Source organism: Asterias rubens, chromosome 5, assembly GCF_902459465.1.
Source record: "Asterias rubens chromosome 5, eAstRub1.3, whole genome shotgun sequence".
Taxonomy (NCBI): domain Eukaryota; kingdom Metazoa; phylum Echinodermata; class Asteroidea; order Forcipulatida; family Asteriidae; genus Asterias; species Asterias rubens.
In genome coordinates, this window is record NC_047066.1 from 17,959,616 (window position 1) to 18,088,705 (window position 129,090).

General features: G+C 39.7%; 8 protein-coding genes across 14 annotated transcripts; 4 read left to right on the forward strand and 4 right to left on the reverse strand.

Moving 5' to 3' along the window:
• Positions 1-817: 817 nt before the first annotated feature.
• On the reverse strand, positions 818-15,174 carry LOC117290897 (serine/threonine-protein phosphatase 4 catalytic subunit). The gene is made up of 10 exons (XM_033772467.1): positions 14,864-15,174; positions 11,084-11,120; positions 10,013-10,084; positions 8,319-8,421; positions 8,012-8,113; positions 7,315-7,488; positions 5,352-5,478; positions 3,889-4,078; positions 2,705-2,783; positions 818-1,486 (listed from the first exon to the last, which is right to left on the reverse strand). The coding sequence occupies exons 1-10, from the start codon at positions 14,973-14,975 to the stop codon at positions 1,436-1,438; spliced, it is 1,047 nt and encodes a 348-aa protein (XP_033628358.1). The 5' UTR covers positions 14,976-15,174; the 3' UTR covers positions 818-1,435.
• A 4,431-nt stretch (positions 15,175-19,605) lies between these two features.
• On the reverse strand, positions 19,606-53,809 carry LOC117290433 (carboxypeptidase D-like). Its single transcript, XM_033771845.1, has 24 exons — positions 52,925-53,809; positions 49,667-49,809; positions 45,329-45,498; positions 42,470-42,597; positions 40,770-40,943; positions 38,650-38,841; positions 37,666-37,943; positions 36,285-36,387; positions 35,365-35,507; positions 34,295-34,461; positions 33,189-33,634; positions 32,266-32,420; positions 31,915-32,006; positions 30,376-30,610; positions 29,438-29,546; positions 28,611-28,813; positions 27,624-27,745; positions 25,846-26,041; positions 25,114-25,255; positions 23,773-23,922; positions 23,115-23,240; positions 22,372-22,436; positions 21,074-21,503; positions 19,606-20,188 (listed from the first exon to the last, which is right to left on the reverse strand). Exons 1-24 carry the CDS (start codon positions 53,775-53,777, stop codon positions 19,929-19,931), a joined length of 5,082 nt encoding a protein of 1,693 aa, XP_033627736.1. The 5' UTR covers positions 53,778-53,809; the 3' UTR covers positions 19,606-19,928.
• A 1,750-nt stretch (positions 53,810-55,559) lies between these two features.
• Positions 55,560-60,842, forward strand: LOC117290956 (CDP-diacylglycerol--inositol 3-phosphatidyltransferase 1-like). Its single transcript, XM_033772538.1, has 7 exons — positions 55,560-55,642; positions 56,671-56,766; positions 57,299-57,354; positions 57,441-57,497; positions 57,635-57,755; positions 58,391-58,557; positions 60,652-60,842. Exons 1-7 carry the CDS (start codon positions 55,603-55,605, stop codon positions 60,751-60,753), a joined length of 639 nt encoding a protein of 212 aa, XP_033628429.1. The 5' UTR covers positions 55,560-55,602; the 3' UTR covers positions 60,754-60,842.
• A 5,729-nt stretch (positions 60,843-66,571) lies between these two features.
• LOC117290510 (elongation factor Tu, mitochondrial-like) lies at positions 66,572-82,763 on the reverse strand. The gene is made up of 11 exons (XM_033771931.1): positions 82,700-82,763; positions 81,650-81,696; positions 79,381-79,549; positions 76,691-76,857; positions 75,991-76,095; positions 75,095-75,256; positions 73,996-74,128; positions 73,291-73,395; positions 72,183-72,334; positions 69,293-69,428; positions 66,572-67,597 (listed from the first exon to the last, which is right to left on the reverse strand). Exons 1-11 carry the CDS (start codon positions 82,740-82,742, stop codon positions 67,458-67,460), a joined length of 1,359 nt encoding a protein of 452 aa, XP_033627822.1. The 5' UTR covers positions 82,743-82,763; the 3' UTR covers positions 66,572-67,457.
• A 277-nt stretch (positions 82,764-83,040) lies between these two features.
• On the forward strand, positions 83,041-87,933 carry LOC117290513 (AH receptor-interacting protein-like). Its single transcript, XM_033771932.1, has 4 exons — positions 83,041-83,146; positions 84,844-85,023; positions 85,624-86,128; positions 87,115-87,933. The coding sequence occupies exons 1-4, from the start codon at positions 83,048-83,050 to the stop codon at positions 87,327-87,329; spliced, it is 999 nt and encodes a 332-aa protein (XP_033627823.1). The 5' UTR covers positions 83,041-83,047; the 3' UTR covers positions 87,330-87,933.
• A 3,538-nt stretch (positions 87,934-91,471) lies between these two features.
• On the forward strand, positions 91,472-100,374 carry LOC117290514. Of its 3 annotated transcripts, none has more exons than XM_033771933.1 (8): positions 91,472-91,559; positions 91,991-92,323; positions 92,830-92,918; positions 93,892-93,975; positions 94,293-94,650; positions 96,342-96,494; positions 98,077-98,211; positions 99,313-100,374. In XM_033771933.1, exons 2-8 carry the CDS (start codon positions 92,071-92,073, stop codon positions 99,378-99,380), a joined length of 1,140 nt encoding a protein of 379 aa, XP_033627824.1. In that variant the 5' UTR covers positions 91,472-91,559; positions 91,991-92,070; the 3' UTR covers positions 99,381-100,374. The 3 variants fall into 3 exon arrangements, with proteins under 3 accessions (XP_033627824.1, XP_033627826.1, XP_033627825.1); XM_033771935.1 differs by having other exon boundaries at positions 96,342-96,485; XM_033771934.1 differs by having other exon boundaries at positions 91,991-92,317.
• A 21-nt stretch (positions 100,375-100,395) lies between these two features.
• LOC117290515 (probable peptide chain release factor C12orf65, mitochondrial) lies at positions 100,396-104,507 on the reverse strand. 3 transcript variants are annotated; one of them, XM_033771937.1, is made up of 3 exons: positions 104,398-104,507; positions 102,625-103,292; positions 100,396-101,594 (listed from the first exon to the last, which is right to left on the reverse strand). In XM_033771937.1, the coding sequence occupies exons 2-3, from the start codon at positions 103,174-103,176 to the stop codon at positions 101,370-101,372; spliced, it is 777 nt and encodes a 258-aa protein (XP_033627828.1). In that variant the 5' UTR covers positions 103,177-103,292; positions 104,398-104,507; the 3' UTR covers positions 100,396-101,369. The 3 variants fall into 3 exon arrangements, with proteins under 3 accessions (XP_033627828.1, XP_033627829.1, XP_033627830.1); XM_033771938.1 differs by having other exon boundaries at positions 104,365-104,507; XM_033771939.1 differs by having other exon boundaries at positions 104,405-104,504.
• Positions 104,508-104,579: 72 nt separating this feature from the next.
• On the forward strand, positions 104,580-128,890 carry LOC117290516. 3 transcript variants are annotated; one of them, XM_033771941.1, is made up of 17 exons: positions 104,580-104,792; positions 106,530-107,886; positions 108,683-108,851; positions 109,363-109,499; positions 110,373-110,584; positions 111,535-111,735; positions 112,844-112,892; positions 113,788-113,940; positions 114,985-115,038; positions 117,096-117,208; positions 118,640-118,726; positions 119,373-119,645; positions 120,589-121,289; positions 124,320-124,441; positions 125,404-125,490; positions 127,143-127,208; positions 128,617-128,890. In XM_033771941.1, the coding sequence occupies exons 2-17, from the start codon at positions 106,564-106,566 to the stop codon at positions 128,710-128,712; spliced, it is 3,843 nt and encodes a 1,280-aa protein (XP_033627832.1). In that variant the 5' UTR covers positions 104,580-104,792; positions 106,530-106,563; the 3' UTR covers positions 128,713-128,890. The 3 variants fall into 3 exon arrangements, with proteins under 3 accessions (XP_033627832.1, XP_033627831.1, XP_033627833.1); XM_033771940.1 differs by having other exon boundaries at positions 104,580-104,726; XM_033771942.1 differs by having other exon boundaries at positions 104,580-104,726; positions 106,558-107,886.
• Positions 128,891-129,090: the final 200 nt, after the last annotated feature.

Consider the following 129,090-nt stretch of genomic DNA (forward strand, 5'->3'; position numbering starts at 1 on the left):
GGTGGCCTTACTTAAATGTTTTTGTTTTAATGATCAGAAATGCAACAACAAGCTATTGGGAGAGAGAGAAAAAAAGAAAAAAACGTGTCCGGATTTTGGGCAAAAAATACGTGTCCGTATTTTTGGCATTGTCTGGACATCGGTGCTACAATTACTGGTAGGAAAACATGGAAACTGTCTAGCTTAGACCTCACAGGCCACTCAGTTAAAGGCATTTTCGTTCAGAAGGTCTCCTTTTTTTGTCGCCATTATTTCGTACTTTTTTTGCCAAGCTTCGATGAAGTACATGTACAGACAGCGTGGGCACAATAATGCCGTGTCCGAAACAACGACTTCGGCTACAGCTACGTCTAGATCAGTGCGTCTACATGTTGAAGAATAGCAGACGCGCCCGATCTAGCCGTAGCTGTAGCCGAAGTCGCCGTTTCGGACACAGCCTAATAGTGGATACATGAGGAATGAGGTTACTGTGACACGTTAGCTCACACACAACCTCATTCCCCACGCACGTGTGCACTATTCCCCATCGTGTAATAGAGATCAATGGGCACGATCTTGCAGCAATGCACTAGCGTAAAAAATGCACACTCAGCCGGCCAGCCAGCGGGGGAGGGCACGCAACAATCATTACGTCGAGACACGTACATTGTTCAAGTGAATTATTCAACACTGCGTTCTAAAATTAAAAGTGTTTTTTCTTTTCTGTTACAATTATTTTGATATTTTTCTAAATTTTTGTTTCAACTTAATAGTTCATTCGTTGTTTGCATGTATTGTACGATTTAATAAAATTATATTGGGCGGCTTGTTTAGCGTGTTTTATTGAGTATTATCGTAGCGTCATAGTCACGGCTCGAAATCGTATTTGCTACGCCCAAATCGTGTGTGTTGGTATCTCTGACATGTACAAGCTATTCTTGAACTTAAGGTTTACAAACTATTTTAGTGGTAAAATTGTACAAATTTTTTAAACATGTCACGTTTCGTCTTGTACGAAAAATGTTTGTACAATTTTGTTTTTGCCTCGTCTTATGCCTTAAATCCTGCATTTACTGGCTTGTTCCATAAAGTTTGTTTTTATAAACATGGAGTTCACTCAACTGTCGCTGGTCCTTGGGGTGTCGATTGTACAGAGTCTCTCATTGGTCAGTTATGCATTGATGTTATTGTACAATGTCTCTAATTGGTTGGGTGGCCATGTACCTTGTCTCTCATTGGTTGGTTGAATATACCGGCGTCACTGTACAGCGTCTCACATTGGTCAATTCTATGGACTTCTTTGTCTGTTGATTGTCCACTGCCGTCATTGTCTGGAGTCTCTCATTGGTTGGTTGATCAATGATATCATAATACGGACTCACTCATTGGCTGTTTATCCTGTTGTCATACCTACGATTGGCAATGGTCTTGTTTGATTGGTCGGTGCTCGTGGCTCTTATAAAAAGTAGTCTGGTACTGGTTTCTTGGCTGGCATTCCTCGAACCTCCTGTAAATGTACACATAGAAGCCAGTTTGTCACTGTCACTGTCTTAAAAGCAGTGGGATGAACGCTATTAGTAATTACTCAAAATAATTCTTAGCATAAAACCTTACTTGGTAACGAGTAATGGAGAGTTGTTGACAGTATAAAACATTGCGAGAAATGGCTCCCTCTGAAGTAATGTAGTTTGCGAGAAAGAAGTAATTTTCCATGAATTTGATTTTGAGACCTCAGATTAGATTTTGAGGTTCCGAAATCAAGCATCTGAAAGCACGAAACTTCGTGTGACAAGGGTGTTTTTATTATCTAGCAACCTCGACAACCAATTGAGTTAAATTTCCACAGGTTTGTTATTTTGTGCATATGTCCAATGCCTTTAAAGGCAAAGCATACCTTTGGGGACATCGCTTGGTAAGGGAAGTTATTTAAGTATTTAAGTATTAGGTATATAAGTACATCAGCTTTTGGTAGCATGAAGCATTTTGAGAAACATTTCTCTTCAAAGTAATGTGGTTATGGAAAATTATATCAGTTTTTAATTTGAATCTGAGAAGTGTTACTGCACTAACGTTTCTCAGATTGTGTACTCCTATTGGGATTACACATGTAACATGTATTCTTCCTGCATGGACATAACCGCCCCGGATTTTTGGCTATATCTAAAAAAAAAATGGGCACCTTTCGAAATGAAATTTTTACATGTTAGTTTTTTTGTATATCTACATAAGGTTTCATAGATAAGTAAATACTCCAAAATTAGATGACGACAGAAACTTATTTGGTAGGAAGCACTGCGGCTTTTGATAGTATAATTTTTTTTTTCAGAAAGTATTCCCTTTGAAGTAATACGGTTTGGATCATTTTATTTTGATTAGCATCTGAGAAACATTTACTGTATGAATCAATTTCTGAGGGTCAGGGTTTGGTCGTATAGGCTTTGGCCAGAGATGTGTTTCACACTGTCACCTCATTAAACCTGGGTGGATTAAACACTGTAATCAGTCGCAAGTTTAAAAGTGAATTTTATTGTATCTTTCTTGATAATTCTGCCTATACATCAGACCCTCCATTGAAGTAAAAGTAGTTACACTAATGTACTTTTCCCCAACAGTTTACACATTGATAAGATTGGCATGTACACTATATGCATAGTTGGTTTAGCTTTACGGTAACAAGTCCATAAAAACCAGGCAAATATTCCGGAGGATATTGAGTCAACCTCACCTGTGGTGCTGCCTCAAATATTGTAAAATCTCTTTGTAAATGTTCATCTAATTCCAGTATTGCTGCCACATTACCACATCTGGGAGGAAAAACACAAAGTTAAGTATTTGCACATTATGAATAATTAACAAAAATCACTGGGTATCATTGGACCCCTTAAGGCAGTGGACACTATTGGTAATTACTCAAAATAATTATTAGCATAAAACCTTACTTGTAAACGAGTAACGGGGAGCTGTTGATAGTATAAAACATTGTGACTAATGGCTCCCCCTAAAGGTCTCAAAATCAAGCATCTGAAAGCACACAACTTCGTGTGACAAGGGTGTTTTTTCTTTCATAGTTATCTCGCAACTTCGACGACCAATTGAGCTCAGGTTTGTTATTTTATGCATATGTTGAGTTACACCAAGTGAGAAGACTGGTTTTTGACAATTACCAATAGTGTCCAGTGTCTTTTTAAAAATGTGTCAAATTTGATAGTATCCTGTGTCCTAATGAACCAGGACCAAGATTAGACAGATGTGAAAATTCCTGATAAATTACTGCGCTGCAGCATCGTCTAAACTTTTAAAAGGTGCTACATAAAAAGGTCTCATAAAATTGAAAGAAACTTGTCTTATAAACTCTTCAGTTTGTTCAAGCGCCTTAAGTAACCTTATTGGTAGATATGTGTGCTATAAAAGCATTATATCAAAGCGTTACAGGACAGCGTTATATCATTGGGAATCAAGGATTAGGAATGACTGGAATGGTGAAAGGTTTAGAACCCTACAAATTTCCCGCTTTCAAAATTTCCCATAAAGTCTGCGTCTGAAATAGCCTCTCCTAGTCAAACTCCTACAGCCTGGCTTCAACACATGGGCGGGATTCTGACGCCTAGAAACCAGAGCTGAGGGCAAGTGGGGTTTGTCCGCCATGAGAGACAATCCACCAAACCCGGGCAGGAGGGGCTCAAAACCTGGGAAGACAGTAGTAGATGAAAACTCTGATCTCAACCACCCATATCGGGAGACGATTTGCGGCCACCTGACCCAAGTACTACTATTGCAATTTAAAAGAGTCGGGCTCGAGATGCTGCATGGCCTTGACTTGATTGATTGATAAGCATTATTATTTAAGACTATAAACAAGTAAATTGAAACAGCTATTGATCAAAGCCTAAAAACAACCTAATCACCTACCTATAGCAGTAATTTGGCGCTGACCAAACGGTTAGTACAGTTTCATTAAAATGCCACTTGTATCCTTCAATGACTAGTTGATGGGCTCTGCAGATCATGTCAATGTTATTGACTGTGTTAAACTGCTGCACAACGTCGCTTCCAAACAGGTAGCCTGCACCTCGAGGGCTCACTCCCCATCCTTGGGTATCTAAGGACAAACAATGGCAAGAACAGAAACTTTTTAGGTTCAAGGAATACTCTTGACTGTGGTAAGGCCAAACAAAATAATATGTGTGTTTCCTATTACATTGGCCAAAAAATTAGGAAAACACATTTTATGTTGTTGAATTATTTTATTGCTTCAAAACTTAGGGTAGGAACGAATGTTAAAAATATTTTTGCCCTTGCATGTAAATTTCCAGTAAATACCACGATGTCCAAGTTCGACTCGAAAATCTCTTAAAATGACACAGAAAATAAGCCCCAAAAAGCAATCGTTCCGACGAAAGCAGATTTCACACCTGTATTTGTTACTTTGCGTGCGAGAATAAAATACAAGAAACATTGAACACTAGAGGTCGTTTTGGAACAATGCAATAGACCTTATCGCAAATACCGGGGCGCGCGCGTAAAGCTTGGAATTAGGTGCATTGTGGTCTTGCTGGTATCAAAATTTGATCCATATCTATCCCACAATGCACCTCATTCAGAGTCTGCGCTTGCGCATTGGTATTTGCGAAAAGGTCTATAGAGTGAGATAAAACGCCCTCTATTGGTAAAATCTACGCGAACCGGCAATAAACGCATTGAGACAAGACTCGACGTGTCAGGCGGCGCAAAAGCGAGGGCGTAGCATAGCCCGTCGGCGTACATCGCTCAATCAACATCTGTTGTGCAATCTCAAGATTGAGCAGCGCAATTAACAGATTGCTAGCATTACGAACTCGCTCGTGTAAATGCATGCAGCGACCTCCCAACACACGCTACATGTCTTCCGTCCGTCGTTGCAATACTAGTACTTGATCATTCAACCACGGATCAACGTCTTTTCTCGTAAGAAAATGTGTATTTTCTAATGCTTTATTTTAAATGTGAAAACATTTTAGAAAAAAGGAAAAATTAAATGTAAAAACGTTAAAATCGTGCGGTATTTTGTCATATGGGGAGTGGGATCGGGGTTGTTTCATTTTATTTTGTCTGTAAATGCATAAAATTCCATAGGGTCGGCGTGTTTTTCTAGGGTCGGTCCGGTAACCGGAAACACACTTATTATTTTGTTTGGCCTAAGTTGTATGGGACTGCAAAGCACCTATTTTATTTTCTTGGTAAAGGAAGATATGGCTTAACTTCTATTTTAAGGATTTACACACAGAAAATTGTCCAGGACACAGGTACAAAGGCCAGGGGTGAACAGAAAAGCACAATGATCTAGCTGGCTAGTGGTAACCAAAGGAAGACAAATATACTGCACTCATTTTTACCTTCAGGGTCGGACCATAGCAGATCGCACATTGGCCCGTCATGTGGAACTTCCTGCTTCCTGTCGATCACGCGGATCTGATCTAATGTGTTGATAGAGGGCGACAAACCACCATGTACGCAGAAAATCTAGGGATATGGAACAAGTTATAATAATCATCTTTTAAATACATGATACAATTATGCTCAAACATGTAATCACTGGTGTTTATCAATGTAGAAAATAGTTTAAAACAAAATATTTACACACAAGTGTCTGGGAAATTTAATCAAACACAACATCAAATTTCAGTATAAATATGACCTTACAGTAAATAAATTATTGAACAGATTAAAGGATTAAAAATAGTAACTATTCAACTAGCAACAAAAATAAAATTTGAAGTGGAGAACAAAATAAATTTGCAAAGAGAGAATAAATAACACATGACAAATAATATGACATCAACCAAGTATGCCCAAAACACTTTTAGCATACTTTGTCTAGTAGTCTATAAAGCTCAGGCACCTCTGATACATCACAGGCCTGGGCAATGAAGGCAATTGCCTCCATGCCCCGGCCGTTGCCTCCATGCCCTTGAAATGTTCCAGTACAAATTGACATAAAGGTGCCCTTTACAAAGGAGAAAATGTCATGGTGCCCTGGCCTTTCAAGAACAAAGCATCAGCCCTGGGGTCGATTTCACAAAGAGTGCTAACTTAGGACTAGTCCTAGGAGATATACAAATTGCATGGATAGTCCTAAGTTAGGACGAGTAACTGGTCCTAACTCCAGATAAGACTTGTCCTAACTCTTTGTGAAATCCACCCCAGATACTTCTTATAGTTAGGAACAGGGCTTGGAATAGACCTCATGCACATGACGTCATTTCAGTAGGGCGCCATCACCTAGAGGTCAAAAGGAGGTTGTTCATTGGCCAATCATGTGTGCCGCGCGCACAAATCCGATTGTTTCGTCACCGTTTTTCCACTAAGATGGCCGCTGGATGACGTCAATGCATAAGGTCTATTGAAACTGGAACGCAGGCCCTAGGCCAGTGATTGTAGCATAATGCAAGTAAACTCATGACTGGGCAAATCAAACAAAAACTAGACATTAGGTGTTTGTGAACAAACACAAAGCTGTGCCGTGTTCTTTGGCTTGGATTATGTGTTAAAATGACCAAGGAGTCCATAATTGAAAAAAGTTTGGAAAATGTTGTACAGTGTCTTGAGTTATTAAGTAGAGGTCAACATGGGGTCACAGTAACCTAAGGCTAATCTCCAACGCCCAAGGAGTCTCTAACTGAAAAAAGTTTGAAAATCTGTTGCATAGTTTTTGAGATATGTTCCCACTTCCCAGGGGCCCCGCGACTTTTTTACCCCATGGTTAGCCCAGCGCACTTTCGACTTTGTCCCCTTTTACAGGGTTCCGGGTGCACAATTCAAGAATACCTCTGGGTTTTACCACTTACCCTTACTCTAGAGCAAGGGAGGCTATTCCCAGGGGTATGATATTTGTTGGGGCAGACCAAGGGTGAAGTGATCACAGTGTTAAAGGGCTGGCCATTATTCAACCCCAGGCAGTGGACACTATTGGTAAACACTCAAAATATTTACTAGCATAAAACCTTTCTTGTGGACGAGTAATGGGGTGAGGTTGATGGTATAAAACATTGTGAGAAACGGCTTCCTCTGAAGCAATGTAGTTTTCGAGAAAGAAGTAATTTTCCATGAATTTGATTTCGAGACCTCAGATTTAGAACTTGAGGTCTCAAAATCAACCATCTAAACGCACACAACTTCGTGTGACAAGGGCGTTTTCTTCTTTCATTATTATCTCGCAACTTTGATGACCGATTGAGCTCAAATTTTCACAGGTTTGTTATTTTATGCATATTGTTGAGATACACCAACTGTGAAGGCTAGTCTTTGACAATTACCAATAGTGTCCATTGCCTTTAACTGTGAGTAGAGTTGACTTACTTTTCCGTCTATGATGGCAGATAAACTGAGATAGTCAAAGATTTCTGTACAGTATCTCCAGACAGTGATGGAGCCATATTTCCTTAAACACTCATCGTAAAAACCATAGACTTGCGTGATCTGCCGGCTCTCATGATTCCCTCGGATCAGTGTGATTCGATCTGGGTACCGTACCTGTTAGTTACCAGATAAGACAAAGGATTTGATTAAGTCTACTCTGGCCATGTTGATAATAATAAAGAGTTGAAGCAAATGTAGCTAATGATCTGGTTTTACTGGGGGAAAGAACTTGACTACACTGTTAGTTTTAATTCAAATTTTTACTTCTGAATATCTTTCAACTAAATCATTAATGCCAAGATACATTAGTTAAAACTAACGTGCCTCCGAGGCTTGATTGCAAGGGCCAAGTTCGCGCAAGGACTATTGTTGACCATAGTTCAATTGCGTTAGCCCAAACTCTTTATAGTTAACGGTATTCGGACCACGTTAGTCATGGCAGCGTGTGGGGCACTTTTAATTGTGTGTGTGACCACCCTATCATGCGATCTTTATGTGCTGGTGGATGCCTAAAAATTACACAAATCGCCGGACCTCTGCTTTAATTATGACCTACGTATTAGGAAAAAGTATATTTTCTCAACTAAAAATGGTGATAACCTAAACACAGTTTCAGCATTGAACCAAATAATCTCACCTTTAACGCTAATAGAAGAAGAAACGTTTCAACACTGTAAAAACCTCTATCCACAAAGTCACCCATGAACAAGTAGTTGGTGTCAGGAACATCACCCCCAACCTTAACAAGGGAAAGAAAAGCACACCTTCGCTTAGCATAGGAAAATAGCACTAAGCAGAAACACATGTCGATGTGACGGTAAAAACAAATTAAATGACTCATACCCTTAATTATTTCGCTAACCCAAAGTTTTTTTATAGCAAAATTTGTACACTTCAAGGTATTGTATACTACAAAATCGGATAGCAGTTTTTTCAATCATTACCTTAAATAATTCTTTTAAGTCGTAGAATTGGCCATGGATGTCTCCACATACTGTTACTGGTGAGTCCACCCTCTGGACATTGCTCTCTTCAATTAAAATCTCCCTGTGGTAAAAGAACAGCAAATATCACATCAAGTTGTATCAAAGATTATGGTTTGAGCACTTCCTATCAAATATGCTATAATTTAGGCATGTGGGCAATTCCATGGTCAGTCACATTTCTTGATCTCGGTGCTAGTAGTTCTATGTGAGATATTCTTTCCACTAAGTTTATAGACTGATTTGTTCTTGAGACCCAAGGCTTTGAATTGATAATATTATAAATATTGTGGGCTTTGTGCTCTGGATGTTATAATGTTGTAAAAAGCGGTCAGTTGCATTACACAAAAAGGACATGGTAGAAAATACACTAGTCACAATTCATTAGTTTCTTTTAAGTAAAAAAATTGCGAAAGTTTTGCTACATGTCGTCAGCGTTTTCACGACGTAGCACGCGCTGCTCTACAGCAAAAATTAACAATCAGAGAAAACGGCCTCTGAAATTGAACACTTTTTAGAAAGCCGCTTTCCTTCAAAACTTTGAAATATTTCCATTTAAATTTATCAATGTAAATATTTGATGACTTGAACTTAAAAATAAGTCTTATTTTGACTCATTTGCAAAATTGATTATGAAACTAGACACAAGAAAAGTTCTGTGCTAGAAAAAAAAAAAGTGTGAAATATGTCTTTTTGCGTTTTCACAAAGTAACACTCACCTATACTTCAACATAGCATTTTGTGTTACTTTATGAAATTAGGTCAGCCCGCGCGTTCACACAAGTTGCGTGCTACTTCATGAAAGCGTTTTACCTCACTCTGACTTGAGTGCGTGCCGTGCATTACAATGGTAAAACAGAGAGGTCGGGTGCAACTTCGTGAAAACAAAAAATGCCACGAGGCAAAAGTTTAAAACACTCATTAGCTCAATAAAAAAAAAATCCTTAAGCACGTAGCATGCTACTTCATGAAAACGCTGACGATGTAACACACAACCATAATACATGAGTATCAACGGTCAGCAACTTAAACTTTTAGGTATACATGGCAAAACCATGGTCAGTCGCATTGCGGTCAGTCACATTACAGTTTGTCCAGTCAATTTAGCTCAGCTTACATGGAACCTATAATATTAACAACCAAAAATAAATTTATTTCATAATGTTAGCTATAACTTCAAGGTGGAAAGAAGGTTGTGACAAAAATTTGACTTTGTTTGTGTCATGTCCGCAATTATAGATAAGTGCTTGCTCAGGGACACAAGTGTCACGACCGGGACTCGAACCCACACTCTGCTGAACAGAAGCAACAGAGCTTGTGTTCTGTGCTCTTATCCACTCAGCCATGACACCCTACCTGGGCCCAATTTCATAGCGCTGCTTAGCGGCCGATTTTGTGCTTACTTTGCAATTTCTATTTCATAGCGCTGCTAACTGTAAGCACACGAAAAGGCATGCTAACCTTCTGGTGCTTACTGCACGAAAATAAATGACGTCACAATGCAAATCCACGGTAAACACGCAATATGGCTGCCCAATTTTTCTGCTAACCAGTAAAAACGCTAAGGCTTAGCAGTTTTTTCGGCAACAGTAAGCACGCAAACTTGCTTACTGTTAAGCAGCGCTATAAAATTGGGTCCTGGACTTTAAACTCACCTTGCTTTTGCACACAGTGCTTTGACTTCACTTTCTTTGATTATTTCACATTTTCTGAGCTGTTCTATTTGCCTGAAAAGAAAAAGAGTGGAACTGTTTAATCATTGAACTGTAATAATAAAAACTAATAATAATTTGGGAGGCTAATCATCCTTAGCTGTAGCTGAGAAGCTTAATTGAGAAGGACGCGGCTACAACATGTTCGAGCTGCAGGCATTTGGCAGCCTACCGCATCAACCCACGACCACAAAAACATTCAGAGATTGTAAGTTCTTGATTGTTCTGGGGAGAGGAAAACCAAAGGGCCCAGAGAAAAAACGGCTAGCGAGCCGTGCAAGCCGTGTTAGCACAGCCAGTTGGGCTGAAATCACGGGCGAAATTTTGATGCACGGCTTGGGTGAAGCCGTGTTGTCTAAGAATTTCAGTGAATAATTAGGCCTACTGTACTCTATTCTTTTGTTTGGTTTATGGAAAAGTTTGGCAGAGTATCCACACGGTCGACCAAAAAAAGCTTTTACTAAAGCTATTAAAATAGTAAATTTGACAAGACAAGATATTTGCTAGTTTTAATTTGGCCACGATCCGAATCGGTGCATTGGATAGAACGATTGTTACTCTCACAATGGCCTTAGCCGGGTATCAAACCAGGGCTGCATTGGGGACAGGCAAGCACTTTACACACAAGCCACGCATAGTTTGAGCCATATACAAAATTGGTGGCTGTGCTTCGGTACCTTAGTAAAGTATCAGGACAGATTTAATGAAAATAGGAACTTAGCTTCGACATGCTAAACAATACGGGATACAAAACTAAGACGAAAAATAACACTGCCAAAATTAGTTCAGGCCTGGCATTTCATCTCTGAGAGGACATGGCCATTTTCATTTTGCAATAAGGCACTTCCATTGGAAAATTTGAAAGTCAATGGGAAACTTTTGAAAGGGCACCAATGCCAAGACCAGGGCAACGAAGGCCATGTGCCCCGTGACCTTTGTGAATGTCTAGGCCTCTAAGTTACAGGAATATAATCAAATAAGCAAATAAAAATCTTTTGGCTTCTTAGTACTTACCTATCTAGATCACTACAGTCCCCCATATTTACAGCAGCTTTAAAGACACAGAGAAAGAAATTGGTATTAAGATATTATGAAAATAATTAGACATTAGTTTTATATTAAGTAGGATTTGAAACTTTGCATGGTGGAAATACGATATGGAAAGGTTTGCGGCAACACCATGTAATGACTATCTTTAAATGAGTTGGGGTGGTTCTGAAAAGAACCGTTGGTAACAACTCGACCGTTCGATCAGTATGCGTTGATTGCTTCTGGAGACAGCTGAAGACGATCAGCTTTCAGCTTTTTCCAGAAGACGATCAAAGCATACTGATCGAACGGCCGAGTTGAAACCAACAGTTCTTTTCAGAACCACCCCAACTCATTTAAAGATAGTCATTACATGGTGTTGCCGCAAACCTTTCCATATCGTATTTCCATATTGATTGTCAGCTTCCATTTTATTGCAAAGAACACAAATAAACGCCAATCTCAGTTAGGCCAAGTAAAAAAAAAACATGTTTCGCGTCCCCGCCCGCTTCCTTTTTACAGGCCGCCTCCTTTTTTTTTTTTTTTTTTTTTTTTTTTTTTGTATGCACATTTTTTTTATTTAATTTTTTTATATTTTTAAATAGGGTTATTTTAAATGATCTCAGCAAAAACAATCTGAATGTCTTGTCTGAATGCCTCGACTAAATTGTTTCATTTATGTTATGTGTATTTCAGCAGTAGAAAAAACAATGGATATTTGACATTTTAACAAATAATGGCGGCCATCTTGAAATAAAAAATAAAAAATAAGAAGCCCCTCTTCTTCCTTTTTTTGAAAAACCCGGACGTGAAACATGTTTTTTTTTTTACTCGGCCTTATAATACTTGGAAGAAACACCTACATGTAGGCACAGACACTATAAAAGCGGTCACGATGCGCCAGAAAATGAACAGTGACTAGTGAGCAGAAAATTGCCCTTTTAAAAAAATATTTTTTAATTTCACTCAACAAAAAGGCAATACAACTTACAAGCATTATGAATGTATATTGAGTGTGTGGGGAAAAGTTTTGATTGTGTAGTACAAAGGAAACTTCAGTTATTGATGGCTATTAAACAGTCGTGAAACTTCTAACGCAGGGCACCCTAATATATGAGGAAATTGTATATTTGTAAAGTTCCACTTTACAAATCAATGACCATGACTGAGGAAAGACCAGGGGGCATAGATGCAATCATCTTCGTTGCCTCCGTGAGGTACCAGTATTAAGCAGCGCTCATACTTCCTGCGGATGCGATTGAGATACGAATGTTGACGATACATTCGCAACGAATAATCTGCAGCAGTTCAACTCAGCTAATTTCACTTGCGAATATCGCTGCAAAAGGAGGGTTGTGACGTCAAATTCACGTCACATTCGCTTTGTTTTCGCATTTCATCACTTCCAAAATCGACATGGGCAATTCACCATTTCACTGCTTTTTGACATCAAGAGAAACCAACTAAAACGTCTCCAGCGTCTACAAAACATCGCTGACAGACTAGTTTCTCTCACCAGTAAATACTCCCACATCACTCCTGTATTACAGGATCTCCACTGGCTGCCAATATCACACAGGATTCAGTACAAACTTGCTCTATTCATTTTCAAAATTCTTCACAACAATGCCCCAGAATACCTCATCAACCTCATCCACCCATACACCTCAGCACACACCGGACTGCGATCTAATCAGCCCAGAACTTCCACTCTTTGGGGCAATAGGTCATTTTCTGTGGCATCAGCCCGGGTGTGGAATCAACTCCCACTGACTGTCAAATCATCTCCATCCATCACAACATTCAAGACAAACTTAAAATCTCACCTGTTCAAACAAGCATACTCACACAATCCTCAGTCCTAATTTGTCTTTCTCTCCTCAAGCGCCATGAGCGCCTTCCTGAAGCGGATACCGGCGCTCTATTAAGTGTTCTTTATTATTATTATTATTTGCAGGAAGTATGAACCGGGCTTTACGGAAAATGCTGAATCCACTACATCCAACAATGTAATGCAATGTAAGGATAACTTTCCATATGGCGCCACCACTTTTTCACTAATTTTTACAAAAAGGGATATATCAATCAGGTAAATTAGATATTATATCCTCTGCTTACCAGTTTTCACGCTATTATGCCTTTTTTTTTGAATTGGGAAAAAAATAATGATGCCATATATCAACCGAGGCCCTAATTATCTTCATTTGTTAATATGAAGTATGCAAACATGTATTAAAACTTGATGGACATTGAAATGTTCACACCACACACCGATCTTCAATGACTTCAACTGGCCCCATTTGTTTTGAGTTTTTCCTGTTTTCACGGCAAACGAGAAAGTATGGTTTCCCGGTGAAGCCATACATGGAAGAAACATCTGCAGTGACTACAAGTGTTCTTTGAGACTCTATGTATGACTGTATAGCCAGAAGTTGCCTTCATTTTATTCAAAATATTTTTGTATTAAATTTTTTAAATTACCATGGTAACTTGCAAAAAAATTTAAAAAATAAAAAAATATATAAAAATTGTGAATAATTACTGGCTTCCAAATCTGATTTTTAAAAAAAAATTTTGTATATGTTTTTTTCTTAATATTTATAATAAAGCGTATAAATAAACAGTGATAATTGAATCAACGAGCTGATGTGTAAATTTTAATATTAATAATAGTATTGATACCAGGGTTACAAAATAAAAATCTCCAAAAATATTCGAAAATGATATAAGGCACATGGCTTCTTTAAGCCTCGGTATTTTTATTCAAGAATGCTCAGCAAAACATTCAGTCACATGATTTTGATCATCATGAATTGTGAATTGAAATAGCGTTTGATGAAACTTTTTCGGTGAGCAAATATTTTTATATGGCCTCAACATTATGACATATTTTTGTACCTTGTAGAAATGCCTAAAATACCAAACTTTTTGCATTTACAAGTGCAAATGACTAGTGGAGCCTTCTGTGTTTCTAAAGAGACTCTTTGCTTGGCAAATAAAACCACACAATTTTTATCTAGGGACTATTTACATCGCGCACAGAGAGGTAAAAGATTTGCCACGATTTTAGGGACACCTTGAAAACAGGACCTCCTACGATATTATTTTATTTCGAATGAAAAAGTGGTGGTGCCATACGGAAACTTATCCCAATGTAACTGTAAAGAATGTCAGTCAGCAATGTGACTAGCATACTGTGTACTGTGTAACCCTCTAACCTGAAAAGTAATAACTAAATTAGACATGATGACTTCTGTTGCAGTGCAGTGCTGGTGCAACTTTTCAGTTTTTTTACTCAACATAAAAAACAAACCAACTCCTTCTCAATAAATTAATCAACTGGGTAATTATAAATAAGGAACTATATTTTGGTTGTAATGAATGAATTATTGGTGGTCGGGTCTTCTCTCAACATCTGTTGACATGCACACTGTATTATTTATTGTTATTTAGACTTGGACTTTTTAGAGTGTAGTTTTGTGGTGCACACTAATAAAAGACCGCACTAAATTTGCATAGCATTGTCACTTTATGTGCGATTGGATAACGTGCGTTAACACGCATGAATTGTGTCGGAACGTTTTACGACAGCGTCGTGGCCAAACATTCACGCAAATTATTTCATTTTTCATGATGGTCAACAAAAAGAGGTACACCAGAGAGAATAGAGAGAAGTTCGTTAAACTATTTATAATTCTCAAGTTTGAAATAAACGAGTACATGGGTAGAAACAAATCATTCAAAAATTGTAGAAATTTAACTTACATCTTTTCAGGATGGTCTCGGTGTGTAAAATATAACGTAAAAACAAATGGTGGCGCCCTTTCATTTTATGACGCATTTTTTTCTTTTTTTCGCACATGCAACATGTTTGCATTATTTTTATACCGAGTAGATTGTGATAAGTTAGTTTGAAGAAATGTTTATGAAAAAAAGAAATGAGTTTGTGTCAATAATTATTCAAATTTGAACAAATTACTAATTTGAAGTAACAAAAGCCTACTGACTAAGATGGGTCACAAAAAGTGCCCACCTTCGTGTGAAAACTGAGCACAATCTACACTGGATAAAAACAACAGCAACATAAAATAGCCGTCGTGGCACTATGCGCTGACGACGAGGGGGAGGGGCGGGGTGAAGGTGGAGGGGGGGGGGCAAAATAAAAAGAAAATATTGTTTTATTGTTTTACTTTAAGGGAGAGGGAACAGATATGAGACCAGAAGTAGGGGCAGATGGTTTATTAAAGGTATGTGGGGCAACTAAACCCAACTGACAGCCTAAATAATTATAGATTTGCTAGCCCCCCCTAAAAAAACGTATAATAAATAAATAAAATAATCATGGAGGAAAAATTAGTCCTCCATGAATTAATTAACTAATAAATTACTAAAAACATATTAATAAAAAAAAGAAAACAAAAAATAACAATACAAAAATTAACAAAATAAATGAAAATTAAACAACCAAATCATCTAATTCAATCAACAAAAATAAATAAATGCAACAAAAGTAAATCAAATAATCAACAAACTAAATCACAATAAAAAAAATCAATAACCGGTAATTAACCAGTCAGTTAAACAAAATTGAATCAACAAAAGATTAGAAAAAAGAAAAAGAAAAAAAAGAAGAAAAAAAAAAAGGAAAGTAAATGACAAGAAAATGCTTTGCACCAACTCTTCGCTTTAATCAAAGTACTTGTTGACAACAAAAACAATACGCAACAACAAAATAACAAATGCTTGTATTTTAAGGGCAGGAAATTCATAAATAAAAGTACAATGTTATTAAAACTACTGTGGAACGGATAAAAATGCAATAATTGGAATAAATTTAAATTTTCTGACAGAAATAAAATATTGGTTGTGGAATAGAAAAGGATTTCAAAGTTGCATTATGGAAAAAGACATTGCTGAACTTTCATATTGTTTGAATCTGTTTGCTTTTATCTTAAAGGAACATTACACAATTGTTTTTTGCTAACAATACAGTTGCTGGCAGTGTAAGCACTTTATGTAATCCACCATATACACAAACTGACAAACCTGTAGAAGCTTGAGACCAATTGGCCATCTGTGAAAATAGTGAAAACCCGATTACACTTTTTGCATGACATCGATTCAAAAACAAAATGAAAATAAAATGCTCACTGGGAGCTATAAACTCCAACAAGGAATTAAGTTTAATTTATTTCTCATCAAATATGACATTTCAGACAGAGAATATTTCAAGGGATGTTTTCTACTATCATCATCATTAGACTGTGTAAGTTTTATGTATTATCTGTGATGTTGTACGATTTTGTTTGCTTTCCAATTCTGTTATGTTCCTATAAATAAAAATGCTTAGAAACTGCAGGATTGTGACTTATGGGATGTATTTTTGAGAGGTTTCAAAGGTGCAGGTATGTTTTGCAGGCTTTGGAAGACAAGTAAAACTATAATAGTTTAAAAAATCTACAAAATATTGGAAAATAATCTCATAACAACTTCTTGAAAATGATGATATGCTACTGAAACAGGAATACTTTAAAAGTAGCTAATGCTCCAAGTGGTTGGAATGTCGATGCTGACCATAGTGCGCATTTTCCAACAACACCTTTTCGCAAATACCCATTGCGCAAGCGCTGACTGTTAAATGAGGAGCTTTGTGGTCTAGTTATGGATCTTAATTTGATTCCCAGCTAGACCACAATAGACCTTTTCGCAAATACCATTGCGCAAGCGCAGACTGTTGAATGAGGTGCATTGTGGGATAGATACGGAACAAATATGGACACCAGCTAGACCACAATGCACCTAATTCCATGCTTTACACACGTGCCCGAGTATTTGCAAAAAGGTCTATGGCTTTCAAGACTTGATAAGTCTTCTGCCACCTAGTGTCAGAAAAGTGTCCAATTGGGAAAAAAATTCCCAAACTGAACTAAAACAAAACAATAATCTTCACAAATGAGAACTGCATAAATAGCAAGATTGTAAAATAAAAAATGGAGCGTGTATTGAAGTCAAGTTCTTCACATAAAAAATCTATTCTTTGGTTCATTTTCTCGGCTATCTATACAGGGTCTAGGCGTTAAAGAAAATAGCAAAAGTAAATATTCCTACTTTGCTAAAAAAAAAAAGGGGGGGGGGGGAGGGGAGAGAGTATTTAACCCTTTACTCTGAGCAAGTTCGAGTGTGCACATTTAGTCCACCAGTGGTCGACCACAGACTAGCAATGCACATGCGCAGTGACGTACTCACCCGGACGACTCGTTTGGTAGTCTACTCAACCTTCTACCTTTTCGCTAAAGTTTCAGTGGTTCCCTTCTGCGCTAAACACATGTTAGAATGGAACATGATGTTGGGACCAGTGAAGAAACCATGGGCTCGAGGCTGGTTCCAAATGGTCGACCACAGAGGTCAACCAATTGTCGACCAGCCTGGGTTCGCGTCAAAATGGTCAACCTTTAGTTAACCATTGTGCACACTCGAACTTGCTCTCTGTTAACACCATTAATGAACTCACAAGTTCCTTAAAGAGGCAGTACTTAACTTTGCTGACAATTGTAACTTTCAAATATATTTAAATTATATTAATATATTTACACAATATAAACGGTAAATTGTACTATATTATATATCAAATAATAAGATCGAATATAAACAGTTACAGTTATGGAGCATTGTGTACCAAACACAAAATACTAAATACCCAATACTCTAAATTCTGGACGAAATGAAAATAACTTTAAAATTGTACGAAGACAGTTGTTTTTGGAATGCTTCCATTGATGTCTGACTCCCTGTGCCTTTTTGAAAGAAAGGATATAAAGACATTCCTGGAGCCAGTCTAATTTTCATCACAACCCTGTTTAGCGGTGAGGTATATACCATTTCCAATATGGCCAGCAAGTGATAGGATTGTGTTTTGATGAAACAAGCATGGAATTTGGTAGCAATGGCAGCCATTTTGAAAATCTGCAATGGCCCTATACCATGGTACTTTTTTATAAGGGTAGTTTATTCGCCCCTTGCACGGTCAGCCATTTTGGTGTACAGCCTCAAGTTTTGGACATCAGTGAATAGAAGCATTATATAACTTGATATTGTCATGGCAATGTAATGAGGCTGTCATCTAGATAATACATAAATACAATACAAATGAAGCATGTAGTCGAGGCTCTACGCGCAAAATGCTGAATTCCATGCTTGTATTATCAAAGGCACAATTTCCCCACATACATGACATATTTACCCTTTTTACCCAACTACACAATTTTCAAGAGTTGTTATAACAAAATTTGGTTCGAATCTATGCATACAGTTTGGCAGTTTTAATTTGCACCAAACATTTCAAATGCATTGTTGAAACTCTGACTTGAGCCACTAATCAAATTAATAAATACACACTTGCGCAAGAAAGTATAAAAACTCATCAGAGTTCAAATTAAATCTAAGAACTATAAATAATTCACACAGAAAATGATACTGTAGGTTGAATGGTGAATGTCGTGCAGACATAACCTGACATTACGGTGACTCTAGTGAAGATGTGTGAAAAGTGAGTCTATTGAACCCTTGCACGCACCCAAGCACGTAACACGCGGCGACTGTGCCACGCTCACCATTTTGGTGGTCAATAAGTTTACGTGTAAATACTGCTGCCTAAAATGTGCATTTCACTGAATAACGCACATTGATATTGCCCAACAAAATGGCGCATCCAAGATTTTTCTGATGACGTCAGGTGAATTGGGTCAGCTGCGTAATATTTTTTATATTTTCTATAATGAAATGTAGTTCATTTAGTTAAAGAAAAGCTACCAGCCCCACAGATATGATAAAGTGAACTGTTTTCCACAGTTCTATTTTACATGGCAGCATACTTCATCAACTACAATGAAGGATACGACCGATTTGTGATACGACCAATTGGTGATAAAACCGATTGGTGATACGACCAATTAGTGATACAACCAGTTGGTGATACTACCAGTCGGTGATACGACTAATTGGTGATACGACTGATTAGCGTTTAAATGTGAAACACCATTCGGAGTGTGGTCAAAAGAAGGCAAGACACTTGTGTCCTTGGGCAAGACACGTTAACTATAATTCCTTCTCTGCACCCAGGAGTAAATGTGAGGACAAAGGTGGTTCTTGCGATTGATTTAGCTTTGTGCGCTATGTTCTTGTGTTGTGTAACGCATGTTAAAGAACCCAGTGCACTTATCGAAAAGAGAAGGGGTTCGCCCCGGTGTTCCTGGCTGTGGCTGCCGTATGCACCGTCGCACCTTGTAAACCCTTATAAGGTGCTAAATAATTGGGTCTCAGAGTTTATCACTGCAATAACCTATCTTTCTGAAAGGTTGTATATACTCAGCGCCTTGAGTTCCTTGTTTGGTAGATACGTGCGCTATATAAGACTTTGATATTATTGTACATGGCAGTATAGGCTCCATGGGAGCTGAGATGGTTTAAAGAATGAATTACAATAATGGCCCAATGACCAGGGTTCTATAAGCCTTTTTTTTAAAATGGTGGTCACTACGGGATTGCACTGTTAGGTTTGGGTTGATATGATCAGATTTACCCCAACCTAATAGTGTCATAGTTTGTGTCCGCCATACCTCAAAATGGCGTATAGTGTTTGAGTGCCAGGAGCGTCGCTGCATGGCAGATTTGAGCACTGTACAAGAAGCAAATAATAGTATTATTATACTTGGCTCCATCATAGTTAATCTATAATTAGTGTTCATCCTCACAAAGTGGCTGGTGGCGGCCACGTCTTTGGAGAACCTTTCCGAATGCGAATTGATTTTCCAGTCTCTGAGCAGCCATGGCGTCAGTGTGAACTGTTCCTAGTGAACATAGTTTCATCATCGCTGGCGGAGTCTAAGAAGTCGTGATACTCAACATTATTCAAGAGTGGATGCTTGGAGGAATTGTTGAAGCCTTTCAGAGCGATCCGATCCTCGTATTCTTCCTGGTACATCTTCTCTCCGTCCAGACGATAGAAGCCTTGTTTCCGACGACCCGTTGATGGAGTGTGGCAGATTCGGATGAGACATAACATGGTTAGGATGAGAAGCAACACTCCAACGACTGAATAAAAGAAGAAGAAAATAAATATTATTAATACTGGGTGCGTTCGTTTAGCTTCCCTGGGTCGGCCCCGATCTGCCCCCGGTGCGTTCGAACAGCTCTGACGTCCTTCCAGGGGCTCACCTGGGGCAGCCCCCGGTGCTGTGCTTGTGGAGTGGGTCACTTGGGGGCTGGCCCCAGGTGTAGGACGTCAATACGACAGCGGTGAGTGATCGTTCGTTTAGGGAAGCTAAACGAAAGCACCCTATATCAAGCAGTAGGTGAAAGTCGCCCTCTATTGACGATACTGTGTGGTGAGTTTCACCCTGGGCAGATATTTTCGCACCAGCGATGCGCTGGCCGAATGTCACGGAATATCAGACATGCAACTTTCTAATCCCAGACAGAGGAAATGGCCAATCACACTTAACTTTTGAACAGTGTTTTTCAGTTTTCTATGGCAGTGTTTAGCAGAAAAAGAAGAGGAAATCAGCTGACCAGCTGAAAAGTTGCATGCCTGTAGTATTAACAACAGGCATTTTTTTAAAAGCGTTTACACACTGCATCAAATCCCCTTTCTTTTGATTGGTCTTAAAGGGAAGGTATACATTTGGTAATCACTCTTAAAACTACTGTCAATAAAAACTTTGAGTTAGAAACCTGCGGCAGCTTTTGATAGTAATCAAGCATTTTGAGAAACATTTCACCTCAAAGTTATGTGGTTATATGTAAAAAGATATCAGTTTTTATGCCCCCAAATTTGAATCTGAGAAGTGTTACTGTCAGTGATGTTTCTCAGACTGTGTATTCCAATTATGGATCATTTTCTTTGATGACCTTAATGAGGGAACCGATTTGGGTTCGTGTCATCGTATGCAAGGGTTCTATGAGAAAGTTTGAGTTTACCTGTAACTGTGATAAATATCAATGGCGGCAGACCTAGAATCTCCTTTTTTGCTTCCATCTCAAAATCCACCAGCACCGCTTCATCAGCCATCTCCTTGCTTATAGACAGTTCCCGAGTCTGGGTCCCAGACCCCTCAGCCTCTACAGTCAGTGTATAGGTCCCCGGTAGAAGCAGTAGGTGAAAGTCTCCCTCTATTGACGATACTGTGTGGTGAGTTTTACCCTGGGCGGATATTTTCGCGCCAGCGATCGGTTGGCCGCGGATGTCACGCACGAAGCCTTTGATGCCTCGATGGGCTTCTTTAAGCATCTCTAGGAGAGAACTGCGATGCTCGTTCCACAGTGGCTGCAGCTGCGACTGCTTCGGATACTTGCAGCAACCTACTGCTACAGCAATCTCCAAACAGTTTGCAAAATCATAGTTGTAATCCTACAAGAAAGAAATTATGATAAAGTGCTTAAATAGAACCATTTTATATTTTTGTTTACCCCAGGAACTATACACTCAGTACTTTCCCCAGTTAAGTTAAGACGAGTTAAGACTAGACTAGTCTTAACTCTTTGTGAAATCCTCCCAAGGACCTTAAAAAAGATTTCTCCTTTCTTGTTGTGGCCAGACAAACTCAGTTATACATGTACCCAGCCTGATATATGGCAGACGTTTTCACCATGGGCGCAGTATTATACAAATACAAGGTTTTGAGGTCCACTCAAACAAAATGTAAAGATAAATGTCCTGCGTCTGCATTTCTCGTACTAATTTTTTATTCTCTTTGTGTTATTTTCCCCAGTGACGTTTATACAGATATGAATAGGTGATCACCTGGCTACCGCTTCCCAGGTTATATCGTCAACTTTGGGTGTGATCCCTGGCTACACAGCAGTTAACGGTTGTATGGCTTCTGACTGGCACCCCGAACAAAGATGGTGACTAATCGGCAGACCGCCAACATAGGGCTAGATAGCTCAGTTGGTAGAGCGCCGGCACGTTAATCCGGAAGTCGTTGGTTCGAATCCCACTCTAGTCAATTCTTTGTTCAACCCCAAAAATCACTTCAAAATTTACCCAGTTAACGGTTGTATGGCTTCTGACTGGCACCCCCGAACAAAGATGTTGACTTATCGGGAGACCACCAACATAGGGCTAGATAGCTCAGTTGGTAGAGCACCGGTATGTAATCCGGAAGTCGTTGGTTCAAATCCCGCTCCAGTAAATTTGTTGTTGTTTAAAACCTACCCAGTCAGTTTCCCTTGTGGTTTATTTTACTACTTGATAGAAATGAACGGTCTCTAAATACCTGCATACTACCAGCATAGCTTTCCCAAGCTGCTCCGTTCACTATACCATCCTCAAACTCAGTGGCTGTCAAAAAAATACACAAAAACACAACAAAGATGATGATGATGATTTAGAATGCACAAAATTCGGATAATTGGACTTTCACTCCACTACTACTTGTATGGAAACACTGCAGACCTAAATTATGGGTGCGTTCGTTTAGCTTCCCTGGGTCGACCCCGGTCTGCCCCCGGAGCGTTAAAATAGCTTTGACGTCATTCCAGGGGCTCAAATTAAAAGTTCACAGATTTACAAATAACCTACAGGGTTTACAGAAGGTAATGGTGAAAGACTTCCCTTGAAATATTATTTCTGAAATGTTGTTCCATGAAATGCTTTACTTTCTGAGAAATCATTAAAACAATTATCAATTCTCGATTTCGAGAATAACAGATTTATTTTAAACACATGTCATGACACGGCGAAACGTACGGAAACACGGGTGGGTTTTCCCGTTATTTTCTCCCGACATCGATGACCAATTGAGCCTAAATTTTCATAGGTTTGTTATTTTGTATATAAGTTGTGATACACGAAGTGTGAGCCTTTGGACAATACTATTTACCGATGTTGTGCAATTGCTTTAAACCTTTATAAACTACTACAGTCATGGCATAGAGTCTCACAGTAACCATTAACCTATGGAAAATAAGTTTGCTGACAGATCAGAAAGTAAACTTGAGAATCTCAAAATATTCTTACCAATATCGTTGGGGCACGATGGTTTTCCTAAATGCATTGTTGGGTGTAGTTTTGCATACTTCCTTGCAAGGTGAACAAATATGTCGTCATCTGGAGTTGGGTTGGGTAGATTTCTTCCAGCATAAGCTAAACAACATGGAAGTAAGAGATTATTTATTTTATTCACAGGACTAGGGGAAAGTACTGAGTATACAGTGCTAACACACATAAAAACCAAAATTAATATTGTTTATCCCCGATGCAAATTTAACATCTCTTACAACATTGCAATACCCGCTGCCAAAACATAGGATTCATCTGCCTCTAGCTACCGGGCAACCTCGGTAGTTTAGTTGGTAAGACACTGCTCTAGAATTGCAAGGGTCGTGGGTTCGAATCCCACCCGAGTAACATGCCTGTGATATTTTTTTTTATACAGGACTCGGGAAATTACTGAGTAAACAGTGTTAACACACATCAGTGTATGGGTAAAAACCAAAATGAATAAGAAGTCATTAAATAAATTCATCTTTAAGACACTCCTCGGGCGTGAAAAGCGCTATATAAAAACGGTCTATTCATATTATTTTGCATTGCTAGAGCAGATGTCTTCAGCGAAATCAGCGGTTATCTCGATAGGATTCACACCAAGAACCCATGGATTATTCAACCCACTTACCCCGGTGGGTGCTTCTTGTGTAAGGGTATCTGACCACTAGTGTGCCACCATATAGGGCCACTGACAGAGTGAACGGTCTACTCTGCAACCAGCCAATCACAACCCTCGTTTCTGGCTGGAGGTCGGCGTCGCTCCTGTTTACTGCCACACCTATAGCATAAAATGAAAAATTATTTAGACATGTGCATCAGACCCATCTTCTGATGATAAAGTCTTCTGATGATAAAGTCATCAGAGGGGGGACGGAGGGGGGCGGAGCGCCGCTGGCCCCCACGAGCCACCTCTCCGACGAGTGTAACGCTCGTGGGGGACGAAGCGCCGCTGGCCCCCACGAGCCACCTCTCCGACGAGTGCCTCCGACTGATAAAGTCATCAGAGGGTAGGTTCGAATCCCGGTCATCACACTTGTGTACTTGTGCTTATTTAACTGACCAAATTATCTTGTGAGGCATAACAAATGCAAACTGGGTGCAGTGTATAGAGCAGTGGCATATTATAAGTTATCACACAAGCGCGAGTGGCATACGGCAACAAAAACCAGCGCGTCTGCGTTCCATATCCAACATGGCCGATGGCTGAGTTGGATATGGGACGCACACGCGCTGTATTTGTCCATATTCCACGAGTGTGCTTGCGATAACGAATATCTTCACACCTCATATAAGTCAACCTCATAAATAAACATTTCACGCGCAGAGTTTAGAATGTAATTTTTACACTGACCGTATACGGAGCGTGACGCATTGACACTCACAATACGCAGAGTGCATGTAAAAACATGTAGGTTATCACACTCTTATTATCACACTCTGGTTCGAGCATCTGACTGTAAGGTTTGTGCGTACGTGAAGATAAGTATTAAATAATAATAATAATAATAATAATTTGGGGGGCTAATCGTCCTTACTCGCAGATAAGAGCTGAATTGCGAAGGACGCGGCTACAACGTGTTCGAGAAGCAGGCATGCAAGGGCGCATTCAGCTGCCAGCCACATCAACCCATTATGACCACGGAGCACAGCCAAGATCGAAAGTGTTTGATTTTTTCCCGAGGGAGGAAAACCTGATTGTCTGGAAAACCCTCGTGGCACAGCAGAGAACCAACGCACAACTCAACTCACATATGGCCCCGACCGGGAATCGAACCGGGGTCACCTTGGTGAGAGGCGAGCGCTTTTACACACAAGCCAACCGTGCCACCACTATTTTTTACAGTAGCAAGATTTGATCAATGTGAAAATTCCTTAAAAATTCCAGTTTGCAAAAGCCAATTTTGTGTATTTATTTCAAATTTTTGTTGCTTGGATTTGTTTTAATAGATTGTCTGGCGACTAGACTTACTTGGGAAGTCTTGTTCCAGGTCTACATCTTGCGAGTTCCTTGCCCCTTTGTCACCAGAGCAGGTTCCCTCGGAACCCCACACAGTCTCACTCCCATCTGGGTTCATATTGGCTAGAATGTGGATGTGGGTATTGTCAATCATCTGTGGGGTTGTACACAAAATAAAAAAACGATTTAATGCATTAATAAAAACAACAAGAACAGTCAATATATATTTGGTTTGCGGTAACACCATGTGTGTATCTACTTGCCAGGCAGAGTTTGTTCTTAGGGAACTGTCTTTCTTCTACTAACCGCGGAGTAGATTTATCGGTTGTTCAGGAGACTTCTCAGTTCTGAAAAGAACTGTCCTGCTTCGTTCATAGACGAAAAGGTTTTTCTAGACATTAAAACAGAGTTCTTCTTTGTTTTTAAATATCTAAACGCTTAAATTCTTCAAGATATGGAAATGAAAATATCCTAATGATGTAGACAGTTTTCTTGGTAGAAGGAGATAAGCAGAGATCATGCCAGCCAACTACGCAACTATAGAAATTAGTTTGGGGCAGTTTTCTCGGTAGAGTTTTTGGCAGTGGATCGTTGACAACCCTATATAAACTCCAAAGGAGAAGCAGATGTCATGCACAAAACCAGCTATCCTAAAAAATTGTTTTTTCAGACACCCAAGTTTCTTGCTCAAAGAGCTGGGCAAACTCCTACTGCAAGAAAAAAAAAGCCATAACAAAGCCTTACCTGTGTAATAGCGTCATCGTTTCCATAGCTATGCAACAAATAATGAGCAAATGCCAGTAGTATTTCCCGTCCCACTGGTTCGTTGCCATGGATATTAGCAACTAATTTAACTTCTGGTTTGCCCGGAGTGTGCTGACCAGGATTCTTGCTGATCTCTAGAGCCCAGAGTTGACGAAACTTGGCTGACTGTCCGATGCTGCCAAGAGGAAGAGGAGAAAAAAGGGAAAAAACTAGATTTTACTAACTAATAGGTTATCGGTTAGTACAAAGAGTACGTGTATGTTTTTCCTACAACATCCCTTAACGTAATTTGTTTTTACCATTACACTGATGTTCATTAAAGGCAGTGAACACTATTGGTAATTACTCAAATAGTTATTATCATAAAATCTTACTTGGTAACGATGTAATGGGGAGAGGTTGATAGTACAAAACGGCTCCCTCTTAAGCGCACAATTTTCGAGTAAGAAGTAATTTTCCACGAATTTGATTTCAAGACTTCAGAATTAGAATTCGAGAAACCAAGCATCTGAAAGCACACAATTTCGTGTGTCAAGGGTGTATTTTCTTTCATAGTTATCTCGTAACTTCAACGACCAATTGAGCTCAAGTTTTCGCAGGTTTGTTATTCTATGCATGTTGATATACACCAAGTGAGAAGACTGGTCTTTGCCAATTACCAAAAGTGTCCACTGTCTTTAAGCACTGTATCCTCAGTATTTTCCCAGAGTTCTATGAAAAAATCCATTGGCAAATCATGCAGGTGGGATTAAAACGCATGACCTTTGCATTGCTAGAGCAGTGTCTTACCACCACTGGACTAGCCGCTGGTTATTCTAATCCTACAAGATAGCAGCAGGTTCTGCAGCGATTTAATAGATGTTTGTTTCGCATGGAGGATAAAGAACATGTTTTTATCGCGACAAGAACGTGTATTAAAGCCATTATACACTTTCGGTACAGAAAAAGAAAGAAAAAGTTCCCAGATTTACAAATAATTTACAGGGTTTACAGAAGGTAATAGTGAAAGACTTCTCTTGAAATATTGTTCCATGAAATGCTTTACTTTTTCGAGAAAACATTAAAACAATATCAATTCTCGATAGCGAGAATTACGGATTTATTTTAAACACATGTCATGACACGGCAAAACGTGCGGAAACAAGAGTGGGTTTTCCCGTTATTTTCTCCCGACTCCGATGACCGATTGAGCCTAAATTTTCACAGGTTTGTTATTTTATATATAAGTTGTAATACACAAAGTGTGGGACGTGGACCATACTTTTTACCGAAAGTGTATACTGGCTTTATAGGCAGTGGACACTGTTGGTAATTACTCAAAATAATTATTAGCAGAAAACCTTACTTTGTAACGAGTAATGGGGAGAGGTTGGTGGTACAAAACATTGTGAGAAACAGCTCCCTCTGAAGTGGAGTAGTTTTCGAGAAAGAAGTAATTTTCTACGAATTTGATTTCGAGACCTCAAGTTTAGAATTTGAGGTCTCGAAATCAAGCATCTGAAAGCACACAACTTCGTGACAAGGGTGTTTTTTTCTTTCATTATTATCTCCCAACTTCGACGAGCAATTGAGCTAAAATTTTCACAGGTTTGTTATTTTATGCATATGTTGAGATGCACCAACTGTGAAATCTCTAACTTTGACAATTACCAATAGTGTCCACTGTCTTTAAGCGCTGTATACTCAGTAATTTCCCAAGTTCTGTGAAAGAAAAGGAAAATCAACAGGCAAATCACAAGGATGGCCGAACATGTTACCTCTTCAAGTCAGTAATTTCAGGGAAGCCGTTTGCCAATCGGCGCAGATATTTCTCAGTCTCATCGTAGTTATGGTAGATCAAAGTTACCTCTTTATGAAGTTTGGCCGTAATCTCATGCATCTGAATCAGAAACAAAGAATACATTATTCAAATTAAATTGAAAGGCAGTGGACACTATTGGTAATTACTTAAAATAATTATGAGCATAAAACCTTACTTGGTAACGAGTAATGGGTAGCTGTTGATAGTATAAAACATTGTGAGAAACGGCTCCCTCTAAGGTAACGTATTTTTTGAGAATGAAGTAATTTTTCATGAATTTGATTTTGAGACATCAGAGTTAGATTTTGAGGTCCCAATATCAAGCATCTGAAAGCATTTTGTTAAGCAAGACACTTGACAATTGCTTTGTCCTTCGGATGGAATATGAAGCTGTTGGTCCTGTGAGGGCTGAGTTTGTGTTTGTGATTGACTAGCTTAGTGCGCTACATATTTGGCGGCACAGGCTGTATACTCCCCAGGGAGCTGAGATGGTTTAAGGAATGATTTAAGGCACAGTGATCAGGGGTAATAATGTCGGAAGCAATTTGAGACATGCTGTATAGACGAAGTGACCTCTGACGTCACTCGAAAACCATAACATGATTCGCGCGCATACCGCCAGGCAAAACCTTTGTGTTTTTGGCAGCCAGCTAGAAAGTGTATGCAATCTTACCATGACTACGCGTCTTTTTGCCCTGCGAAACATGGCGTATACAGTGTTTTGTCAACAGAGGGCGGTTTGAATGTAAACATAGGTCACATCGTCTATAAGGCGCTATATAAAAACCGATTATTATTATTATTATTATTATTATTATTATTATTATTATTATTATTATTATTATTATTATTATTTTTATTATTTTTATTATTATTATTATTATTATTATTATTATTATTATTATTATTATTATTATTATTATTATTATTATTGAGGATTTACCTGATCCTTCTCTACAGTGAGATGCTTGATGATGGTAAGATACCCAGGAGCATAGATCCTAAGCTCATGCTCCCCGGGGGTCAGCAGTTGACGGAACGACCCCATTGGTCTAGAGAGGGTGATGTTACGGATATGACCGTCCAATGAGACGATGGCTTCTGGTAGTGGGTGACCCTCGTTATCTTGAACCACACCATGAACACCTAAAACAAGAACATAAATATCAATATTTTATTTTTATGAGATACATATTTGGTTTGCGGTAACACAGTGTGTGTATCTACTTGCAAGGTAGAGTTTGTTCTTAGAGAACTGTCTTGCTTTATTCTACTACCGTGGAGTAGATGTTCAGGGGTTCGGGAGAATTCTCAGTTCTGAAAAGAAATGTCCTGCTTTTCAACTGTATTTATGAGATATCACCATTTTCACAAGGCTGGATGGGCACTTTAAGGTGAGGGCTACCCCAAACTGATTTGGGCTATCGAAACCAAATCAACTGTCACCATGGGCACGTTGCCACCTACTACTAATAATAACAATTACTGTATTTATAAAGCACCAATTGGGGAGGTAGTGCTTTCTGCTCTACCGACCAGGCTTCGAATTGATGATACCCAAGCCTACATTCGTATGGACTGTGAAAGGCGTAACCCTGTTTCAGCCCTAGGAGTAGGTGGCAACGGCCTCTGGAAAAAAAATAATTGTAGCCCACACCTTGAAGTGGCCTTCCGGCCTTGTGTGTCAGGTGACTTGCATAAAAAAAACAATTATTAAAAAAATAAAAAAAACAAAAGAACCATGGATCCGCAGAAGAGTTGAAAGCTTACCTTGTTGAGCTTGTGCAATAAATCCCATGAGAGGTTCCAGGTTGTCCTTCCAGAGTTTCTTCAACTCTGTATGATCAGGATACTTGCAACATGTCACATGACTGCTTATCTACAAGAGAAGTGCAAAATGTTATAGGTTTGGTTTTGTAAATGTTTTATGTTTCACTCTGTAATGCCCTTTAAAGGCAGTGGACACTATTGGTAATTACTCAAAATAATTATTAGCATAAAACCTTCCTTGGTGACAGGTTGGTAGTATAAAACATTGTGAGAAACGGCTCCCTCTGAAGTGCCATAATTTTCGAGAAAGAAGTAATTTTCCACGAATTTGATTTCAAGACCTCAGATTTAGAACTTGAGGTCTCGAATTCAACCATCTAAACGCACACAACTTCGTGTGACAAGGGTGTTTTTTTCTTTCGTTATTATATCGCAAGTTCGATGACCGATTGAGCTCAAATTTTCACAGGTTTGTTATATTAAGCATATGTTGAGATACACCAACTGTGAAGGCTAGTCATTGACAATTACCAATAGTGTCCACTGCCTTTAATATGTGATTGCCCTTTAATTATGTGACATGTAAGTGACCCTTTCAGCTACTGCTGCTGGTCATTTTGTTGTATGATCATTTTGTTGTATCGTAATTTGGGTGTGATCCCTGGCTACACGGCAGTTAACGGTTGTATGGCTTCTGACTGGCACCCCCGAACAAAGATATTGACAAAATAGGGACACCGCCAACATAGGGCTAGATAGCTCAGTTGGTAGAGCGCCGACACGTTAATCCGGAGGTCGTTGGTTCGAATCCCACTCTAGTCAAGTCTTTGTTCAACCCCAAAAATTACCCAGTCAGTTTCCCTAGTGGTTTATATGGATAATAAATAAAACAATTGAATAAACATATACAGGTACTTAAAGGGTTACTGACAACTTACCATGTAAGATCCTTGTTCCAAATACATGAAATCCTGAAGAGTGTCTCGGGTAGGGTTCCATTCAGCCCCTCGGACCACCCCCGAGTGGAACCGGTGCCCATTACAATTCACCTCCGTGTGCATAGTGGGATGGTCCAGGGAATAGGAAGAGGCTAAATATGACAATAGATCTTCATCATCAGTGATTCCGCCTTGGACAAGTCTATTATTCTCAACGGGGTTGTCCAGGGGATATCTAGAAGAAAACACCAATGCAAAAAAAGTTAATAATGACAAAGAATAAAGAATATAAAATTATATTTTGTTCCTATTTAAGCAATCGCACAACATCGGTAAACAGTATTGTCCAAAGGCCCACACTTCGTGTATCACAACTTATATATAAAATAACAAACCTGTGTAAATTTAGGCTCATCGGTCATCGGAGTCGGGAGATAATAACGGGAAAACCCACCCTTGTTTCTGCACGTTTCGCCGTGTCATGACATGTGTTTGAAATAAATCCTTTATTCTCGCTATCGAGAAATTGATATTGTTTTAATGTTTTCTCAAAAAGTAAAGCATTTCATGGAATAATATTTCAAGGAAAGTCTTTCAACATTACCTTCTGTAAACCCTGTAAGTTATGGCTTTAAAAGATCCTTCAGTGGCCCGTGCCACAGGCCACAGTAAACTCACCTGACCCACATGCCGCTGGCTTCAATGCACAGTAAACTCAACTGACCCACATGCCCCTGGCTTCAATGCACAGTAAACTCAACTGACCCACATGCCCCTGGCTTCAATGCACAGTAAACTCACCTGACCCACATGCCCCTGGCTTCAATGCACAGTAAACTCAACTGACCCACATGCCGCTGGCTTCAATGCACAGTAAACTCACCTGACCCACATGCCCCTGGCTTCAATGCACAGTAAACTCACCTGACCCACATGCCCCTGGCTTCAATGCACAGTAAACTCACCTGACCCACATGCCCCTGGCTTCAATGCACAGTAAACTCACCTGACCCACATGCCCCTGGCTTCAATGCACAGTAAACTCACCTGACCCACATGCCCCTGGCTTCAATGCACAGTAAACTCAACTGACCCACATGCCGCTGGCTTCAATGCACAGTAAACTCACCTGACCCACATGCCCCTGGCTTCAATGCACAGTAAACTCACCTGACCCACATGCCCCTGGCTTCAATGCACAGTAAACTCACCTGACCCACATGCCCCTGGCTTCAATGCACAGTAAACTCACCTGACCCACATGCCCCTGGCTTCAATGCACAGTAAACTCACCTGACCCACATGCCCCTGGCTTCAATGCACAGTAAACTCACCTGACCCACATGCCCCTGGCTTCAATGTACAGTAAACTCACCTGACCCACATGCCCCTGACTTCAATGCACAGTAAACTCAACTGACCCACATGCCCCTGGCTTCAATGTACAGTAAACTCAACTGACCCACATGCCCCTGGCTTCAATGTACAGTAAACTCATCTGACCCACATGCCCCTGGCTTCAATGTACAGTAAACTCACCTGACCCACATGCCCCTGGCTTCAATGCTGAGCACCAGAGTGTACTTCGATGCCTCCAAAAAGCTCTTGAGAATTCTCTCCGGTTTTTTAGACTGGCAAAAACAGAAGAAAATATATGGTAGATTATTACAATGCTTGCAACTATTTTGTCACAAACAAACAATGGGAGACTTTCTGGGACGATAGAGGGCAGCAGACTTACCGGGTAAATCCATTGTTCTCAGAATTATGCGCATGTTCAGAACTACGTCAACAATGGAAATTTACCCGGTATGTCTGCTGCCGCCTAGCGTTAGAAAGTCTCCTATTCTGTAATGTTCCTTTAAAATGAAACTCAGTTTCAACGCTTACCGGTTCTGCCTGAGGGATGACCTGATCATCCACTTTCTTCTCCGTGCATTGGCCTTCCACAGCTTTATCAAATCCATCAGGATCCACTGATGGCACGATCACTATTGACGTTTTGTTCAGCAGCTCAGAGACTCTACTGTCACCCTTTGCAAAACCTACAGTGCGGAACAAATTAGAGTAAAAATATTCAACATTTGAGTAAAACAAAGTATTGAAAATACATTTTATATGCTAAAATAATTGTCAAGATTTGTTTTACCAATTTCTCAAAAACTACAGCACCTCAGTAAATAATATTTTAAGGGAAGCTTTCTACCATCATTATCTTCAAACTGTGTAAGTTGAATGAAAGTCTGTGGACATTATGTTTTGTGTCCTACAAAACGTACCCAGACCCTTCAGCTACATTTTTTTCAGAACATAGTGAGAATGAACTTGTGATGGGGCGAGTCAAAAAGTAGTTGACCGAGATTGGTAATGTTTTTCAAAACAAACAAATGACACTCAAAAGTTCAGTAAAGCATATTTAACAAGCACTCTCTCCCGCTTATCTCCTGAAAAAAAAAAGAATGAAAGAAATTGCTAATTCCTTAGAGGAGTTATGTCTAATTTAATAAAGGGACTCATTTTTCAAACTGTCAAAGGAATCACTTTTTTATGTCCTTTGCTACTTACTCAGATGTTTAGAATCGGTCAAGCATTAACATTCCATGGACAGCTACAAACATGAGGGCTTATAGTAATAAGGGCATAACTTCTCTTAGAAATGATCAGTTTGTTTCATTCTTTTTTTTTCAGATAAGCGGGAAAGAATGCTTGTTTTATGTGCTTTACTGGGGTTTTGGGTGTCAATTGTTGTTTTGTTTTTAAATCAAAATCTTGGTCAACTTCATTTTGACTCGCCCTGTAATTCCCAAACTTACCTTCTGCAAGATGCTGAATAAATCTCCATAAAATCTCCCGTCCAGCCGGCTCATCCCCTTTCAATCCACCAATCAGAGCCACCCTCGGCTTGTTAATCCCGTCAGAGCTGATATCCTGATTGGTCACTTCAACTCCATAAATGTCATGCTCAGAAGGGGTTCCTGTAAGATGCGCCAACTTGACAACTTTGTGGTCCTTGTACTTCGTCACCAGATCATCATATATTTTAACGTTTAGCTCACTGTTGGAGAGGTACTTTGTGAAGTCCTGAGGTAGACTAAAGTCGTACATTTCAGCCCATTGGTCGTCAGTCAGGACAGCATCAGTTAAAACAGCGTCATTTGAGATTGACTTTTGTTTGTATCCGCTGACACGTGCGAGGGTGAAATTCAGCTCTGTCGCCAAATCTGCTTCCACTGATACAATCTGGGTTTGCGGGAGAAAGCTTCGAAGAAGAAAAAAAAGAAAGAAAAAAAAGAAATTATATTTTAATAATCACCAATAGTCATCAATAGCCTCATCTCACAAACTACAATGACCTACCCAAATTTTTTTGAAGCAATAATGGTCAAGTGCCTTGGTCAAGGGCACAAGTGTCATAACCGGGGATCAAACCCACACTCTGCTGATGAAAACCCTAGATTTTTGGTCCGGTGAACTTGGCCACGACACACAAAACTGATAGTAAATAATGGATTGAAAAACAATGTTATAATAATATCAGAGTCTTATAAAGCGCCCGTATCTACCAACAAGGTACTCAAGGCGCTTAGTATATATACATTCATACAGAAAGAGAGGTTATTGAAAGTTATGAAGTCTGAGACCCAATTATGTAGCACCGTATAAGGGTTTACATCGTGCCACGGCGCATTTAGCAGCCACAGCCAGGAACACCGGGGCGAGCCCCTTCGGATCATGGGACCAACAGCTTTACGTCCCATCCAAAGGACGAAGCAATGGTTAAGTGTCTTGCTTAAGGACACAAGTGACACGGCTTGGGATTCGAACCTACACTCTGCTGATTAGAAACACCAGAGTTTGAATTTGGTGCTCTTAACCGCTCGGCCATGATACTTCCAAAAGCACTTAGCATTCCACCCACCTGTCGGCAGAAGCAGTAATCTCATATGTGCCGGGTACCAGCATTCTCCAGTAGTCCCCATCAATAGCTGTGATAAGATCATGGTTGATTCCCACTACACTTACTGTTGCATTCTGTATACTTTTACCCTTTGTTGTCAGGACGAAACCCTTCACTCCTTTTTGTACCTAAAACCCCAAAATATGAAAAAAATTATAATAATAACAGATAGATAGATAGATAGATAAATGGTATATTATTTGAAAACACAAAAAAAAAAAAAAATAAAAAAAATTCACAATCAAAAGAATGAATTGTGTAAAAATTTACATTAAAATCAATATGTTTCAGCCTGTTTAACAACCTCTGGAAGGCTGTTTCTTTTATCACGTGCCAGGTGCTATTTTTAATATTTACCAAGCGCACACGAGTAATCACGCACCAGGTAAATGCGCATGACAAGTTGAATAGCTCCCGGGCGCTATTCTACTTTTCATGCGCATTACGATTGTGGTACTGTTTTGTACACACGCACGAACAGCGCTCTCTGTAGCGACAGTCAACACATGAACAAACTTATCATGTGCATTTTATTTCACAGACGTCATTTTCCCTTTCTCCAAACAACTGAATATGTATGAAGTATAATAAAAACAAATATATCATGGTTTATTTCGGGTGACTAGTCGATATGAGCTCCCCTCAGTATTGGAAATAGGCAAACTAGTTCCCTCGGCTTCACCTGGGGGAGCTAATATTGACTAGTCACCCTCAAACCATGTTATATTTGTATTTATAACACACCTCTTGCTTGTTCTGTATTCTGGTTGGCTGAAACACGGTCACGGATGAATTAATATAGTCAAGTGATCGCACGCGCGTTTTTTGCGGCAACTATAGTGCCCGAGCGGGCACTAGTATCCCGAATACAGTGCCCTCTCTCTATACTTGAACCGTGAACAGCAACTACAAAACTTCCTTTCTTTTACAGACTTCTGTTCTTATTTAGATGTACACTAGTTACCTCATTGCCAGTCCATATGTGTATAATAATCTTTTGCAATTTGATAGTGATTAAAGTTGAGACAAACCTGTTGTATAAGAGTAAGCATGGCGGCTTTATTAGCATTCCAGTAGGACTTTAGGTCCTTAGTCCATGGGAACTTGACACATCCTAACTCCAGAGTGATCTCAAAACTGTTACTGTGCAAATAGTTCCAGTCCTGCATTCCACCTAAACATTAAAAACAAATGCAGAATTTGTAAAGATCTGATGAAGACATTGATTGGTTGGTACTGGTATGAACTTGTTAATTAGTTAGGTTCCGTTTGAAACTGATTAGTTGTGTCATAGAAGGCCATTTGTGTGTAAGATTTGAATATTGTCTGGTACAATGACGTGCTTGATCACAAGTTACCATTTAAATTTGAATTCACCAGACTATAGAGACAGTTGCTAAATCACATGATTCGGGGCAAGCTTTTGCGTAACGTAAGAGACGGTGAACACATACAATTTTTTGAATGAAGGTGTATGGCACAATGGTACACGGGTCTGCTCATCTGGAGGTTGCTATACAAAAGCTTGCCACGAATCATGTGACATAGCAACTGTCTCTATAGTCTGGTGAATTCAAATTTAAATGGTGACTTGTGATCAGACACGTCATTGTACCAGACAATAACCAACTCTAACATGCAAATGGCTTATTGCTAATTCAAGAATTCAAGCAAGCTTGATCTGTACAGAGTCTTGACCAATAATAGCCACCTACAGCTTCGAGACATGGACATTGAAGTCAGCAGAGGAATAAATATTATTGGTATTCCAGATGGCCTGCTTGAAAATGATGTTTGGGGTCACCAGAAGGGACAGACTGCGCAACACAACAGTTTGAACTGCTTCACATGGTCAAAAATCTTCAAACTATAATTAGGAAAATAATTTGGTCAAGTTAACAGAATTGCTTAACACCACTGGGAACAAGGTTGGGACAAGGACTGCTCTTACCTGCTACACTATACCAGTCTGCTCCATTGGTAATTCCTTCTTCAAATTCTTCATCAGGATACAGTTTCGGACATGGATGCCCCTTGTGCATTGTGGTGTGTGCCTATAATACAATAAAAACAGTCAGTCAAAAGCGAATGAACTCCAAAGATTTAATGACACTGGACACTATTAGTAATTGTCAAGGACCATTCTTCTCACTTGATGTTTCTCAACATATGCACTGTGAAAATTTGAACTCAATTAGTTGTTGAAGTTGTGAGATAATAATGGAAGAAAAAACACCCATGTCACACGAAGTTGTGTGCTTTCAGATGCTTGATTTCGAGACCTAAAAATCTAATTCTGAAGTCTCGAAATCAAATTCGTGGAAATTTATTTTACTTCTTTACTTTACTTCAGAGGGAGCCGTTTCTCACAATGTTTTATACTATCGAGAGCTCTACATTACTTGTTACCAAGTAAGGTTTTATGCTAATTACCAAAAATGTCCAGTGCCTTTAAAGCAAATCATTTTGTATTCTACATGTACATTTGCATCGAGTAAAAAATATATTATTCATTACATGGAATTACTGTATACTCAGTACTTTCTAAAGTTCTCTGAAAAAATCACATGCATTTTACTCGCATTTTAAACAAAAGACATCTGCTCTAGAAATGCAAAGGTTGTGGATTTGAATCCCACCTGAGTAACATGCCTGTGATATTTTTTTCACAGGACTCTGGAAAGTACTGAGTATACAGTGCTTACACACATCAGTGTATGGCTAAAAACCATATTCTCTATCCCCGATGCAAATTGAACATCTAATATATATCGTTGTGGTACCCGCTGCAAAAAACATAGGAATTGAGGCAATCTCAATAGTCTCGTTGGTAAGACACTGCTCTAGAATTGCAAGGTCCTGGGTTCGAATCCCACCCGAGTACATCTAATATGCAATTGATACTTGTTCACAGGACTCGGGAAAGTACCGAGTATACAGTGCTAACACACATCGTTGTATGGGTAAAAACCAAAATGAATAAACCTCTTTGTTGCTATGAAAGTTGCCACATTGTAGGGTAGACTTTATGCACGTCTAAATGTTTGATTTCTATAGCATATGTACGCACACCACATGCTCACAGACGCTATATTGTAGGACAGGTATTTGAATGGTGACGTCATATTCAATACGATCTTCTTTCTCTAGAAGACGATCAGAGCATACTGATCGAATCATCAAGTTGAAACCAACGGCTCTTTTCGGAACCATCCCAACTCATTGAGAAGTAGTCACTTCATGGTGTTACTTAAAACCTTTCCATATTGTATTTCCACCATGCAAAGTTTCAAATCCTACAATACGATCTATAAAATTGTTGATTCCCTTACCATTGAATATGCTTCCGTTATTTGAATAAACACAGCATCATCGGGACATTTGCTGTACCCATGGGTACCGGGCCTGTTATCATCCCATGGGTAGTTGGCTACCAGGGAACCTCCATGAAGACCAGCGGAGAGAACGAACGGGTACGATCGGATCCATTCCATCATGTGTCTTGTTTCAGGCTGTATGGCGCCCTCAGGGGCACCATACTGGTCAGGGAAGTTACGGTTGAGGTCTACATTGTTTGCGTTGTTGCGTCCAACGACACCGGTTTTATCACCTGGAGGTCAAAAAATTCATCAATTCTATTTTTAGGTCTTTTTATTCTGCTTTACCATTCTATCAACCAGTCTCGCACTAATGTTTCGTAGACTCGAGGGAGTAAATGGAACCCGAGGGCGCCATTTACCCCTCGAGGGTGTACAAAACTCATGGACCCGAATCACAGCGTGCAACAATTGTTTTGTTATACCTTGGTAAAATGATTATTCCTCTTCTCAAAGTTCTATTGTCAACTTCAAACATTATTTACGACGAGTATGCATAGTTTAATAAATAAGCAGACGAACATAAGAAACAAATAAGAATAAGAAACTATTCTTCACTGTCCCCCGAACCCGCGGCTGTTTCGTAATAAGCGCTGGAAATCGACCAACGCAGGGAACGATCAAGGTAATGTACACCGGTTAACAAAACTCATGTTACCAGCCGCGTTGTGCAGCCATAGTAGATGCGTTTTTGTTGCACTTCACATGATTGGTTCTCGACCAATCAAACTTCACAGTTTGTTAACCAGGTATAACAAGCAGTGCTGTTGAATGGTCAGACACTTCAATTCAATGAAACATTTATTTCCTTGTTCATTAGGACAAACTGTAGTAGTACAATACGATAATAGAGTTAACATGATTAATGATAATGAAACTGAAAAAAAAGTTGAGAGGCGCTGGAATAACAGGACCGCCTTGAGAGATGTTCTCACTCACCTTCATGAGCCCTCTCATACCCATCTGGGTTAATGGACGGCATAAGATGAATCCGGGTATTATCCACCAGTGCTTTGATCTCCGATGACCCCCCGTAGTTCTCACATAGGAACTGGATTAGATTCAAGACCAATACTCGACCAACGACCTCGTTGCCGTGGATATTGGCCACGTATTTAAACTCGGGTTCCCCTGTAAAAAGGGGAAGAAAAAAGGCAAGGATAATAACTTTTGGGAGCTATTTATCACAATAATTTTTTAATACCAACAGCTCTCCGTTGCTCATTACCAAGTAAGTTTTTATGCTAACAACTATTTTGAGTAATTACCGATAGTGTCCAGTGTCTTTTATTTATAATTGGGTATGACAAAACATGAAAGCTTCAGTATGTTCATGCTATAAACAAGAGATTTAACTTAACTGTAAATTATGCATTTTCCCATACAAAATTGAATTTTTATTTCCTTTCAAGAGATAAGGGTAGATTGATAGCTTCAAACAAAAAAGATGCTCAGGGAGAAAGCTGCTTGATTATTTTCTGATTAGCAAAAATAAAATATTTGTGAAATGGTATTTCAGCAGGTAACCTTATTCTAGTTTAATAGCATACTTTTATCACCAGGAGACACAGATGATTGATTTTGATGAGTCAATTTACACTTGAACATGTTGAAGCGCAATTTGCTTTCCAAGGTAAATTGGAAATTATAATAATGTGATGGATGGCATTTTTAAAGTACATGTTTGTACAGAAGAAACACTATATTTTACTAGGAGTTGTAATAAATTGCGTCAGGGGAAAAGAGTATTCCTTGTCTATTTTACCCTACAGTCGACAATGTGTGATAGAGCATGGGAGAGCCCCACACGACTGCAGCCAGCAGGGCTGCAATTTTTTTTTCACAAGACTAGAATTTATTTGAGAAATTTGTACCCATAGTTTAAAATCAACTGTTTAATTTGAACAAGCAGAAAGAGAAGTCCATTGGTGCACAGATCAATAACAAAATAAAATAATTCTTTTAAAAATAAATCAAACGTGTCTTTCAAAAACAAAATCAATAGCCCCCCCTATTGAAAATCAGATCAAATGAAAGCTCAAAATAAGGTTGGTTAAATTATGACCGTTTATCAAAGTCCAATTTGACGTGTTTTTGGTGGTCGCTAGCAACCGCCTTTTGCACCAAATAGTTTAGTATACTTTGATACTCAATAGAGTTGAAAGATATACATTTGACTAAAATATATCATTTGAACATAATATTGTACTCATTTAAGATTATACACAGTAAGGTGTTGAAATTAGCCTTGCTCAAGGCAGTCGCATTATTCGCTCCGAAAAGACGCCGCTGTAAACCCACCCGCATACCCTGTGCGTGGTGCGTGTAATCACACCGCATGACCCACCCGTATACACATTGTCACATCGTACGACTACTGTGCACACAAGTCATCCGCACTCGTACCACTAACCGCATGCGGAGGCCGTCAGGCCGACAGCCTTGTCGGGTCTGTAACTTCCGGGTTTAATGTGTTTCATGAAAAAATTTCCACTAGTGAAAAAATGGGGGGGCTCTCAGATCTGCTAGTATGCAGTCCATAAATATGTATATCTTTCGTCAGACCTTTCAGACAACACAGGATGTGAGGCAAATGAATTATTAATTTTGACGTCCAATCACGCACTTCCTTTATCACGACCTTTGGCATGTTTGGACCCTATCATGCTCGCCGAGCGTCCGTGGTGGTGGTGTGTGATGTAAACATGTCTCGTCTTTCGCCAGCATTATGGTAATGAGCTGACTGTGGGAACTCTTCGCTTATTATAGTAATGAGGTCAGTGGCTTCAACACAGACCCTACAAGGCTGTCGGCCTGACAGCTGACGCATGCGGATAGTGTACGGGGGCAACGTGTCGTGCGATGTTATGCACAGTGAATACGGGTGGGTTTTTATACAGTGGCGGTCTTTTTTCGGAGTGAATAATTCGATTGCCTTGAGCAAGGCTATGTTGAAATACAAAAGACTGCTGGACTTGCCTACATTCCTGTGCCTAGAATTAAATAATCTTTGTGAAAGGCAAAGCCATTTTGTTTTGCGAATGGCATGTGTTGTTTACCTGGTTCATGGATGCCTGGGTTATCACTGATCTCCATGACATAGAGGATGCGTCCCTCGACTGAAGTCCCAATAGAGTACAGGCTGGCAATGTGAGGATAACGGTTTGCGTAAGAATGCAGGAAACGAACCATTTCCAGGTAGTTGTAATGCTTGAAAACGGTTGGCTCAGTTACTGGAGAAAAAGAGGGCGAGAAAAAAGAAGAAAAAAATGCATGCTGAATGTAAACAAATCAGAACAACTACTACAATCCAGGCCATATCTCGGTGGGCCCCCCTGCCCCTTTTTCAATGTTGGTTCTCATTGTTGCACGGTCTTTTTCTGCTATCCAGTCAACATTGAGCGGGGGGACGGGGGACAGGGGAGAGAATGTTTATTGCCAGGGGAAGTGGACAGGGGTGGCCCAAGCATTTTGGCGGGGATTGTGGACAAGCTTCACCAGGGCTTGAATTGGGGGGAAAAACATTGACAAGACTGAAGGGCTTGCAGCTCAAAACTTTTGCTGGCCCAGGAAATGTTCTAACAAAACCAGAATCAGAAGAAGTAGGGTTTGCAGTAGCACCATGCAGAAATCTCTTTGGGTAGTCATTGTAGTATTTGTTGGGAGAAGAACTTGTGGATGGCAACTAAGGGAATCAATGTGTGGTGTCGAGGTTTTCAACTAGTGGTTTAATCCCAACGAGGCCTGGTTCTTGATAATTTTACCGAGACGAAGTCGAGGTAAATTATCAAGAACCAGGCCTCGGCGGGTTTAAACCACTAGTTGAAAACCGATTCAACACACTTTGATTCCCATTCATAAATACCTTTTCGGTCAAAAACATCAACACTTTTTGGTCAAAAAGTAAAATAAATGCAAAATTTTTAATTGTTCAATGATTTCTTTCAACACAACACCCCTCCAGCTATGAGATGGTAAAGCCCTCCGACGCCCTCGGGTAAATGTTGTGCGCGTAGCGCGTCTCGGGTGATGTGGCACAACTGTTTCAGCCGTAGCTCTCAGCCAATAGGAATGAAGAAACTGTCTTATAAGAACAGGTGCAAGGTCGCGTGTCACACCCATGTTTCAACACTTTTTACTGGTCATAAACATGTTTATACACACCCTCGCGACGTGCTCCCCACCAATAGGAATAGTGAAACTGTCTGAGGTATTTATGAATCAACATTTCAATTAGTATGCTCCGATTGTCTTTAGGAGGAGGAGATTTACACATGTCGCAAACCACACCATATCTCCATCAAGCAAACTGGTCGAGCTCTAAGATCTTCGGGTTCTTTTCTGTTGGTAGAACCGAGAGCAAGAACTGTTCGCTATGGTCAGCGTGCCTTTGTCAAAGCTGCACCTTCTATCTGGAACAACCTTCCTGCAACACTTTGTCAAACTTCATCACTGGACATACATGTACTCAAGAAGAAACTGAAAACTTACTTGCTTTGCTAGCTTCCACTGTTTTTCTTTTGTGTGTAGGCGCCTTGATCGGGTTTCCCGGATAAGTGCGGCATATAAATCTATATATTATTATTATTATTATACTCCCCCATGCAAAGTTTGACATTTAGATTTGAACTGTTTTTATAAAATTAAAACCAAATGTATAAATTAAATTGTTGTTTGCTGATGCTTGTTTTTACTAATCTGGATGCCAAAATCTTTGTCAATAGTGACAAGTAAAAACACTCCCGACATGTATACTCACTCTCTTCAGGGAGGTTTGTTTGCTTCGCATCTCGATCCGTCTCACTGACTTCTGATACCAGGAGGAATTCCATCTCAATTGGGCCACCTTCAGTTACCTTCACAGTCTTTGGTGTGCTCGTCACGTACCTACAGCACAGGAACAAAAATATCACTTAATTTTGTTTTTTTACCCACACATCGATGTGTGTTAGCACTGTATACTCAGTACTTTCTCGTGTCCTGGAAAAAGAATTCACAGGCATATTACTCGGGTGGGATTCGAACCCACAACCGTTGCAATTCTAGCACAGTGTCTTACCAACTAGACTACCGAGGTTGCCCGGTAGCTAGAGGCAGTTCGAATCCTATGTTTTGGCAGCGGAAAAGTACTGAGTATACAGTGCTAACACACATCGGTGTAAGGGGAAAGTACTGAGTAAACAGTGCTAACACACATCGGTGTAAGGGGAAAGTACTGAGTATACAGTGCTAACACACATCGGTGTAAGGGGAAAGTACTGAGTATACAGTGCTAACACACATCGGTGTAAGGGGAAAGTACTGAGTATACAGTGCTAACACACATCGGTGTAAGGGGAAAGTACTGAGTATACAGTGCTAACACACATTGGTGTAAGGGGAAAGTACTGAGTATACAGTGCTAACACACATCGGTGTAAGGGGAAAGTACTGAGTATACAGTGCTACCACACATCGGTGTAAGGGGAAAGTACTGAGTATACAGTGCTAACACACATCGGTGTAAGGGGAAAGTACTGAGTATACAGTGCTAACACACATCGGTGTAAGGGGAAAGTACTGAGTATACAGTGCTAACACACATCGGTGTAAGGGGAAAGTACTGAGTATACAGTGCTAACACACATCGGTGTATGGGTAAAAAAAACAAAATTAATATTCTTTATCCCCGATGCAAATTTAACATCTAAAAATCTCACTGGTAATCATATGGATGAGCAGTGTAGTGCACCCAACTCAAGTTCTGGTAAGTAGTTGGTACATTGTACGTTCTATTAGCTCCCCTGGGTCAAGCCAGGTCTGCTCCCGGTACGTTTGAATAGCTTTGACGTCATTCCAGGGGCTCACTCGGGTCAGCCCCAAGTGCCCTGCTTGTGGAGTGGGTCAATTGGGGCTGGCCCTGGGTGCATGACTTGTGGGTGAGTGATCGTTCGATTAGCTCTTGTCAGGGGCTCACCCGAGTGAGCACCGCGGGGTTGACTCTAGACTTGATTCAAGTCCAGTTCTCGTGCGAGAGGTCCATATAGCTATTAGTAGTCCCGAGAAAGGGACTTGACGAGGTCGTTTCTTACTCTGCACGTTGTTATGGAAATATCTCCCCGAATAAGAAACCAATGGGAGTGTGGAAGCGCTGCCCCGCCGGTGAAATATTCATTCTACTCTGTGACATCACAGTGCAAGACATTGTAAGTGCACGCGTGTAGATGCGGCACGCACATGTGGCGGGCAAACTCATCAGCAGGCAAGGGGGTGTGGGTATTATAAGTCGTTGGATTGCACTTCCCAATTAATATTTGAGGTTCAAATTTGGCAAACACTACCAACCAAATAAATGTTACAGCATACGCACTACCTTGACTTTAAATGAACGCTCCGTGTTTTTTGTAATTAATTGGTAATTAAAAAATATATTTAATCCTTAACTATAGTACTTAACCCCAACAAATAACAAATGAATGCGTCTTCTTTTTGAAAGCGTTTGATTGGACAATACGTATCACGTAGCAATGTTTACATATTCATAAGTGAATACATATCAGGCGGCTGCGACATCGTCTAGTCACGCGGAACATGTTTGGGGGAATGCAGAGCAGTTTTCTAGCGATTGCACAGGATTAGGACTTGAGTCAATTCTAGGTTGACCCAGGGAATCTAATAGAACGCACCCACTGTGTGAAGCTTTGCATGGTGTGGATAAATAAGAAGCTATAAAAGTAAACTTCAGGGTACAACCATGTGTAAATCTCTTTTGTGTGAGTGTTGGCTCTGAGAAGAGCCGGTGTGGTCTCAACGTTTGAAACAGTTTACTCTGCTCATCTTCACGAGCTCTTGCTCTTTTTGTTGATTCCCTTACATGTACATTCACAAGAAAACCATAATTAGTATAAAAAGTTTGTCCTTTGGATAAGATCCTGCTGGAATAGAGAAAACCCAGCCTGATCCTGTATTTTCACCAGGATCCCGGTTTAGGTCAATCAAGAAAACTGGGATTCCCGGCGGGATAATATTCACAACCGGGATCCCGGCGGGATAATATTCACAACCGGGATCCCGGCGGGATAATTCATAACCGGGATCACGGAGGTTATGTTCCCCAAGATCTTTGTTTATAGGATTTGAGGCATTGAATGGTGAGGTATCAATGTATATTTGGTTTGCGGTAACACCATGTGTGTATCTACTTGCCAGTCTCCTGACGATGACTAGAGCAAGCTAGTCGAAACGTTGAGATCAATTTAAGAACTGACTCCGCGGTAGTACAGTTAAATCACGATCCTATAAGCTAAAGTAGTAGTCCCAGCCTATTTTCTATACCATCCACCCGGGTAACAGTTAAAAAGCAGGACAGTTCTTTTCAGAACTGAGAAGTCTCCCGAACCCTGAACATCTACTCCGAGGTAGTAGAATAAAGAAATACAGTTCTCTAAGCACAAACTCTACCTGGCAAGTAGATACACACAAGGTGTTACCGCAAACCAAATATAGATCTTTGTTAGCAGGAATTTTGGACTTTCTGATATAAATCTGCAACAACTAAGGAAATCCCCACTAGACTGTAGAAGTTGTTCAATTGCCCAGTAGTTAAAACATCGAGCCCCTAATTAAACAATGTCCTCACCCTTTAGCTTGAGCGGATATGCTGTAGGTCCCAGGAGTGAGAATTCGCCAGAAGTCTCCAAACTGTGCCGAGCGTACATTATGAGCAATACCCTGCACTACTATGTCAGCACCCTGGATCCCAGCTCCAGTTAAAGAATCCTTCACGAATCCCTTCACTCCACGATGAACCTAAATCAAAAACATAAAAAATAAGTGTCATAACCCATTTAATCATTCAATTTATGTACACTGTGAGCATGGATATTAGTTTGAGAGAAATGGGAGTGGAGGTGGGAGAGGGGAGCAGTCATGATCAGCCATGCTGAGGTACATGTAGGGGAGGGGTAGCCATAGTCTGGCCTGAACGCCTGACATCATTCTTCGAGGCTCGTGAATAACGCCAGAGACCGGCAACAAAAACCCGCGTGTAGTTTGACCTTTGACCTCCCTCATTACACATAGAGATACGCGACGACAGGCGGCAGTACTGCATGTACTGTTTGGGCATGGAAAGCTCATGTCACTGCACGTATCCAATGATATCATTGTATCCAATGGAATCACTGGATCTAGCGGCGGGGACCTGTCTTTATCCTTGCGGATAAAGACAGGGGCCCAGTCTAGCCATAGTCGTGCCTAGTGAATGAATTTTAAACGAATGAAAAAGGGGAACTAGCTGATTGTAAACTGCTTACAATACAAACCAAACTTTTATATGGTTTTCAAATAGAAAAAAAAAATAGACTCAGATACAATCTGCGTCAATAGCCACCTTGCAAAAGTTAATGTAATTTTTTTATAATAGGCTGCTTGTTATCGTAGGCCTATGGAGTGTTTATTGAAGATGGAATTTACCCCATTCCCCTAAAAACAATGTACACAATTGCAAATGTATGCCAGTAGGCCTACATGTTTTCATTTCCTTCAAAGCACACATGGAACTTTACTATTGCATAAAGAGGAAATGGTCTCGCACATGAAACCAACTACATTGTTTTTTTTCAACAATTAACAGGAAATCATCTGATCAGCTGATGACATAACTTATCAGTTTTTACAAGAATGATGTCACTCTAGGAAATTACAGCCACCCATATCTCAAGCCATGCCCTTAAAACTTGTATCTTCAAGAAAAATCATTATTTTCAGTTAAAAATTAGTAGGCCCCTAGTTCATGGAGATACAACATGTCCAACAGATGCAGTTTGCCCTGTAAAACAGTCATTCATTGCTAAAACTTTTCACTACAATAAAGAACGTTCAAGAACGTGTCCTTATAGTCCTAACCACCCAAGACCCATCAAACTCCAACAAAATAATTTATTAGACTCTGTGGGACCATGGAGGTAGAATCTATTTTGTGTGACCTCCATGGTGGGACTGAGGACTGCACATGTAAGAGTAATTACTAAATGCTTTACAGTGTACATTGTACATGGCAGGGAACAATTTAGTCAACTAATTTTGCATAGCATAATATATTGTTTTGCTCACACTGAATGCTTATATTGAGCATTGAGTAGCAAATGGTGATTTTTTAATACCTAGCCTGATAGATTTTGTGTAGCATTTTGCAAAGTATTGCAGGGAAATCTTGACAGCCTGGGGTCATGAATACGACAGGTTGGGTCCTAGTAGGGTAGGGTACATTTATCAGACAAATTACACACATTTTATCAAATTGTCAACACCAGTTTTACAAGTGAACAAGATAAATTGTGTTATCTGAACTGATATGAGAGCTGTAGTCCCTACATTTGGCTAGTCTAGAGGTCGTTCAGACAGTGCTCAAGTCAGTTTAACTCATGTATGGTTCACCTCTGTGTGTCTGAACGGTACTTAAGTTAGACCGAATCGAGTTCAACCCACAAAAGATAGACCGTCCAGCGAGGGGGTTAATCTTTAGAATGTTATTCCGCTTCGGCTATATCTTTTAACACTGTGAGTGGACAGAATCAAAAAGACCACATCCGGTTTAACTCAGATTAGACGACCCATTGACCTCCGTAATTATTACGTAAACACACGGTGACCAATGAACAGGACAATTAACCGGATGTTAGAGGAATAAGGACGCGACGCTTTGACCTCTTAAAACCAAATGAAAGATAAACCATATCGGGTTTAACTCGGTGTTGGCTTGAACGCGATGGAAACAACTTTTTAAGACCACCTCGAAAGTTTTATTAAAACCAGTTCTGGTCTTAGTCAAGTTAGTACGCTGTCTGACCATACTCTGTGAAATTGGGCCCAGACTTGACAAACTGTACGCAGACAAAAGAGTGACAACAATTAAAAAGGAAATGGGGGAAGGAAGAGGGTGGCAAATAACAAGGAAGTACTGAACACAGAACAGTAGGATTTCAGGGCTATTGTATGCACAAGTTATTAAGTCATCCTGTCAGTGCAAAAGTGTTGTTCTTTCTAAAATAGCACAATACGAACGAGTAGGACAAAAAGAAATTTCATTTGTATCTCTGTATAGCACACCAGGCACAAATCTTGCACTGGGCCACAGGCCCAAGGCCAGTGGTTTTAGCATCAGGCCACAGTAAACTTAGACTGGACAAGTCCCGCGGTCTTGCGTTTCACAATTGAATTTCAAAACATGTACATGTTGCAAAATTGTGATGTTTTTGCACAGATCTTTAAACGACATCATGTAACAAAAGCATACATGTGCAAACCATTGGAAAGATTTAAAAATGAAAAGCAATGTTCACAAAGGTCTTGGTAGAAAACTTCCCTTGAATTTGTTTTGCCCAAAATGCAGTTCTTGAGAAATGAGTTTTAAAAAGCAAATTGTTATGACTTGTACACAGCTCTGAAATCCGAGGTTTGAAAACGGGGGTTTCAACCACTTTTTTTTTTACTATTACATATTTTATGTACAATATGTATGCAACAGTGTTGAGCCACACAAAGTGCAGATACTGGTTTTTGACAATTACATGTACCAACCATAGTATGTTTGTAGTTCACATTATTGAACCCTCTCACTACTGAATTGTTTTGGTACAACCACTGGTGATCGCATTGTTTGATCACTGAAATGTGAATCACTCTTGTACGACGCTTTTGTTTTAAGATCAATACTACATGCCTATAGTACTCAAAAATCCTATCACCTTGAAATATTGTTTTACAGCAACATAATTAACAGGTGTCTTACTTATTGAATTCCCTTTCACCCGTTTGAACACATGATCATTGAGATCAACCAACAAATGGCAAAGTTTGATCTGTAAACTCAAACACTCTTTTGTACACAACCATTACATGTATATGGTGCTGTCTGTATTCTGTAGATGTTTTGCATTTTGGATCTTTCCTTGAAACCAATTATTAAAGGATCTGGGTACTTTTGAGTTTGCTGAACATGGGGAAATTATATTTTGGAAATATTTGCATTCGGATAATTTAGTTTTACCCTCCACCCAAATGAGATGACAGTGTGTTCTAGTTCATTGAACCCAAGCTCTTGTTTTGTTAGCAGTATAATAGAGTCTGTGTTGGATACCCGGTCATGACACTTGTGCCCTTGAGCAAGGCACTTTGCACCATAATTGCTTCATAAAAGATTGGGAAGTTACAACACGTGCATTCTGCTCTACCAGCCAGTGCAGGGGTCTAAATTAAGTGTATTTTCATGGTAGTCAGCAGGGCTAGTAACCAAGAATTTTTAGTAGCCCTGATGAGATTTTGGTAGCCCGAAAGACACATTATGTCTCGCGTCACGGCTCAATTTTTACAATACACCATAGCACAGTTCTTTATTGTTTGTGATGAGATTTTTGCATTGTTTTTCCACTAGCCCGTCGGGCTATCAAACTGGAAAAATCAGCAGCCCGGCTGTGAATCTGGTAGTCCCAGGCTAGCGAACTAGTGGCAATTTCGACCCCTGAGCCAGGCTCCTAGGGGATGATGCCCATGCCTACATCCTTACGGACTGTGAAGGGGGTAACCCTGTTTAGCCCTAGTTGTAGGTGGCAACGTGCCCCCTGGTGGCAGTTGATTTGGGTCGATAGCCCAAATCAGTTAATGTATATAAAAAACTTCATAATCGGTAGGGCCTAAGCTTTCTGACTCAAATAAAACAATAATTGTTGTCCTTACCAATCCTGTGTTTGGCTAATACCTTTTTAAAATTTTTTAAAATAGACCAGCCGTCGATTTCACCAAACTTGTCCAAACTTAGGACTAATCTTAGGACTTAGTTAAGTTCCCTATCCGAAGACGTAGGACGCATTGAACCCATCCTAAGTTAGGACGGGTTACTCGTCCTAACTCGAGATAGGATTAATCCTAGCCTTTTAGGAAATCGGCTGCTGATACTTTTTCTAGTTTAAAATCTCACCATTTCCATGTAGGCAAGTAGTGATTCCTTGTTATTGCTCCATTCTGTAGGGAGATTCCTTGCTGGGGGATACTTGCAACATGACAACTCAATCGTGATCTCAAAGCAGTTACTATGCAGATAGTTGTAGTCTTGCATACCGCCTAAAAAATATGGGGACAAAATTTATCAAGAAGGGGGTGCTTCATAGAGTCTGTAAGCACAAAAATTTGCTTAGCACAGAAAATAAAACTAAGCAAAAACAAGTTACCAGACAACATTCCATTATAAAACATTGTTTTCACTGGTGCCCCCTCGTTTTTGCTTATGATACAAGTATTAACTGCAACAAAAAGTTGTTAAACAATTGTTTCTGCTAAACAGTTTATGAAATGGGGACCTACACGTACTTACTGTCTGCAATCATGAAATACACAAGATAATTATCCAATCAGACGATATTGCAATTATTGGAAATTTTAATCACCGAATCCATAGCTGATGAGAGTCACACATTCAACAAACAATGTCAATGATATTTTCATTTCAGAAGGTTAGTTTATTTGCCTCTGTACAGTTGCATTTATATGTCATTTCTACAGGGTTGTATCACAACAGTTAGTTTGAAACACTAAGAAAACATGTCCTTATTGGTTGACTGGCGGCCAAGATAGCCAATTTATAAGAACATGGAATGCCCAAATTCGTTTCATAAGGCCTATACTTACTATTGGAAAAGTTTCCGTGTGGCGCCACCACTTTTTCATTTGATATGAAATAATATAGTATCCAACTTACCTTATTGAGATTATCCTTTTTTGTAAAAATGACTGAAAAAATGGTGGCGCCTGCCATACGGAAAGTTATCTGGTGGATTTGATTTGTCTTATTTAATATGGGTCGCACTAAATACCGACATCTCACGACCCCTCACGACAACTCACGACAGCAATTTTTAAATGCACTTCAATAAAACATTTGAACATAAGTCAACCAGTAAATATATGCACAAGAGTCATATGCACCCAAATCACCCAAATGTATTTCTCAGTTTACAAAAAGTGTTTTTTACCCCGAATTTAGTAACGAACGGAAATATCCGCCATGTTGTCTTTCGACGTACTTGGACGATTCCATTACCCTGCAGGGGTGATACAATATGAAAGATGATTATTTACCATTTAATGTGCCTCTCATAGTCCCCATAGAGTTTTAAAAAATATTATATTTAAATCTTCCTTTTTATTGAATTCCAGAGTGTCGGCTTAGTTACTAACAAGAAAGAAAAAAAAACAGCAGCTAAAACCAAAAAAAAGAAAAATACAACTCATCCCTCAGAAATTACCCATGCCCCCTGCGGTGTAATAGAATCGTCCAAGTACGTCGAAAGACAACATGGCGAATATTTCCGTTTGCTACTAAATTCGGGGGTAAAAAACACCTTTTTTACAGTTAAAAGAACAAAATTTTCAAAAGTTTAAAAGTGATTTAGATGCATATGACTTAACGTCCGTCGATATATCGAAAATACTCAATAACTCGATATTTTTTTGACATCGAAATCGCCGATGTCACTTTTATAATCATATCGTAATATCGGATTTTCGATATATCGAAAATTTCGATGTTTTGAAAATTTCGATGTTCCTAAATGATATCGAAAATACCAAAAGAGTGTCCGATTATTTAAAAGAAATCTGTGTTTGAGTATTAGAAAAGCCGTCGTCGTTATGTAGTTTCATCATTTTGAGTTGCCCTATTAATTAAAATACATTTTACAACCAAGTATGTCTGCTTGTTCCGTGTGTTTTTGCCATCAGCCGCCGGCCAGCCGCAGAAGTTCACGACCCCGCGACGAGCGCACGGTAAAACCTCAAAAGAAACCACCGCTGCTGCCCCAGCCTATCGGCTATTTAAGATGCAACTTCCCATTGTGCATATGTGATCAAAATCAATGCGTCCTCATCACAGCATTATTGACTTTGCAAAAATACCCCGCAAAAACTTCCCCGAATCAACAAGACAAAACAAAACAAGGAAGAAAACAATCTTAAGTTATACAGTAAAATAATCTTTCTATCAATCCAAGGTATCGTAATGGCGTCATTTTGGTCAAATAAAGCCTACACGTTGTGTTGTTTTCGGTAAACAAGCTAACATTTTCGAGGAAGTATGTGCTTCGCAGACCACGCTGTCGGCGGCTATTGCGTGCGTACCAGCGAAGACTATGCTGTTGTACGGTTTAAGCGTGCACACCAGCGTGTATGGTTATTGCAATTCGGGGGGAAAACCCGTTTGCCCAAGCATGCGCAGACAAATGCAGTCTTTGGTCAAGGCAGTATCGCGTGATGCACTGCATTATTTCGACAATAGAGGGCGTTCTAGCATTCAATGTTTCTTGCCTTTATTATAGAATGCAAAGTAAAAAGACCACGAGCCTTTATTGGAGACTATGTGACTGCATGCTGCGTGTGTTGTATATTGTGATCGCTGAGTGGTAGGTCTGTGTTTTGCGGGACTTTCTAGTGATTTTTTTTCGATGATTATCTCAACCATTTTCAACCGTAAAGGTAGTCCGCGCGCCCGTCGGACAACTTGATTGACACTTCTACGTCAATGCATCGGCAACTGACACCTTAATGTCGGCGAGTCACGCAACTCACAAAGGCTCTGTGTCATTTTGAGACGGCCAATCATGGCCAATCACGAATTGAGAATTGTGGTGAGCGTTCACCAATTGGCCAAGCCAGCGGTAGCGGCGATCATACTTTGTTGTAAAACCAGAAATAATCGGGGCGGGACTACGCAATCTGAAATTGTTTGGACTACAAACAAGTTCGGGGGATCAGACAAAAACAGGTTGAAATGTAACCCTATTAAACTGTCAGTCTACGGTATATATATATTTCTACCTCCATGAGTATACCAAGTGCTGTTTTTAGGCTTCCATCGTGCGAGCGGGAAAAACTCGATATATCGAGTATACTCGATATTAAATTTTCGATATATCGGTTATGGGAAAAAACCGACATCGACGGACGTTAATATGACTCTTGTGCATATATTTAACGGTTGACTTTGTTCAAATGTTTTGTTGAAGTGCATTTAAAAATTGTTGTCGTGAGTTGTCGTGAGGGGTCGTGAGTTGTCGGTATTTAGTGCGACCGTTTAATATTGATATCTGGGGCCCTTGTACGACCGGTAATGGAAAAAAAAAGGAGTACAAAGCCCCCAATAACGGGATCTATGTTTCCTCTCTTCTTACAAGAAGAAACTTACCAGGCACATCGTACCAATGAGCTCCGTTGGTGATCCCACCAGGGAAATGTTCCCCTTGATAACATCCCTCATGACCCACCATTGTCAGATGATTATTGGCATACGTCTTGGCTAACATAACAAAGACACTGTCATCTGGTGTTCCACTGTAGAATCCAATCGCTGCATGTTTTTTTGAATCGTCAAAGGGATAACTCGCAACGACACTTCCCCCGTGTAGGTTTGCGGACAAAACAAATGGATTTTCCTCGATCCATTTAATCAATGCTTGCGTTTCGGGTTGACGTCGGGGGTTCACAGAACGATACTGATCAGGAAAGTTTCTGTTTAAATCCACATTATTTGCATTATTTCGTCCCAACATTGACGATTTGCAATCTCCTTCGTGACCATTTTCAAAACCATCTGGGTTCATGCTCGGCATAATGAAAATATTTGTATTGTTAATAAGATTTGTGATGCGTTCATCTGTTCCATAATTCTCACACAGATATTGAATCAAATAGATGAGAATTTCCCTGCCTACTGCCTCATTTCCATGCATGTTGCCCACATACTTGAACCACGGCTCGCCTTGCTCTGTCTCATGGGGCCGGTCGGTGATTTGCAGGGCCCAGAGCTCTCGTTCATCTACGCTTTTTCCAACGCTGTGGAGTAACGTAATTTCGGGATAGTCTCTGGCATATTGATGCATAAAATTCGTCAATTGACTATAGTCATGATATGCCGGTGTACCTGTTGTGTGGCTTGTTCCTTCAGTAGACAGACTTTGTCCTTCAAGACAGAAAAATGATGATAAAACCACAAAAATTAGGAATAAAACGAGTCGAATGTTATTCTCTTGCAACGCCATTTCTGCTGTTGTTGTTCGCACACAGTGCACGAACTTCCGCGTCAGCAGCAGAACGCCCTCATCGTTTATTGGTGGACAGGTGCCGACCAAAACCGGCCCCCAGCAGCAGACACAATCGACTTTTGTTGCAGCAAAAGAGTTTTTAATTAAATGACATTACTTTTTTTGTCTGAATTTTGCAAACGTACCACCGCAAAATGTCGGCCCATAATTCGGGAATATTCGTCTTGCTAGATAAAAAAAATTAAAAGTTCCAATAACAGGATGGGAGTAGGTGTTACTAGTCACCAGGGAGCTCGGAGACAGCCTATGAACCGGATACATTTTGGACCTGCTACTACTGGCTTTTTCGGGAGCTCGAGGTAGTGTAGGCGCATTACGTAGGCCATGCGCTACCTCCTATTATAATTCTGTTTCTAATTATTATTTCCAATCCAAAATTTGGCATCATCACCATCCCGGTAAACAGGGAGCTTTCAAAGGGACCCAAAACAAGCTATTTCCAGTAAAAGATTTCCCTTAAGACATGTTTTTTTTTTTTTTTTGGGGGGGGGGGGGTGAGAAAAACGGTTGTCGATGGGGGATGGTCTGTGTAATTTTTTTTGGAGAAATTATAAAGCCTTGTGCCTTTTAGATTCCAATACTGTTATTCCAGTAGGGGTTCAAGCTTTTCCCTCCCCAATAGTGCAAGTGTAAACTATCTTTCTCAGTGGTTCTTTGGTCGCGCCGCTCTACACGGTTTGTTTTGAGTTTCCGGCTGCGTGTATATCCCACCCACTAATATTGCAAAAAAAGTAAACTCATATCATAGAGTAAGGACAGCTCTATGCTCATATAATACAAAAAAACATCTTAGAACAAAACAATTGCCCTGACTCAAACACGATTTTGCGACCCACGTATAATCGTTAAAATAAAATGTTCTTTATTATAATGTTTTGATTTTGCTTTATTAGAGCACAAGTCTGTTGTTTCTGAGTAGGCCTAGTGGGTTCCGCGAAGCTTCTACCTCGTGTTGTGATGGATTTTTGAATGACATAATTTGGCGCCTTCTTCACTGGACGCTAAGTACACGTCAAACACATTGTCTAGTCACACGTCCGAGCTCCACCGAGCGTTGCCCGAATACAAAAATTGTTTAAAAAACTTTCTTCGGACACTTGTCTCTGAACTTTGACCATGGACTTATACTCTATGTTGACAGCTGAAGCTTAAAAACAAAACCTACTCAATTCGGAAAATGCACATAAAAAACGCAAACATGTACATTGTTTTGTTTGTTGGTGGACGTGGTAGTAATGGACGTGGTGAATAGCCCAAACAATAACTCATTTTGAATATTTTGTATTATCTTTTTGTATAAGAGCTTATAACTTTCTCGACTCTTCGCCATTTGATAGGCAAATCTAACTGTTCAGGTCATCGGCCAAGCGTCCTGGATGATATTGCAAGGTCGGTGCGCTTTAATATTGTCTTAGGGACCTGAGTGCCACTGCGGGAAATCGTACACAGAGAAAGGGGGGGGGGCGTGGGCACATGATTCCCAAGACGGTTCTGATAATAAGGGGGGGAACCTATGTGCAGAAAGGGCCCTTGCAAAAAACAAACTTTTTCATCAGCCAGGGTTTCAGCAATTGTTGTGTGGCGTCTGCATGCGCACTCGTTCGTTTCCTTTTTAGGAAAAAAAAATGGCATAAAAATTTAGCGCTCTGGTTTTTACAATCACTTGAGGGCGCTATACGGGGTAAACAAACGCAATCATCATCATCAGGTGCAGCAGTGTGCACAGCAGCTGTCGTAAGTTTCTACTCGTCCACTGGCAATCATGGCTGAAAATGTCTATTTTTACGTCCCAAATATTATTGGTGAGTGTGAAACCTTATTCAAAAATATGTCCTTGAACTATGTGTTTATAGCATAAAGTAGTAATTGCCTTCAATCATTCTTAGTTTGACGTATGCTGAGTTGTGAGAGAGATAGTTAGTTTAATTAAGGCTACACACTTGAATTGAACTCAATCGGTATGCATTTCTCGCCAATAATACTTGAGCTGCTACAACTATTCTATTTAGGTAGAGGTAGAGAGCTCTGATGAGAGATATGATGACTTGACTTGAGTTCTGAATGATTCTGTAGACATTTTTAGGGTGTGGTACTCGTGCGAACGAGTACGAGTGCTATTTATAAAGCAAAATTAAGTAAAGTTTTACTTTTAGGTCTAACTCGGAAAAGTTTCCGTATGGCGCCACCACTTTTTCATTCGAAATAAAATAATATAGTATCTAATTTACCTGATTGATATATCCCTTTTTGTAAAAATGAGTGAAAAAGTGGTGGCGCCATACGGAAAATTATCCTCTAACTCATCTAAGCCCCAGACCCGGGGCCTAACTAAGCCCTACTTCTAGAAACTATAAGGCTCCCCGTGAGCCTTAAAATCGGCGTTGATAGTTGAAAGTTTTACGACCGTTAGCCACCAATAACTGTAGACCCAGTAACTGGGGCGACTGTATTCCTTTTTCGAAATTTTGACATTTTCTGTCATACTAGTATACTGGGTCTACAATTACTGAAGCTTTCTTTGTACTACACGACCAAAACTTTCCCCAGACAAACCCCCACAAAAAACACACCAAATAAACAAACAGGAACAATTTTATTGGTCTATTAATGGCATATTGGTTCAGTCTTTCTTTCAGTAATTATATCTTTCCAAATACTGTAAGAGACTGGAATTCACTCCTCTACTTAACAACCAGCATTTCTAGCCCCACTAAGTTTCGGCGTACACTCATAGGTACGCATACAATCGACTAGGAGTTCCTCCCTCCTGACGATAATTATATCAAGATCAAGATTTCTCGTAGCATTTTTTATTTGTTTGTATCCACAGGTTATGGGAGGCTTCTTCTTGTGTTGCTGTCATGGTTCTACTGGAGAAATCCTCCTTGGCTTATTGGTTTCTACATGACTTCACTCTTTCTTGATGGTAAAGAAATTGTAATATTTTGTATCATTGTAAATTGCATTGTTTTGTTTGTAAAACAAGTTTTGTACTCTTTTTGTTTGGTTGCTTTTGTTTTTCTTTAAAAAAGCACTTTGTATCGCTTTTGTAAAAGGCACTATATAAAAAAGGTTATATTCATGTTTTGATCATTTTAGATTTAGGGCAAGTTGAAATCTTCAATCTAAAACAAACACATCGTACCTATGGCGATCGTGCCTTTTCAGTATCCAAAACTCGCAAAATCTGAAACTTTTATTTATAGCTGGCACCGACAATGCAAGAACCCAGACCCTGCACCGTAGTTTCTCAATTTAGCTCGGAGTCGGAAGAAACGGTTAAACCGAAACAGTTAAAAGTCACAAGTTTCGTTTGACCGCTAAGGAATACTAACCTAGATGCATAACCCTATCTTTTGCAAAACTAAAGGAGTACTGAGTAACATCTATCACACATTGTAGTATTAAACAGTATAAAATCCAAAGGAATAACAAATAATTTGTTTATTTTCTTGTAGCTATTAATGGTACAGTGGCAAGGAAACTGCATCAGACATCAGCATTTGGAGTTTGGGTGAGTTAGATAGACAGTGAGTTAGGCAGTGTGGTCCCTCATTCCTTGTGTTGTTGATGAAACATTGTTTATTTTTCTATTTGTAGCTTGATCTGGTAGTTGATAATGTTGGCCGGGGAATGCTTTGGAGCCAAATATACAAGGTAAATATTTTTTCTTCTTAATACAGATAAATAAACCCTGACTTGGTGCACCTTACAAACTATTGATTCAAACCAATTGTCAGTAATAAAAACCAATCTCAAAAGTGTATTGTTATTATTTGTCATTATTTCTGTAGTGGGGTTGTTTTGTTTCTGCGTTGGAATGGTGCGTTCTGGTTTGTACACACACAGCGGGGGCACAATGGAAATCCAACTACGGCCAAGCACCATGGTTGGTCAAAAACGTTATGTCAAATGGTGAGTAACTGAAATCAGAGTAGTGGAGAATCTGACCAAAACTTGAAACTAGTGAGAATATTTTCACGGGTTGAAATATGGAATGTTCCATTCAACGAAACGAAGCAGACTCACAGTTAATGGAACAATCCATCTTTCAAAGAATGATTACTTTTTCTCCATTGCAAGCATCCAAGTCGATCTTTGTCATTTGATTAGTTGATAAAACTGTAAGAATAAACATTACTCGGGTGGGATTCGAACCCACAAACTTTGTAATTCTAGACCAGATGTCTTACCAACTAGACCACAGAGATTGCCCGGTAGCTAGAGGCAGTTTGAATCCTATATTTTAGCTGCGGGTACCGTTTGGTTTATGATGTAGCAAAGAAATGGTTTGACTAAGGAATGCACAATTTCTATACAAAAAATACACAATTTGTTTGTTTTGTTTTCACTTCAACCTGACAACAGGCCGGGCCGGGATCACCTATTATAAACTGGATGGCATTTTCACCAGTTGGACATACTTGCTGTGTTTAATCAAGTACAAGAGGATTGGAATAAAAAGGTTACTCTTCCAAAACCCAGTGTGTAAAAATTAGATTTAAAATTCCTGAACTCTAAAGAGCTGCTTATGTTTTGTTATTTTGTAGATTGTAAAACCCCTGTTGGACTGTACACAGCGTGGAGCCTTCATCTGTTACCATTGTGGTTATATGCATATCGGTCTGGCTTCCTGACTGCACACATTCCTGTAGGTGTGGTGTTCTTTGTAATAAGTGTCCTCAGCGTTGGTAGAGCTATGTGTGCTGCAGTAGAGGTACCGTACTAGACATAATCCCTTTTCGAAATTATTGCTTCGGCTTAAAGGCAGTGGACACTATTGGTAATTACTCAAAATAATTGTTAGCATAAAAACTTACCTGGTAACAAGAACTGGAGAGCTGTTGATAGTATAAAACATTGTGATAAATGGCTCCCTATGAGGTTACATAGTTTTTGAGAAAGAAGTAATTTTCCACGAATTTGATTTTGAGACCTCTGATTTTGAATTTGAGGTCTCAAAATCAAGCATCTGAAAGCACACAACTTTGTGTGACAGGGTTGTTATCATCTCCCAACTTCGATGCCCAATTGAGCTCAAATTTTCACAGGTTTGAGAAGACTGGTCTTTTACAGTTACCAATAGTGTCCAGAGTCTTTAATAGCACTTGACACTATTGGTAATTAGGCTACTCAAAATAACTGTCAGCATACAAAAAATACTTGGTAGCAAGCAATGGGGAGCTGTTGATAGCATAAAACATTGTGAGAAACGGCTCCCTCTGAAGTACTTAGTTTTTTAGAAAGAGGTAATTTCTCACTCAAATTATAAAAGTCTTCATGCCTGAAGATTTTTATTTGTGCAACAATGGTGTTTTATCTTTCAGTATTCTCTTGCAACTTCGATGACCATTTTAGCCCAAATTTCCACACGTTCGTTATTTTGTTGGGATAGACCATTGGAATAGAACCCGGAGAACGCTGAGCTCGGCCACCCTCTGTGCCGTCTGTGGACGCGGATACGCCGCGCGATACGCGCGTATGGCAAAATTATCATTGCATGAGACAGGTGTATGACAAGATGGCAAGATGTCATAGCGCACATAGACCGTTTCTAGTGTTTTCATTGGTCAATGATGATGTCATTGTATGGCAAAATTGTATGGCAAAATATTTTGCCATACACGCGTTACAAAAATAGTATGCGCGACTATAAAAATGGTCTCACAACTAAACCGCACGCACAATGAGACACTCGGCGTTCTCCGGGTTCTATTTCTATGGGATAGACCAAGTGAGAATACTGGTCTTTGTCAATTACAAAAGATGTCCAGTGCCTTTATACAGTTTGGCCATAAGCCTTCTGGATTACACCAGCCTTTCAGTATCTAGATTGGAGTATTTCCTAAGCCACATTATAATGCTCAACTGTCTTGGACTTTCCGCAATATCATAACATTTGTTTACTACAGATACAACTCAAATTTGTGCAACAAATGTGTTTTATCTTTCAGTATTCTCTTGCAACTTCGATGACCATTTTAGCCCAAATTTCCACACGTTTGTTATTTTGTTGGGAAAGACCAAGTGAGAATACTGGTCTTTGTCAATTACAAAAGATGTCCAGTGCCTCATACAGTTGGTGCCATAGGCCTTCTTGATTACACCTGTCGTTTCAGTTTCTAAATTGTAGTATTTCTCAAGCCACATTGCTCAACTGTCTTGGACTTTCCACAATATCATAAAATTTGTTTACCACAGAAACATCTCGCTTAGAACAGATAACCAGCCTAACTATCAAGTGATACATATGGTCGGGTTGGTTTACAACTGGTGTCTTGCCTGGGCCCAATTTCATAGCACTGCTAAGCACAAAAAATTGCTTAGCATGACATTTCTTCCTTGATAAAAACAGGAATGCCAACCAAATTTCCAGTTGTTGCATGTTGCTTCTTACTGGTATACAGCTGTTGGTTTGCTGGTCCTGAAAATCACGTGGAAATTTGGTTGGCTTGCCTGTTTTTATCAAGGGAGAAATTTCATGCTAAGCAAATTTTTGTGCTTAGCAGGCCTCCACCTCTAGGACCCCGATTCGAATCCCACCATGGGCATTCTGTGGATTGGGTTTTCAGTCCCTACCTGACTGCGTGGGTTTTCCCTGGAATCATTCTCTGGGGTTTTCCTCCCACATCTAAAACAGAATTTCTTCATTGTCTTCTTGCTTCTCGTTTGGCTCTAATAAGAGCGCTGAGAATATATATCAAAATCCAAACAAAATATCGTTGTAACTGTTGCACATTAGTTCCAATTTGTGAAAATCTTGTTTTTGTTTTCAGAAATATTAACGGACTATAAATTTTTATTTTTTCAGTTGTATTGTATCTGGGCTCACATCCAGCAGATGATCAGCAGCGACATCAGCCAGAAAAGTCTCTTGAGAGAAGAAAAAGACCAGAAGCCAGATTTGGTTTGATACAACACAATAAACCATGTATGCGGGTTAGATTTGAATACTGTCTGGTACAATGACTTGCTTAGTCACAATGTAGCTCAGTCAAAATTCCTCAGACTATAGAAAGTTGCTATGTCAAATGGTTCAGGGCAAGCCTTTGCATAGCGTGTCATGGCCGAGCGCTTAATGGCCGAGCGGTTAAGAGCACCGGGTTCGCAAGCTCTGGTGTTTGATCAGCAGAGTGTGGGTTCGAATCCCGGTCGTGACACTTGCTACTTAAAATTGGGGAGGTAGTGCTTTCTGCTCTACTGGCCAGGCTTCTGATTGATGATACCCATCCTACATCCGTATGGACTGTGAAGGGGGTAACCCTGTTTCAGCCCTAGCTAGGTGGCAAAGGGCTCTGAAAAAAATAATTGTAGCCCACACCTTGAAGTGGCCTTCATGCCTTGTGTGTCTGGCGACTTGCATAAACAAAATAAATAAAAATAGCAACCTCCAGATGAGCCGACCCTGGTACCATTGTGCGATACACATCCATTCAGAATTGTGAATGGGTGTTCACCGTCTTTTACGTAACTACCCAAAAGCTTGCTCCTAATAATGTGACATAGCTACTGCCTCCATAGTCTGAGGAATTCAAATTTAAGTGGTAACGTATAATCAAGCACGTCGTTATACCAGACAATATTCAAATCTAACACAAATGGCTTATTAATCAAAGCGCTGGAAAATGTTGCTTGGCAGACAAAAATGAAGGTTACTTTCATAAAAACAATTAATTTGACAAGCCTTTGGGTTCTTGTTCATCACTTAGCAGCAATAGTATTTGCTTAACCCTCCTACTCCTGGTTTCATTTTCTAGTGAGTTCACCAACCATTCAAAACCACACGCCTGCAAGGGTTTTGTAGGGTGGCTCAACTGCGCACAGTACCAACTGTGTGCATGTGTTTAGTGTGTTGGTGCATTCAACATATGACACCTCAACGCACTGGGGTCGAACCTGGGTCGACCCCTGGAAGCTACACGGGATCAGACCTGGGTTGATCCAGGGAAGCTAATCAAAAGTCTGACCAGTGGAAATGAGAAACCTTCCAAAAATCAGAGGGATATCGAGGTTTACTCTGGTCCAAAAGTCTGCCAAGCAATTTTTATTTTCTGATCTTAAGGAAGGCAAAGAACTGTACAGCATGCAATACCACAGTAATCATAGACAGGCAAATACTTTATGAGCATTTTTGAACATTTACCTGATTTGGTTATAACTTCGTAATAGATTATTACATATTTTCAACTAAATTTGATTTGTTTATGAGTGATTCACAACAGTGAAACTGTTGCCTTTATTGGTTAGTTATAACCTACATCCACAAAACTGCCATTTTTAAATTCCAAGATTTTTTACAATGATATGGGATGTGAACTTGGAACTCCCATATCTTGTAAAAGCTATTCACATGTAGCTTTATATTCTTCTTAGTTAATTAGACCGAGTCACACAAACAAGACGGTGACAAAACATTTTTTTTCCCCCTGTGCCTCACAGCTTATGGAACACCATAACCATCCCTAATAGAAACACAGGAACAATTTTGTCCTTCAAAAAGGCTCTTTAAGTCCATCACCAGGGCCTAATTTCATAGAGCTGCTTAAGCAGAAAATATTGCTTAAAAAATTTCTGCTAAGCAGAAATGAGCAGGATACCAGTCACAAGTTGTGCATGTGACATGGTAGTTTGGCTGGTAACCTTAGTAACCCCGGTAAGCAACATTTTGTTGCACTTACTTAGCTCCTTGTTCTGCTTAAGCAGCTCTATGAAATTGGGACCCGAGTCCAAATTCATGGCACTGCTTACCAAAGAATCGGTGCAAACATAAGCAGAATATTCTGCACTTACTTAAGCGTACTGCTTACCGTAAGCAAAGAATCGGTGCATACATAAGCAGAAGATTCTGCACTTACTTAAGCGTACTGCTTACTGAAGCAAAGAATCGGTGCATACATGTACATAAGCAGAAGATTCTGCACTTATTTAAGCGTACTGCTTACCGTAAGCAAAGGATCGGTGCATACATAAGCAGAAGATTCTGCACTTATTTAAGCGTACTGCTTACTGAAGCAAAGAATCGGTGCATACATAAGCAGAAGATTCTGCACTTATTTAAGCGTACTGCTTACCGTAAGCAAAGAATCGGTGCATACATAAGCAGAAGATTCTGCACTTACTTAAGCGTACTGCTTACTGAAGCAAAGAATCGGTGCATACATGTACATAAGCAGAAGATTCTGCACTTATTTAAGCGTACTGCTTACCGTAAGCAAAGGATCGGTGCATACATAAGCAGAAGATTCTGCACCTACTTAAGCGTACATGTACTTCACATGTAAAGCAGAGAATTTTTGCCTGTGCGTGTGCGCATTCCATGTCAGGCATTCTTTGCTTACAAGCACACAAATTCATCGTTTGAGCAAAGAATGGTGATTGCAAGCACAGAATTTGGCGGTAAGCATGAAAATGGGCCATGTTTTGAAGCATGTAGCTCTTTTTATTTTTTCTCTATTACAATGTTTCCTTTTACCTCAAAATGCCTTGTATCATTTATTAATTTGGTGCTATATAAACGTGTTTAATATTATTATTAATATATTAAGAATTTTGTCAGGCCAGGGCAAAATATTTTGACAATCTATTGTAATGTATGAAATTATAACTGCAATATATATAGTATTAAGAGGTAGGTTATGTCCAAATTAAAAGTTTTTGGATTGATTGCTATGCAACATGTGGTAGTGTCATGGCCGAGCGGTTAGGAGCACCGGATTCAAGCACTGGTGTTTGATCAGCGGGGTGTGGGTTCGGATCCCGGTCATGACACTTGCTACATAAAATTCGGGAGGTAGTGCTTTCTGCTCTACCGGCTAGGCTTCGAATTGAAGATACCCAAGACTGTGAAAGGGGTAACCCTGTTTCAGCCCTAGGAGTAGGTGGCAATGGCCTCTGGAAACAAATAATTGTAGCCCACACCTTGAAGTGGCCTTCAGGCCTTGTGTGTCAGGCGACTTGCATAAAAACAATTTTTTTTTTTAAATGTGCAATAAGGACCATTTACATGTAGCACTTGGCTTATTTGGACGTGACCATACCTAAAACAAATTTCATTATTGTCTTTGATAGTTAGGTATATATATCATCAACTTATTTCCTGGGGTATATTTTACTTTGCCATAACACAGTCAAAATTAGTCCAGGAAAACCAGGCCAAATTCACCCAAGGACTTTCGCTGACCATAGTTTGACTTATATTGGGAGAACTCTGTGAAGTTCAATCAATCAATCAATCAAACGTAATTTGTATAGCGCCTAAATCAAAAGTTGGACTAACGTCGGTTTTTCAAAACAAACAAATGACACCCAAAAGTTCAGTAAAGCATATATTTAACAAGCACTCTCTCCTGCTTATTAGAAGCTGATATGTTGGTTGTCTGCCAATTTATTTCCATATCTCTATCTAAAAAGTACTCATTTTGCAAGCTGTCCACGAAATTCTTGACCCCAAAAAATGTAAAGTAAGCTACTTATTTCTCAGATGTTTAGATTCAGTCAAGCATTAACATTCCATGGACAAACATGAGTGCTTTCAGTAAAACATGCATAACTTCTCTTAGAAATTATCAATTTGTTTCATTCTTTTTCTTCACATAATCAGGAAAGAATACTTGTTTAATATGTGCTTTACTTGGGTTTTGAGTGTCAGTTGTTTTGTTTTAAAATCATGAATCTCCACCAACTTCATTTCGACTTGCGCTGTACAGCAAGTATTTCTCAATTTAAGACATCACACCACATTGATGACAAGCTGATACTTTGGTTTTCTGCCAGTTTATTTCCATATCACTATTTCTGAGAAGTGCCTGATTATGGCATGGGGGAATCTTATTTGTAAATATTGTGATACACTTGACATATCTACAGCCGGGGCAAGGCAGCTATTAGTTTTAAGTTATGCAAACAGATTTAACATGATGTAAATATAAACTGACATTTTGATAAAGAGAAGACCGCTTATTAAAGGAACACGTTGCTTTGGATCGGTCGAGTTGGTCTTTGAAAAGCGTTTGTAACCGTTTGTTATAAAATGCATATGGTTAGAAAACTGTTTAAAAAGTAGAATGAGCCACACACATTTGCCTCAAAATTGTGTTTTTTTTTTTTAACTTTGCGAACTAACATGGTCGGCCATTTATGCGAGTCAAAAATTTGACTCCCATAAATGGCCGACCGTGTTTGTCGACGAGGTAAAACGAAAACCACGCAATTTCGAGTGATACTTGTATGGATCATATTCTACTTTTAAAATATCTTTCTAATCATATGTATTCTATAACAAACAGTTATATACGCTTTTCAAAGACCAACTCGACCGATCCAAGGCAACGTGTTCCTTTAATTCATTTTTTAATGTTTTAAAAGATGTCCACTTTCGACCCAAGATTTCTTGTTCACACTATCAAGAGTTGTAAAGAATTTTTCAATTAATTCCTATTAAGCTGTGTTTGAATCGAGTGACTATGGCTATTGGCTACGGCTATTGGCTGCAACAAAACTGAAGAATAGTAGTGGTGTGAAAAATAAAAAGTAACTAAAAAACAGTAAACTTGCGGTTAAAACTCTTGGGAGTGTTGGCTCTGTAAAGAGCCAGTGTGGTCTCAACAGTGTGGTCTCAACGTTTTCAAAAAGTATACTCAGCTTGTCTTCAGTTTTTTCCTCCTGGAGACAAAGAATATTAATTTTGGTTTTTACCCATGCACCGATGTGTGTTAGCACTGTATACTCAGTACTTCCCCCGAGTCATGTGAAAAAATATCACAGGCATGTTACTCGGGTGGGATTCGAACCCACGACCCTTGCAATTCTAGAGCAGTGTCTTACCAACTAGACTACTGAGGTTGCCCGGTAGCTAGAGGCAAGTTCATTTCATAGCCAACACTTGCACAAAAGCAATTTAGTACATAGCTGTACACCCGCAAGTTAACTATTTTTAGTTACTTCTTATTGAAGGATAGGATTTTCCTGTGTTACAGCTGCAGCTATTGCCAAAGTCATTCATTCAAACGAGGCCTATTATGTTTTTTTAAAATTTGTTTCATAATTTTCATGAATTTGTGTTTTTTATGAATGAAAACAATATGTACAAGAAAGAAAATGTTCCCAAAGCTTGCTTCATTATTTCTATTATTAGTTTATTAATAACCATCATTATCCAGTGCGCCAATTCTTAGAGCTGCTTACACAGGAAATTGTGCTTAACCTTTTTCTGCTTAGCAGAAGTTAGCAGGAAAAAAATGCCTACTCGTACCTTCTCACACAACACCAAATCCAAGTGCTAGTTACGAGAATATTTATTGTCTTTCCTATGTCGAGTCACGATTGCATTGTGGCAACAGTATTTTCGAAGGAAACTGATTACTCATAAAGCTCTGAGTATTTCTGCTCGATGGGCATGGACAAATTTTCTGAATACCAGTGGTTAATATTAACCATAGCAATCATTCGCCTATTTAACTGACAAACCCCCAGTGATGGCTTATTCCATAGATATAGACCATGTGAACTTTGTTTACAATAACTGTGACCTTGTACATTCTTTGAGTGTTCTGGCAGGCACAACACTGCACAGGTCATATGGGAAAGTTGACATTTTGTGTCATAATTTCCAAGAGTTATGAAAGTAAAAGCTGGACAAGTTTTGAGATGTGCCCCCTTTCATCATATCAAAAGTTGATAAGAATTAGACAGTGCAATCTCCATAAAATACAAGATTTTTATGACTTCTTCCATTAGGCTGTGTACAAATCGTGCCTGCAGGAAGTCCAGGCTCTGTGGCTCTGTTGTAAACATGTGATGTCACAGGTCAACTATGTCTATAGACCTTTTATATTGCAACGACAAAGCCCGAGTATTTGTTCACCGAGGTTGGAAAACTATGGAAAGCCATAAATGCAAAACAAAAACAGATAGCTACTCTTTGTAACAATTTCACACAATTTTCAAACAAAACAACCAATCATGGGAGGTATTTTATTTAATTGAAAGTTTGCAAAAAAAAGTTAAATGTTACCACGATTGAGTGTTTTACTAACATTTAGCCATCCATGCCAGCAAGCTCGGTTTGTTTACTAAGAACAGACAGGTCTGTAATGGTTTGTATTTATCTGTGATGTAAGATTTCTTCAAAACCATTTCTCATTGAGATACATCAACAACACACTGAAAATCTAAGACCGTCTTCAATTAAATCATAATAGTTCACAAAACATACTTTTAAATATTCATATTTTGAAAGAGTGCATGAAAGATGTAGAAAATAACACCATCCACTATGTTTCAAGTAATTTCGTCGCTACTTTCAAATTCAAAACTCAACTGATCAATTTCATAACACTGTTAAGCAGAAAATACTGTTTAGCAAATTTCTTTGCCAAGCAAAAAAAGAACATGGGACCACTTGTTAACTTTATGGATCCTTGGCTGGTAACCAGTTTCTTTTAAGCAATATTTTTCTATGCTTAGCAAGTTTTTATGCTTACAAGCTTTATGAAATTGAGCCCTAGTCTTGTCTTACGACAAAATATCACAATATTCAACCAGTACGAAAAACAAATTCTGTAACCGATCATGGTTGTTAATGTATTACGTGCACTATTATTTCTTTACTGGTGACCACTAAATTTTCTCAATTGGAGGTAAGATCTCTGTGATGATACCGGTACCCAGCGTGATGCGTCCGTCTCGCAGGGTAAATCTCTGCCCAAGTTCAAGGACCATGTTCTTCTGTAGAGCCAGTGATAAACTAACGTCTTCACCTACATGAGAAGATAAAGAGTACAAGAATACAACATCTGTGTCTAGAAAGTTCAACAACTGCATTCTGTAAAAGCAAAAACTCCTAAGATTAATGGACCGATCCGGCATGTCAATCAAACTGTGCGCGTTCACCCATTTGACCAAACACAGCAGTGATTATGGTCGGACAAACTCGGTCATGCGTGCGCATATATTTGGCATGCACGGCAGAATCGTGCAAAATGTCATTGGGAGTGCTTGTACACGTGTCTTGCTCACGTGCGCGGTGGGCGGAGCTTAGTGGAAAGCCGGAACGGTCCATTCTTAAAGGCAGTGGACACTTTTGGTAATTACTCAAAATAATTATTAGCATAAAACCTTACTTGGTAACGAGTGATGGGGAGAGGTTGATAGTATAAAACATTGTGAGAAACGGCTCCCTCTGAAGTATGATGGTTTTCGAGAAAGAAGTTATTTTCCACGAATTTGATTTCGAGACCTCAGATTTAGAATTTGAGGTCTCGAAATCAAGCATCTGAAAAGCTCACAACTTCGTATGACAAGGTTGTTTTTTCTTTCATTATTATCTCGCAACTTCAACAACCAATTGAGCTATAAATGTTCACAGGTTTGTTATTTTATGCATATGTTGAGATCCACCAAGTGAGAAGACTGGTCTTTGATAATTACAATCAGTGTCCAGTGTCTTTAAAGTAAACACCATGTGGACCGAACTCCATGGCTTGCTGCAGAACTCTGTGCTTACCGCCTGGGCCCAATCTCATAGAGCTGCTTAACGGCCGTTTTGGCGCTTACTTTATGATTTCTATTTCAAAGCACTGCTTCACCAGCCTTGACACCTGGCATTTTTATGTTGCAAAATGCAGCAATATATGCATTACTTTTTACAGTTATATAATAGATGTTAAATTTGCATCAGGGGTAAAGAATATTAATTTTGATTTTAACCTTACGCCGATGTGTGTTAGCACTGTATACTCAGTACTTTCCTTGAGTCCTGTGAAAAATATCACAGGCATGTTACTCGGGTGGGATTCGAACCCACGACCCTTGCAATTCTAGAGCAGTGTTTTACCAACTAGACTACAGAGATTGCCCGGCAGCTAGAGGCAGTTTGAATCCTGTGTTTTAGCAGCGGGTACCGCAACGATTAAATAGATGTTAAATTTGCACCAGTGATAAAAAATATTCATTTTGGATTTACCCTTGAAACTTTTAATATGAATTAGTGACTAATGGAACAACTGACTGACTAGTGAAATGCAAAGCTAAACTGGTCCTGCTGGCCAGGCACTGAAAAGGTTAAAGGAACACGTTGCCCTGGATCGGTCGAGTTGGTCCTTGAAAAGCGTATGTAACCGTTTGTTATCAAATGCACACAGTAAGAAAGATGTTTTAAATGTAGAATACAATGATCCACACACATTTGCCTCGACATTGCGTGGTTTTCCTTTTACTTTGCGAACTAACACGGTCGGCCATTTATGGGAGACAAAAATTTGACTCTCATAAATGGCCGACCGTGTTAGTTCGAAGTGAAAGGAAACCATGCAATTTCGAGTGATACGTTGTGGATCATTGTATTCTACTTTTAAAATATCTTTCTATTCATATGCATTTTATAACAAACTGTTACAAGCGCTTTTCAAAGACCAATTCGACCGATCCAAGGCAACGTATCTATCGATGCTTACCTGGCATAACCATTTCTTTATCCTCGGGTAGAGTGATTCTTGCTGAGATGTCCCATGTGTGGGAAAACATCACGGGAGTAAAATTGCTGACAAATGGCTTGTGTCGACCACCTTCCTCCTTTGTGAGGATGTAAACCTGGTTAGAAAACATGAGGCTCATTAGAAAGATGCAAAAGATATACATACATGTAGCTCTTTATGTAAGCTTTATAGTGGTGTATAATGTTAACAATGTTAAAATAAAGAATATTCATTTTAGATTTTACCAAAGATTATAGAGTGCCGAAGGCGCAAGATGCGGAACTCTGGCTGAAATGTGAAATCCCACTGGACACCATTTCGGCAAGTAAGTCTTTTAATACAACAATAGATCAGTGCAGATTAGTACGGACCATGACCATTCCTATCAATGGGAAACAAAACATTCACTTGCTGAAATGGCGCCCATTTGATTTCACGTTAAACAATCGATAAAGCTTCAGTTCCCCATCTTGCGCCTTCGGCGCTCTATAATCTTTGATTTTACCCATATACACCGATGTGTGTCAGCACTGTATACTCAGTACTTACCCGAGTTCTGTGAAAAAAAATCACAGGCATATTACTCGGGTGGGATTCAAACCCACGACCGTTGCAATTCTAGAGCAGTGTCATACCAACTAGACCACCGAGATTGCACGGTTTATGAGAAGTTAACCAGTCATTTTGATCACAAAAACACTTTCAGTCTAAATGAATTTTTTGTTAATAAGTATTCAACATCATATGTCATGCTGTTCTATCAGGGAAATTCAGGGAATATTCTGCAGATTCAGAAAGAGCTGGAAGCTAACAAATATTTTGGAAAGTAGTAGAATTAAGGTTAGTATAGTGCTGGCAAATAGTGAAATGTTGGTATTCGGTTACTGCTGGCCAACTATCCGAAATTAACCGGATATTCGAATAGGTTTTTTTTCGCCACTAGAGGGCGCTTTCTAAAAATAAAATAATAAAAAATCCGCTAGAGGGCGCTGTTCGTTTGTGAATGAGATCTTATGGGCGGATTGATATTAGTTTTAGACAGTGTCACTTGGTTCATTCATAAAAATAACCGGATCTAATTTAAAGATGGCGATTTACTTTTTCTTTTGATCGTGATTGACTCTACGTGAAGGAAAACTTTCGTAATCTTTGAACAAATTACGTCAGAAATGTCATTGTTTAAACTCTTCACGGAGGCGAGCATAGTTAAAACTTAATTTATGCTGTTTTATGCTGTCTTAATAGAAGTTTCATAAGGATTCAAACAAAACATTCCTAATCAGTTGTCACCCGACGTCCGTGGATATTCGTATATTAACGAATATCTGGTTACTTGGTTGTAATTACAGGACTATCCGGTTTATAAATAGGTATTCACGCCAATTGCGGATATCCGGTTAAGAAAAAAAAAGGCATTCGCGGTTACGGATAGGAAAACCTATTCGCCATTAACCGGATATTCGAATTATTCGCCCAGGCCTAATTAAGGCAGACCTGCCAACCTTGTAAATTTGTTTTGAGTACCACATTATTGCAGCGGCATAAACATGATCGCCCACTGCACAACGGCATATGGCACAATGCTTACGGTCAGTCAGCAAAAACCATGGACCACATCATATTAGATGAACCATTCATTTAATGTAATTATATATCATATTCACACAAATGCAGGCTACTTCATAATAAAAAAAAAGTTGACATCAGTGTTTATCTTAGGGGTGGTTGATGTGGCCATTTCTGACTTTTTGTGCTCGTGACCTCAACAGTCTGAAAAAAAAATGAAAAAGAAATAACCAGTTGACTAGATCAAGGATTTGAAACTGAAGGTGCAAAAGTTAATATCACAAAAAAATTGGCCAGGGGTTTCCCAACGGGCGGTGAGCCCATTTTGACACATTTCTGATCCATAACATATATTAATTTCATTTACAAGCTCTGTCGAACAATGTTCCTAAATTATAAGTAACTTTAACTCGGCATGCAAATATTATAACTTGGTATCCATCTTTGGTTGCCCAGTAAACGGACAAACGAAAACCCACCGTAGAGTTTTCCAGTTCCACTTCAATTCAGGCATGCTTCAATTCATCATTTGTTTCCCTTATCATGCTTATACAAAGATTACAGGCCATTAAATTCCCTTTATTCTCCCCAAATTCTAGGGAGTTGGGAAAAATCGTGACGTAAATAATAACATGACTACCTCCTGACCTAAACTGCTGCCGCTCTTTGAGTGAGATGTCTAAATCAAATGAAGTGTGTGCACTGCCGACTGCACACATGCACTGTGTTTTCCACGTTGAGGAAGAAACTTCTTCGGAGCATGCATTCTCTTTTTTCCAGGTGGAGGAGTACTTTTTCCCCCCATCACTGACACTTCGCCTACGATCGGCGTCCATATAAACACACGGCGACGCCGAACGAATTCGAGCCGAACACGTGCATTGTGTGCCATACATGTTCATGTACATGCATGCATAAGGCTGTACATGTACTATACCAGGTTGATCGAACTGGTATGCGCCATTCCCACCCCCTGTTACGCATTGGTTTATTAGTTTTCCAGCGGGAGTAAGAATTTAAAAAATAATTCTAAGCACAACCTCTTTTTTATCGAAGCGCATAATGATCACTCAGATGTGGGGTGTTTTTGATCTGTTGTTTTTGCACTTGGGGTTGAACGAATAACAGTTGATTAAATTGAGAACAAAACTGTCCGTTCGTGCTGCAGTTTTAAAACACTGCGATATAGATTTAGCTTTTTGCGTACGTTCTGCAGAATATCTCGTACCACCGTACTCAGGGGTGAAAATGCGTGCATGGTACGCAAAATGCGTACAGGTTGGCAGGTCTGTTAAGGTCTTACCTGTGCTTTGACGTGGTTATGTGCTTTATAAGTCCCCGGTCTGCAGAGCATCATACCACGTTTGATCTGGTCTCGTTTGACATTCCTCACCAGTGCCCCCATTTGGTCTCCAGCCTCACCCTTATCAAGGATCTTATGAAACATCTCAATACCTTCAAGAAGAAACACAAATTTATATTGTTAGATTTGGCCAAATTAATCTTAAAGTTTAGATTTGAAGTTCAAATAGCTATTTTTGTTACTAATGAAAGTCATAGACAGTGTGACCTATGTTTACATTCAAACCGCCCTCCATTGACAAAACACTGTATGTGTCATGTTACACCGGGCAAAAAGACGCATAGTCATGGTAAGATTGCATACACTTTCGAGCTGGCTGCCAAAACACAAAGGTTTTGTCCGGCGGTATGCGCGCAAACCATGTTATGGTTTTCGAGTGACGTCAGAGGTCACATCCTCATCCTATAAGCATTTACTTAAAAATCTGTCAATGATAAGTGTAATGGTAGTTGATTAAAAAATAAAAATAAATTATCGTTGGGATTCCAACATCAAATCACTTTCATGCATACATGTTCTGACTCTTGGTGTTTAAGTGCGTTGTATCTATTTTTGTATTTGCCTGTTGTTACTTTTTGATAATTTGTGGTGCTTTTTAAAACTTGTGGAAACAATGCAATTTCTTCTTTTTGGAGATCAATACAATTTTCTTATGTCTTATGTAGAAAAAAATATTCTGTGTATTTTGTGCATTGTCCATGGCATTTGCAAAAGTCTTTGTATGCTTTTTGTTTTGCAACAGAATCATATACCAAAATTCTTTCAGAGTTATGAAAACCATTTCTGTATGGTTGCATGGCTTCTGACTGCATCCCCTGAAAAAAAGTATTGACAAAATAGGGAAACCACCAACATAGGGCTAGTAAAAAGGTTATTGGTTCAAATCCTGCTCTAGTCAATTATTCTTCATATACATGTACATGTATAAACAAATTCTTTCATCAAAAAATCAGACAACGCAATTTTAATGGAAAAATGTACATGACTCATGTCTATATATTTGCAATTAATTTTTTAAACGTTTAATAAAACAGAGAAGAGTACAAACCTGTAATAACACTCTTAACCTTAGTATCATGACCAATGAATTCAATCTCGTCATTCTTAGAGATAGAGCCTCTTTCCACTCTACCGGACACCACGGTGCCACGTCCTGAAGAGAGAGAGAGCAAATCAGAGATAACAGAAGAGATTAACAAATGTCATTTACACACTGCCAACAACACAATCAAAGAAGATCAGCTTAAAATATAAGCGGGTATTTTTATTTTTATTTTATTTTTATGCAAGTCGCCAGACACACAAGGCCTGAAGGCGATTCAAGGTGTGGGTTACAATTATTTTTGTCCAGAGGCCCTTGCCACCTACTCCTAGGGCTGAAACAGGGTTACCCCCTTTACAGCCCATGCGAATGTAGGCTTGGGTATCATCAGTCCGAAGCCTGGCTGGTAGAGCAGAAAGCACTACCTCCCCAATTTTATGTAGCAAGTGTCACCAGAATTAGATTTTGAGGTCTCGAAATCAAGCATCTGAAAGCACACAACTTCGTGTGACACGGGTATTTTTCTTCCATCATTATCTCGCAATTTCAACAACCAATTAAGTTCAAATTTTCACAGGTTTATTTTGTGCATATGTTGAGATACACCAAGTGAGAAGATTGGTCTTTGACAGTTACCAAAGGTGTCCAGTGTCTTTAAATATTCTTATAAAGACAATGTAGATGATACAGAGTCCTTCGGATCCAACCCACCTTCTATTGAGTAGACCTGTTCAACAGGCATAAGGAAGTTCTTCTCCATATCTCTAGGAGGGAGGGGTATCCACGTATCTACAGCTTCCAATAGCTTGGTGATGGACTCCACGCCGATTTCTGGTTTCTTCCCCTGTCAAATGGTCATTAATACAATACTTAGAACAACTTCATAACAGCTTATAAGCACAACAATTTGCTAAGCAAAGAAAAGTAGCTAAGCTGAAAGGGTTACCAGATAAGATGCATTTAATTGAGATTGGCTTCATGCTAATATTTGCTTAGCAAACAAAATTGTTACACCAATCTTTTCTGGGCCTGGTTGATGTGTTTGAAGAATTTATATAAATTCAATGGTACATTCATACCTAAATAAGGGAAGTAACAAAACTTGCTGCTACAACCACTGTAGGTGCAAGATGGTAACATACCGGCTGAAATGTGAAGTAATGCATTGCAATGGACGCCATTGCAGTAAGCAACTCTTTCGATGCAATAATATAATATAATAATATATTATAACAGACAATGTCAATTAGGCCTAGGCAACAAGTGATATTCACTACAGAACTGTCACGCTTCATTAAATCGCACTTCTACCCAGGTCACAACTATTTTTTCAGTAGTCCTGGCCATGCGGTTCACCGGGTAGTTGAAAAGTGGATTTGGACTGTAAGTTGCACTTTGACCCAAGTCACAACTATTTTTCAGTAGTCCTGGCGGTGCGGTTAACCGGGCAGTTGAACAGCGGATTTGGACTGGGCATGGCAATCAATAGACGTGACTTCAACACTAGTTGCCCAGGGGTGGATTTCACAAAGGTAGTCCTAACTTAGGACTAGTCCTAAGCAATGCTAAGAGATAGGACTGGTCCTAAGTTAGGACCAGTAACTCATCCTAACTTAGGACTGGTCCTATCTCTTAGCATTGCCTAGGACTAGTCCTAAGTTAGGACTACCTTTGTGAAATACACCCCTGGCCTAGTACCAAGTGGAGCTAGGATCTCACTATCACTAAATGGAATTTCCATCTTGACGGAATAGTTCACATAATCGTTCCTTTGAGACTATAGAATTAAAACAATGAGAAGGAAGCATACCTCGAGTGCACAAAGTGCTGATCCGATGATAATAGGCGTATTCTCACCATCGTATCCATACTCAGCTAAGACATCTCTCATCTCAAGCTCAACCAGCTCCAACATCTCAGAATCAACAGCATCGGCTTTATTGATGAACACCACGATGTTGTCAACACCGATCTACAAAGGGAAGGGTATCAAAGAATTGACTTATCGACTCTATGCCATAGCGCCCTCATTACCTGAGTAATGCAGAAAAAATAAACAATGAGAACCCGCACCCCGATCATCATGTCGCCTGCAGGGGGATCCCCGGTTGCGTCTCCAATCTAACTTGTCCTCTATGCAGGCAGGCAACTCTGTTGTGGTCTCTGCCCCAGCATCTCTCCTCAGGACACCCACATAGCTCAACCTCTGTCTTCCCCTCAGCCTCACCCCATGAGTCGGTTCCCATAGCACCAGGGCCCAATTTCATAGCGCTGCTTAACGATAAGCAAATTTGCGCGCTTACTGTAGCAGAATAATTTGCTTAAGCCTTAGCGTAGTTCAAAGGTTAGCAGAAAAATGGGGCGGCCATATTGCATGTTTACCATGGACTTGCATTGTGACATCATTTATTTTCGTGCGGGAAGCACCGGAGGGTTAGCATGCCTTTTCGTGTGCTTACGGTTAGCAGCGCTATGAAATGGAACTCGCGCAGTAAGCACGAAATCGGCCCCTAAGCAGCGCTATGAAATTGGGCCCAGACGGCTTGCAGGTAGCTCAGGGTGCCTGCAGCAGTGCCCTACCATGCCCATCAGCCTGTATGTGATCTTTTGTGAGATCCGAGGACTTTACCACTAGAACTTGAATTCGATGCTCTAAACAACTCAGGCATAGCACCCTATGTTTGTGATTTGTGGATGAACTGTTACCTGCTTGGCAAGAAGAAGATGTTCTCTGGTCTGGGGCATCTGTCCATCTGTAGCAGCTACAACCAAAATGGCACCTTCCATTTGAGCTGCTCCTGTAATCATGTTCTGCAACCACAATCAAGAGGTGAACATCATTAATAATCAGTTTGACATCGTTGTTAAAGGGTCTATGTACTTTTGTTCTAACGCAAAACACAATGTCCACAGATTTATATTAAACTTACACTGTTTGAAGATAATGATAGTAGAAAGCTTTCCTTAAAATATTACTTACTGAGGTGCTGCAGTTTTTGAGAAATTAGTAAAACAATGTCACAAAAATAATTTTCGAGTTCGGTGCTCTTATCCGCTCGACCACGACACTCCATTGGTGTGGAATCCATAGAGTTATATATAAGAACTAGAGGGCACACGAGTGATACTTTGTGCACAAATGCCACGGGACCGCAAGGATACACGCGCGTGCCATTCTGTACGCGCGTTGAATATGAAACACACATTGGAGTTTGTGTTTAATAAACGCTACGCGATGCTGTTTTATTCAACTTACAAAATGGCCGCACACACACATGCTGTGGGATGCCAGTTTTGTCAACTTAGAAAATGGCCGCCTGCGCGCATGCCGGAGTGCGTATATAGCCCAGTGCGCCCTCTAGTTCTTATATATAACTCTATGGTGTAACCATAGCTTTGGACTGACCTTGATGTAATCAGCATGTCCAGGGCAGTCTGTGTGTGCATAATGTCTATTGACCGTCTCATATTCTACGTGAGCAGCGTTGATAGTGATGCCTCGTTTTCTCTCCTCAGGTGCCTTGTCAATGTCATCGTACTTGTGATATTTGGCATTGCCTGCCTCAGCCAGAACTGTATCATAAAATTAACATTGATTCTTGCATACATAACGATGGAAAAACATTAGAAATTACATGTAGGTTGTGTCCGAATTGGCGCCTACAGCTATGGCTAGGTTTCAGTGTCATCATAACCCCCTCTCGCTCTTCTGCTAAGACCCTTTTAACTATTCCTAGAACTTCTTCATCATACGGCGATCGTGCATTTTCTGCTTGTGCTCCTAATCTTTTGAACGCTTTACCTAATAACATCAGGTGCTGTAGTTCTCTTCCATTGTTTAAAAACTTGCTGAAAACTAATTTATTTAAATCCTCATACACTTAGCTCGTTACATGTCTTGACGTAGATTATTCATTGTATAATTTTCATTGTATTCTATATTTCTCTTTTGTTGTATATATGTTTAGTTTTTTGGTCTGCGCCTCGGAATAGGGTCTTGTACACTAGATGGATGGCGCAGTATAAATGCATTATTTTTATTATCATAGGTTGAGGTATGAGGTATCATAGCTTGAGGTGTATGACGGTCTTAGCAACACCCTTAGCCATAACTGTAGCTGCCAATTCCAAATACAACCATACATTAAACACCCAATCTAAGTAACATTTGCCTGTGAATTTAGAGGGATGCTGCAGTGAATTCAAATAAAACATATAATTTTGCCGTCATTTATTTCTAATATATGTATTGAACATCAATCAAATGTGTTTTGTTTATTCCCGACATATCTGACTTGCGTAATTAGCAAATAAGTCATGCCCACCCCCTTTTGTGGATTGTTACCGCCCCCCCTACCATCGACGTCACGTCGGGAATTCAAACATATCGTTGGCAAAAAGAGTCTGGTCCCTAACTACATGCGCCTAGGTACCAGGCCACACAATGCACACGTCTCTATATGCACACAGCCAGGGGGCTCGACGGCTCGGGTTACCGACATGACGTCACGTTTATGCAAATGAAGGCTCCCTTTTAGGGGCGGGGTGGGTTCCCCTAATATCTTGAAAACCATTGTTAAAATACTTTCCCATTTAATAAAAAATAGAAAAGTTATTTCAGGTTTAAACGGTCATGTTTAATCGTTTAAATGAATAAAAAAAACACTGCAACCACCCTTTAATAACTGACAAAAACCAGTGAGGAGCATTGGTTATGTAGGGTAGACAACTGGGTACAGAATTATCTGTACGCTGTGTAGATACATTCACCACATAATTATATGACATGGATCATATTAAAATGTGGGACAGCAGGAAAGTAAGACAAAGTCGCACAAAAAGCACAAGCAAAAGTTCTTTACTGTGTTTACTAGCCAAAAAAATATAGGACTTGAACTGCCTGTAACTATTGGGCAATCTCGATGGTCTAGTGGCAAGATATCTCCTCTAGAAGGTGCCGGGTTCAAATCCCACCCAAGTAATACCATTGGACTTTTCTCCAGGACTTGGGGTAAGCTTGGGCAATATCACGATATTATCGAATATCGCGATACTAATTTGGAAACGATTTTGATATCGGATCGATTTGGTTTTAATCGAAATATCGATATATCGCGATATATCACAATATATCGCGATATATCGCGATATCGATTAAGTATCGCAATATCGCGATGTATTTCCTGGCTGAGACATCTTGCACCCCATAGGTTTGGAGTAAAACCAGAAGAATAGGTCATTAGAACACCTCTCTTATGCTATGACTGTCTCTTCTACAACTTTCACTGGGAGTTTGAAGACTGATGATGTCAAATTTAATTAAACGCGATTATATCGAATATCGCGATATATTGTAGGCGATATATCGTGAAAAAAATAAATCGATATCGCCCAAGCTTAACTTGGGGTATACAGTGCCTTACAGTGCCTTACACATAATTCAAACACAATTACACATAAAATAAATTTTGAAGTAGGCCTACATCCAATAAAGTTCTAGGTCAAAGGCTTTCAGTGTGGCTGGGCCAATGACTTGGAACAATCTCCCTACTGTAATTAGAGAATCTAATTCTCTATCTGATTTTCGTAAAGTCCTCAAGACTCACCATTTTCCATGTTAATTTCTTTCTATGCGCTATAATCATTGATCGAATAGCGCCTTATAAATTTGAATTTAAGGAACGTTACAGAATTGGTAAGAAACAAAAATCGTGAAGATATAGATTTACATAAAACTTACACGGTCTAATGATGATAATAGTTGAAAACATCCCGTGAAATATTTGTCTGGAATGTCATATTTGATGATAAATAAATAATCTAACTTCGCGTTTGGAGTTTATCGCTCAGTGAGCGTTTTATTCATTTTTATTTTGGCATCGATGCAATGCACAATTTGAAATCGGTTTTCACTATTCTCTCGTGCTTCGTTGCCAGCAACTGTTTTGTTAGCAAAAACCAATTATGTAATGTTCCTTTTAAGTGTAGATTTTTCTGCTTCCATAACTGATTGTTTTTCTTCTGACAGTAATCAGGGACAAGAATTTGGGGGTCCAACTATCGGCCAAATCTGCTCTTGTGATGGTAGCTGTTTACCTTTTGTTATGGCTGCTGTGAGTGATGTTTTTCCGTGGTCAACATGTCCGATGGTACCAATGTTGACATGAGGTTTCCTGCGTTCAAACTTAGCCTTGGCCTCAGCAGCGTACAACGAGGCACCAACTCTGGAGAAATGTCTAGTATGCAGTAGACATGGCTTGGTGTTCTGCAAGTATTAAAGACAGTGGACACTATTGGTAATTGTCAAAGACCAGTCTTCTCACTTGGTGTGTCTCAACATACGCATCAAATAACAAACCTGTGAAAATTTGAGCTCAATTGGTCGTCAAAGTTGCGAGATAATAATGAAAGACAAAACACCCTTGTCACACGAAGTTGTGTGCATTTACATGGTTGATTTCGAGACCTCAAGTTCTAAATCTGAGGTCTCGAAATCAAATTCATGGAAAATTACACTTTCTCGAAAACTACGTCACTTCAGCGGGAGCCGTTTATCACAATGTTCTATACTATCAACCTCTCCCCACTACTCGTTACCAAGTAAGATTTTATGCTAATAATTATTTTGAGTAATTACCAATAGTGTCAACTGCCTTTATAGATCAATGAGAAACAATTCAATTAAAAGGAATGTGGTTTTAAAGGGAGAGGGATTCATTAACATTGCAATCTTAGAATTGTTTCTGCATGAAACATTACTGATGTACTCCAATTATATTGTTCTTCCTTCATGGACGTAACTCCTTGGTCTTGGCCTTGGTGCTTGTATACTTTGAGATTTTCCAATGGAAGTTCCCTTTGCAAAATGAAATTGGCCTTGCCCTTCCAAACATGAAATTCAAGGCCTGGATGGTATTGAATTGCCAGAAAGCTAAGCTTGGGCGATATTGATTTATTTTATTTACGATATATCGCCGACAATATATCGCGATATTCGATATAATCGCGATTAATTAATGAAATTTGACATCATCAGTCTTCAAACTCCCGGTGAAAGTTGTAGAAGAGACAGGTAGCATAAGAGAGGTGTTCTAATGACCTATTCTTCTGGTTTTACTCCAAACCGATGGGGTGCATGATGTCTCAGCTAGCAAATACATCGCGATATTTAATCGATATTGCGATATATCGCGATTATCGCGATTATTGCGATATATCGCGAAATATCGATATTTCGATTAAAACCAAATCCATCCGATATCGAAATCGTTTCCAAATTAATATCGCGATATTCGATAATATCGTGATATCGCCCAAGCTTACAGACAGCGTCTTATTTAAGAATGAAGAACTACATGTATAGCATTCTCCCAACAAAGGTCCGCTGGCCAAATGCCAGTTTAAACATATGATGACCAGTCAAAATACACTCTCAGCTAAATGTAGGTAGCCAAGCTGGCTAGTTCATTCTTGAAAAGCATACATAATATTCAATACAAAGTATGGACAAGTTAAAAAGCTGATGGACTAGTGAAATGAAATCAGACAAGCGAAGTTCATACCCCGTTCATACAGCACAAGTTATAAACGACTGTCACATTCACACATGCATACATACAGGACTAGCGCCCTCTAGAGTCTAACCCCTACTCATGTACCTTTCCATCAAGATGGCAGCCAAGTGTTAAACGTGATTAAAACTACCAAAGTTCATGATACAAGCTGAGTCCCTCTCTCTCTCTAAATGCCAGCAGGAGGCATTACAACGACCTTACGAAGATCATGCCAATCACCCCGATCTCAAAAAATTACCTAGTCGGGGTATGATCGCCGTCAAAATCAAGCGGTTTGGCAGATTGAAGACTCTGCCCAACTTTACTAAAAGTTTTTTAGACTCGCTGCCACTACGATTATTGGCGATAACACCAAGACCAATGTCGACCAAGCGGTTTTCTACTTCGAAATGGTTGCAACTGGTGCTGCGTTTTTATTTTGACCACAGAGCAAGATCTCACCACGATGCTACCACCCTGCTTTTACGATAATGGCGTTCCCACTACGACTTGGCTTGGCCTTGACCCAGCTACGCTTATGTTCAAAATAAGCGTTGGGGGGAGCATGCAGCTTCCCAACTTAGGAGATCCCATCCCGACCAAACCACGGTCATGGAGATCCTCCAACATTTGGCCAACGATTAGCCCGCGACTGGCCACCCTCCCTCTCGGACATTTTTCCATCGCAGTAAGTGGCGTCTGTGTGAACGAACGGGATATAACTGGTCATGTTAGCTAGTCACAATGGGCAAACCTTGGTCACTGGTGAGAAATTTAGGTAATGACAATTAATTTAGATAAGGTTTATTTACCCTCAGGGCATTGTCCAGCAATCCTTGGGTCAAGCTGCTTCGCACTCCTACAGTAAAAAAAAAGTAAAACAAAAATTTAGAATGAAAACTACAAAAGTCAAAACTATTTCTCAGGCAATTTGTGAGAAGAAAATACAAGATTTCAGCAGAAAATATTTCTTAATATTGTTGCTGGTCTGATCGGCAGTAAATTGCGCCACATCACCTTGTGAAACATTACATCATGGTGCTAAAAAAGGATTATGTAGGTCTCATATTATGTAGTTCAAACATATACCCACATCTTGCAGGAAATACTGTATGTTACAGCACCAGGAGCGTCACAGAGTGTCGGATATGCACACTAAACAAGCCACTATTATCATTATTATTATTCATTGCAAAAATTAAACTATCTTCAACAACACTTCCTGAAGAACAGAAGGTCAATTTATTTAAGTTACTACTTACAGATCTTACTCTTCTCTGTAATTAATGTAAATCAGGTTGTTTTTATCACGGGCATTTTTATTTAGTCAAAAGGAGGGCCTTACAGATGATTGACAGGCTGCGCACATTTTACAACCCACTTTATTTTAAGTTGGTATAAAAAAATAATCAGATTCAGATAATAAAGAAGGTTTGAAACTTGTGTGCGATTGTTGTTTAATTAAAAACAAAAGTACAATTTAAAATCTTGAGAAAATTCAATAATTTATTTGTGTTCTCTGCTAATGTTGTTTTTTAGATGTTTTGAACAGAAATAAATAAGTCATCATTTACCTGATATTGTGATAATATTGAATTTTTATTAGCAGGACTAAATTGGAAAAAAACAGCGCCCTCATTTTTTACCACTGGTTATTATAGTACACCCGATTGGTTGCGTCTTAACTTTTTCATTTGGTTTCGACGACGACGTACAAAACATTAGCTCAGTTTAGATTTACGTCTGAACACAGCAACCCAAAACTAGACTTAAACAAATATTCCCCTTAATTACATGATAACTTTTTGTATAAAAATCTTGTCCTAAATTATTTAAATATATATATTTGTCTCGATATTTACCTGCCAAAGCGTTACACAATCGTAAGGTAATCATGCCTGCCATGCTTGAACTACCTCTCACACGCATGCGCAATGCGAAAAAGTGATATAACTAATTAAACAGTCGTCTGCTAACAATACACTCACAAAAAAATACACTTTCTTAGGGAATAAAGACGGGACACTTTGTCACATTCATGTTTCAAAATTAATAAGTATGTTATGTTTAAAGTAACCACAAAGTCATTTATTGGTTTTAAAGGGAAAACAAAGAAAACCAGTAAGAAAACCCAAACTGACTGAACATTTTCTGCTCCAAACTCTTGAGGGCGCTAGACAAAGCTTCTGTAAATTTATTTTTCCAGAAAAATGGAGAGAGCACTTGGTGTAGAACTTGGACCTGATATTCTAAAGAATATCGTTCACCCAGGCAAAGGAAATTTGTCTGATTTTAGAGATGGAACTAAGGTATGGTTAAGTGAAAACTGGTGGATAGAAATGAATGTAAACATTAGGATTAGTAAATTAGAGTTATTCACAAATTGTGTGTCACTGTCAGCTGAAAAAAAACCTTAAAAAGTGCAAGTGTCAACAAAATGTCATTGTTCAGAATCAAATTCATTTATTTTCAAACTGTACAGACGTCAGTAGACCCTGTTTACAGGTAACACTGACTAGATCCAGGGACCAGAAAGGTAGACCAGACCCGGTTCTGACCCAGCAATGTGGATTATAATATTGGCTAGTGTCAGTGTGTAATTGTAGCCCAATCAATAAAATATTATTATTAAATAAGGTTTATCGCGATTCAGAATCGCAATGTGTTATTTATACCAGCAGATACACAAAGTTTCCGTATGGCGCCACCACTTTTTCATTCGATATGAAATAATAAAGGGATAACTTTCCGTATGGCGCCACCACTTTTTCACTCATTTTTACAAAAAGGGATATATCAATCAGGTAAATTAGATTATAAGATACTATATTATTTTATTTCGAATGAAAAAGTGGTGGCGCCATACGGAAACTTTTCCTAATAAAGTATCTAATTTACCTCAATGGACAATGAGATATCCTTTTTTGTAAAAATGAGTGATAAAGTGGTGGCGCCATACGGAAAGTTATCCGCATTTGCTACCGTGTTGTTTGTTAGTTGCGATAACGTAACCCTCCTCCCGACGGGAGGAGGGTTACGTTATCGCAACCTAGTTGTTTGTATGTTGTCACATGCACGATGGCGCACGCAGGGCCTATATCTTTGTGTGAAATCAACAGCGCCCTCTCTTTATATTTTGCTGTTCCTGATAAACCTTATATTTATAAAAGTGCCCTCTTACTGTAATAATAATGTAGCTTCAGGGTGTTAAACAATTTTCTTTTTTAAATAGAAACCAACTCACCTTGCTTTAATAAACCAACTCACCTACCTTTTTAATGGATGTTAAATTTGCATCGGGGATAAAGATAATTAATTTTTGGTTTTTACCCAGATTCACCGATGTATGAAGCACTGTATACTCAGTACTTTCCTGAGTCCTGAGAAAAAAAATACAGGACATCGGTGTATATGGGTAAAAACCAAAAATTAATATTCTTTATCCCCGATGCAAATTTAACATCTATTAAATCGTTTGCAGTAACCGCTGCCAAAACAGAGGATTTGAACTGCCTCTAGCTACCGGGCAATCTCGGTGGTCTAGTTGGTATGACACTGCTCTAGAATTGCAAAGGTCTAGGGTTCGAATCCCACCCGAGTAATATAATAATAATAATAAACAGTTCTTATATAGCGCATAATACAAAATAAAGTCTCTAAGCGCTTCTGTGATTGAAGAGATGGGTTTTAAGTCGTGATTTAAATTGTTCTAGTGTGGCACAGTCTTTGAGATTGTTGGGAAGAGAGTTCCATAGTCTAGGTGAAGCATATTGGAAGGAACGTTGACCGTAGAACTTCGTGTGAACTGGAGCTGCTATGAGAAGACCTTTTGAACTGGAACGAAGTGTTCGCGGAGGGTGGTAGTGTTGAATTAACATGCCTGTGATTTTTTTTCACAGGACTCGGGGAAAGTACTGAGTAGGACTAGGACTATACAGTGCTTCATACATCGGTTTATATGGGTAAAAACCAAAAATTAATATCACCTACCTTTGTGTATTTCCAGATATTTTTCTACTACAAAGTGTCAAAATGCGACGAGGATGGAACAGTTATGGACGACAGTCGAGCCCAGAAGAAACCCATGGAGCTCCTGACTGGGAAGCAATTCAAGCTCGACGTCTGGGAGAAATGTCTGAAGACTATGAGGGAGGGAGAGATTTCCGAGTTCACGGTCGCTCCAACAGTATGTTACCTTCATTTCTTTGTAAAAAAATCGATGAAGCACAACTGTACAAGGATGTGATTTTTCTGTTTTTAACCGGAATCTTTTTTTTTAAAACACAAGTGGGTCGGATTGTGTGTTTATTGAAAACTAGAACAGTAAAGGATTGTTACAGAATTGGTAAGAAATAAAAATTGTAAAGATCACAGATTAACATAAAACTTACACGGTTTAATGATAATGGTAGTAGAAATCATCCCATGAAATCTTATTGTCAGAAATGTCATATTTGTTTGGAGTTAATCGCTCAGTGAGTGCTCTATTCTTTTTTCTTTTGGCATCGATGCCATGCAAAAATGTGTTATCGGTTTTTCACTATTTTCTCGTGACCCAGATAGCCGATCGATCTCAAACTTCTACAGGTTTTTCAGTTTATGTAGATGTTGGATGGATTACATAAAGTACTTACACTACCAGCAACTGTTTGGTTAGCAAAAACCAATTCTTTCCTTTAACAAGATTTTAGGTGTACCTAAACTCTTCTTATAATTATGCTTCTGGGAAGAATCAAAATATGAAATTTTGTAAATTATATATTCACTTTTATTTCTCTCTGCATAGCAACTCAACACATTTGCCCCTGTCATGCAAAAGCTGCGTGACATCGCTAAGGGGAACGTCGGAAACCCAGATGGCGGCCACTGCTGCGGCATGGCACAAATGAACAAGGTCGGCCTTGGCTACCCAGATCTCGACTCCTTCTTAAAGGAGCCTGAGCCGTTGCGATTCACCTTTGAAGTCGTCACAGTTGAGGAGGAGGGAGAGTTTAAGAAAGAAGCGTGGGCGATGAATGACATGGAGAAGAAGGATGCCCTCCCGGTACTCCGTGAAGAGGGGAATCGTTTATACAACAGCAAGGACTACAAGATGGCCGCTGAGAAGTACGCCGAGGCGCTGGGGTGTCTGGAGAATCTGTTGCTTCATGAGCAACCCAACAGCAAAGAGTGGTTAGAAATGGACACCCTGAGGATACCGTTTCTTTTGAACTTTGCACAGTGTAAGCTGATGCTGCAGGAATACTACCAGGTCATTGAGCACACGACAACTGTATTGACTAGAGATGAGAGTGAGTATAAACAGCACTGGTATAAATCTATGTGGAAAACTATGGAGTGGGGATGACTTTATGATCTTTTTATTGGGAGTGCTCATGAGGGCAAGTGTAGCTCCGTCTCCAACGAGCCTGCACAAAAGTCTCTGTCCGTTATTAAAACGGGAACGAGAGGGCAGGGGGTGAGTCCCATACAGTATGCAGAGCAAGCTAACAACATTGATAATCAATGACAGAAGTAAACGCTGTTAATGTTGGCTCAAAAATATTGAATTCTAGGAGATGCACATCTTCACTGCTTTCAAGTGCCTCAAGCAAGATGCTTGATCTGGGTTCAAGCTCTGCTCAAAATGAAGTTGAATATTCGCCAGCAGAGCTAACACTTATACTAATATACCAGTCTGAGCATACAGTGCTTACACACATTGGTGTAAGGGTAAACCAAATTCAACATCTATTAAATCATTGTAGTGTTCTTAGATATAGGATTTGGGCTGCCACTAGCTGCCAGACAATCTCGGCAGTCTAGTTCTTGAGAAGTCTGCTCTAGAGTGGCAAAGGTCGTGGGTTTGAACACCCGAGTAACACCTGGTTCAGACAGGCGCTCCAGAACCAAATAGATAAGGAGCAACTCTGGGTCGACCCAATTCAATTTTGGTTTCAGACAGGCGAACTTGACATAAGATTTACATTAGGTTTGGCTCATGACAAGATCAACGTCTGAAACCAAGGCGCTCCAGAGTTGCTCCAACAGTCAATCTTTCGACTTGTAGCGCGTCCTGTCGCTTCTAACTGTTTCAGACGTCAAACTTTTCATGCGCTTAACTCACTTATTTGGTGCGGCTGAATAATCTGGAACGCCTGTCTGAAACAGGTGTTATACCTGTATGCCCTTAAACTTTGTTTCACAGAACTCGGGACAGTACTGAGTATATGCATCGGTGTTAGGATAAAAGCGAATAATGAACCAGTCATTTTTTTGTTACTCCTTGTTTTCACAGACAGCGTGAAAGCCTTGTACAGACGAGCTAAGGCTTACGCTGCCTGTTGGGATTACAGCAATGCTAGGAAGGACTTCAAACTAGCCCTCGAACACGATGCTTCTCTTGGGGGCGCTGTTCGCAAGGAACTCCGCCTCCTGGACGAGGCTGAGAAGTTGAAGGATGAAGAGGACAAGGTGACGATGAAAGCAGTCTTTGAACGATACAGCGAATGAATAACTTATTTATCATCATGTAGCATCGATGTTGCTGTAAAAATATGCTGTTTAACCCTTTTGAGACCATAGCGGCTGCAAGCGGTTTGTACCAAGTGCAATGGGGTCAAAGAAAAGGTTTGGGACTGAATTTACATTTTCCTATGTTTCCCAGATTTAAACATAGAATTTACAACTCAAGAGCATAACTATGTAATTATGTATCTTATTAATTTTCCTGATATTTTACCTGAAAATAGCAGTGCAAAAATCAACAAGATTAGCATGTTGGGACGTATGGGGATGACAATACAGAAATAAATGGTATCTAAAGGGTTAAACCATCTAAGACCACAGTGGTGGTAAACAACTCTAAATATATTGCATGACGGTGACATGAGGGGCCACTTTTGTATAGCTGTGAGCAGAGCTCAACCTGAAGGGTCGCCAGCTCGCCAAATGTGAGTGAAAAGAGTTTTTACAGCTATTTTAAACACTTTGAGGTGTAGTCCGTTGGAGCAGTAAAAAATGTTTTAAAAGTCAATAAATATGTGAAGGGTTTCACTTCAAAGAGCTTCTCATGCAGGAAACAACAAGTTCAAATTGAAGTACTTTCCACTAAAAATACTGAAAAGGACTAGTAAGTTTATAAAACAGATTTTCTTGCAGTGTGATTGCTCTCGATTGATACCTTTCAATGGAGCCCAGTTAACCAGGCATATAAATGTGATTACTTTCAGCTTTAAACACTCTAAATTCTCTATGAATGTATGAGATTTACAAGATAAAAACTTGCAAGAACTTTTGATTTTTCAATTTGAGCATTAAGTTGTCCATGTCTTAATCTAGTATACTTGTAAATAGTGCACAAATGCACTATTGTTCTATTTTCGTTCCTTCAAATCGATGTAAAAACAAATTAACACTGCATTTTAGATTGGTTTGGCCCACTTTTTGTCGAGTGAATGGTGCAATCAAGGATATAAGACATTGATGGCCTGCGTTTAATGCAATTGTAAAGATTTGAAATTCATTGTTTCCATTAAGGAATTTGTTTGTGTACAAGCGTAGAAGTTACCTGTAAACAAATGTGATTTATCTTTCTTGGTTACTACATAACAGTTTTGTCTTGAAATGTCTTCAGTTTGTCCAAATATAAGTACCTATATTTAGACATAACTTCAGACTATTTTGTCAATTTGTTGTCTGAAAATGTGATGAATTTTTGTAAGTGCAATATCAACATTACAGTATTGCCAAGAACAAATCTCTGTGCCCAATTTCATGAGCTGCTTAAGCACATACAAGTAGCTTAGCAGGACATAATTATGCTTACCACTAATGTTTCAGGTGTACTCAAAAATGTTAAGAATGTGTATTATTTGGAATCCGATGTGACGGATTAAGCAAGAGCATTTTCTTAGGAGGATTTCTAGAAGCCAGTTTGCCAACTTACTAATGTTCTAAATCTTCACTAGTTCAAAAAAGAGTATTGCACACAGCGCAGCACCACCAAACTGTATTCAATAATATGGATGCAAGAAACATTATTGCTAATAAGTGTGCTTAAAACTTTAAAAGGAAAAATATAATTATTTGTTGGCAAAATTACCTACTTTTAGTCTGAACGCCCATGTTCTACTTTATGAAGTGCTATTTTGCCGACAGTCTCAAACTGCAGACCGAGTATAAAAAAATTAAACAAATTCAAAAAGAGTTTAAACAATCTCATAAACACTCGTTAACCATCCTCACTTTGTACATGTTAATTAGTTTGGACCAATTACAAATATGTGATTAATTATAAGATACATTGTAATATCAACTTTGTATAACTCCACTGAGTTTTTGTCATTATGCACTCCTTAATGTCTGAAATGTTCAAAAAAGATTTTAAACTCTGTTTTAGTATTGTTTTTATCCTTTTGAAATTAATGCCAATTACATTTGTTTGAACTGTCGCTTTTTTGTGGGTAAAATTGTTATTCATTAAATATTTCCGTCCTTCAAAGATTACAGTAACTCAGACTTTGTGGTTAAGATTAAAAAAATTGTTTTTGTTTGTTTTCAGAAAAAAAACACGTTAATCTAAAGTTTGTTTTACAAATACCCAGTAACAAAAGTCACCCACCAATTGGATAAGTTTGAATTTTGGTTTTAAATAATTAATATTTATCAGTGTTTTGTTTTATGTAGGTAATAATTTAACCATCTGTTTGTTGTTTCAAATACTGTCTTTTGAAGAGGTATGACAAGTAGTTCTTTGTTTATCAATAGTTTGGGGGGGGGGGAGGGGTCGGAATATAAGGTTATGTTTTTTGCCAACCTGATCAAACTGAGACATAGATTGTGCAAAGATAGATTTATGTGAGAGATGTGAGCATTTAATTCACTTTGAAGAGTCTGAGATTCGTAAAGACTAATTTCGTACAGACTAATGTTTAATTACTCCAAAAAATAATTACCATAAAAACTTACTTTGTAAAGAGCACTGGGAAAACTGTTGATAATACGACACATTATTGTTAGAAATGACACCCTTTGGTTTAATGTAGTTTTTCCCCAAAATTTTACTCGGAGAAAGGCTTCATTCTCGGGTATTTGAAAGCACATAATTATAATGCAATAAGGGTGTTTTTCTGCCACTACTTTCATGCAACTCCCATGACCAATTGAGCCCAAAGTTTACAGGTTTGTTATATTTTATGCATGTGTTGGGATACACCAAGTGAGGATACTGCCGCCGATTTCCCGAAACACTAGGATTAATCCTAAGTTGAGTTAGGACGAGTAACCCATCCTAACTTAGGATGGGTGCAATGCATCCTACGCCTTTGGATACGGAATTTAAATCGTCCTAAGTCCTATTAGATTAATCCAAAGTTAGGAAGAGTTTGGTGAAATCGATGGCTGGTCTTTTACAACCCTGCCTTTAACCACCCTTGTGGAACAACTATTGCCAACCAATAACATTTTCCCCTTCCAAACTGGTTTATTCCTGAAGGATGTCATATCAAAGAGAAAGGATGATGATGAAAGCAAAACAGTTTAGTGTGCATGTGATAAAATTAATAAAAAGAAGTCAAATATAATATCCAGTTTGTGTTGTGTTTATTTTGCGTTTTTGTTTTAGTATAGAATCAACTTGTTTATTATGAAGGGTGGTAGGGTGGGGCGTGGGCCGCCAGTTAGAGGGGGCATACATACATTTCAATAAAAGTTATCCCTCTACCAATGGCTTTGAAACATGTGTGAAGTGAATTCCAATGAAAGTCTAGATGGTGGTTGTTTTCTTGATCCCCTTCCGAATAACTTTTCAGATAAGTAAGTAGTAAATAAAAAAGTAAAGAAAATATTAAAACAACAAAACACACTTTAGAGCCCCAACCCCCACCCCCACCCCAGCACACAAATGGCCCAGTCCTGAATAGAAATGAGTTTGCTTGTTTGTTTGTTTGTTTGTTTGGTTGGTTGTTTGATGTTTTTTTTGTTTGTTTTTATGTTTGTTTGTTTGTCTGTTTTTGTTGTTGTTTTTTTGTGTTTAGATGATTTTCCCATCCAGGGAACTCGGCAAACTCGCACAAGAGGATATAAACACCAAGCTGGCAACAGTCAATCTTTCTCATACAAGTTTTGTCATTTTTAGATGTCAATGTAGTTAAAATATGTCACTTCCAGCGATATTTTGTGGGTGTTACGGTATGAGACTGGTATATAGTGGTTACCCTGTCGGCAAAACCATGGGGGTAACAACATAATTGAGTGGCAGTTACACCTGTTGTTTCTTTCTTTCCACACTCAAACCATCTCAAACTCGTTTGCCTGTCCTTGCTGGCTGGGGTCATTCTTTGCAAATTGTCATAATCTTTCTCGTTAAAATTGAAAAAAGGGAAATTCTGCATTGCCTTTAAATCATGGAGACAGACACATTCATAAATCGGCAGTTCGGTCTTTAGCAAATTAATGACCCAAATTAATTTGTGCACTTCCCGTCCGAGACAAGTTTTGAGTTGTTCATCTTGCCTGCCGAGCATGCGAATATTATTTCACTGGTATGCGTGTTTTGGGTGAAAAGACTTATGTTAATTTATATAAACTATGACGTCATGAGTGAAGGGACCAGCGAGAGCAGGTACAATTTGCGTTCAGAATTCCACTGATTTAGACCGCAGACCTGCGTTTAGGGCTCGTTTTTTTTGCATCTTGTCAACTAGAAGATGGACGTCTCTGCGGCGAAGTATGTACAAAAGGGTAAGATTAGGTTGACCTTTCGTAATTTATGCTGCTGTCATTGTGTTTTTTGTGTTCTTTTTAGCTGTTTGTACAACCCAACTGTGACCTGGGAAATGTTACATGTGTGTGTGTGGTTGTCGTTTGCTGTGTGTAATTAATTGACAAGTGTACAAATTCCAACCACACATTTTAATATGAATAATATTCCCATGATTCATTGCCGCCCTATTGTAAAGGTCGAAGGTCGTAGGTATGTTGAGACACGGCTAGTTCTTTGTCATATCGCGGCTAGCCATTCCAAATCAAATTAATGCAGTCTACACCAGTGTATCTTCAATCTTGATCCCACAACTGGTTAATTCCTGCCATTTTGTAACTGCAGTGGGGAATTTTGACCACATCTTTGTTTGTATTTGAATGGTCAGTTTGGTTGGCCTTTTTCTGGCCAGAGTTTGTGTGTGCAGGAAGGATTGCAAGATTTTTTTCCCAGTTGGACCTTGGGGTTTTGGCTGAGCACTCGAACTGAACAATGGGACTTAGTTGCTGCGTTCCGGGTTGTAATCACAAGAATGGCAGAGAGTTGTGCAGTTTATACAACTTCCCAAATGAGAATGATGGACCAGATTGGAAACAGTGGTATGAACTGTGGTGTGAGCGGATTGGAAAATCACAGAGGGAGGGTGGGGGAGGTGTGTGGACCCCCACAACATGGAGCCGAGTTTGTAGCTGTCACTTTAAAGAGGAAGAGCGATGGAAACCAAGAACACGCCAGCCAGGTACGGGTACGAACCAATTAATTTTTCTATTTGTAAACGCAAAAATGTTTTTCGGATAGATTTCCGCATCCTGCCACCACTTTTTTACTCATTTTACCGTAAAAGCCTACATGTGAGGCCGGTAAGGGTTATCGGTTACCTTATTGAAGTAAAGTACATGTAATTTACTAATTTATTTCATAATAATAAAAATTAAAAAGTGGTGGCAGGAATTGATCTGTTTTTCCGATATTTCTTTAATTTTTATTTTTGTAAACCTCAACCGTTAATTATGTATCAGTTTACTTTACCATCATACTTTCTCTATATTATTTCTTTGTTTTTGTTCATGTTATTGTTGAAATGGTTTTAAATTAAAATACTGCATGTATAGGCCTACAGCAGCTTAATTAAAAACAAAATTCTTAAATTTTTAAACTAAATTCTTTATTTAGGGAAATTTGGGAGAGGGTAAACAAATTAAATAAAAATGTTTCATTTTAGTGTTTTAACTATATTTGTTCGTATTACAGGATTGAAATTCCGAGCTCCCGTCTACTTCCCCTTCATGAGTGGTGCTTCTGGAAGTCGCACAAAGTCAGAACCCATGAATAAAACACCGGTAAGATTGAATTTGAGTTAAAATTTCTTATAATTTTCATTTGAATTTTGGGGTCCTACTAAAAGCCGACAACGCCAACACGCCGCCAACAAGTTTTAAATACCTCAAAAATGGCAAATAAACCATAGATATAATAGAACTGTGTGTGTTCTGTAATATAAACATAAATTTAATGGAAAAACTTCACGAAAAGTGTGAAGTTTTAACCAGAAAAAGCCCTTAACTTTTACGGAAAACGGTCGGACGCCATCTTGGCTTAAAATCGTGTTTGGACCAGTCCATTATGATGCCGGTAAGTCAGATTTAGCAATAGAGGGTGGGCGTCATGCACTGTGCACACTGCAGTGAAGGTCTTCACATGAAGCCCGCCCTCTGTTGTTGACAAGTGCTAAATCTACCCGTATCATAATTGTCTGGTCCAAACACGGTTTTTAAGCCAAGATGGCGTCCAACCGCTTTCCGTGCAAGTGAAGTTTTTTTCTGGTTAAAAAATACACACTTTTCGTGAAGTTTTTCCATTAAATTTATGTTTATATTACAGAACACATTTAGTTCTTATATATCTATGGTTTATTGGCCATTTTTGAGGTATTGAAAACTTGTTGGCGGCATGTTGGCGGCGCTCTGGACTTGTTGTCTGCGTTGTCGGCTTGTTGTCGGCTTTTAGTAGGACCGTGTTTGTATTCATTTTAGAGTTAACATTAAAATTGTAGATTTAGTACAACACTGGTGGTAGAATCAAAAGTTTTTAATTTTTTGTTTGTCAATCATTGCATTTGTTTACATTGCTTTGGCTGTTAAAATATAGTTTATAATTTGTTTGTTATTTGTTTGTGTTTATTTTGTTACAGACAACTAGCTGGGCCATCTTTTATTTTATTATTTTGTTTTACCAAGATCATTTAAAAAAAAAATTTTTTTCCCTTCCAAATAAGTATTTTGGATTGTAATTTCTGATTATTTTTTGATTCAGTTATTGGCTGGCCTAAGGGTTGATACAGGTATGAAGAGCAGTCTACTAGCTGGACTCAATGTGAAAATTCTCAATCCAGACAAGGTAAGCTATAGATTTATCATTGTTCTCAACATTAGTCATTGTTCTCAACATTAGTTAGGGTCCATCCAAAGGTGCCAAAAGCATGTAATTTTTCTCGGTCCGGTCTTTACCTATTGAACTATCTACCCATCAAACTGATAAAGGAGACTTCCTACTTTGCATTTAAGAACGAACTCAAAAGCCATCTAATTTAGAACAATGTTCTATTGTCATTAGGGAATCTGTTATTTCCTAAAGTTCCATGAATTAATGAATTCCCCTGACCCTTGCAAACTTGACTTTTATTGCTTACACTAATTCTTGTCTTTTCTCAACAGACGTCGGAAGAACTTAAAAGTGAAAATCAAGAAACTGTTTCTGCTGCCAGTAACGGCCAGAAATGTGAAGACAACTCAACAGAGGGGAGGCGAAAAGATGACGCTAAGCGCGAGAGTCCAGACCCTAGTGAATCAAGTGCAAAGAAGAGCAAAACGGAAGATGATGATGATGTTGAGATGATTGAAGATGACGAGGATAATGTCAGTGATGGGATTAAGAAAGGTTTAGGTGTCAAGATGAGGAGAAAATCTCAAGAAGATGACGTTCAGATGATTGACTTCGATGAAAAGTCCAAAGCCGTAGAGAAGAGTTTTGCAGAGGCACAGCGAGCCATCTTGATGAAGGCAGCGTCAAAGTGTCAGTGACTGTTTCATGACGATATTTCAGTGACTGTTTCACGACGATATTTCAGTGACTGTTTCATGACGATATTTATTTTGGCATTCTTGAGACCACTTTGTGATGTTTTTTGGGGGGCAGGATTGTTTCAACGGATGGTTGTAAGGTTGAGGTCTTCATGGTTTCAAGATGAGATATATTTTTAGCTGTGAAGAAAGAATCACTTGGCAACTGTTTGAGCTGAGCAACATGTACAATGCCGGGCTGGAAGTACAAGGAGGCCATGGCCTCTGTTGCCCCCTTGTCTTGTTGGCCTTGGTGCCCCTTCAAAAGTTTCCCATAGACTTGGCCGTTTTCCCTTGCCCTCTCAAAGATGAAATTCCAGGCCTGCAATGGATCTTCAAATCTCTTTGTTGGTCTAGCATTTTTGTCTACACTGTCAAATTGAGAGAAAGGATTAGGCTCAAGTTTTGTACACTGTTATTCATATAACGCAAACTGAGTTTTGCAGGCCAATATTTTTAGTCAAACAGAGTTGGTTGGTATTTGTACACTGAGGCGCGCTACTTTGTTGTAAAGGGTTTGGTTACTTTTTGTAGGACAACCCCCAGCCAGCAAAGGGCACCAGCTAGCTATAAGGGAAATTTTAATTTCCGTGGGAACATTCTAAGGCGCACAAAGGCAATGGTCAGGGTCTTGGAGGCCATTGCTTGTGTGAGCTTGGCGACTTTAATCCTATATAGATGGACTGCACATGAGGTCATTGGCCACCATCTTTGATGAAACGTTAACGCATGAAAGGCTATCATTGGCTGAGAGTTGTGCGCAGCGCGTGCACTTTTTCCATTGTTTATCATCAAGTATGGCGGTCGATGACTGTGCAATCCATCTATTGTCTGTATACATGTGTGTGAAATTATTGCCAGATATAGGATGACTTGCACCAATATGCCATCGTGTTTACTCATTTTTGTTTGTTAGTCCAGGCTCCCTCCTTGGCAAGTCTCTACCACCTTCTGTCACCCAAGTGTGATCCACTCCCTTTAATCTTGTGTCTGAATGTTGTAATGGTAGCCTGTAACAGCCCTTATTCTTAATTGCGGCCAGTTTGCCCATTTGCTCTGTTGCTCTGCTGTGGCCGCCATGCCCCCAAAAATTCATGTTGCAGCCAACTTGGCCTGCATGCCCTTCTGGGGAATGAATCCTCCTTTAATAATCTCAATCAAATAATTTGATTGTTTTGGCTTTGGTGCCCCTTGGATTGGCCTGCGCGTCCCTGGAATTTTGATGAAGCCATGGTCAAAGTGGCCTTCCCCTCTTTGGGAGTCTTTTGGACCGTCCTTTTCACAGTTCTCGTCAGTAGTGCGCGTGCTGACACCTACGCGCGCAATACTGAGCAAATGCGTGCACGCTCAGTGCCGCAAAAAAAGTTACATGTTATATGTCTAACTGTTATATGTCTGCTGCTGCCAGCTTCTCAAAAGTCTCCCATTGTGTTGTCACAACATGAACTCTCTGGGGTCGATTTCACAAAGAGTTAGGACCAGTCCTAACTTAGGACTAGTCCTAGGAGATCTACAAATTGCATGGATAGTCCTAAGTTAGGACGAGTAACTGGTCCTAACTCGAGATAAGACTAGTCCTAACTCTTTGTGAAATCTACCCCTGGTACCATTACCTTATGCTAGATTTGTCATTTCTGTGTACAGCTAACTCTCCAGCCATGCAGATGGTCCATAGCTCTTCAGCAAGCAATAGTCCAGTACCAATGAACATGACCACCCAGTCCATGGGAAACAGTGCCAGTGCCTACAGCTCCCTGGTCCAGATGAACGCCAAGTCGCAGATCCCAGGTAACAGGGGTAATGCAAACATTCCAACTTCTTTTACTAACCCTAACTAACGAGATGATAATTGCTGTTTTCTGTAGCATGTTTGACTTGTTCAATTAAAGACACTGGACACTATTGGTAATTTTCAAAGGCCAGTCTTTTCACTTGTTGTATCTCAACATATGCATAAAATAATAAACCTGTGAAAATATGAGCTCAATTGGTCATCGTAGATGCGAGATAATAATGAAAGAAAAAACACACTTGTCACATGAAGTTGTGTGCTTTCAGATGCTTGATTTCGAGACCTCAAAATCTAAATCCGAGGTCTCGAAATCAAATTCGTGGAAAATTATTTCTTTGTCGAAAACTACCTTACCTCAGAGGGAGCTTTCTCACAATGTTTTATACTATCAACCTCTCCCCATTACTCGTTACCAAGTAAGGTTTTAATGCTAATAATTATTTTGAATAATTACCAATAGTGTCCACTGCCTTTAAGCAGCTCTAGAAGGAAAAGATAGAGGACTATTTACACCGAATTGCAGTTACAGGCCTGTATGCTTCATTTTTGAAAGGGCAAGGTCACCCAGGCATTTACTCCGTGGTAAAGGGCACCCTGTGAGGAAACTGTAAATCAAGGGCACCAAGGCAATGACCAAGGGGCATGGAGGCAGTCACCTTTGTTGCCTCCGTGAAGTATCAGGCCTGAACTTTTACAGAAAAAGATAGGGGTTGATTTACAATAGGAGACTTTCCAACGCTAGGCGGCAGCAGACATACCGGGTAAATTTCCATTGTTTACGTAGTTCTGAACATGCGCATAATTCTGTGAACAATGGATTTACCCGGTAAGTCTGCTGCCCTCTACCGTCCCAGAAAGTCTCCCATTGCAGTTTAGAATCATCTTACAGAAAACGGCAACTATTTTCACCAAGTACTCTTACTTTATAAATATTGATGTGAGTGGCATTCTTATATGAGCAGTTTAACTCAATATTATTGCAATATGAAAAGGAAAACTAGAATTATTTTTCATTGTTACTCGTGTTAAATTTGGCCACAAGAATAAAATAAACTTGTATTCTTAATTAATTCATTGACTTGATAAGTTTCAATTAGCAAATCTCACAAGAGGAAGTGATAAAACTAGAGTAACCATCCTTCTATGCCATATTGCTAAATAGCCTCTTTGAGGTATGGGGGACGTGATAGGAGTGTACTGTTTGGTTTGGGTAATTTACCAAAACCTTATAGTGTTGTAGTATTTATTGTGTCGCCATATCTAAAAATGGCTTATTGAAAAGTCCATTTCATTTTGTAAACTATGAACAAAAACTACTGAAGCTTTTATTATTTGTTTACATTTTATTGTTATTTGTTATTTGCATATTAAGCACTTTATAATATCAGTACTTTCCCTAGTTCTGTGAAAAAAAAATCACTCGGGTTGGTTTGAACCCACGATCTTTGCATTGCTAGAGCAGATGTCTTACCACTAGACCACTGAGTTAGCCCAGTGGCTAGAGGCAATTCGAATCCTTTTATTAGCAGCTGGTACTAGCTTTACTAGGCCCAGGTGTAAACTGTGTTTTCTGAATTATCTTTGCAGTTTTGTCATTAACCAACCGGACGGTAGCCCCACAGAGCAAGTATGCAGAGCTACTGGCTGTCATTGAAGACATGGGACGAGACATTAGACCAACATACTCTGGGAGCAGAACAGCCACAGAACGTCTTAAAAGAGGTAAAGATTGATCAATAGACCCGAAATATGCTAAGTACATTCATGCATGCGTACAGACCCTTTTGGTTTGCAAACGCCATGGAGATGTGCACTAAGCAGTCACACAATCACTTTTGCGGAGATGCAGCCATTAGTCAATGTGCAATTTACATACTTCATGGGAAGGGTCTATTGGATGGACAGGACATATTATGAAAAAAATGCAGTCAGTCAATGAAGACAAGTTCAGGGTTTGCCGTAATTTTGTAAAGTTACTAACCAGTGGAACAATAAACTTGTCATTTTGCTAGTCTGCCAGCTGTTAAAAACCCTTATAGCTCATTCGTGTTTGTTATATTTCCTTAAAGGCACTGGACACTATTGGTAGTTACTCAAAATAATTGTTAGCATAAAAACTTGTAACAAGCAATGGAGAGCTGTCGATAGTATAAAACATTGTAAGAAGCGACACCCTCTGAAGTAACGTAGTTTTTGAGAAACGAGAAAAGAGAAGGGTGTTTTTGCTTTCATGATTCTCCTGTAACTTCGATGACCATCATTGAGTCCAAGTTTTCACAGATTTGTTATATAATGGTGATCATAATCTCAGAATTCAGCGGTTAGCAGAGCCATGAAATTGGGCCATGACTGCTGAAGTTATGTCAAATTTGTCCCCAAATTACAACTACTGTGTTTATGCTTCCAAAATGATATCAACAACTGATACAAAAGTTTGGATTGATTTTCATAATGTTTATATATATATATATATTTTTTTTTTCAGGGGGGGGGGGTTGAACAAAGTATTTACTAGAGTGGGATTTGAACCAGCGGCCTCCGGATTAACAGGCCGGCGCCCTACCAACTGAGCTATCTAGCCCATATGTTGGCGATGTCCCTATTTTGCCAATATCTTTGATTGGGGGTGCCAGTCAGAAGCCATACAACCGTTAACTGCCATGTAGCCAGGGATCACACCCAAATTACGATACAACCTGGGAAGCGGCAGCCAGGGGATGCGACTTTTTGTTTCAGATATCAATATAAACCACAAGGGAAACTGACTGGGTAAAATTTTAAATTGTTAATATTTTTATAACGCTGATTGTTTTCTCTCTCTAGGTATTGTCCACGCACGAGCCCTAGTCAGAGAATGCCTTGCTGAGACGGAGCGGAGTGCAAGATCATGATGTACACATCTCTAACCATGTCAACTGTAATATACAACCCTTCCTGGACATGTTTTTAAGAACATTTATGGTCACAGTATTTTTTTATGACCGTTACGAGTAAAACTACTCTTTGTTGAAACAATCTGTCTTTATAGTTTCTTTGGATGGAAATGTATAGCTCTGTGAAAGCTGGCCGGATAAACTTTTGATGTTACTGCGCTGTGAGAGAGTTAGTATGTAAAAGAATAAGATCTCAAAGACGAGTGGAAAACTACAATAGAAAACATTAATGGTAATCATCCATTTTTGGTAGGCACTATACTAGAGTAGCGTCGGGCTGCCCGAGGGCTTTTCTACCTGTCATGCGCATTTCCCATGTGCTTGATTACTCGCGTGCGCACTTGGTAAATAGCACCTGGCACGTGATGATGAATGGGCCAGTAAGAACTCAAACTCGATCATGAATATGTCTGAGGTATAGTAATATTAGTTATAACTTGAAAGTGCAAATGGTATACTGAAAAACAGCTAGTCTTTGCACAAGCTTGGAAAGAGATATACATGTATTGCTTTCTGTTGTCCATACAGCGCATGTGAAAACAAATCTATCAAAATTTGAATTTGCATACTCAACGGCTGAACATAGGAAAATGTCTTCAATACAAATTTTCATTTACGGCACAGAAAATATCAATGGAGTTATTGATCAGTCCGCATTGATAGTTCAAGTTTGCCGGAAGATAAAGTGTTATTTCACCAAAGTTTGTTATGGTTTACAAGATCATCTAAAAAGGTCTTGCATTTGCAATATGGTGTCTGTTAAAGAAACATAAAAGTTCTATCGAGGCAATAGCATTAACCGTTTCCTGTAACATTTGCCATTGAGTAGACCAGCAATTTGAAATCATGAAACTTCACAGGTAGTGAAGGGTGTTTAATAGTTTAAAGGCACTGGACACTATTGTTATTGGCAATTACTCAAACTAATTGTTAGCATAAAAACTTACTTGGTAACAAGCAACGGAGAGCTGTCGATAGTATAAAACATTGTGAGGAACTGCACCCTCTGAAGTAATGTAGTTTTTGAGAAAGAAGTAATTTTCCACTATACTATTTGAATTGGCTTTGAGACCTCGAACTAGATTTTGAGATTCCAAAATCAAGATCAAATTTTCACAGGTTTATTTTGTGCATATGTTGAGATACACCCAGTGAGAAGACTGGTCTTTGACATTTACCAAAGGTGTCCAGTGTCTTTAAACAATAAGATCAATGCATTCCTGACATGACATTGCTGGCTTGTATTTAATGCATCTACTGTGTAAAACCATGTGGAAGATGTTAACTGGTTAAACAGTACGAGGGTTAAACATGTTTGTACAGTAAGTTTATTAAAACTGTAAACCCCTAGCTAGGACTGTATGTTAGATATCATAACAACCTTTCGGATTAATCAGCCAGTGTAGGAATGTATAGGTAAACAAATCATCTACACAAATATTACAAAATTAAAAATTTTGAACTAAGGAGTTTATCGGTGAAACACCGCTGTATGTAAATTCAATTTCCTTCTGTGAATGACAAATATGTTGAGATTTTAACAGTTCAAGATGTCCAATAATGTAAAGATTCTAAATCAAGAGTCTTTGGACTAGCTTGCTAGCTAAACTTATAAAAAACATTCAAATGCATGAAGGAATCACTCGGCAAAAATATTGTTTTACATATTTTTATGTCTGCGATAAAAGCGTAATAAGTTCACTTTTATTTATGTGAGACAGTCAATAAAGAAATTGAAATATTACACACATGACTTAATTTCATTAATTTTATTGTCTGTTTATTGCATAATATTAGTAATAAAATGATGAGGGATATAGGATGTGATAGTAGAACAACATTGATAAAATGTCTGTAAACATTTTTAAAAAGAACTTGAATGTTTTTTGCACTTCATATTTTCTGGTCAAACTTAAAATATATCTGGAAAACACTTAAGGAAGATCTTCAAAATTTATTTTCCTCATCTGTCTTGTTTAACTTTTCCTTCATCATCTTAAGTCTCTTCAGCTTCACTTTTGTGCGTCGTGTCTTCTCGCTCATCTTCTTTTGGTGTGCTTTTTTCTGCTTGTAGAGGGCGCTGTTCTCACCGTTGTAAAGCACATCCAGTCTTTCCCGCATCAGCACTCTGGCGATTTTTTGGTTTTCAACAACAGATCGTGTCTGATGACACTGTTGAGGAAACAGAAAGTTTTTTCATAAGTTAACAAAACCGTAAATAAATACAGCGTAGCAAGTGAATGACAGACACTAGACCAAAAAGACTTTAGGAAAAAGTGCAGGCATGCACTGCATTTTTGTTGATTGCCTTATTATTTATGGATAACAATCGGCCCTCCTATGATAGGCTACCCCTCACTTAATAATTCATACAATATTATTGTATGAATTATTAAGTGAGGGGTAGCCTATTCAAATTGAATACATTACTTTAAATCCCCTTCAATTAAGAGATTAAGATTAAGACACATTTGGACAAAAAAAAGGATGCCAATCAATCTCCCTCAATATAGTGTTCAAGAAAGAGAAGGCCTCATTGGTTTCACTGTCTGCCTTGTTTTACACAAAGGAAACTTAGAAATAGATTTCAACATATTACATGTATCTAGGGTTAACCTTTATTACTTTTGGTTTTTATCCTTACACCAATGTGTATTAGGCACTGTGTATAGACGATGTGACCTATGTTTACATTCAAACCGCCCTCTGTTGAAAAAACACTGTATACATGTACGTCATGTTTCGCCGGGCAAAAAGACACGTAGTCATGGTAAGATTGCATACACTTTCTAGCTGGCTGCGAAAACACAAAGGTTTTGCCCGGCGGTATGTGCGCGAATCATGTTATGGTTTTCGTGTGAGGTCAGAGGTCACATCGTCTATACTCTGTACTTTCCCAAGTTCTGTGAAAAAATCTACAGGCAAAGCACTCGCTCGGATTCAAACCAACAACCTCTTCATTTCTATTTAGTTGTTGCTGTACCTGCTGCTAAGGATTCGAACTGCTAGCCATCCATCTAGCTCAGTGGTCTTGTGGTAAGACATCTGCTCTAGCAATTCAAAGGTTATGGGTTCGAATTCCACACAAATGATATGCCTGTGGATTTTTTCATAGAACAGAGTACAGCGCTTATTACAAATCGGTGTACGGGTAAAAACTAAAAACTATATTCTTTATCCTTGATGCAAAATCGAAATGTACCTTTAGAGTGATACCTGTGGGTAAGTGTTTAAGCACCACACAGTTACTGGTCTTGTTGGTAGCCTGTCCCCCCGGTCCCGATCCTCGAACAAACATCTCATCCAAGTCCTCCTCGTTCAGTTCAGGAAGTTGTTGCATCCGCTTCATTCTGTCCTTGTCTCTGGTTGTTGTTGTTGATCCTGCAGCCACAGATCCGGCAGTTAACGTCACCCTTGGTATTCGCAAAAACCGGTTGCTATCCAGAGTTTTTGCGATGCTTTGCAAAGACGTAGAAAATGATCCATAGCCACTAACCACTTTTATAGTTGAAAGGGACTTTCCTTTTCTCAAATTATTCAGTAGAGTGGATTTGAGAATCTTTGAATCCATGCAGTAATGTAGAGATGTCGATTTGTACTTTAAGTCTGATGCATTTGTTGTACAGGAATGGTAGGCTTTACTGGACAACACCAAGCTCCAATTTGAGCGATGGTTTGGGGGCATTAAGTGAAGTCTTGATGTAACACTAACTCCAACTCTTGGCACCAACATTGAACATCTAATGCAAGCCATGGCCAAGTGACACCTGTTTTCTGTTGTCGCTTTACAAGGAAATAGCAGACTCTGCTAGATGCTCCAAATGTGACAACACTGCACTTGTTCATCAGTCGAATCCATAACTGATGTCACTAGTGAAAAGACAAAATTACACAAACTGGTGAGGTTTGAGATAAGCTCATCCAAAATTATAGGCCCCCAAGTGTATCCAAAACATATATATACATGTACGTAGTTCTCTTCCGACACACAGCTAGGCACCAGGTACTCCTAGAACTACAATGTATGAGGTTGGTTCCGCTATTGTTTAGCGGAACGAACCTTATACATGTAGTTCTAGAAGTAGGCACCAGGGTAGTTGCGATAACATAACCCTCCTCCCAGCAGCGGGAGGAGGGTTACGTTATCGCAATTAGCACTAGGGGTGCGTTTTGGTGGTTGTTTTGGGCTGAATTGACATTCAAAGGTTATCATTGGCCAATGTAGTTCTACTAGTTGCGATATCGCAAGTCTCCTCCCGACGGTGAAGCAGTTATCGCAACTATGGTCAATGATGAGTTGACCAAAACCTCAGATTGGAAATACGAGTGTTAAAACGCACCCCAACCCAGTACAGTAGCTGGTAAGTTCAGTTGCTTAATCATATCTTAACCGTTCATTCTCTTGTCGTTTGGCAGGATGGAGGCGTGTTATGTTTATACCCTTAATTATACTATACTATAATTTCTTCTTAAAATATTTTAATTTTTAACACAAACACCAGTGTCTCGTCATATGAATCATGATATTGTTCGTTTAGGCATGGCTTGGTTTAGGATAGCCTCCATCAATAGGGCCAATACGCTGGACTTCTCAGAAGCGGACTTCACCACGCCACACTGTATAATTTGACTTTTACCAACACCCATTTCGTAAACGATCCTTGTCTAAAATGTTTCAAGCTGAACTTTTTAGCTTTAATCTTTATGCTAAGTTATTTAAGACCCATACTCACTATAGTATTATTATTCACTGTCAATGTCATAGTAAGAAGATATTAATATGGTTATTGACTTGAGTTAATAAATAAAATATAGTAACAATTAAAATAAAAAATATCTGAAGTTGAACTGAATAAATTATTCTGTCTTTTCAAGCCAAATCAGGATTTTAAATCTACCCAAAAACCTCTCCGGCCCTTGTAGAGGCCCAGCGAAGACTTACTTTATGCCTAAAACAATGCTGAATCTCCCTTACCAGAGACCTCAGAATCGTTTTTGTTTAGGATGACTTCCCTCCCACTTTCTGCTTATGGGCGCAGACATCTTGGATTTGTGTGTGTGTTGTCGTACTTTACTCCAGTTTATTTTGTTGATTGCTGTAAGGCGTTTTCTGATTAGTCAAAAAGTCACATCTGTTGATATTTGGACCAATCGTGCTTCAGTTGACAGGGCTGTGTATACTCCTTGGTACTTGACTGCAGTAACAACATTCCTTGCACGTTTGACTTCGACTTTCTGGCCTTACATCCAGTTACTGAAGATCCGGTCACTTTACAGATACAAACTGGACAGTGGTAGCCGGTGGTAAATGTAGTCTAATAATTATTCGTGCTGTTTGAGTGTTTTTGCAAGAGATTGTACATGTTCCAGGTTAGGTAGCCAGGACAGTAGTTTTTTGTTTAACGAAACAGAACATCGTGTGACCGGGCATGCACCAACCCAAGCCAAGCTAGCCATTGGCATGGCATAGGATGCTGCACACACACACACTCACTTTGTTTGTTGATTTCTCACCCACTCTCTCAGCTTAATCGATCAAACAGACAAGTCAGTCGGAGACAGATAGATTAGATGGTAATTTAGATATATCAGAGTCAGTCAGTGAGTGTTTCTGATCTTACTATGTGAAACCATCCATTGAGGTAGCTAGAAGTGAATGAATGAAACTGAATTGCAAATGCCATTGTTTTTAGTAGGTTTTACTTAGCTAATAGCTCCTTATTAAAAAAAAAAATTATTTTATAAGTCAGTGACTGCAAAGTGCAAAATTATCCCAAACATTGGAAAAGTTTGCGTATGGCGCCACCACTTTTTCATTCGAAATAAAATAATATCTATAGTATCTAATTTACCTGATTGATATATCCCTTTTAGTTTTTGTAAAAATAAGTGAAAAAGTGGTGGCGCCATACGGAAAGTTATCCCAAACATTTGCCGGATTAATCAAGGATATTATAACAAATTATTAGCTTTATGAATTTTATGGCCAATTGGCAGGGACACAAAGTGAAATCAACACTGACAACTTTCAATTCGGGAGCAATTTTCAAGTTTAGGTGCCCCTGCTTTTGTATGTTATGAAACGTAACCACTTAAAGGCAGTGGACACTATTGGTAATTGCTCAAAATAATTTTTAGCATAAAACCTTTCTTGGTGACGAGTAATGGGGAGAGGTTGATGGTATAAAACATTGTGAGAAACGGCTCCCTCTGAAGTGCCATAGTTTTCGAGAAAGGAGTAATTTTCCATGAATTTGATTTCGAGACCTCAGATTTAGAACTTGAGGTCTCAAAATCAACCATCTAAACGCACACAACTTCGTGTGACATGGTGTTTTTTCTTTCATTATTATCTCGCAAGTTCGATGATCGATTGAGCTCAAGTTTTCACAGGTTTGTTATTTCATGCATATGCAACTGTGAAGGCTAGTCTTTGACAATTACCAATAGTGTCCACTGTCTTTAAAGGGAAGGTGCACGTTTGGTAATTACTCAAAACAAATATTAACTTAAAAACTGACTTGGTAACGAGCATTGGAGAGCTGTTGATAGTATAAAACATTGTGGGAAATGACTTTCCTGAAGTAACGTAGTTTTTGAGAAAAGAGTTAATTTCTCACTAAAACAACTAAAGACTTCTAGCTTGAAGTCTTTTATTCTTATCTGAAAACACACAAACTTGTCCAACAAGGGTGTTTTTTCTTTCATCATTTTCTCGCAACTTCGATGAACATTTGAGCTCGAATTTTCACAGGCTTGTTATTTTATGGTTAATATGATGGGATACACCAAGTGAGAAGACTGGTTTTTGACAATTACCAAACGTGTACATTCCCTTTAAAGGCAGTGGACACTATTGGTAACTACTCAAAATAATTATAATCATAAAACCTTACTTGATTAAGAGTAATGGGGAGAGGTTGATAGTATAAAACATTGTGAGAAACGACGTGTATTTCACATTCAACGCGCTTACAAAGTTCATCTTACAAAATGGCACGCGTGTCTCCTTGTGGTCATGTCACATTTGTGGATGCAGCATCACCAGTTCTTTAAAATATAACTCTATGCCTGCGTCAAACAGTTCAACATTTTTATTGTTTACAGACTGTTCTATCATCAAAACCATGACCAGTGAGAGATGATGGAAGCCTCTGAGCATCAGAATATCAGGAATGCCAAGACGGCTGGTGATGGGATGGATGATGATGAGGTCATCAGCTCCACTGATGCTGACACCAGCTCCTGGGAAAGTGAACCCAACACTGCCCGAAGCTCCCGGCAGTATTACCCTATAAAGGGTCAATCAAACGCCCAACCCAATGTAGATACTGGTGATCTGGAATTTCTAACTAACGGACTTAGCTCAGAGGAGCACCTTGATATCTTGGGTGATTCAGGTTTACTTTCATCTCAGTACTTAAAGAAGACTTTAGGGGTTGAGGCAAATGATGCTCAAGGATCCCACCAAGATGGTAGAGATGTTAACGGGGAGATGAACAGACAAGGGGCTTTGGATAATGTGAAAGAGGCAGATGGGATGACTTCTGATAGCTCAACAGACAGAGGAGATGAGGATATCATTGAATTGGACCTTACCAAAGAACCAAAAGGTCCGTTGCTTGGGAATGGGTTCCCAGGACTCCAACATTCCCAGTTTGGATTCCTACCTTCCCTTGGTGGATTTGGTGCAAGTCCCTTTGGCTCTTTGATGACAGGATTACTTTCCAGTGATGGCGATGGATTTGAGAATGATGCTGATGTATCGAGTCAATCCGAAGCCGAAGAAGTACGGCATTCTAGAGAGCGAGTTGAGGTCCTTTCTCCTGGACAAGAAGGTGGAACTCAACAGGAAAGATGGGATCATCTATTCACGATCTTGGAACAACAACATGTCCAACAGTTGACCTTACAACGAGAGCACCATGAGAGGCAAGTTGAAATGCTTCAACTACAACTTGCTCGCCTGACTGAAGAACAAGAAGGTCTCATCTCTAAACAACACCAAGAGCCTCTTGGGCGTGGTTCCACATCACCAAGACTGGAAGCAACCACAACTGGACATGGCAACCACCTGAATGGTCATGAGAAGCAGGCGAGGGTCACTCCAAATGGAAAAGAAAACGAGAGGACTTCATCACCAGGATTCATATCCGTTTCCAGTCAGGAAGAGACAGATTCAGCATCTGGCGACAGCGACCACACCTTAGAAGGGTCCTTAGAGGATGCAAATGAGACACTGATGACAACGTGGACAGACGTCATGGAACAAAAACAAGCTGAGATGGTCAAGGACAGGATCACTGACAAGGAGTCAAAGACACAAGAGATAGGAAGTAGTTTTCAAGGGCAGGAGGACAGCAGAGTTCGGGATGTAGCTGCACAGTACGACAATCACCTAATCGCTCTGCAGAGAGAGTTTGCTCAACAGCAACACAATTTACAAGAACAGTATGCATCTCAGGTGAGATATTATTCATTAAAGTCGTTGAACGACTCATCTTGTATAGCAGAGCACAATGCTAACCAAAATGTATCAGTTGCTACTCAATATTAGCATTCAGTGTACACAAAACAAGTTCAGTCTAAATATTTTGCTATGCAAAATTGCTGTACGAAATCTTTCCCTGATAGTGTAGGGATTTTAGTTTACTCTTTTACTAGTCTTACATACTACCTGTGCATGTTTGTAATGTCACAGGTTTTCAACCAAAGGGACTCATGCAATATTAAGCATCCATCTTAAAGCCATTTTATTTTAAGTTGTGGGAAAGTTTATCTACATGTTGCCAGTAGTTTCTTTTCCTAGTTGGATGCGTTAGACATGTGCTTTGAATATTCCTTAGGAAGTGACGGGCCTAGCGGTTAAGAGCACTGAATTCAAACTCTGGTGTTTCTGATCAGCAGAGTGTGGGTTCGAATCCCCAGCCATGACATTTGTGTCCTTAAGCAAGACACTTAACCATTGCTTCGTCCTTCGGATGGGACGTAAAGGCGTTGGTCCCATGTGTTGTGTAAAAGAACCCATGCACTTATTGTAAAGAGAAGGGGTTCACCCCGTCGTTCCTGGCTGGATTGGCAGCATATTGCGCCATAGCACCTTGTAAACGGTCCATTACATGGTGATAAGGATTACATGTAGGTCTTATATCTCAAACTTCGTCCCACTCCTTGCATTAATAATACCTGGCGCTTTGTATCCTTTGTCAAAAGGCGCGCTATAAATACCGTTATTATTATTTATTATTATTTTTATTTAGGTACGGAGCATGCAACACCAGTGGTTATCACTGCAGCAACAGCAGCAAGAACAGCAAACGGTGATCAGGCATCTCCTATCACGCCAACAGGAGAGAATCAATCAGACACAACGAGATATGCGTGGGGCGACACAAGGGAACGAGGAGTCAGATAGTGCAGATCAGAAGGGTGAGTTTTGCTGAAATGCTTCCATTTTGAGTAGATTTGTTTCCGTATTTGAAACGGAAAGGACTTTATTGTTTAAAGGCAGTGGACACTATTGGCAATTACTCAAAATAATTGTTAGCATAAAACCTTACTTGGTGAGTAATGGGGAGAGGTTAATAGTATAAAACATTGTGAGAAATGGCTCACTCTGAAGTGACAGTTTTCGAGAAAGAAGTAGTTTTCCACGAATTTGATTTTGAGACCTCAGATTTAGATTTTTAGGTATCGAAATCAACCATCTAAAAGCACACACCTTTGTGTGACAAGGGTGTTTTTTCTTTCATTATTATCTCGTAACTTTGACGACCAATTGAGCTCAAATTTTCACAAGTTTGTTATTTTATGCATATGTTGAGACACACCAAATGAGAAGACTGGTCTTTGACAATTACCAATAGTGTCCAGTGTCTTTAATTTTAGTCTGAAAGCTTACTGATTATGAAGTTCATGCATTTTGAAAAACATTTTGCAGGAGACACGGATAGAGACACTCCAACCTCAGATGACACCAGTACAACATATTCTGATTTTACCTACTGGAAACAAGCGGAGCAAGATACGTACAAGGCACTCCCAGATATGTCCACAGACGAGGTCTCAAGTGAACAGGTAAATTAATAATATGTTAAGTGTCGTGGCCGAGCGGTTAAGAGCACCGAATTCAAACTCTTGTGTTTCTGATCAGCAGAGTGTGGGTTCGAATCCCCAGCCGTGACACTTGTGTCCTTAAGCAAGACACTTAACCGTTGCTTTGTCCTTCGGATGATATGTTAAGCCGTTGGTCCCATGTGTTATGTAACGCATGTATCGAAAAGAGAAGGGGTATTGCGCCACAGCACCTTGTAAAACATTACATGGTGCTATCAGACTTAGGTGTCATAATTCAAACGTAGTCCCACATCTTGCAGGAAATACTGTATGTTACAGCCCCAGGAGCGTCACGCGGTGATGGACGTGTACGCTATATAACAAGGCACAATTATTATTATTATTAAATGGCTCAGGAAGCTCCAACATTCGGTATGTGGAGCTATGTTCTTGAAGTATTATAAGACCTCTTTAGCACATGGAATCGTTAAAAGGTGCTGTGGCGCAATATGCAGCCAATCAAACCAGACACACCAGGCCATCCCCTTCTCTTCTCAATCACTGGGTTATATTATGTGCATTACACAACACAGGACCTATGGCTTTACGTCCCATCGGAAAGCTCAGCAATGATGGTGAAGTGTCTTGCTTAAGAACACCAGTGTCATGACTGGGATTTGAACCAACACTCTGCTGATCAGAAACACCAGAGCTCGAGTCCAGTGCACTTATCTGCACGGCATTGACATGCCATTATAAAATAACCTGCTATGGTCGGCTGCATGTCTTTAGGTGTTGCAGTACATTGCACACCCTGGAACGGATAATTGTTCATGACAAATAGAGTGGGATGAATAATTCTTTACTTGAACATTATGCTTTTAATTCACACAGAGAAGCCCTCCAATGGATGCCAACAAGGGTCAAAGGTCACCTCAAACTGAAAGGTCGCCCCATCAAGATCTTAACCAAAGGTCACCTGAACTTCATGGCCATCAGTGGGTGGGGCAAAGGTTAGATCAAAGGTCACCTCATCTGTCGGGTCAAAGTTCATCTCCAGGGCAAACAGTGGACTTCGGAGAGGAAGATGCAAATCTTTCATCAAGGTAGGTCAAAGGTCATGCATGAAAACAATTCCTTGTTTTCTTTAACAGCGAAGAGTTTTGATGCCTTTTGTAGATCAAGTTTTTGGCTATGACATGAATCCCTACTCACTGTTAATAATGATGAGATATGTTTTCAGGAGAGTCGCAGGGCCTCGGGAACACTGGTGCCTAGTGCCTCGGGAACACTCAAGCCTAGGGCCTCAGGAACACTGGTGCCTAGGGTCTCGGGAACACTGGTGCCTAGGGCCTCGGGAACACTGGTGCCAAGGGCCTCGGGAACACTGGTGCCTAGTGCCTCGGGAACACTGGTGCCTAGGGCCTCGGGAACACTCAAGCCTAGGGCCTCAGGAACACTGGTGCCTAGGGTCAAGGGAACACTGGTGCCAAGGGCCTCGGGAACACTGGTGCCTAGGGTCTCGGGAACACTGGTGCCTAGGGTCAAGGGAACACTGGTGCCAAGGGCCTCGGGAACACTGGTGCCTAGGGTCTCGGGAACACTAGTGCCTAGGGCCTCGGGAACACTGGTGCCAAGGGCCTCGGGAACACTGGTGCCTAGTGCCTCGGGAACACTGGTGCCTAGGGCCTCGGGAACACTCAAGCCTAGGGCCTCAGGAACACTGGTGCCTAGGGTCAAGGGAACACTGGTGCCAAGGGCCTCGGGAACACTGGTGCCTAGGGTCTCGGGAACACTGGTGCCTAGGGCCTCGGGAACACTCAAGCCTAGGGCCTCAGGAACACTGGTGCCTAGGGTCAAGGGAACACTGGTGCCTAGGGTCAAGGGAACACTGGTGCCTAGTGCCTCGGGAACACTGGTGCCTAGGGCCTCGGGGAACACTGGTGCCTAGTGCCTCGGGAACACTGGTGCCTAGGGTCAAGGGAACACTGGTGCCTAGGGCCTCGGGAAACACTCGTGTAGTTTGAAAGTAAAGCCTTCTTTTTCCCATTGTCAGGTTGAATCTACGTGAGAAGCATGCCAGACACATAGCGGACTTGAAAGCTTACTACGACAGTGAGATGCAAGACCTTCAAGCCAAGCTAATAGAGGCAACAGCCCTGAGTGATCACTCCCCAAATAAAACCCTCGAACGAACCAATCAGAGACTTCAGAATAACTGTGTCAAGCTGGAGACATCATTGAAATCTGCTAACAGGTTTGTCAAAGAAACAGTTGAAATGATACTGTGCATAGTGTGTACAGAATTTTTACAGAAAAATGTGCTGGTTTCTGGGCCATTTATTTGTTAGTTCACAGAGCTCACAGAGACGGTCTGTATCATACACACCCACGGCCTGTTGTGGCCGAGTGATTAAGAGAAGTTAAATTGAGCTCTGATGTTTCTGTTCACCAGGGGTACGTTCCACTCGCGCAAACGACTCGCAACTGTTCGCGCAAACGTTTTTTATCTTTTGAACGATTGGCGCGTATACGCGATGTCAATATGGCGGCGCCCTGAAATGAAGATGGCGGCACCATACGTAGTTTTTGTTTAACTTTGTTTTTGCTATAATAGTCCTCTTTTTGACATTACATCAACTAATTAACTTTGTTATTCCAAATCTGCATTATCATCCACCGAAAATACAATGTAATTATGTTTGTGACAAAGAAATAATACCGTATGCTTGTCCGCCATTTTAAAAACCACTCGCCAACACCTCAGAAGTAAGTTCGCCTAAAGTTGCCAACGTTCGCCAACAGTGACGGCGAACAACTCGTTCCACTTGAAATTGTTGGCGAACGTGCGCAACTGTTGGCAACGTTTGCGCGAGTGGAACGCACCCCAGAGTTTGGGCTGGAGTCTTGGCCTTGACACTTGTGCCCTTAAGCAAGACACTGTACCATTATTGTTGCGTCCTTCGGATCAGACACGGAGAAGCCAGTGCCCTTATCAAAAAGAGAAGTGGTTCTTTCCAGTATTCCCGGTTTGATTGCCAGCATATTGCGCTGAAACACCTTGTAAACCATTATAGATACTATGTTTTGGTCTCAGTTCACAAAGTTAGCTCCAAAATACCCTGCAGAAAAATACAGAATGTATTATTTGTATTGTTATGTGACCAGTCTTGGACCAATCAGAATGCATAAGCTCTTTAAGGTATTAATAAATTTTAATAAACTTTTTATAAAAATAAAATTAAAACTTTGTCAATTTACATAAATTGCATTTATAAAACCTTGATTTGTTTATTATTTGTTTGCTGAAAATACCATATTAAAAAAACAATCTTCCTTTTTTATTTGTTACTTCTTCAACGTAGCCGCATTGAAGACCTTGAAACTACTGTGCAAGTTATGGAAACCAGACTGGTAAGAAATCTCTTCACATAGAGTTACTAGAGGGCGCACTTGTGATGCTGCGTGCACAAACGCAACGCGACGGGACTTTAAGGAGACGCGCGCCCCATTTTGTAAGATGAACTTTGTACACGCGTTGGTTGAGAAATACATGTCGTGTATATTGATAAATACATGCTCTGGATGCTATTTTGTCAACTTACAAAATGGCCGCAAGTGCCGCGTATATGGGCCAGTGCACCCTCTAGTTCTTATATATAACTGTTGCTCTTCACTCTTGTATTTGGCTTTCTGCTTCTCACCCATACACTATTGTTTTACTAAGATGCAGACAGAGAGCCATTCCACGGCTTTATTCCATGCACTGCATCTCCTTGGAATACCTTGCCTGGTGCATGCTTCCCTCCATTCCACAATTTAGACTGCTTCTAGATTCTATTTGTAAATATACTTTTTGGCCTGCTTGGCCGCCAAAGCAGTAATCATATGTATGTGTATATTGACTGCGAATTTCTGTGTGAAATGAATTCGTATGGATCTGGACATCCGTTCTGTTGGGTCTGGTAACTTACCGGCCCGGTAACCTACCGGCCTGGTAACCTTACCAGCCTGGTAAGTTAACAGCTGTTCGCACTTGGATTAATTTGTGTCTGGTAATTTACAAGGGGCCTTTCTCAAACCTCGGCTTTAGCTCCGGCTCAGGCTTGGGCTCAGCGCGCTGCGTACGCAGTGGATACTTAGACTTAATATCGGTAAATTAACAATTTGGGGTGGTAAGTTAACCATTTTAAGTCCAATGCGAACACGGCTTTAGTGTGACACCAGATGTTCAGGCTTCGTATGATGTTGGTGGAACGGATCAATTGCCTCAACTTAACTAATGTGTTACTTATTGATCCTATCTCAGGCTGAGCCTCATGACAGTACTAATAACTCGGTGACCAGTCTACTTCATAAAGTGAATGACCTTAAGCAGTTATGCAGACACAAGGAGTCCGATATCCAGACACTGGAGAAGAAGAAACGGGAACTTCAGGTATCTCTGGACCAAGCTTACCAGGTGAGGGCAGCAGATACATTCTGTTGCAGAAACCTAGAGTTTTTTTTAAAACCTGGGCTTAGCCTGGCGCCAGGCTCAATTTGATGTTGAAGCAAAATCCTGCTTTATTCTTCAATCTAGACTGTTTTAAAGACACCGGATTTGGTAATTGTCAAAGACCAGTCTTCTCACTTGGTGGATCTCAACATATGCATAAAATAAAAAACCTGTGAAAATTTGAGCACATTGGTCGTTGAAGTTGCAAGATAACTATGAAAGAAAAAACACTCTTGTCACACGAAGTTGTGTGCTTTCAGACGCTTGATTTAGAGACCTCAAAATTTAATTATGAGGTCTCAAAATCAAATTTGTGGAAAATGACCTCTCTCGAAAACTACGTCACTTTAGAGGGAGCGGTTTCTCACAATGTTTTATACTATCAACCTCTTCCCGTTACTCGTTACCAAGTAAGGTTTTATGCTAATACCTATTTTGAGTAATTACCAAGAGTGTCCACTGCCTTTAAAGGCAGTGGACACAATTGTAACTACTAAAAATAATTATTGACATAAAACCTTTCTTGGTGACGAGTAATGGGGAGAGGTTGATGGTATAAAACATTGTGAGAAACGGCTCCCTCTGAGGTGCCATGGTTTTCGAGAAAGAAGTAATTTTACACGAATTTGATTTCGAGACCTCAGATTTAGAATTTGAACTTTGAAGGCTAGTCTTTGACAATTACCAGTAGTGTCCACTGTCTTTAAAAATAGAGAAATAGCAATTCCTCCCTTCATCTCCCTGAGTTATTTTCATCTAAGATATTTTTTTTTTGTACCCCCTTACCAAGAGTGGCTTTCAAGCCTTGTGTGGAGCAAACTTGTTTATCAAAAAAAAGAATAAATTGGGGCTAGATAGCTCAGCTAGCAGATCTCTGGCACGTTAAAGGTAGCAGGTACAAATCCTGTATGTTTTTCTCTATTACCTCCAAATTTATTGAATTTTACCCAGTTTGTTTCCAATGTGGTTTATTAATTAGTATCGCTAATTTGTTTAACATTTGAACAGCTTCAAGATGCACAAGCAATGGATGAGCAGAGAGATCAAAAGATTTTAAAACGGGTGAGTGTCTTGGAAAGAAAGTGGTGGTCGCACCGAAAGACTTTAACCAAAAGTAAAAAGAAAACATGAGCTTTCATAGCAACAACAACTGCTTCATCAGATCCAATGCATTTAATGAAGTAGTATATAACCACAAGGTGAAATCTGGACTTCGAAATTTGAAATTTCATTTCCGGGGGTAATGCAAGGTAAAATGGAGAAGGTAGATTTTACCAAGGGATCATATAATCTTCGACTATGCACTAACGAAATGCATCCAATGTGTTTTTTAAAGTAACTCACACATAGAAATTTTGTATTTGAGATGTGTTCACAAAAGTTGCATTGTCTATTGCAAGTTATGATATCAACCTTTTCAATTAATTTGTTGTGTCAAAACAATTTTCTTTTTCTATTAAGATTTTTTTTTAAACAAATAATTTTTGTTTAAATACATAAATTTACCCAGATAGTTTCCCTTGTGGTTTATAACTTGTTATTCTTCTTGTATATACCTCAAACAAAGAAATTGACAAAATAGAGACCGCCAAGATATCTCAGCTGGTAGAGCACAGGCACGTTAATCCAGAGGTTGTTGGTTCAAATCTCGCTTTAGTAAATTTGCCTTTGTTCAACCCCAAATCCGTAGTATCCCATGAGAGCTTAAGTGCATAATGCTGTGTGGAACATGGCTGTGCACATGAACAGCTGTTTTTTTGACAATAATAACCAGTTTTTATACAGCACTTTTCACACCCTAGGCCTTCTCAAAGCGCTTCTGACATTATTACCCCTGGTCACTGGGCCTTAAATCATTCCTTTAACCATCTCAGCTCCCTGGGGAGTATACAGCCTGTGCGACAATTATGCACTACTCGACTAAACCAATCACAAGAACCATCTCTGCCCTCACAGGTACCCGTTTAACCCTGGTTGGAGAGGAGCTATTATAATATATTCATAAATACCTCAGACAGTTTCGCTATTCCTATTGGTGGAGAGCGCGTCACGTGGGTGTGTATAAACCTTTGTTGATGACCAGTAAAAAGTGTTGAAACATGGGCGTGACACGCGAGTTTGCACCTGTGCTTATAAGACAGTTTCTTCATTCCTAGTGGTCGAGAGCAACGGTCGAGACAGCATTCCCTTATAAGGAGTTGTTTACCCGAGGGCCTTGACTGGGCCTTACCATTTTATAGCTTGAGGGGTGTTAAGTGTTGAAAGAAATCATTGAATATAATTTTTGCATTTATTTTACTTTTTGACCATAAGTGTTGATGTTTTTTGACCGAAAAGGTATTTATGAATGGGAATCAAAGTGTGTTGAATCGGTTTTCAACTAGTGGTTTAAACCCGCCGTGGCCTGGTTCTTGATAATTTACCTCGACTTCGTCTCGGTGAAATTCTTAAGAACCAGGCCTCATTGGGATTAAGCCACTAGTTGAAAACATCTTCACCACACTTTGATTCCCTTAGTTAAGTGTCTTGCTCAGGGACACAAGTGTCATGACCGGGATTCAAACCGACACTCTGCTGAACAGAAGCACCAGAGCTTGAATTCGGTGCTCTTATCCGCTCGGCCACGACACCCCATGGACACCCCATGGACACCCCATGGACACCCCATGACACCCCACGACACCCCATGGACACCCCACGACAGCCCATTGACACTCCACGACACCCCATGGACACCCTGTGGACACCCCATGGACACCCCACGACAGCCCATTGACACTCCACGACACTCCACGAAACCCCATGGACACCCCATGGACACCCCACGACACCCCATGGACACCCCATGGACACCCCATGGACACCCCACGACACCCCATGGACACCCCACGACACCCCATGGACACCCCATGGACACCCCATGGACACCCCATGGACACCCCATGGACACCCCACGACACCCCATGGACACCCCACGACACCCCATGGACACCCCATGGACACCCCACGACACCCCATGGACACTCCATGGACACCCCATGGCGGCCCCACGACACCCCATTTTCAAACTTGCATGTAGTGTAGTGTAATTACCACTTTTCTTGCCCTTCCCTCTGCAGGTTTTGGCCGAGTATAAAGCTCTAGCTGAGAAGCATGAGATAACTCGAGACCTGCTGCAAGCGACGGAAACTCAGCTGTATGACTCCAAAGCAAAAATTGCTGACTTGACAAGGTATTAGATGCATATAGGATTTTAGGCATTGCATGGTGAGGTCTTTGGTTTGCGGTAACACCATGTGTGTGTCTCTTTGCCAGGTAGATTTTGTTCTTAGAGAACTGTCTTTTTTTATTCTACTACCGCGGAGTAGAATTATCGGATGTTCGGGAGACTTTTCAATTCTGAAAAGAACTGTCCTGCTGTTTAACTACTACCCGGGCGGAAGGTATAGAAAATTGGCTGGGACTACTACTTATAGCTCATATCTTATAGATCGTATTACTGCACTACCGCAGAGTCAGTTCTTGAATTGGTCTCAAAGCTTTGACTATCTTGCTCTAGTCATCAGCAGGAGAGTCGATGCATAATATGGACTGCAGGCCACAGGCCAGTGATTTTAGTGTAGGGCCAGTAAACTGGCAGTAACAGTGTGTGTGTTAAAGGAACACGTTGTCATGGATCGGTTGAGTTGGTCTTTGAAAAGCGTTTGTAACCGTTTGTTATAAAATGCATATGGTAGAAAGATGTTGTAAAAGTAGAATACAATGATCCACACAAACATGCCTCTAAATTGCACGGTTTTCCTTTTACCACGTTGACCAACACGGTCAGCCACTTATGGGAGTCAAATTTTTGACTCCATTAAATGGCCGATCGTGTTAGTTCGTGTTAGGAAAACCACGCAATTTCGAGGCAAATTTGTGTGAATCATTGTATTCTACTTTTAAAACATCTTTCCAACCATATGCATTTTATAAAAAAAGGTTACAAACACTTTTTATAGACCAACTCGTTCGATCTAAGGCGACGTGTTCCTTTAATGACTGGATTAGTGTTTGACCGCTGTTAATGGACCGAGGCACAGAGTAAGTAAGTAACACTCGGGTTAGACAGGCGCTTCAGAGTCGCGCCGAACCAAATAGATTAGGAGCTACTCTGGGTCGACCCAATGAAATTTTGGTTACAGACAGGCGAACTTAACATAACATTTACATTAGGTTCGGCTCATGACAAGATCAACGTCTGAAACCAAGACGCTCCAGGGTCGTTCCGACCGACCGCAACAATCGATCTTTCGGCCTCTAGTGCGTCCAGTCGCTCTAACTGTTTCAGACGTCAAACTTTTCATGTACTTAATTCAGAATTTGGTTCTGCGCAGCTCTGGAGCGCCTGTCTGAAACGGGTGTAAGGTTTGCGGTGACACCAAGTAACAATCTCTACAGAAGTGAAAATTACCTCTTTCTTAAGAAAATACGTTACTTTAGCCGTTTCTCACAAAGTTTTATACTATTAACAGCTCTCCACTGCTTGTTACCAAGTAAGTTTTGTGCTAGTAATTTTTTTGAGTAAATACCAATAGTGTCCAGAGCCTTTAAGTTGTGCAACACTTTGAGTGTTATGAAAGATATAAACATAGATGTAAAGAAAGTCCTGTTATATTTGCAGGGTGGTTTCACATCTGGAGTTTGAAGTGAGGCGAATAGATTTGGAAAGTTCAGTACTAAAGAGACGGAGTGTACCAGAGTCGTTAAGGTAGGAACACTCATCCTCATACCCCCTCTTCTGCAAACATAGAGCAAGATTAGATAGCTCATTTGCCACTTGTTAAAAATCCTGCTGTAGTTAGTTTGTCTTTGTTCAACCCCAAATCGTTTTTAAAGACACTGGACACCTTTGGTAATTGTCAAAGACCATTCTTCTTACTTACTGTATCTCAACATGCACAAAATAACAAACGTGTGAAAATTTGAACTCAATTGGTCGTCTAGGTTGCGAGATAATAATGTAGAAAAACACCCTTGTCACACACAGTTGTGTGCTTGCTTGATTTCGGGACCTCAAAATCTAATTCTGAGGTCTCGAAATCAAATTCAAATATTTTAGTGGAAAGTACTTCTTAATTGAAAACTACGTTACTTTGGAGGGAGCCGTTTCTCACAATGTTTTATACTATCAACAGCTCTCCATTGCTTGTTACCAAGTAAGTTTTTAGGCTAACAATTATTTTGAGTAAATTACCAATAGTGTCCACTGCCTTTAAAAGGAAAATGAGTACATAATAAAAATGAAATTGATTTATAAAGCCCCTCTTTAATTGAACACTGGTTTTGTCTCCTCAGATGCAATATCTTAGTCTGCTGCCCAATCACTCATTATATAAATTGTTTGTCATTTGCAGTGGTACCAGCCTACGGTCTGATAATGCCTTGAAATTGGACACTGCCATGCGGTCGCCCTACAACAGTAATCAAAAGAAAGATCTGAACAAAGCGTCACCGGAGCGCGGAGACCGTCATAGCGTCCCTATCGCATCAGGTGATGCGCCCTCTGTTGGCCGTTCTGTGGAAGATAGGAAGTTCCTGAAGTCAAGCTTTAATATGTTTACTGGAAAGGAACTGGTTTCGTCTGAGAGTGGTAGCGAAAGTCTTCAAATTGCCACGGATTCTGAAAGGTATATTTGTTATCGAGATTGCCGGCCGGAAATATTTGAAAGAATAAGGACTTTATCCCTAAATGAAAGGGCACACAACCATAGCAATGCTAATGATCATTACTGGATGTGTGCCATACTTCCTTGTGCAGTAACCAAATCATTCAAAGGAAAAGTATACCATTGGTCTTTGGAACAGTTCGACTGTTTAAATCCTAAATAATGTAGATATATTCAATGTAAAAAACTTAATTTCAAAAGGTGGTAGATTTTGTCCATGCAGGAAGAATAATCCGTAATTTGAATACACAATCTCAGAAATGTATCTAACAGTTGCGTTTCTCAGATTCAATTTTGGGGGGAAAAAAAAACTGATACATTTTTCCAAGAACCACATTACTTAAAAGTAAAATTATTCTTAAAATGCTTTGACTGTTTTGAAGCATGCTGTACTTCTAAGTAAGTTTTTATTGACATTCATTTTAAAGGTAGTGAACACTATTGGTAATTGTCAAAGACCAGTCTTCTCACTTGGTGTATCTAAACATATGCATAAAATAACAAACCTGTGAAAATTTGAGCTCAATCGATCGTCGAAGTTGCGAGATAATAATGACAGAAAAAACACCCTTGTCACATGAAGTTGTGTGCTTTTAGATGCTTGATTTCGAGACCTCAAATTCTACACTTGAGGTCTCGAAATCAAATTTGTGGAAAAATACTTCTTTCTCGAAAACTACGTCTCTTCAGAGGGAGCCGTTTCTCTCAATGTTTTATACTATCAACCTCTCCCTCGTTACCAAGTCAGGTTTTATGCTGATAATTATTTTGAGTAATTACCAATAGTGTCCACTGCCTTTAAGAGTGATTACCAAAGGAATACCATCTCTTTAAGACAATAAAGGAGTTAGAGTGAACAATATTTTTTGTTTGATACATCTCTGCTTTTTCTTTTTTCAAATAGTTCATCTCAACTGGAAGATGATAGACTTGGCTTGGATCACAGCAACAACCTTGATGTGCCCTTGGACCTTGACGAAGAGCGCCCTCTTTCACCGATGATGAAAGCAGCCCGTCAGTTTGATATGTGGAAAGTAGAGGAGAGCATGAACGCAGGAAGTGGCTCTACCGAGCGGAGTCTGAACGGAACTTTGGAGAACGAGAAGCTGTCTAGGCTCTCGCATCATATTTCAAGACAATCCTCTAGTGATGCAATCGTGGCCCTGAAAGGGGACCAGGATGATGGTCCGCTAACATCAGATGCAAGTATCCACATTTGGGCAACATCCAAAGTTGGGAAGAAGAGGTCACCAGGGTCTTCTAAGGCCAGCCCAGCATTGGCTCGTAGTTCAACCAATCAGCAAGCTCGTACCTCACCCAATCAACAAGCTCGGCAGAGCTCACCCAATCAACAAGCTCGACAGAGCCTAGCTAAAGCGATCAAACCACAAGATCATGACATTTTCCCTGTGAAAGGTAGCAAAGACAGCCCTAAGAGGTCAAAGGTTAACAGTCCACGGAGCAGGTCACGGCAATCGACCGATACGGCGCCCTCGCCAAGGAAGCAGAGGGAGTCACCGCGCAGGCAGCTTTTTACGGAGAGAAATCAAGAAGAGAAACAACGATTGAAAGGCGAGACTCGAGGGGTTATACCTCCGCCAGATGGTAAGCATTACAACAGAGTAATTGGAAATTTCTGGTTCCTGTATGTTTTGACATGTAATGTGATCTGTCCAATGTTCAGAATGTTAAAGTCTGCACAAGGAGACACCAACATTAAAGGGAAGGTACATGTTTGGTAATTACTCAAAACAAATATTAATTTAAAAACTGACTTGGTAACGAGCATTGGAGAGCTGTTGATAGTATTAAACATTGTGGGAAACGACTCTCTCTGAAGTAAGGTAGTTTTTGAGAAAAGGTCATTAATTTTTCACTAAAATAATAAATGACTTCTAGCTAGAAGTCTTTTATTCCTATCTGAAAGCACACAAATTCGTCCAACAAGGGTGTTTTTTCTTTCATCATTTTCTCGCAACTTCTATGACCAATTGATCCCAAATTTTCACAGGCTTGTTATTTTATGCTTATGATGGGATACACCAGGTGTGAACACTGGTCTTTGATAATTACCAAAGGTGTACCTTCCCTTTAAAGGATTTGGGTACTTTTTTTAACACAAAACATACTGTCCACATATTTAAATTAAACTTACTTAGGTTGAAAATAATGATGGTAGAAAGCTTCCCTTAAAATATTACTTGCTGAGGTGCTTTTAACATCTGGTCCTAGGATATCAAATTGTGTCACACATAAACAAAATATAGGCTTTTGAATGTTGTAGTTTAGAATGGGATCATTTACTAACTTGGGAAGGAAGTAACTAATTTTCACTGTAATTAATACATCTATTCGGGCGGTAATTCAACCAAGTACCATTTGAGCGCGGTTATTGACTCGCTAAAAAGAAGTTTTGTAGGATCTGAATAATCAGCCTTGTCCTGTGATGTATGTGAATGCAGGAAGCAAATCGTAGAAACAGATGAGAGGTAAATTTCCATACGATTCATCAATGTCAGAAATTGTTGGTGTATTATCAAGGTTGGGTCAGCACATGAGAGAACATTAAAGGGAAGGTACCGGTATACGTTTGTCAAGACCGGTCTTCTCACTTGGTGTGTCCCAACATAAGCATAAAATAACAAACCTGTGAACATTTGAGCTAAATTAGTCGTCGAAGTTGTGAGAAAATGATCATCATCATCATTCGGCATAGACTTGCGTCCGTGGCCGCCTCGTCCTCAGGTTGTAATGGTGGCGCACTCCTGGAGTTGCCGCCATCACCTGGTGTCTTTCAATCGCTTCTTGTCTCAGTTCTTTGAAAATGATGAGAGAAAAAATTACCCTTGTTGACGAATTTGTGTGCTTTCAGATTATTTTAGTGAGAAATTACCTCTTTCTCTCAAAATATATGCTACTTCAGAGGGAGTCGTTTCCCACAATATTTTATACCATCAACAGCTCTCCAATGCTCATTACCAAGTCAGTTTTTAAGTTAATATTTGTTTTGAGTAATTACCAAACGTGTACCTTCCCTTTAAAGGGAAGTTAATAACATTCATTGGGAAAAAAGGTCTGTACCCCCTAGCAAAAAAAATGTTTTGGGGGGTTACGGTTGTATGGTGATCTGGCTGGCACGCCCGAACAAAGATATTGACAATATAGGGACAACGCCAATTAAGGTCTAGATAGCTCAGTTGGTAGAGCACCGGCACGTTTCCGGAGGACGTTGGTTCGAATCCCACTATAGTCAATTCTTTGTTCAACCCCCCCCCCCAAAAAAAAATCATTTAAAAATTTACCCAGTCAGTTTCCCTTGTCGTTTACTTTGATATAAAAAAATAATTTTCTCGTTGTAAGGCATGACTCTATTTTAAATATGGCCGAAGTGCCATTCAGCGACGACGGCAGTTGGCATGGGTCGCCACTCTTAAACTCACACCTGTGTGGGATGGAGTAGCCAGCGATAAAGCCAAAATGCAGCTCTTCAAGTCCACAGTCGAGACAGTGCTTTTGTATAGCTGTGAAGCTCTAGCGATCACCGACACCATGGCCAAGAATCTCGACGCGTCTCACCGTGCTCTCATGCGTTACAGCCTCGGTGTGCACTTTCCAGTACGGCTGTCCAACAAAGACTTGTACTCTCGCACATGCATAACACCTGCCACAACAACCCTGCTGAGAAGTCGTCTTCGTTTGATCGGCCATGCTCTTCGGAGACCTGAGGTGCCTCTCGCTACTTTCGTAAATCCACAAAACTAGCCATCTGAACCCTTTCGACAGGGTGGAAGCCTCCGCTGCACCTACATATCACAGCTTATAGACGACCTCAACGCCATCCGCCTACAACACGATCAAGCTGTTCAAGCTGCCCAGGAGCGGCCTGGATGGCAGACACGAATTTCTAACATTGGACAAACCCAAGGTCACAGCGTCTCGAGTCGAGTTCGGCCCGAGTAGCGTCAACTATATATATAGTCTTATGGGTATTGAAGGCCTGCTATGTCATCTTTGTGAAGGCAATGTCATTTTTATCTTGCAAAGTACACTTTGTGAAAATTTCACTTTTAAAGCTGGTGATGTTTTTGAGATATCGCCGAAAATTCGGAAGCGAATATATCCATATATAGGAATACACAATCTCAGTTGACAATTTTAAAGGCAGTGGACACTATTGGTAATTACTCAAAATAATTTTTAGCATAAAAACTTATTTGGTAACAAGCAATGGAGAGTGCTGATAGTATAAAACATTGTGAGAAACAACTCCCTCTGAAGTAACATAGCTTTCGAGAAAAAAATTTTTTTTCCACGAATTTGATTTCGAGACCTCAGAGTTAGATTTTGAGGTCCCGAAATCAAGCATCTGAAAGCACACAACTTCGTGTGACAAGGGTGTTTTTTCTTCCATTATTATCTCTCAACTTCGGTGACCAATTGGATGATTTCAAATTTTCACAGGTTTCTTATTTTGTGCATATGTTGAGATACACCAAGTGAGAAGACTGGTCTTTGCCAATTACCAATAGTGTCCAGTGTCTTTAAGGCATACAAACTGATATCTTTTTACATAACCAAAGGTATTTTTGCCATAAATTTTAAGAATGATTACCAAACGTAAACCTTCCCTTGCAGGTGGAGACAATGCAGTTGGATCTATTCTTTCAAAGGTTCGAGCTGGGGAAGTTCAGACCAGAGCTGATTGGGAAGTGCAAACAAATGTCACAGCAGGTTCTCAAAGAACTCGCACCCCAAAGGTATGTTCATTTCTGCAATATTTTGCTGTAATTTTCAATCCCAGATCAATAGAAATTTTAGTATAATTATCATTTTTCGTGTCCGATGACTTCTTTTTCTTCCAATTATTATCAAACTGGCAAAAAGTGGACGAGTGAACACCCTGAAAAACTTCAGAGGAGTGGGTTGTCTCTTATTTTTTTGGTCTTTTTCTTGGGGGGTGGGGCAGTTTACCAGCTCGCGTGTACATTTTCCTGGAGAAGCTGTTTCATGCACTGGCATGCATGTACTGTCCTACACTTTACTTTACCCGTACTCAAAAGGGGACAGTGGTACTGGAATTCATGACTGAAATCTCCAATCTTGTTCTATCCTTACAACAATATGCACACCCTTTAAAAATAACATTGTAAATTTGCGTCAGATAATAATAATAATTATATTGAAGTCTTATACAGCGCACATATCTACTAAACAAGGTACTCAAGGCGCTTAGTATATACATTATACAGAAAGATAGGTCATTGAAGTTATGATTTATGAGACCCAATTATGTAGCACCTTAATCATTCATTCATTCATTCATTCATTCAATGGTTTATTAAAAATCTATTCAATTCGCTGCCAGCAGCAGAATTACATGAACAGTTACATAGTTAAAAATTGGGAGTAAAACATTACATAAGGGTTACAAGGTGCTATGGCACATTCAGCAGCCACAGCCAGGAACACCGGGGCGAACCCTTTCTCTTATTAATAAGTGCACTGAGTTCTTTTATACGCGTTAAACAACACATTGGACCAATGGCCTTACGTCCCATCCGATGGACGAAGCAATGGTTAAGTGTCTTGCTTAAAGACACAAGTGTCACGGCTGGGGATTCTAACCCACACTCTGCCGCTCAGAAACATCAGAGCTTGAATTCGGTGCTCTTTTGTCAGATTTGTTAGAATAATTGTTGATTGTGTATTGTTGATACAGAACCAGACTGAGAGTAAATTTGACATCATTGAACGAATCAACGATCACCAAAAGAAACTAGATGACCTTATCATGGAGAAGCGACAGGTAAGCTAGCTAGTCACTAAATGCCTAGTTAGGGTTAGGGTTAGGGTTAGGGTTAGGGTTAGGGTTAGGGTTAGGGTTAGTTAAGAAACTAGATGACCTTATCATGGAGAAGCGACAGGTAAGCTAGCCAGTCACTAAATGCCCGGTTAGGGTTAGGGTTAGGGTTAGTGTTAGTGTTAGGGTTAGGGTTAGTTAAGAAACTAGATGACCTTATTATGGAGAAGCGACAGGTAAGCTGGCCATTTACTAAATGCCTAACAAGGGTTAGGGTTAGGGTTAGTTAAGAAACTAGTTTCTTTGTTAGTTATTGATTAATATTACTTCTTTGTTAAACCGGCCCCAGGGCTCACCCTTAACACTAGCCTGGTGTACATTGTCTTGTAAAAAATTCTACGGACTAGTAAACACCACTTCTCAACTTGACCTGTGGGCTACTATAAACTGTGCAACCTTCTTGTTTAAAATGCTCATCTTTCTTCCTTTCCAGATGTGACTAATGCATTTGAAAAATGTGTTTATTTAGTTTTTATGCATAAATAGTTGAAGGCACTGGACACTATTGGTAATTGTCAAAGACAAGTCTTCTCACTTGGTATATTATATCAACATGTGCATAACATAACAAACCTGTGAAAATTTGAGCTCGATTGGTCGTCGGAGTTGCGAGATAACTATGAAAGAAAAAACACTTCTGTCACACAAAGTTGTGTGCTTTCAGATGCTTGATTTCGAGACCTCAAACTCTAAAACTGAGGTGTCGAAATCAAATTCGTGGAAAATTACTTCTTTCTCGAAAAGTACTCCACTTCAGAGGGAGCCATTTCTTACAATGTTTTATACTACCAACCTCTCCCCATTACTCGTTACCAAGTAAGGTTTTATGCTAATAATTATTTGAGCAATTACCAATAGTGTCCACTGCCTTTAATAACGTTTCAACCCTAGCAGAGTTTTTGTCGTTGAGAAAGACTCTTCTAGGGTCATAGCGTCAGGCCTCTGCATTTATACCACAGCTAATAATTGCAACAGCTAATACATTTTCTGATTTAGAATTGAGTGTGTGAATGTGTACATAACCCTTCCAGATTTTTGGCAAAATCTCAAAACGCTACCACCTTTTAAAATGAAATTTAAACATATTTTTTTGTAACGTGCTATTTTTATTGTGTACATACCTACAAAAACAATTGAATAGTTTGCCTTTAACTTGTTAATTATATCTATGTGTTTGTAGCACTTGAACAAGGCAACTGGCCAAAGGTACAGTTAATTACGATCCTATAAGCTAAAGTAGTAGTCCAGTCTTTTTTCTATACCATCCGCCCTGGTAATAGTTAAAAAGCAGGACAGCTCTTTTCAGAACTGAGAAGTCCCCTGAACCTCCGATTATCTACTCCGCGGCAGTAGAATAAAGCAAGACAGTTCTCTAAGAACAAACTCTACCTGGCAAGTAGATACACACATGGTGTTACCGCAAACCAAACATACATTGATACCTCACCATGCACAGCCTCAAATCCTATGGCCAAAGGTTGTCATGCCCACGCTTCTGCTGCACTTTCTTCTAGATTAAACTATCAAGTCCAACTAATTAGGCTGATTAATGTTCCTAGTGATAGGAAGTTATGATAAATGTTGTGTTTGCTTCACAGCTGGAGACTGCTCTTAGTCATGTGCCCATATCAGGAAGGCTATCACGTAGCTCAAGGAAAGAAGAGGTAGGACGGACAACCCATGGGGTATAGGGAGGGGATGGGTGGGGCTAATGTGCATTGTTTTGATCTGGCCGAAATTTCATGGTTCTGCTTACTGTAAGCAAAAAATAGGTGCTTATGGAAGCAGGGCCCAATTTCATGGCTCTGCTTACCACAGAATTCTGCGCTTACGGAACCCTTGTAGCATGCAATTCTATGACACATAAGCGCAGAGTTCGGCGGTAAGCAGAGCCATGAAATTGGGCTCTGGTGCTTATGGAAGCAGGGCGCTTGTCTACTTGACGTTGCGTTACTGGGCATTCTTCGCTTACACAACTACCCCAAACATTTGGCGCTTGCACAGTAAGCAGCGATTGGTGAACGTAAGTGCTGAGCTGTCAAATGGGGCCCTGAAGAAGACACATTCCAAACAAAAACATCTTCGGGAGAGGGCAGGTATGATATAGAAACCATGGGGTATAGGGAGGGGATAGGTGGGGATATGTGCACTAAGTTGATTATTGAAGAGGACAAATTGAAAACAAAACCACCTTCAGGAAAGAGGAGGTGGATAGAATCCATGGCATATGGGGAGGGAATGGGTGGGGAAAAGGTACAACTGTGCAGATTTGAAGGGAAGGGTGTCTCTGGAAAGGAGATTTGATGGAGAGCACCCATGTAAAACCAATACATGTCTTTATCCTTGTGGAAAAAGACAGGGGACTAGTCTAACCAAATTCAACCAAAAACACGTCTGGGAAAGAGGAGGTATGATGGAGAGAATCCATTCAGTATGGGGAAGGGGTGGGTGGGGATTAATGTGAAATCATTGATTTGAATGGAAGGGAAATCCAATTTGACCCTTAAACATATTATACTGCTTATACTATCACATCCATATCATGCAAAGGTAATCCGTTGCACCATACTGCACCAACTATCCACGCTAAAGACAATGCAGTAACTTTTGCTACCGCTGTGCTCTGACCTTAAAATTTTCAACTTAAAGCCATTGGACACTTTCGGTAAACAGTATTGTCCAAAGGCCCACACTTCGTGTATCACAACTTATATATAAAATGACAAACCTGTGAAAATTTAGGCTCAATCGGTCATCGGAGTCGGGAGAAAATAACGGGAAAACTCACTCTTGTTTTTGCACGTTTCGCCGTGTCATGACATGTGTTTACTATAAATCCGTAATCGATGTCGAGAATTGATAATTGTTTTAATGTTTTCTCAAAAAGTAAAGCATTTCATGAAATAATATTTCAAGAGAAGTCTTTTACCATTACCTTCTTTAAACCCTGTAAGTTATTTGTAAATCTGTGAACTTTTTTTTTTTCTGTTCCGAAAGTGTATAAGTTAACAAATTATCTCAGTCTGTATTTTGTTATAACAAATTGTATTCATTTAATTTTTTTCTTCTCAGGAATTACTGGAGCAGCGGCTAGAACAGGTAACCCAGCAACTTGGATCAGTCCGGATGCTTCTACGAAAATACAACGCCCTCAAGAGTTCAATTTGAGCCAGGGTACATGTCCCACATTGAATGATCATCCAAAAAGATTGATTGAATGATAGTAGTGATGCCGAAGAGCTTGAGAGGTGTTTCAACATGAAATGATATTTGAAGTTAGTAGAATTTGAAACTTTGCATGGTGGAGATACAATCTAGTAAGGTTTGCAGTAACACCATGTACATGAGTAGGATTTGAAACTTTGCATGGTGGAGATACAATCTAGTAAGGTTTGCAGTAATGCCATGTACATGAGTAGCATTTGAAACTTTGCATGGTGGAGATACAATCTAGTAAGGTTTGCTGTAACACCATGTACATGAGTAGGATTTGAAACTTTGCATGGTGGAGATACAATCTAGTAAGGTTTGCAGTAACACCATGTA

Excerpts from the sequence above, each read along its gene's own strand:
- LOC117290897 (XM_033772467.1), bottom strand. The coding sequence starts at position 14,975 with ATGCAAACATGTTGCATGTGCGAAAAAAAGAAAAAAATGCGTCATAAA. Across the intron at positions 8,114-8,318 it reads ACTTAAAAGAATTATTTAAG|GTTGGGGGTGATGTTCCTGA; the intron begins GTAATGATTGAA and ends TCCCTTGTTAAG. Across the intron at positions 2,784-3,888 it reads GCGCCAAATTACTGCTATAG|ATGTGGTAATGTGGCAGCAA; the intron begins GTAGGTGATTAG and ends TTTTCCTCCCAG.
- LOC117290433 (XM_033771845.1), bottom strand. The coding sequence starts at position 53,777 with ATGGCGTTGCAAGAGAATAACATTCGACTCGTTTTATTCCTAATTTTT. Across the intron at positions 42,598-45,328 it reads ATATCCGCTCAAGCTAAAGG|GTACGTGACGAGCACACCAA; the intron begins GTGAGGACATTG and ends CCTGTGCTGTAG. Across the intron at positions 27,746-28,610 it reads TCACTGTAGAGAAGGATCAG|ATGCATGAGATTACGGCCAA; the intron begins GTAAATCCTCAA and ends TTTCTGATTCAG.
- LOC117290956 (XM_033772538.1), top strand. The coding sequence starts at position 55,603 with ATGGCTGAAAATGTCTATTTTTACGTCCCAAATATTATTG. Across the intron at positions 57,498-57,634 it reads TTTGGAGCCAAATATACAAG|TGGGGTTGTTTTGTTTCTGC; the intron begins GTAAATATTTTT and ends TTATTTCTGTAG. Across the intron at positions 58,558-60,651 it reads CTATGTGTGCTGCAGTAGAG|TTGTATTGTATCTGGGCTCA; the intron begins GTACCGTACTAG and ends TTATTTTTTCAG.
- LOC117290510 (XM_033771931.1), bottom strand. The coding sequence starts at position 82,742 with ATGGCAGGCATGATTACCTTACGATTGTGTAACGCTTTGGCAG. Across the intron at positions 73,396-73,995 it reads ACAGGTCTACTCAATAGAAG|GACGTGGCACCGTGGTGTCC; the intron begins GTGGGTTGGATC and ends CTCTCTCTTCAG. Across the intron at positions 69,429-72,182 it reads ATAACCACGTCAAAGCACAG|GTTTACATCCTCACAAAGGA; the intron begins GTAAGACCTTAA and ends TTTTCTAACCAG.
- LOC117290513 (XM_033771932.1), top strand. The coding sequence starts at position 83,048 with ATGGAGAGAGCACTTGGTGTAGAACTTGGACCTGATATTCTAAAGAAT. Across the intron at positions 85,024-85,623 it reads AGTTCACGGTCGCTCCAACA|CAACTCAACACATTTGCCCC; the intron begins GTATGTTACCTT and ends CTCTCTGCATAG. Across the intron at positions 86,129-87,114 it reads TGTATTGACTAGAGATGAGA|ACAGCGTGAAAGCCTTGTAC; the intron begins GTGAGTATAAAC and ends TTGTTTTCACAG.
- LOC117290514 (XM_033771933.1), top strand. The coding sequence starts at position 92,071 with ATGGGACTTAGTTGCTGCGTTCCGGGTTGTAATCACAAGAATGGCAGA. Across the intron at positions 93,976-94,292 it reads AAATTCTCAATCCAGACAAG|ACGTCGGAAGAACTTAAAAG; the intron begins GTAAGCTATAGA and ends TTTTCTCAACAG. Across the intron at positions 96,495-98,076 it reads GCAGATCCCAGGTAACAGGG|TTTTGTCATTAACCAACCGG; the intron begins GTAATGCAAACA and ends TTATCTTTGCAG.
- LOC117290515 (XM_033771937.1), bottom strand. The coding sequence starts at position 103,176 with ATGGCTTGCATTAGATGTTCAATGTTGGTGCCAAGAGTTGGAGTTAGT. Across the intron at positions 101,595-102,624 it reads CCACAGGTATCACTCTAAAG|TGTCATCAGACACGATCTGT; the intron begins GTACATTTCGAT and ends TTTCCTCAACAG.
- LOC117290516 (XM_033771941.1), top strand. The coding sequence starts at position 106,564 with ATGATGGAAGCCTCTGAGCATCAGAATATCAGGAATGCCAAGACGGCT. Across the intron at positions 109,500-110,372 it reads ACGAGGTCTCAAGTGAACAG|AGAAGCCCTCCAATGGATGC; the intron begins GTAAATTAATAA and ends TAATTCACACAG. Across the intron at positions 125,491-127,142 it reads TTATCATGGAGAAGCGACAG|CTGGAGACTGCTCTTAGTCA; the intron begins GTAAGCTAGCTA and ends TTTGCTTCACAG.